General features: G+C 46.0%; 1 protein-coding gene, 1 long non-coding RNA gene and 3 pseudogenes across 2 annotated transcripts; 2 read left to right on the top strand and 3 right to left on the bottom strand.

Annotated features, from left to right (window-relative positions):
* Window positions 1–7,420: 7,420 nt before the first annotated feature.
* Window positions 7,421–9,105, bottom strand: LOC105723736 (collagen alpha-1(XVIII) chain-like; annotated as a pseudogene).
* A 16,620-nt stretch (window positions 9,106–25,725) lies between these two features.
* On the top strand, window positions 25,726–81,538 carry LOC135268671 (uncharacterized). The gene is made up of 4 exons (XR_010337005.1): window positions 25,726–25,813; window positions 39,418–39,516; window positions 73,599–73,867; window positions 80,866–81,538. It is a non-coding gene; the product is annotated as an uncharacterized LOC135268671 (long non-coding RNA).
* On the bottom strand, window positions 73,434–113,407 carry FBP2 (fructose-bisphosphatase 2). Its single transcript, XM_012461962.3, has 7 exons — window positions 113,120–113,407; window positions 105,677–105,839; window positions 102,916–103,008; window positions 87,406–87,546; window positions 80,746–80,883; window positions 77,275–77,394; window positions 73,434–73,847 (listed from the first exon to the last, which is right to left on the bottom strand). Exons 1-7 carry the CDS (start codon window positions 113,287–113,289, stop codon window positions 73,653–73,655), a joined length of 1,020 nt encoding a protein of 339 aa, XP_012317385.3. The 5' UTR covers window positions 113,290–113,407; the 3' UTR covers window positions 73,434–73,652.
* On the bottom strand, window positions 81,858–82,968 carry LOC105729229 (homer protein homolog 3-like; annotated as a pseudogene).
* Window positions 113,408–115,072: 1,665 nt separating the features above from the next.
* Window positions 115,073–115,696, top strand: LOC105705660 (bcl-2-like protein 10; annotated as a pseudogene).
* Window positions 115,697–121,151: the final 5,455 nt, after the last annotated feature.

Here is a 121,151-nt window from a genome sequence, read left to right on the forward strand (position 1 = left end):
ATAATTAGAAAAGTTAATCAATTGAAGAGAGTCTCATATCAGTTTTGAGATTTTGCTGAAACCATGGGGTTTAAGCACCATATTGAAACGAAGTCCTCATGTGCCCCAAGTTTTATGCTTTTCTTAGCTATTTCTATATAACAAGCAGTAGCTGCCTGCAGACTCTTGAATTCTGAATCCTCTCTGATGGGATCTGTAGCCAGGATCACAAATGCCTCCTGTTTCACATCATCAACGGTACTAGTCAAACATCAGTGTGATTATTTTATAGTATCATACAGTAAATTTTATTTTTAAAAATACAGGCATCCCCCCATTATCTAGTTTCCCTTTCCTTCTTCTTTATTCCTGCCTGCCTTCCCTCTCTCCCTCACTCCCTCCCCTCCTTCCTACCTCCCTTCCTTTCCTTCCTTCCCTTTGCTCCCTCCCCTTTCCTTCCTTCCTTCCCTCCCTCCCTTCTTCCTTCCTTCTTCCCTCTCCTACCCCTTTCTTCCTTCCTTCCTTCCTCCCCTCCCTCTCTTCTTCCTTCCTCCCTCCCTCCCTCTTTCCTTCCCTTCCTTCCTTCCTCTCTTTCCTCCCTTCCCTTCTTTCCCTCCCTTCCTCCCTCCCTCTCTTCCTTCCTTTTTTTTTTCTCTCTCTCTGTGTCTCTCTCTTCTTTTGGCAGGTACTTGCTCTATTACCCAGGCTGACATGATCTTGACTCATAACAACCTCGAATTCCTGGGCTCAAGTGATCCTTCCCCTTCAACCTCCCAGCTACTTGAACTCCTGAGCTCAAGCAATTCTCCTGCCTTGGCCTCCCAAGATGCTGAGATTATACGCATGAGCCACAGAACCCAGCCCAGTTTTATTTTCCACAATTTCCCATAATCAATAGCAGTTCAAAAATATTAAATGAAAAATTCTAGAAATACACAATGTACAAGTCTTAAATTGCATGCCATTCTAAGTACGGTGATGACATGTCATGTCGACCCACCCCGGCACAGCCTGGATATGAATTATCACACTATTCACCTCATCTTATCTCATAGGCTTTGTGTTATCTCACATCATCATAAGAAGAGTGAGCACAGTACAATAAGATATTTTGAGGCCAGACATGGCAGCTCAAACCTGTAATCCCAGCACTTTGTGAAGCTGAGGCAGGGGGATCACCTGAGGTTAGGAGTTCAAGACCAGCCTGGCCAACATAGTGAAAATCTGTCTCTACTAAAAATACAAAAATTAGCCAGGCATGGTAGCGAGCACTGTAATCTCAGCTACTCATGAGACTGAGGTAGGAGAATCACTTGAACCCAGGAAGCAGAGGTTGCAGTGAGCTGAGATCACACCACTGGACTCTAGTTTGGGCAACTAGAGCAAAACTCTTTCTTTAAAAAAAGATATTTTGAGAGACACTGACAACATTTACATAACTTTTAGTACAGTGTGCTGTTATAATTGTTATTTTATTATTAGTTACTATTGTTAGCTTCAGTCTGCAACTAAGAAGTTAGCAATAGTAACTAATAATAAAAGAGAACTGCATCTCATTTATAATAAAACTTTATCAAAGGTAAGTATGAGTAGAAAAAACATTGTACATACCGGGCTCTGCATCATGCATGGTTTCAGACATCCACTGGGGTCTTGGAACTTACCCCCAAGAGAACTACTACCATAGGCAAATGGCCATAATCTGGAAGGTAAGTCAAGGTTGAAATCTATCAAATGTGAATTTCCTCCTCCCACAACCAAAAAATTTATGTCAATGCCCTAACCCCCAGTACCTCAGAATGTGACCTAAACTTAGATGAAGCCTTCAAAGATGTGATTAAAATGTGAGACTGGGTCAGATGTGGTGGCTCACACTTGTAATCTCAGCATTTTGGGAGGCCTAGCTGGGCGGATCACTTGAGGTCAGGAGTTCAAGACCAACCTGGCCCAAATGGTGAAACCTCGTCTCTACTAAAGATACAAAAATTAGCTTGGTGTGGTGGTGCATGCCTGTAATCCCAGCTACCAGCTACTCAGGAGGCTGAGACAGGAGAATCACTTGAATCTGTGAGGCAGAGGTTGCAGTGAGCCAAGATCACATCATGGCACTACAGCCTGGGCATCAAAAAAAAAGAAAGAAAAGTGAGACTGTTACAGTGCAGCTCAATCCAAACACACTGACACCCTTATAAGAAGATAAAATGTGGACACACAGGAGACACCAGGAGAAACACCATGTGAGAACACAGACATAAGGCAGTCGTCTGCCAGACAAGAAGAGAGATTTCAAAAGAAACCACATCTTCTGACACTTTGGTTTTGGACTCCTGGCTTCCGAGACGGTGAGAAAATAAATTTCCATTGTTTAAATCACCCAGTCTGTGGTATTTTGCTATGCCAGCGATAACACACTAATGCAAACACCTTAAATATTAACAGAAAGAAATAATTAGAATATTTACATATATTACAAAATGACAGGTATAGTCATGCACCACATAGTGGCATTTCAGTAAATGATGGGCCACATATATGATGGTGGTCCCATAATATTATAATACTGGACCTTTGCTTTTTGTTGTTGTTGTTATTTATTTATTTATACATGTATTTATTTATTTGGAGACTGAGTCTTGGTCTGTCACCAGACTGGAGTGCAGTGGCACAATCTGAGCTCACTGCAACCTCCACCACCTGAGTTCAAGTGATTCTCCTGCCACAGTCTCCTGAGTAGCTGGGATTGCACTCACCTGCTACCACACCTGGACAATTTATTTTTGTATTTTTGGTAGATTTGAGGTTTCATCATGTTGGCCAGTCTAGTCTCAAACTCCTGACCTCAGGTGGCCCACCCACCTCAGCCTCCCAAAGTGTTGGGATTGCAGGTGTAAGCCTCCGCACCCAGTTATTTATACATCTATGTATTTAATTTCTGGATTCAGGGGATATGTTACTTAGATATATTGCATATTGGTGAGATTTTGGCTTCTAGTGTGCTCATCAACCAAATAGTGAGCATTGTTCCCAATAGGTAATTTTTCAAATCTCAACCTCCTCCCAGCCCGCCCCTTGATAAAGGGCCCAGTGTCTATTATTTTTGTCTAATACTGCACTTTTGTTATGTTTAGGTACACAGATACAGCCAAGCATAGTGGCTCACACCTGCAATCCTAGTGCTTTGGGAGGCTGAGGTGAGCAGACCACTTGAGGTCAGGAGTTCAAGACCAGCCTGGCCAACATGGCAAAACCCTGTCTCTATTAAAAATACAAAAACTATCTGGGCCTGGTGGCACAGGCCTGTAGTCTCAGCTACTCAGGAGGTTGAGGCAGAAGAATCACTTGAATCTGGGAGATGGCGGTTGCAGTGAGCCGAGAGCACACCACTGCACTCCAGCCTGGAAGACAGTAAGACTCGGTCTCAAAAATAAATAAGTAAAATAAAATGTTTACACAGATACTCAACACTGTGTTATAATTATACAGTATTCCATACAGTACCATGCTGCCCAGGTTTGTAGCCTAGGAGCAATAGGTCATATCATAAAAGACTATAGCCTAGGTGTGTAGTAGGTTATATCATCCAGGTCTGTGTAGGTACACTCCGTGAGGTTTTCACAATAATGAAATCACCTAAAGATATGTAACTGCACTTGCATGCAAGTGCCTTCAAGTTGTATTATTATCTCAAAATAAATGTTACATCATGAAAGGTTGGAACCAGGTAAAATGGCTCATGCCTGTAATTCCAACACTCTGGAAAGGTGAGATGAGTGGATCTCTTGAGCCCAGAAGTTGGAGTTCAACCTGGGCAACATAGTGAAACCTAATCTGTACAAAAAATACAAAAATCAGTTGAGCTTGATAGCACACTCCTGTATCCCAGTTACTCAAATGGCAGAGTTGGGAAGATTGCTTGAGCCAAGGAGGTTGAGGCTGCACTGAGCTATGATTGCAACCCTGCACTCCAGCCTGGGTGACAGAGCAAGACCTTGTCTCAAATACAAAAAAAAAAAAAAAAAAAAAAAAAAAAAAAAAAAAAAAAAAAAAAAAGAAAAAAAGAAAGAAAGGAAAAAGAAAAGAAAGCTTGGTGGATTTACCAAACATACCTTACTGTCAAGGTTCTTCATTGTTAAGAGATCAAGAGACTTTAGGGAATGTCCTGTAGGTGAAAAATGAAGTAGAGACACACGTGGATGCAAGAATCATCATGCTCAAACAAGGAACATCTAAACTTTAGTTCTTTTTGAAGACAGGCCTCAAATTGGGCATCTATGTAGTCAATTATTGGTTGGAAGCTAAAAGCAATAATTTATACATTTAGCATAACAGATTAATAAAATCTAAAGCCTACTTTTTGACCACTTAATAGACAGTTAACATGTATGCTAAGCAGTTTGCTATAGTGATAAAGAAAAGGTTCATAACATGTTCATACAAAGATATTAATTCCAAAGCAATAATAAGGCGCATGCTTTATGGTTATGTAAAATGTACACATAGAAGAAAGCTGGGTGCATCTTACAGGGAAACAGTATCCAGAAGATACAAAGAACACAAGCAACTACACAACAACAAGAACAAAAAATCCCATCAAAAAGTGGGCAAAGGACATGAATAGACATTTTTCCAAAGACCAAAATACAAAGTTAGACCACAATGAGATATCATCTTACCCCAGACAGAATGGTTATTGTTAAAAAGATTTTTTAAAAAAGGCCAGGTACAGTGACTCATGCCTGTAATCCCAGCAGTTTGGAAGGCCAGGAGTTTGACACCAGCCTGGACAACATAGCAAGATCCCATCTATACAAACAATTTTGAAAAATAGCCAGGTATGGTGGCATGTGCCTGTAATCTCAGCTACTCAAGAGGCTGAGGTGGGAGGATCACTTGAGACTGGGAGGCTGAAATTGCAGTGATCCTGATTGCACCACTGCACCCAGCCTGGGTGATAAAGTGAAACACTGTCTCAAAACATAATAATAAAAGTAAATAAATAACACAATTTGGCAAGGGTACAGAGAAGTGGGGATCCTTAGACACTGTTGGAGAGAATGCAAATTAGTACAATATCTATGGAAAACTTGTACAAATAAAGTTAAAGAAATAAGAAAATAAGCCAAAACTAATAGAAGCTATATTTAAATTTTTTTGCTATAACTGGTTAAATATCTTGTAAGAATATCGATTATATACAAAAGTATTAATCTTACAAGAAAAGACCATTACTTAGGAAAATATTAAAATCTGGAAGAAAAGGTATTACTTATAAAAATTAGTTTATGGCAAAGGAAGGCAAATTCCCTGAATTAAGAAAACCTTTTTGATGTAAACAAGAAAACACTAAACTGGCTTCTTTGTTTACTTTGTCGCCATACTCCACTGTTTCCACAACAGTCAATTTCAACTGAACATTGCATTCCTGAAGTTCATATGTCTGAATTTGAAGTCCAACACTTGAGTAAACATGTGAGGATTTGTTATCTTTCAAGTTAGTATTAGACAATGTGTCAATCAGTGTTGATTTTACAATTCCAGTTTCCCCTGTAATAGACAGAGATTCATTGCCATAGGGGCATAAAGGGGCTAAGAAGAAGCAATGCTTTGAATTCCTACAGTGGTTTTTAAAATCTTAGAAAGTTGAGCTCATAGAAGTAGAGAATACAAAAGAATACTGGCTACCAGAGGCTGGGGGAGCAGGGAAAAAGGAAAGGAGGAGCTGTTGGTCAAGGAGTACAAAGTTTCTCTCTTTTTTAGCTTTTATTTTATTTTTTTACTTTTATTTCATGAGGGTTTGTTGTACTGATTATTTCATCACCCAGGTGCTAAACACAGTACCCAATAGTCGTTTTGTCTGATCCTCTCCCTCCTCCAAACCTGCACTCTCAACTAGACACCAGTGTCTATTATTCCACTCTTTGTGTCCATATGTTCTCATAACTTAGCTCCCACGTATAAGTGAGAACATGGCACATGTTCTCAGCCATAAAAAAGAAAGAGATTATGTCCTTTGCAGGAACTTGGATGGCGCTGAAGACTATCATCCTTAGAAAACTAACAGAGCTCACAATGGCAAAAACATGGAATCAACCTAAATGCTCATCAATGGTATACTGGATGAAGAACATGTGGTATATATACACCATGGAATACTACATAGCCATGAAAAAGAACGAGACCATGCCCTTTGCAGGCACATGGATGGAGCTAGAGGCCAACATCCTTAGCAAACTAACAGTTTCAAACAGAGAGGAGAAATAAGTTTTAAGATCTATTGCACAGCAGAGTGACGATAGTCAATGCATTTATTGTATATTTCAAAATATTCAAAAGAATAAATTTCAAACATCTCATCACAAACAAGATAGATAAGCCAGGTAATAGAGATGTTAATTTGCTTTATTGAATCATTCCACATTGTAAACATATGTCAAAACCTCACATTGTATCCATACATATATATAATTATAATTTATCAATTAATAATATTAATTTAAAAAATAAAGGGTCCCAAATACTTCAAATACTGGGATGGCCTTGAAACTACACATGCTAGCCCTGATTCTCTCAGTCACTAACATAATGGAGAAAGAAAGTATCCACTAAGAGTCCAGGCAGGGTGGCTCATGCCCGTAATCCCAGCACTTTGGGAGGCTGAGGTAGGCAGATCACAAGGTCAAGAGATTGACCATCCTGGCCAACATGGTGAAACTTCATCTCTACTAAAAATACAAAAATTAGCCAGGCATGGTGGCACACGCCTGTCGTCCCAGCTACTTTTGAGGGTGAGGAAGGAGAATTGCTTAAACCTGGGAGGCAGAGGTTGCAGTGAGCTGAGATTGTGCCACTGCATTCCAGCCTGGTGACAAAGGGTGACTCAGTGTCAAAAAAAAAAGAAAAAAGAAAAAGAAAAAAAAAGAAAGTATACACTAAGCTATATCAGACTAAAGAGCACAGAAATGTTTCAATTTTACAAAAGCATTACAGGTCGAGTGTGGTGGCTCATGCCTGTAATCTCAGCACATTGGGAAGCTGAGGCAGGTGGACTGCTTGAGCCCAGGAGGTCGAGGCTATAGAGAGCCATGATCACACCATTGAACTCTAGCCTGGTCAATAGAGTGAGACCCTGTCTCAAAAAAAAAAAAAAAAAGAAAAGAAAAGAAAGAAAGGAAAAGATTACATAATGTGGCAAAGATGAAAATCATTGTTAACCAGAAGATACAGTTGAATTAACAGCATCAGTTTTACACTGCTTAACATAAGTTAGACATTGGGAAAAACAAAAGAATAGTTCAAATGAGGTGTCTGACACTTACCCACACAGAGAATACTAAAAGTGAATCCTTGTCAGATGAATCTGTTCACCAAGTGATTGGGCAAACATTCAAAACCAAAATGTCCAATCATATTTAAACAATGAATATTATTATTATTATTAAAAACTTTTAAAGAACACACTCTTTGGCTTCCTTTTATTTCTGGAGGATTACGTGAAGCATGAACTATACAGGAAAGCATGGCAGCCAGGTCCTGAAGTTGGGGCTGGCTGGCCACTCCCTGCCCACAGCGGGGGCTCCCTCCAACCACACGTCCTCTCTGGCCATCTGCATCCAGGCGGCGGCTACTTGGAGGCAGTCATGACGCTGTTCTCGATGCAGAACTCAATGTAGGCATGGTGGAAGCGTGCAGCATTCTGCCCCAGGAGGCTGTCCCCCAGCAGCGAGGAGGCCTGGCCTGTGGGTGAAGGGGCCTCGGTCGACTACGTTTCGCAGTAGCTCTGGGTCAGCCTGTGCCTGATGGGGTCCGAGCCCTGCCACACACTCTTCTGGGGCCAGGTGGGGTGCCTCAGGACGTCCTTGCTCTCAAGGAGAAGATGCATGCCCTGGGCTTCAGCGGGCCCTCAGAGCTGGAGAAAATCGCCTCCCAGCTGGGAAGCAGCAGTTCCTCCTGGGGTTGATCATGGGCAGGGCTGCGCGTTTGGCGTTGGCTGCACACGGCGCTGTACAGGCCCTGCAGCCGCAAGGACATGAAGGTGCGGAAGGGGTCCGCCAGCCCCACAGCCCGAGACTGCTGGAAGCACTGGAAATCGGCCCCGCTGATGCCCCCGCATGCTGCCAGGCAGCTGGCTGCTGAGCATGATCAGGTGGAGCATGGGTAGGAAGTCGCGGTTGGTGTGGGCGGGCAGGCTCCTGGAGCGCGCCGGCCGCAGGTGCACGTAGGAGCTTCAGTGCCGGGCTCCAGGGTAGGGCTGGGGCTGGGGCAGGCAGGGCGTCTGGCCAGGATGTTTTCTGTCCACCATGGCTGTGCCATGGTCGGGGGTGCTCCCGCCGGGGTAGGGGTTGCTGTCATGCAGTTGCACCACGGCGGTGGGGGTCTGCAAGGCGGCCACTTCATTGTTCCTTCCTTGCGCAAGTGGCATCAGGACCTCCAGCTGGACCTTCTAGAGCCTGTTCCGCACGCGGACGTAGAGCTCCTCCCTCTCGGCCATGAAGATGAGCCAGCCCTGGAGCACCTAGTGCACCTGGCCCAGCATAGCCTGGCGTGTGGCCCAGAGCCTCACCTGCCCTGAAGGGGCATTCATGGTTCCAGGGAGCCCAGGGGGGCCGAAGGGCCAGGAACGTTGATAGTCTGCCTTTGAGTCCTGGGAAATGAAGGGGGCCCTGGGAGCCTGGGGGACCAGGAGGGACCTGACGACCCTCGGAGCCAATGCCGAGGGTCCCTGAGGTCCAGGTAGGCCGGACTGGCCCTGGATGCTCTCTCCCTTGAGACCTGGAATCTCAGAGTAGCCAGGTGAGCCTGGGGGTCCTGGGGAGGAGGGGTGGCCTGGCAGGCTGGAACCGAAGGAGCCAAAAAAGCCAACGCCTCCAGCTTGCCCCTTTCACCTTTCTGTCCTGCTCACCTCAATCTTCCTTCTTTCCCTTCATGTCAGCCTCCAGCTGAAGAAAGTCAAACGGAAACCACCTTGGTGATGGATGGGGGGTGGTGTCCCACTTCTCCTTTGGAGACCTTGGGTCCTGGAGAGCCCTGATTCCCTGGCAGTCCTGGAGGCCAGGGGCAGCTAGACTCAACAAACGCATTGCTGAAGAAAAATGTAAATTTTTTTGTTAGAATAGAAAATGAAGTCATTTGAAAGGAAAATGATTATAGTACATCAAAGAAATTACAATTGATTATCATTTAATGATCATACCTCAGACAAGATGCAAATATATTAAGTAAATTGTGAAAATAGAAGTCTGTGTTCAAACACATAGATTTGGTTATTAATTTTATAAATAAAGTGAATCTCCCTCAGCACACTTAAAGAGGCTTTGTTTCTAAATTTTAAAAGAAATGGAGGCCAGGCACAGTGGCTTACACCTGTAATCCCAGCACTTTGGTAGGCCAAGGTGGGTGGATCGCTTGGGGCCAGGAGTTCACGACCAGCCTGGCCAACATAGTGAAACCCCGTCTCTACTAAAAATATAAAATTTATCCAAGCATGGTAGTCTGCCCCTGTAGTCCCAGCAACTCAGGAGGCTGAGGCATGAAAATCGCTTGAACCTGAGAGGCAGAGGTTGCAATGAGTGGAGATTGCACCACTGCACTCCAGTGTGGGTGACAAAGTGAAACTCCATCCCAAGTAAATAAATAAAATAAACAGGGAATTAAGGAAATACTACAAGAAACTCTAATGTATTACTCTAACATAATAAATTATTTATTCCATAAGAAAACAAAACCTTTAACATCCTTTCATTGTGCTCTAGCGTGTTAATATATTGAGAAAATCTCACACATGTTAATCCAGATGCTTCTCAACTTATGATGAGGCTATGTCCCAGGCAACCCATCATAAGTTGAACATACTGTAAGTCAAAAATGCATTTAATACACCTAACATAACTGAACATTTTAGCTCAGCCTTGCCTGCCTTAAACATGCTTACAACACATTACAGTTAGGCCAAATCAACTAAGACAAAGCTTATGTTTGATAAGTATTGAATATCTCATGCAGTGTATCAAATAAAATGAAAAACAGCACAATCACAGAGCCAAGACTTTAAGTTGAATGATTGTAAGCTGAATATCTGCCACATATATATGAGGAAACCAAAATCAATCTGAAATTTTTAAAAAATCAAATGACTGACTTCAAATTTGTTATATACCCTTTGAGGACTTGTGTTATAGCAAAGAAAGCTACTATTATAACACCATTCTAGAAATTAGAAATCCATCAATATTATACACAAAGTTACCAACTAAGTAATCATTTTCAAAAGGTTAAAAGATAATTCATTTTTTATTTCTAATCACTTTTATTTTAAAAACAGGAATTATACAACCCCTCCACACCTATAGGCACATTGAATACCACTTTGCCATGACAGCTCAGCACACCTCACAGTTCTTAACACTATTCTATGAGGAATACAAAATGCCATTTTATCCAAATTAACACGCTTCAAGTATATTTTAGCATATGTGAGAATAAAGGAATTCTGAATCAGTAGGAAAGTTGTTAAGGTAGAAGTAGCAACAATCAGCTAAGTAGATGTTGTCCACATTTATTTTGTACCTTTATAAAACAAGAGCATGCTAACCGGCCAGGCACAGTGGTTCACACCTGTAATCCCAGCACTTTGGGAGACCAAGGCAAAAGGATCACTTGAGGTCAGGAGTTTGAGACCAACCTGGTCAACTTGGTGAAACCTCGTCTCTACTAAAAATACAAAAACTAGCCAGGCATGGTGTCAGGTGCCTGTAATTCCAGCTACTCAGGAGGCTGAGGCAAGAGAATCACTTGAACCCAGGAGGCAGAGATCTCAGCTCTCTGCAACCTCCATCACTCAGGCTCAAGCAGTTCTCCAGCCTCAGACTCCTGAGTAGGTAGGACTATAGGCATGCACCACCATGCCTGGCTAATTTTTGTAGTTTTTGTAGAGAAGGGCTTTCAACATGTTGGCCAGGCTAGTCTCAACCTCCCGACCCCAGATGATCTGCCTGCCTTGGCCTCCTAAAGTGCTGGGATTACAGGCATAAGCCACCATGCCTGGCTAATTTTTGTATTTTTGGTAGAGACATGGTTGCATCATGTTGGTTGGGTTAGTCTTGGACTCCCGAGCTCAAATAATTCTCCTGCCTTACAGGTGTGAGCCACTAAGCCCAATCTACTAAGAGCTTTTAAAACAGCTATCATAAATGTGCAGAGACATAAAGGAAAGCATGCATATACAATGAGTAAAAAAGACAGAAATCTCAGGAGACAAACAAAAATTATAAAATGACGATAGAAGCAGAAAGCATGGCCAGGCATGCTGGCTCATGTCTGTAATCCCAGCATTTTAGGAGACTGAGGCAGGTGGATCACCTGAGATCAGGAGCTCAAGACCAGCCTGGCCAACATAGTGAAACCGTGTCTTACTAAGTATACACAAATTAGTTGGGTGTGGTGGTGGGCGCCTGTAATCAGAGCTACTCAGGAGGTTGAGGAAGGAGAATCCCTTGAACCAGGGAGGCAGAGTTTGCAGTGAGCTGAAATCATGCCACTGCCCTCTAGCCTGGGTGACAGAGGGAGGATCCATCTCAAAAAACAAACAAACAAACAAAAAAAGCAGAAATCCTCAGGTCTTAGAGAAAATTAAATAAACTAAAATTTGCTGCTTTGCAAAGATTGATTAAAACCTAGCTAGAATAATAAAACACCCCAAACACAAATTGCTTATAGCAGAAATAAAAGAATATTACTGCAGACCACATATATATATCAAAATTATAATACACACATTTTGCCAATTAATTTCAAATAACTTTTTTGCCAACAAGCTTGAAAATAAATAAATTTCATTGTAAAAATCAAATTATAAAATGACACAATGAGAAATAGGCAATCTAAATGGTCATATATCTGTTGAAGAAAATGTAATCAAAAACCTTTCCAAGAAGAAATCTTCAGGCCCTGCTGATTTCACTATTGAATTCTATCAACAAATAGATAAAGAAAAATGTACACAAACTCTCTACAAAACAGAAGAGGGGGGAATTTTTTCCAATGTATTTTATGAAGTCAGATATAATGTCAATATAAACACCTGACAGGCCGGGCATGGTTACTCACGCCTGTAATCCCAGCACTTTTTGAGGTCCAGGCAGGTGGACCACCTGAGGTCAGAAGTTTGAGAAAAGCCTGACCAACATGGCAAAACCCTGTCTCTACTAAATACAAAAAATTAGCTGGGCCTGGTGGCATGGGCCTGTAACCTCAGCTACTTGGGAGGCTTAAGTAAGAGAATCCCTTGAACCCAGGAGGCAGAGGTTGCAGTGAGCCATGATTGCATCATGCACTCCAGCCTGGTGACAGAGTGAGATCTCAAAACAAACAAACAAACAAACAACAACAACAACAACAACAAAAACCCAGCAAAGACTACACAAAAAGAGTAAACTATACGTTAGTTTCTGTCATGTGCATAGCTGCAAAAATTATTTTGTACTGCCATAATTAAATTTAATTTTAATTGTACAACTAGTGAGTGTGCAAATAAACTTTTCTTAACAACTGAACTATTGAAATAAAAGACAGTATTCCATTTGACTATTACCCCCTTCCTATCCCCTTTCTTTATTTTCCTATTTTTATGATTCCAAACATTAAAAAAATACTTTTATATATACAAATGTAGAGGTATTAAATTTAAAAAAACATACATGGCTGGGTGTGGTGGCTTATGCCTGTAATCCCAGCACTTTGGGAGGCTGAGGCTGACAGATCACCTGAGGTCAGAAGTTCTAGGCAAGCCTGGCCAACATGGTGAAACCCTGTCTGTACTAAAAATACAAAGAATATAGCTGGGCATGGTGGCAGGTGCCTGTAACCCCAGCCACTCGAGAGGCTGAGACAGGAGAATCACTTGAACCTGGGAGGCAGAAGTTGCAATTAGCCAAGATTGCACCATAGCACACCAGCCTGGGTGACAAGAGTGAATCTCCATCTCAAAAAGAAGCAAACGAACAAACAAACAAACAAACAAAAAAACAAATACATTCTCAACTTGCTTTTTTCTACTAAAAATCTATATATGTTAATTGGCTAGCTTTATGGAAGAATAATTTACATGTAATAGAATTTGACAACTTTATTTGCACAATTTGATGAACCTTAACAAATGTCCGTAGTAATGTAATCACTATCATGGTCACCTTTAGAACATTTCTGACATTCCTAAAGCTTTCCCTCTAAACCCTATTCAGTCCATTCATAACCCTCACCCCTCAGCCCTGGCAACCTCTCATCTGTTTTCAGTTGCTATAGTTTTACATTTTCTAGAATTTCATTTAGAAGAACTCATAGTGCATAAAGTGTTTGTTTTAATCTTAACAAAACATTACCAAGTACAGTTCATTTGTATATAAAAAGATAACAGATTAAAATAATTGGCATTTATTCTAGTAATCCAATGTTAGTTTAGTACTAAAAACCAAGAAATGATAAACTATAAAATATTGATGCAAAAAATTGAAGAGAACAGCAAAAAAAGATTCCCTGTTCATGAATTCAAAGAATCAATATCATTAAAATGTTCATAGCACCAAATGCAATCTACATATTCAACTCAATGTCTATCAAAATACCAATGACATTCTCCAAAGAAACAGAAACAATATCCTAAAATCTACATGTACCCACAAGAGACCCAGAATATTCTAAGAAATGCTGAGTATTCTGGATACTCTGAAGAAATCACATTACTTGACTTCAAATTATAATACAGAGCTACAAAAACCAAAACAGAATGGTACTGGCATGAAAACAGACACATAGACCAATGGAACAGACTACAATACCCAGAAATAAAGTCAGAGATGTACAGTGAACTTATTTTTGACAAAGGTGCCAAGAGCATATAGTGCGGGAAAGAAGAGTCTCTTTGATAAATGGTACTAGGAAAACTGGATATCCATATGAAGAAGAATGAAAACGGACTCCTATCTCTCACCATATAGAAAAATCAAATAAAATGGATTAAAGACATAAATCTAGTCATGAAACTATAAACTTACTAAAAGGAAACATTAGGAAAACTCTCCAGGACATTGACCTGGGCAAATATTTCTTGGATAATGTCCCACAAGGACAGGAAACCAAAGAACAAATGGATGAATAGGATCATATCAAATTTTAAAACTTCTGCACAGTTAAGAAAGCAATCAACAAAGTGAGGAGAAACCCACTAAATGGGAGAAAATATATGCAAATTATCCACCTGATAGGGATTGATAACCAGAATATGTAAGGAGTTCAAATAGCTCACTAGGAAAAAATATAATAATCCAATTTAAAAACTGACACCTGATCAGAATAGACATTTCCCAACAGAAGACATACAAATGGAAAACAGGTATATAAAAAGGTGTTCAACATCCACTGACCATTAAAGAAATTCCAATCAAACCTACAATGATATATTATCTCACTTGAGTTAAAGTGGTTTTTAACCAAAAGACAGGCAATAACAAATGCTGGCCAGAATGTAGAAAAACAAAGAAACTTCTTACACTGTTGATGGGAATGTGAATTAGTATGGATAACAATATGGATGCACCTCAAAAAACTAAACAGAACTACCATATGATCCAGCAATCCCACTGCTAGACATATACCCAAAAGAAGTAAATTAGTACATGGAAGAGATATCTATACTCCCATGCTTATTGCATCACTATTCACAATAGCCAAGATTTGGAAGTAACCTAAGTGTCCATCCACAGATGAATGGACAAAGAAAATGTGGTAGATACACACAATGGAGTACTATTCAACCATCAAAAAGAATGAGATCCTGTCATTTCCAACAACATGGATGAAATCGAACACCATGTTAAGTGAAATAAACAAGGCACAGAAAGACAAACTTCATGTGTCCTCACTTACTTGTGGGAGCTAAAAACTAAAACAATTGAACTCACGGAGACAGCGAGTGGAAGGATGGTTACCAGAGGCTAAGAAGGGTAGCGGGGGTGGTAAGTAGATGGTTAATGGGTACGAGGATATAGTTAGATAGAATGAATAAGGCCCAGTATTTGAAAGCACCACAGAGTGACTATAGTCAACAATAAATTGTACATTTTAGAAAAATGAAGAGAACAATTGAAATGTTTCTAACACAAAGAAATGAGAGATACTTAAGGTAGTGGGTACCCATTTATCCTGATATGATTAGTACACATTGTAGGCCTATAACAAAATATTTCATGTGCCCCATAAATATATAGACCTACTATGTACAAATAAAAATTAAAAATTAAAAGCTGAGCATGGTGGCTCATGCCTGTAATTCCAGAATTTTGTGAGGCTGAGGCTGGAAGATCACTTGCGTTCAGGAGTTTGAGACCAGTCTAGGCAACATAGTGAAATCCTGTCTCTACTGCAAGTAAAAATTAAAAAAATAGCTGGATGTGGTGGTGCATGCTCATAGTCCCAACTATTCTGGAGGCTGAGGTGGGAGGATCACTTATTCCCAGGCATTAGAGTTTGCAGTGAGCTATGATTGTGCCACAGCACTGCAGCCTGGGTAACAGAGTAAAAGCCTGTCTCAAAATAAATTAAAAATTAAAAATACAATAAACATTTCACCATATTAATAGTATAAATGAAAATCACCATGTGACTGACAAAACAAATGAAAAATATTGTTTTAACAAATTGAATTGAATATTCATTTGTGATTTTTAAAATCTATTAGTAAAATAAGAATTAAAGAGAACTTCCTCAATCTGATAAAAACTATATTACAAAAAAATTTAAATCTAACATTATACTTACTAGTAAACATCTGAGTGCTTTCCTCACAAGACTGAAAATAAAGCAGAGAGGTTAGCTCTTGCCATTTTTATACATTGTACTGGAGGTCCCTTCTTTTTTTATTTTTTATTTTTTGAGAAGGAGTTTCGCTTTTATTTCCCACGCTGGAGTGCAATGATGTGATCCAGGCTCACCAACACCTCCGCCTTCTAGGCTCAAGTGATTGTCCTGCCTCAGTATCCCAAGTAGATGGAATTATGGGTGCCCACCACTATGCCCAGCTAATTTTGTGATCCTCTTAATATTTCAACCTATATGAGTATCTGCTGTATCTTACTAATTTTCTTTTAAATATGCAATTGATTGAGGCCTTTTTGCTGTAGAACGAAAGCTATAGGTTTTTACCAGGACTAATATTAACACGAGACTGATTGAGGTCTTTTTGCTATAGGACCTACAGGTTTTAACAGCAGTGAATCTCTTGGTTGCCAGGGATTGCACAGAGCTAAGGAGACTGGGGGATGGCTGGGTGCAGGCCAGGTGGCGGGTAGTGATCCCAGGGTGGGGGTTGGGGCGGTTTCCACTTGGCTGCACCCTGCTGGCTCCTCAGGCAGTAATGCCTGAAGGAGGCTTGGACTCCGGCAGAGGCCCTCCTGGGGTCACAGGTGCGATCTGCCTGTGCTTGTCTTTCTCCGGGGTTCCAAGCTGCATGCTCGCACATCTGTCTCAGGCTTGGATTGGCGCCAGAGAACTTCCAAGACACCCTGTCCACTTGATCTGCCCCCACGGGAGACCAGTTACAGGTGTCGCCACCTCAGCTGCACAATGGGCTCGCCTCTCTGTGGTTGTTCCCTCCATGTCTAGACAGCAGTGCTGAGAAGCAGGAGTCCCTGAGCTTAGAGACCAAGGCAGGGCCCCGTGGCATGTGGCCCAGATCAAAAGGGGACAGTCAGCTCATCTAGCCGGAGGATGTTCTGCTGACACCCTCCCCGAGGGTCTCAGGTGTATTTCAGTGGTCCAACGACCCCCGCCACACCTCATCAAACTGAATCTCTAGCCCCATGGGACCAGATCGCTGTCCACGCCATCCGATCCGAAATCCAATGGGAAGAGCAGTCCTGAGCGCCCATCTCTATCTGAAGCGCGCTCCTCCCCGACCCGACCTGAAGAGGAAAGCTGGCTCAAGGAGGTACTGAGGTCAGGACTGTCGGGGTCCAGCGCTGCTTGTGGCATGCAGCCCCCTTCCCAGAGCCGCTCCTGGCACCACGTCCCCCGTGCACCTGTGCGGCAGCAGCTGGACAGCGCCAACGTTGGGGCTCCCCGGTCGGGTACGCGAATGCGCATGCGCAAGCAGCAGGAGGCACGAGCCAGCGCTGAGCCGGGGCTTGCGTCACAGTGACCGCCACCGTTGCCTGGGGAACGGTCTGAGCGGCTTCGGCAAGCAGGGACCCTCTGTGGCAGTGCCTCGGCGTTTGGCAACGGCCCTCCCTCTTCGCGGGATCAAGCCATGGTCCCGAGATTTTAGGAATCCGGTAGGCCGAACCAGGCTGAGAGAAGGTCCGAAGGGGCTTCAAGGATGCCCAGGGTGATCCCCAGGAATCCCCACGATGCCTCAGGCCTGCCCAGACGGTGTGAAGGTGCCCCTCATTGAAAGCCCTCCCAGCTGGGATTTCCAGGTAAGGCCTGCCTGCCTGCCTGCCGCGGGGCTGCTCTCTCCCCTAGGGGCTTCCCGGCAGAGAGCAGAACTCCGAAGCCTCAGGAGCTGCCTGGCAGTGTGTGTCTCCGTGAGAGTGTTGGATGTCTTCGTGAGTCTTCCTGTGTGTGAGTGCGTGTGTGCGTGTATCTTTCTGAGTGTGTTGAGTGTGTGCCTGTGTGTGTGGGTACGACATGCTGACACGAGTGTGGCCAGTGCACTCCAGCGCGGTTTCTCTGTAGTCCGCCTACCTTCTGGTGCGGATCTGCCTTTGGCTCAGCTTGAGGGCTGCGGGGCCGTTCTTTGTTTTGTTGGTGGTTTCTAAAGCCTCAGTGTAGTGGGGTCTGGCTGCCACCTGCAGATGTACTAATCTCCTGTCCATCCCGAGGCCGGTCACTCCTCAAGAAAGAAGACAGGTGCAACACACCTAAAATCAAACTCCTCCAAGTGCCCTTGGTCCTGCGGCACATCTAGGGCTGGAGGGACCCTAGCCTTCCCGTCCTCAGGACCCCTTGAGGAGCTACACTGGTGTCCTCAAACTTGTGTGTATTTCATATAGTTAGGATTCTTGTTAAAACACAGGTTGCAATTCTTCTGTCAGAGTGAGCCTGAGATTCTGTATTTCTTGGAGGTACTCAGGGAATGCCAGTGATTTGGGGTCATGATTGACATTGCAAAGAGCAAGTCTCAGTATTGTTCTTTTGAAGTAAGAAGTGTTGACGTAGGGTCTGCATTTAAAGGCCTTTTCTGGATAGAGTCTTCATTGTTCTTCCCAATTACTTCCGTATTACCACTAAAGCACACTGATTGGCAATATGAACAGAAACAGTGACCGCCACCATTACCTGGGGAACGGTCTAAGCAGCTTGGTAAAGCAGGGGCCCTGTGTGGCAGTGCCTCGGTGTTGGGCAATGCCCTCCCTCTTTGGGCATCATCGCCATGGTCCCGCGATTTTAGGAATCCGGAAGGCCAAACCAGGCTGAGAATAGGTCCGGCAGGGCTTCGAGGATGCCCAGGGCGATCCCCAAGTACCCCGAGGATGTTTCAGTCCTGCCCAGACAGTGTGAAGGTGCCCCTCATTGAAAGCCCTCCTGGCTGGCATTTCCAGGTACAGCCTGCCTGCCTGCGGCGGGGCTGCTCTCTCCTGGAGGGGCTTCCTGGCAGAGAGCAGAACACCGCAGCCTCAGGATCTGCCTGACGGGGTGTGTTTCCGAGCGAGTGTTGGATGTCTCTGTATGTCTTCCTGTGTATGTGTGAGTGTGTGTATGCGTGTATCTTTCTGAGTGTGTTGTGTGTGCGTGTGGGGGGGGGGTGCGACATGTTGACCCGAGTGTGGCCAGTGCACTCCAGCGCCGTTTGTCTGTAGTCCGTCTACCTTCTGGTGTGGGTCTGTCTTTGGCTCAGCTTGGGGTCTGTGGCCCTGCATTCTTTGTTGTGCTGGTGATTTCTAAAGCCTCAGTGTAGCGGGATCTGGCTCCCACCTGCAGGCATCCTAATCACCTGCCCATTCCGAGGGGGGTCACTCCTTGAGAAAGAAGAGGGGCATAACTTACCCAAAACCGAACTCCTCCAAGTGCCCTTGGGCTGGTGGCACATCTAGGGTTGGACTGACCCTAGCCATCCTGTCCTCAGGACCCCTTTGAGCCAACTTCTAATTCCAGGGCTTGCAGAGCTGAAGCTTCAGGGGGTGAGTTGGGCACTCCTTCTTCCTCTTCAGATTTCTTTCCATGTCAGAGGATGTGTGAAGAAATCATAAGGTCAGAAAAGGTGACGATACATTCCTCTGAGATGTGGAGGGGGTCCAGCGCCTCCACCTACAGGACACGTTCTGACAGATGTCAAATAAACTGCTTCTTTCCAACACTCACATTTCTGAGTGACTGGATAGCTGTGACGCTCCTGGATCGCTGCGTGCCCCGTAGCTTCCACCACCAAGGAAACCCTTGGTCTCTTTATTCTATCAGATGTCTGCATGGTTTTCATAGGATGAGAGTGTGCCAGCCGTGGCTGGCCTTCATCTTTACCTTCTCATCAAGGTTGTGTTTCCTTTCGTCTGCTGTGGTTTTCTCAGAGTTAAGAGCTCTCTCATTGCTCTGTTCCTGGCTGGGACAGCTGCTCAGCACTGAACCTGTTGGCTGCCAGGGATTTCATGGAGCTAAGAAGACCGGGGGGTAGCTGGGTGCAGGCCAGGTGTCGGATAGTGATCCCGGTGTGGGGGTTGGGGTGGTTTGCACTTTCCTTCTCTTCCAAACTTTCAACATCTGTAGTTGAATATGTTTGGGACTCAGAATTGCATTTAGAAATATAATCTATAAAATTATGTTTTTCTAAGGAATATAGGTTGAAGTTTGTATGTATGCTTGCATGTATGTGTACTTATATGTGTGTTTGTATTGTATTTATGCAAATGTGTGAGTGAGTGTGCATTTATGTTGGGTAAATATGTGTGTAAAGGGGGGCATTATAAAGATATTTTTAGATGCATTTAAGATAGGAAGGAAGAGTTAGGATTCTCAGGGCTGAAATTCACTCTCAGGAGACTTGAAGCCTGATTAATGTCCTCTTATACTGTAAAGGTTCCAGTTATTTTCCAATCTGTGCTGGCTGTGTTTCTTTTGAATGTGAAACTTCTATTGCATTAGAGGAGAGCCAGACAATCTGACCCAATAGGTAAGGCAAAAAGCCTTAAATCATGTGTATTCTCAACATAGCAAATAATTCTGAGATGACAGATGAGGGCAGATAAAGCTTTTGTGTTTACCAGGTAGAGGTGAATTCATTTAGGGCAAGAAGGAACAAGATGAAGAGCAACAGGGCAGGGCCAGGAAATATTTCCCAGCTTCATTTCTTTAAGTTTTTAAATGGCCACCTGATTTAAGTTAAATCTCATAAATCCTGGCATAAAATTCTGTAACATAAGTAGTTTTAGCCAAAATCAGGGTTATTAACTTATTCCATGATCTTAAACCATACCCTCAGTTCACTTTGGTAAAACAACAGCAAAATCATGAATCAAGCTCTTTGCTTTGTATTTTAAATTAAATTGAGAAAACATGGTTGTCAACTTTCAGAATTAAATGTACTTTTAGAATTTAATTTAAAATTTAAAACTGTGTTAAATCAAACTTTTAATAGGAGGAAAAACATTTTTTAAAAAAATATATGCTTAGGTCGATGTAAAGGATTCTGTCACCCTTTTTGAAAGTTTAAATCTTTGTCAGTAATGCACCATTCTTCCTAAAAATAGAATATGAATCATTTCTGCCTGCAGAGACTCATGAAGACTTGATAGTTAATGAAAACTAACCATGGGAAAGAACAAAATCCAACACTTTTCTGCTATCTAATTGTCTCAGCATAATTAACTGTTTTCTAGATTTAGTGCCTAAATCCTTTTTTTCCAAACTTAATATCATAGTCTTTTTTATTACACAAATATGATAGTCTATCATATATGTGAACTGGAGAGAGCACATAAGAACTCACCTGGATTTCTTTATTTCTTTTAACCTTCATCTCCACCCCCTAAGTTTTAAATACAAATTTAAAATACTTCTCTGCAGACAATCACACCATCACTACTTCTTCCTTCTCACTAAAATTCAATATCTAAGATGTGTCTAAATAAAAACAAAGAAATCACAAATTTGAAGATAATTAGTGGTTTTGCTTGAGAAAGATTTATCCATTCTCAAGACTTCTATCTATGTCCATAGCAATCACTGTTAATCATTTGGGTATATCCAAACACTAGATTGAGTTTCACATTTTTTCTCTCAAAAGTATTAGTTCATAATTCATTAAATTTGTTTAAGTCTCAGGGAGCAAGAGAGCAAATAGCCCAAGATGCTTTCTTCTTGACCATTAATATAAGTATGGTTAAAACCAAAGAAAAGGCCAGTAAATGAGAAAAATGCAAACATTCTTTATATTCCATTGCTGTTTTGACACAGCAATTAGAATTGTACAGAACAGCAAGATTGTTCCAATTCTATTCACCCAAACATAAGTCTTAAAAAAAGAGGTTACATTTGTGACTGTAGCTCATGGAGCATCTAATCTGGCATCCTGAAAATCCATATGTAAGCCACACTTATATCTTAAACCTGTCAAACAAATAAATGTGCAGAACAGTAATTTATGTACTTTATAGATGGTTTTGCCCTTTTAGAGCAAAAGCCTAATTTTCAAGTGTTGCTATTTTTTAACTTCTGGCAGTGCCTGGGAGATAACTGAGATTCAAAATGTGAATTTTACTAGTAAAATGTGATTCAAAAATTGTTTTACAATGTTCTCACAACATGTGAGACAGAAAAGAGAAATGCTGGGTGTTTGTGAGCTTCAGGCAAGGGTCCACCATACCCAGCTAATTTTTGTATTTTTTAGTAGAGATGGGGTTTCACCATATTGGCCAGGCTGACCTCGAACTGCTGACCTCAAGTGATCTGCCTGCCTCTGCCTCCCAAAGTGCTGGGATAACAGGCATGAGCCAGCACCCAGCTAGAATTTACCATTTTAAACCTCTACTCATTCTTCAGATGGTTCTGGACAGATCCTTTCAGGGATGCCTCAGAGAGCACAGAGATAACTATAGGGATTAGTGAGAGCTTAATGACCTCCTGAGGGCCTTTCTCTGACTGTAGCACTCTTAGCCTTTCCCCAGTGTTAAAATCTTCCCTTCCCAAATGAAAGCAAGCCTGTGGTCCTCAGGCACACATCCACCTTTCAGTATTGATCATACAGAGTTTGCAAAGTGACAGAGTTGGTGCCTGAGAACACTTCTCTTCTCTTGCCCACTTTTGATGATGAATCCTTTAGTAATCCTTTTTCTTCTTTAGGTTGATCCCATGCTATAAATGTCACAGTTGGTAGAAGGCAGAATTGCTGGGAGTGGGCTATTTTAAAAGGCAGGGAGTGGTTTAAGCAGATGGGAAAGAGAAGGGAGGGAGGAAGCAGTAGGAAGGAGAGTGTCTTCTATGTATAATATACTGTTCGGGAGACTTTGATGTCAGGACAAAGTGATCCTTACTTGAAAAGTTGCATATTATTTTAGGAAGAAACCTTGTATGGCTTTGTAACAGTGATTTTTTAAATCTAATCTCAGGTAATAAATAAAGCCAGTACCTGAAATCCTTTGCCAAAATTCAAATTTCAAATTAATTATATAAAAAGCAGAGAAAAGCAAAGTCTTTTACAGGAAGGTTTATATATTTATGGCCATTCATCATGCAAGAGTAAAAAGCCTTGCAAGTATTGAAATATCTGATTGCAAATGGCTGAGCTCTCTTAGGCCTTTTGAATTATTCACGTATTCTTCCTCTTCTACCTTGTAAGTATATTGCTTGCATTAAACATCTACTATGGAGAAGGCTATTCTATTTGTAAAATAATTTAAAAAGAAATTGGAATTTCCTTTTTTTGAAAGTCTTATATTTAATATATCAGGGAGCACTAGGCACTTCCTGTGTGAAGAGGGAATGAACCTTTTTATCAGGGGTTCTGAAGTTTTACAAAACCTGACTCTACCTTAGATCATGAAGAAAAGTGTCTTAAATCCATCAATGCAGAAACTATGCAGGCCACACTCTTTTTAAAATTTATTTTTATTAATTTTTAATTTTTATGTATTTATTTTTTGGAGACAGGGTCTTTCTGTATTGTCCAGGCTGGAGTGTAGTGTCATGATCAGACCTCACCTCAGCGTTGAGTTCCTGGGCTCCTGTGATCCTCCTGATTCAGCTATCTGAGTAGCTAGAACTTCAGGTGTGCACCATCTTGTCTGGCTAATTTTCTATCTTTGTTTATTTATTTATTTATTTTTTTGCAGAGACAGGGTCTCACATTGTTTTTCAGGCTGGTCTTGACCTTCTGGCTTCAAGTGATCATTCCTGCCTCAGCCTCCCAAAATGCCCAATTACAGTCATGAGCCACATGCTTTGGCCATAATGTAACACAAGTCTAAAGAAGCAAACCAGCCGGGCGTGGTGGCTCATGCCTGTAATCCCAGCACTTTGGGAGGCTGAGGCTGGTGGATCAACAGGTCAGGAGTTCAAGACTAGCCTGACCAAAACTGGTGAAACCTTGTTTCTACTAAAAATACAAAAATTAGCTGGGTGTAGTGGCACGTGCCTGTAATCCCAACTACTCAGGAGGCTGAGGAAGAATAATTGCTTGAACCTGAGAGGCAGAGGTGCAGTGAGCCAAGATTACATCACTGCACTTTAGCATGGATTACAGAGTGAGACCCTGTCTAAAAAAAAAAAAAAAAAAAAAAAAACAAACAAAAACAAACAAACAAAAAACCTTCCATTTGACAATGAAAAGCAAAAAACCCAGAAAATTAAATATAGGAAAACAAATTAGGCAATAAAAAATTAGAGCAATCCAAATATCCAAATGACTTCTGGCCAAATTCACCCCAAATTACCCAGAGGTAAAATTTCATAGATTTAAGTGCTTTCATTTTTAAAGCAAATAAACTCCTTCCACTAGAGAGTTTTACAAAAACTATCCCTCTTTTAAAGAAACAAAAAGGAAACATCTTAACGTACCCTCTATGTTCATAAGCAAAATCAACAGGTCAAGAGTGTGGATTTTGGAGCTAGTTGTCTTGGGTTCAAGTCCTGGTTTTGTGACCTACTAACTCTGTACTGCTGGGCAAATGACTCAGTTTTCTCATCTGTAAATAGGAATAAATATATCTAACTCATGGGGATGAAGTAATTACTTAGGTAAGGTGTTTGGCATAGTGGAGAGCACATAGGAATAATAAGAAAAAAACAAATCACTCCATCAAAAAGTGGGTGAAGGATATGAACAGACACTTCTCAAAAGAAGACATTTATGTGGCCAACAAACATATGAAAAAAAGCTCATCATCACTGATCATTAGAGAAATGTAAATCAAAACCACAGTGAGATACCATCTCATGCCAGTTAGAATGGCGATCATTAAAAAGTCAGGAGACAACAGATGCTGGAGAGGATGTGGAGAAATAGGAACAATTTTACACTGTTGGTGGGAGTGTAAATTAGTTCAACTATTGTGGAAGACAGTGTGGCGATTCCTCAAGGATCTAGAACTAGAAATACCATTTGACCAAGCAATTCCATCACTGGGCATATACTCAAAGGATTATAAATTATTCTATTATAAAGACACATGCACACATATGTTTATTGCAGCACTGTTCACAATAGCAAAGACTTGGAACTAACACAAACGTCCATCAAAGATAGACTGGATAAAGAAAATGTGGCACATATATCACATGGAATACTCTGCAGCCATTATAAAGGATGAGTTCATGTCCTTTGCAGGGACATGGATGAAGCTGGAAATGATGATTCTCAGCAAACTAGCACAGGAACAGAAAATCAAATGCCACATGTTCTCACTCATAAGTAGAGTTGATCAGTGAGAACACATGGACACAGGGAGGGGAACATTAAATACCAGGACCTGTCAGGGGTTGAGGTGCTAGGGAAGTGACAACACTAGGAGAAATACCTAATGTAAATGAACGGGTTGTTAAGGTCAGAAGGGGGTGGGCCTGGGTCCAGTCTGCAGGGCCCCTCCAGGCGCTGACCCAAGATGGAGTTGAGGTGGGGGCAGCGCTGGACCCCAGGGCCCCTGCCAGTCTCCCGGAGAGCTGGGTGACCCAGGCAGCCCTGGTGAGGCCGCAGGTGTCTGGGCCCTAGCAAGGCCCCCAGGCTCCCACAGGATGGATGCGGACAGTGAGGCTGAGGAGGCCCTGCTGCCCTCGGGACTGTGTCTCCAGCCCGCAGTTTTCCGTGGTTCTCTAGGTCCCCTCTGCCGAGGGGCAAGAGAGCCCACCCTGGATCCTGAGGCGCCGAGCTTGAGGGAGCCCAGAGCTCCCTCCAGGCCGCTTCCTTGGCAGATCTTGAAGCTGCCAGAGGAAGCAGGGGCAGATCCCGGGCGCTACAGGCAGAGGAAGCTGATCTCGGGGCTGTGGTCACAAGGCTCCACTCCTGCCACCTCTAGGGCTCTAGAGCCAGGGAGGATGAGAGACAGGAGGCCTTTAGTTCACCCCTGGGGCTAGACAGAGTGTCAGCCTGTGCCACAACCCGAGGTCGTTCTGGCCAGGCCGAGCCGCGGCCCCTTTAAGAGGGGGTGGTGCTTCAGCTTGAGGGGAGGGGCGCTGCCGGCGTGTGTGCCCTACAGAAGCCGAGACTGCGCTTCCTGCGAGGATCCGGCAGGAGCGCGGCGGCCGGAGGGAGAAGAAGCCGCGGCGCGGCCGGAGGGAGAAGAAGCGGCGGCGCGGTCGGAGGAGTTTCTTCGGAGAAGCTGTGGCGGCTTCCACGTAATAGTGGAGGAGGAGGCAGGTCTCTGCGGTAAGTGGCGGGGACTCGTACCCCACCAGGAACCCTCCAGGCCACCCTGCTCCTTCTCCGTGGCTCCCTGCTTTCCGGTCTTGACTTCTTTGTGGGCATTTGGGCCCCAGTCATCCACGTGGGGGCGGTTGTGGGGTCCTGGCAGTGGCAGCGTCTGCAACCCTGCCGGGAAGGTTATGTCTGTGTCTGACCTGCATCCAGCATCTAGGAGTGCACAGGCCCTGAGCCATGGTGAAGCCCGGGACCTGGGTCCCTCCGAACCCCATGGCCCTCTGAGCTGGGGTATCCTCATTTTCATTTCCATCTACAGTGTATGAGTCCCCCTTTTCTAAAACCACACCTGCATTTCTACTTTTTTTTAAGAGACTGAGTCTGATTCTGTCGCCTAGGCTGGAGTGCAGTGCCACAATCTCCGTTCACTGCAACCTTCACCTCCTGGGTTGAGGCAATTCTCCTGTCTCAGCCTCTTGAGTAGCTAGGACTACAGACACCCACCATGATGATGCCAGGCTAATATTTGTATTTTTAGTAGAGATGGGGTTTCACCATATTGGTCAGACTGGTTTCAAACTCCTGACCTCAGGTAATCCACCCAACTAGGCCTCCCAAAGCGCTGGGATTACAGGTATGAGCCACCTTGTCTGGCGAATTGCAGTTTTCTAATGGATTGTTCATTTTGAGTACCTAATCTCTTATCTGTTGTTCGAGTTTATGTCTGCAGAATTGTCTGGTCAGGTTCTAGATTGGATTCTTCTGCTTCTTTGTAGTTTTTTCTTTTTTTTTTAATTGCATTTTAGGTTTTGGGGTACATGTGAAAAACATGCAAAGTTGTTGCATAGGTGCATTCATGGCAGTGTGATTTGCTGCCTCCCTCCCCCTCACCCATATCTGGCATTTCTCCCCATGCTATCCCTCCCCAACTCCCCCCCCGCTGTCCCCCCCACTCCCCCGCAACAGACCCCCGTGTATAGTGCTCCCCTCCCTGTGTCCATGTGTTCTCCTTGTTCAACACCCTCCTATGAGTGAGAACATGTGGTGTTTGGTTTTGTGTTCTTGTGTCAGTTTGGTGGGAATGATGGTTTCCAGGTTCATCCATGTCCCTACAAAGGACGCGAACTCCTCATTTTTAATGGCTGCATAATATTCCATGGTGTATATGTGCCACATTTTTCCTGTCCAGTCTATCATCGATGGGCATTTGGGTTGGTTCCAGGTCTTTGCTATTGTAAACTGTGCTGCAATGAACATTCGTGTGCATGTGTCCTTATAGTAGAACGATTTATAATCCTTTGGATATATGCCCAGTAATGGGATTGCTGGGTCAAATGGAATTTCTATTTCTAGGTCCTTGAGGAATCGCCACACTGTTTTCCGCAGTGGTTGAACTAATTTACACTCCCACCAACAGTGTAAAAGTGTTCCTATTTCTCCACATCCTCTCCAGCATCTATTTTCTCCAGATTTTTTAATGATCGCCATTCTAACTGGCGTGAGATGGTATCTCAATGTAGTTTTGATTTGCATTTCTCTAATGACCAGTGATGATGAGCATTTTTTCATATGTTTGTTGGCCTCTTGTATGTCTTCTTTTGTAAAGTATCTGTTCATATCCTTCGCCCATTTTTGAATGGGCTTGTTTGTTTTTTTCTTGTAAATCTTTTTTAGCTCGTTGTAAATTCTGGATATCAGCCCTTTGTCAGATTGGTAGGCTGCAAAAATTTTTTCCCATTCTGTTGGTTGCCGATTCACTCTATTGACTGTTTCTTTTGTCGTGCAGAAGCTGTGGAGTTTGATTAGGTCCCATTTGTCTATTTTGGCTTTTGTTGCCAATGCTTTTGGTGTTTTGGTCATAAAGTCCTTGCCTACGCCTATGTCCTGAATGGTTTTGCCTAGGTTTCCTTCTAGTGTTTTTATGGTGTTAGGCCTTATGTTTAAGTCTTTAATCCATCTGGAGTCAATTTTAGTGTAAGGTGTCAGGAAGGGGTCGAGTTTCTGCTTTCTGCATATGGTTAGCCAGTTTTCCCAACACCACTTATTGAACAGGGAATCCTTTCCCCAGTGCTTGTTTTTATCAGGTTTGTCAAAGATCGGGTGGTTGTAGATATGTTGTGTCGCCTCCGACGCCTCTGTTCTGTTCCATTGGTCTATATCTCTGTTTTGGTACCAGTACCATGCTGTTTTGATTACCGTAGCCTTGTAGTAGAGTTTGAAGTCCGGTAGTGTGATGCCTCCTGCTTTGTTCTTTTTGCTTAGAATTGACTTGGCTATGCGGGCTCTCTTTTGGTTCCATATGAAGTTTAAAGTGGTTTTTTCCAGTTCTGTGAAGAAGGTCATTGGTAGCTTGATGGGGATAGCGTTGAATCTGTAAATTACTTTGGGCAGTATGGCCATTTTCACGATATTAATTCTTCCTAACCATGAACATGGAATGTTTCTCCATCTGTTTGTGTCCTCTCTTATTTCATTGAGCAGTGGTTTGTAGTTCTCCTTGAAGAGGTCCTTTACGTTCCTTGTTAGTTGTATTCCTAGGTATTTTATTCTCTTTGTAGCAATTGTGAATGGCAGTTCGTTCTTGATTTGGCTCTCTTTAAGTCTATTATTGGTGTATAGGAATGCTTGTGATTTTTGCACATTGATTTTGTATCCTGAGACTTTGCTGAAGTTGCTTATCAGTTTCAGGAGATTTTGGGCTGAGATGATAGGGTCTTCTAGATATACAATCATGTCGTCTGCAAATAGAGACAATTTGACTTCCTCCTTTCCTAATTGAATACCCTTTATTTCTTTTTCTTGTCTGATTGCTCTGGCTAGAACTTCCAGTACTATATTGAACAGGAGTGGTGAGAGAGGGCATCCTTGTCTAGTGCCCGATTTCAAAGGGAATGCTTCCAGTTTTTGCCCATTCAGTATGATATTGGCTGTTGGTTTGTCATAAATAGCTTTTATTATTTTGAGGTACGTTCCGTCGATACCTAGTTTATTGAGAGTTTTTAGCATAAAGGGCTGTTGAATTTTGTCGAAGGCCTTCTCTGCATCAATTGAGATAATCATGTGGTTTTTGTCTTTGGTTCTGTTTATGTGGTGAATTACATTTATAGACCTGCGTATATTGAACCAGCCTTGCATCCCCGGGATGAATCCTACTTGATCATGGTGGATAAGCTTTTTGATGTGCTGTTGCAATCGGCTTGCCAGTATTTGATTGAAGATTTTTGCATCTATGTTCATCATGGATATTGGCCTGTAATTTTCTTTTCTTGTTGAGTCTCTGCCGGGTTTTGGTATTAGGATAATGTTGGTCTCATAAAATGATTTGGGAAGGATTCCTTCTTTTTGGATTATTTGAAATAGTTTCAGTAGGAATGGTACCAGTTCCTCTTTGTATGTCTGGTAGAATTCGGCTGTGAACCCATCTGGACCTGGGCTTTTTTTGGGTGGTAGGCTCTTAATTGCTGCCTCGACTTCAGACCTTGTTATTGGTCTATTCAAGGTTTCGACTTCTTCCTGGTTTAGGCTTGGGAGGAGGCAACTGTCCAGGAATTTATCCATTTCTTCCAGGTTTTCTAGTTTATGTGCATAGAGTTGTTTGTAATAATCTCTGATGATGGTTTGAATTTCTGTGTCATCTGTGATGATATCCCCTTTATCATTTTTTACTGCATCTATTTGGTTATTCTCTCTTTTCTTTTTTATTAGTCTGGCTAGTGGTCTGTCTATTTTGTTGATCTTTTCAAAAAACCAGCTCCTGGATTTATTGATTTTTTGAAGGGTTTTTCGTGTCTCTATCTCCTTCAATTCTGCTTTGATCTTAGTTTCTTATCTTCTGCTAGGTTTTGAGTTTTTTTGATCTTGCTCCTCTAGCTCTTTCAATTTTGACGATAGAGTGTCAATTTTAGATCTCTCCTTTCTTCTCACGTGGGCACCTATTGCTATATATTTTCCTCTAGAGACTGCTTTAAATGTGTCCCAGAGATTCTGGTATGTGGTGTCTTCGTTCTCGTTGGTTTCGAAGAGCATCTTTATTTCTGCCTTCATTTCAGTGTTTATCCAGTTAACATTCAGGAGAAAGTTGTTCAATTTCCATGAGGCTGTGCGGTTCTGGGTTGGCTTCTGAATTCTGAGTTCTAACTTGATTGCACTGTGGTCTGAGAGACTGTTTGTTATGGTTTCCGTTCTTTTGCATTTGCTGAGGAGTGATTTACTTCCAATTATGTGGTCAATTTTAGAGTAGGTGTGATGTGGTGCCGAGAAGAATGTATATTCTGTGGATTTGGGGTAGAGAGTTCTGCAAATGTCTATTAGGTTTGCTTGGTCCAGGTCTGAGTTCAAGTCCTGGATATCCTTGTTAATTTTCTGTCTCGTTGATCTGTCTAATATTGACAATGGGGTGTTGAAGTCTCCCACTATTATTGTGTGGGAGTCTAGGTCTCTTTGTAAGTCTTTAAGAACTTGCCTTATGTATCTAGGTGCTCCTGTATTAGGTGCATATATATTTAGGATCGTTAGCTCTTCTTGTTGCATTGATCCTTTTACCATTATGTAATGTCCTTCTTTGTCTCTTTTGATCTTTGTTGCTTTAAAGTCTATTTTATCAGAGATGAGAATTGCAACTCCTGCTTTTTTTTGTTCTCCATTTGCTTGGTAAATCTTCCTCCATCCCTTTATTTTGAGCCTTTGTGTATCCTTGCTTGTGAGGTGGGTTTCCTGGATACAGCACACTGATGGGTTTTGGCTTTTTATCCAATTTGCCAATCTGTGTCTTTTGATTGGGGCATTTAGTCCGTTTACATTTAGGGTTAATATTGTTATGTGTGAATTTGATCCTGTCATTTTGATGCTAGCTGGCTGTTTTTCCCATTGGTTGATGCAGATTCTTCATTGTGTTGATGCTCATTACCATTTCGTGCATTTTTGGAGTGGCTGGTACTGGTTGTTTTTTTCTATGTGTAGTGCCTCCTTCAGGAGCTCTTGTAAAGCTGGTCTGGTGGTGATGAAATCTCTGAGTACTTGCTTGTTCTCAAAGGATTTTATTTTTCCTTCACTTATGAAGCTTAGTTTGGCTGGATATGAAATTCTGGGTTGAAAGTTCTTTTCTTTAAGGATGTTGAATATCGGCCCCCACTCCCTTCTGGTCTGTAGGGTTTCTGCTGAGAGATCTGCTGTAAGTCTGATGGGCTTCCCTTTGTGGGTAACCCGACCTTTCTCTCTGGCTGCCCTTAGTATTTTCTCCTTCATTTCAACCCTGGCGAATCTGACGATTATGTGCCTTGGGGTTGCTCTTCTAGAGGAATATCTTTGTGGTGTTCTCTGTATTTCCTGGACTGGAATATTGGCCTGCCTTGCTAGGTTGGGGAAGTTTTCCTGGATAATATCCTGAAGAGTATTTTCCAGCTTGGATGCATTCTCTTCGTCACATTCAGGTACACCTATCAAACGTAGATTAGGTCTTTTCACATAGTCCCATATTTCTTGTTGACTCTGTTCATTCCTTTTTACCCTGTTTTCTCTAATCTTGCCTTCTCGTTTTATTTCATTGAGTTGATCTTCGACCTCTGATATCCTTTCTTCTGCTTGGTCAATTCGGCTGTTGAAACTTGTGCATGCTTCGCAAAGTTCTTGTGTTGTGTTTTTCAGCTCCATCAATTCGCTCATATTCCTCTCTAAGTTGTCCATTCTCGTTAACATTTCGTCAAGTCTTTTTTCAAGGTTCTTAGTTTCTTTGCATTGGGTTAGAACATGTTCTTTTAGCTCACGGAAGTTTCTTATTATCCACTTTCTGAAAGCTGATTCTGTCATTTCATCACGCTCATTCTCCATCCAGTCTTGTTCCCTTGCTGGTGAGGAGTTGTGTTCCCTTGTAGGAGGAGAGGTGTTCTGGTTTTGGGTGTTTTCATCCTTTTTGCGCTGGTTTCTTCCCATCTTTGTGGATTTATCCACCTATCGACTTTGTAGTTGCTGTCTTTCTGATTTTGGTAATTTTAAGTCTGTAGTAGCTGAACTCATAAACCCCCTTTTCTTCCCCCTAGGTGGTCTGTCCCAGGGAATTAGGGCGTTATGATTTTCCGCTGTTGCAATGGTTTTCCCTGCCCACAAGGTGGCAGCCTAGTCACACTCAGCCTGCAGAGGCTTCGTTGAGCTGCTGTGGGCAAATTGTCCTGGGAACTGCAGGGTGTTTCCTGGTGGGTGACGCCCCTCCTCCACAGAGCTGGACCGTCCCGTGTTCAGCCGTGTTTCCAGAGGCGTCCTCTTTGCCCAGGAAACTCTTGGGTTGAGTCCCTGCCTCAGATCCCCTTGCTGGCCCAGAGGGGATCCGGTCTCGCTCACTCTGCACAAGGGGCCACTGCTCCCTGCCTCGGGTGCAGGCAGAGCAGCTGCGCCAGTCCAACCAGTGGCGCTGGCAACCCGTGGAGCTTTGCCACCTGTGAATCTCCTGGTCTGTGGGCAGTAAAAATCCGCTGCCCTGTGAGCCGCTGCATCAGCCAAAGCAGTGGCTCTGAGACTCGTGGCGCGCCCTTGCCCGGGAGTGTCCTGGCTTGAATCCCTGCTTCAGCTCCCCTTGCTGGCTCAGAGGTGATTCAGTCTCTCTCGCTCTGTACGTGGATCCGCCGCCCCCCACCTCAGGGCGTAGGCCGAGCGGCGCACCGCTCCGCTCAAACCAGCGGCGCTGGTGACCCGTGCGGCTCCTCCTCCTGTTAATCCCCAGGTCTGTGGTCAGTAAAAATCTGTCTGGAAATGCGGCGTCCACTCACCCTCTGCGCCTTCTTTCGGAGCTGCGATCCCGACTTCCTCCTAATCGGCCATCTTGAAAACCTCCTAAGGTGATATTTTTCTTAAGGCGCCTATTGGTGATATGTACTCTCAAAGCAAAGACAGGCAAGTATGCTATTTTCACAGATGTCAGACTACAAAAGTGTGTTTTCAAAATCTCTGGTTACTTGGGTTCCTAAGCCTTCCCCTCAACTTTGTAGATGGTATTCTAGTGTTTCCCTGAATTTTATATCACAGAGGAAAAGCCAGGGTCAGTCTAATTTTCATTCATTTCTAAGTGCTTTTCTCAGATCCTGGAATAGTTTAAAGTTTTCCAGCATTTTAATACATTTTCTGCCAGGATATTTCTATGTGAGGATTTCTTTTTATACAACATGATTTTTTTAAAAGTCAAGAAAAAATATTTTTTGTTTATTTTTTCCATTAGTTTGTTGTTCTTGTTCTACTCTATTCTGAAAAATGTGTTATATTAATATTGGAGTTTTAAAATTGGGTGTCACAGAGCTCTCATTCTCATTACTTTTATTTTGTTATCCTTTTCCTCTACATTCTTGGAGAACTTCTCCAATGTATTCTTAATATCAATGATTTGATTTTTGTGTGTGTGTGTGGTATCAGTCTTGCTGGCAAATATCTTCATGTGGATATTTAAATGCTTTTTGATCCCTTGCAAATCTTTTTTTTTTTTTTAATTGCACTTAGATTCTGGGGTACATGTGCAGATCATGCAGGATTGTTGCATAGGTACACACATGGCAATGTGGTTTGCTGCCTCCATCCCCTGTCACCCACATCTGGCATTTCTCCCCATATTATCCCTCCCCTACCTCCCCATCCCCCTGCTGTCCCTCCCTTGCCCCCCCCAACAGACCCCAGTGTGTGATGTTCCCCTCCCTGCGTCCATGTGTTCTCATTGTTCAACACCCACATATGAGTGAGAACATGTGGTGTTTGATTTTCTGTTCTTGTGTCAGTTTGCTGAGAATGATGGTTTCCAGATTCATCCATGTCCCTACAAAGGGCATGAACTCATCGTTTCTTATGGCTGCATAGTATTCCATGTTATTTATATGCCACATTTTCCTTGTCCAATCTATCGTCGATGGGCATTTGGGTTGGTTCCAAGACTTTGCTATTATAAACAGTGCTGCTATGAACATACGTGTGCATATGTCCTTATAATAGAACAATTTATAATTCTTTGGATATATACCCAGTAATGGAATTGCTTAGTCAAATGGAATTTCTACTTCTAGGTCCTTGAGGAAGCGCCACACTGTCTTCCACAATGGTTGAACTAGTTTACTCTCCCACCAACAGTGTAAAAGTGTTCCTATTTCTCCACGTCCTCTCCAGCATCTGTTGTCTCCAGGTTTTTTAATGATCACCTTTCTAACAGGTGTGAGGTGATATCTCAATGTGGTTTTGATTTGCATTTCTCTACTAATCAGTGATGATAAGCATTTTTTCATGTGTTTGTTGGCCTCCTATATGTCTTCTTTTGAAAAATGTCTGTTCATATCCTTCTCCCACTTTTGGATGGGTTTCTTTATTTTTTTCTTGTAAATCTGTTTTAGTTCTTTGTAGATTCTGGATATTAGCCCTTTGTCAGATGGGTAGATAGCAAAAATTTTTTCCCATTCTGTTGGTTGTCGGTTCACTCTATTGACTGTTTCTTTTGCTGTACAGAAGCTCTGGAGTTTAATTAGGTTCCATTTGTCTATTTTGGCTTTTGTTGCCAATGCTGTTGGTGTTTTAGTCACGAAGTTCTTGCCTGTGTTACATATATTCCTTTTCATCTCCTTCCATTTCATTTTTCTTTCTTTTCTTTTCTTTTTCTTTTTTTCTTTTTCATGAGACAGTCTTGCTCTGTTGCCTAGGCTGGTATGCAATGGCACAATCTTGGCTCACTGCAACCTTCGCCTCCTGGGTTCAAGCAGTTTTCTGTCTTTAATTCCTGAGTAGCTGGAATTACAGGCGCCCACCACCATGCCTAGCTAATTTTTTGTACTTTTAGTAGAGATGGAGTTTCACTATCTTGGACAGGTTGGTCTTGAACTCCTGACCTTGTGATCCGCCCACCTCAACCTCCCAAAGTGCTGGGATTACAGGCATGAGCCATGGCACCTGCCCCTTCCATTTCATTTTTCCTTTAGGAGATTCTCACTATAAATTTTTACTCTTCATTTCATGAAGTCCACATGTCCTTGAATTGTTTTGAGACTTGCTCCACCCCTCAGACTTTGGGATATGGTTCTGAAAGGGTTTTGCCCATCTCCATGTCAGTTTTCTCCTTTATTTCAAAGCAAGGTCTGTCCCTACCTAGTTCTTACCAACAGATAGGAGTGTGGATTGCTTCAGGCTGCACCTTATGTCCACTTGGGTGATGTATGGTGAGTTCCAGTTCTAAGGCTAGAGGGAAGTTTGATGTATGATGGTCCAAATTTAGGTACCAGGTTCTAGCTGGCTTTCACTTACTACAGTTTCTGCTTTAAAAAAAAAATAGATTTGCCAGGTGCAGTGGCTCACACCTGTAATCCTAGTACTTTGGGAGGCTGAGGTGGGTAGATCACCTGAGGTCAGGAGTTCAAGACCAGCCTGGCCATCATGGTGAAACCCCATCTTCAAAAAAAAAAAATGATTCAAGTGGGCACATAGGCATGTTTGTTACATGGATGTATTATGTGATGCTGAGGTTTGAGGTATGATTGATTTGTCACCTGGGTTGTGAGCATAGTACCCAATAAATTTCCTTTTATTTTTCCTCCCTCCTTTCTTCCTTTTCTTCCTTTCTCTTTCTTTCTTTTCTTTCTTTCTCTCTTTTTCTTTCTCTCTGTTTCTCTCTCTCTCTCTTTCTCCTTCCCTCCTTCCCTCCTTTCTTCCTTCCTTTTTTCCTTCTTTTGTTTATTTCTTTCTTTTGAAATGGAGTCTTAACTCTGTCCCTGAGGCTGGAGTGCAGTGGCACAATCTAGGCTCACTGCAGCCTTCCCCTCTCAGGTTCAAGAGATTCTCCTGCCTCAGCCTCCTGAGTAGCTGGGATTACAGGTGCACACTACCACACCTGGGTAATTTTTGTATTTTAAGTAAAGATGGGATTTCACCATGTTGGCCAGGCTGGTCTTGAATGTCTAACCTCAAGTGATCCACCATGGCCTCCAAAAGTGCTCGGATTGCAGGCATGAGCCACCATGCCCAGCACAATAGATAGTTTTTCAGTCTTTCCCCCCAACTCCTCCAGTATCTCTTGTTCCCATCTTTATGTCTGTGAGTACCTAATATTGAGTTCTCACTTATAAGTGAGAATATGCAGGGTCTGGTTTTCTGTTCCTGAGTTAATTCACTTAGGATAATGGCCTCCAGCTGCACTCATGTTGCTGCAAAGGACATGATTTCATTCTTTTTCACAGCTGCATATTATTTCCTGGTGCATATATGCCACATTATCCAATCCACTGTTGATGATCACCTAAGTTGATTCCATGTCTTTGCTATTGTGAATAGTGCTGCAATAAACATGTGAGTCACAGGTTTCTTTTTGGTAGAAGGATTTATTTTCCTTTGGGTATATCCCAGTAATGGCATCACTGGATAGAATGATAAATCTAATTTTAGCTTGTTGAAAAAATCTCCAAATTGCATTCTGCAGAAAGGAAACATTTTCAAATTGCATTTCCCCAGGGGGAAACAAATTCAGAACCCCAGTGTACAATATGTATTTGTATAGCTGCAGCTTTCACCTGTGACATCTTATTCTTTGCCCCTGTCTAGTTCTTCCTTGTTTTGAACCAACAGAGCACTTGAAAAACAGCCATCATCACTATTTGGTGCTGCCAGGGTTGGTGTTTTCTTTGTCTCCATGTCCAGTTCTTTATTCATGGAGGCTACATCCCCCAGGCAGGTATCATGGTGCTCTGGTAGAACCTGGGCTTTGACGTCAGATCTCAAGTGAAGCCCCAGCTCCATCCCACCAGCTCCATTATCTTGAACTGCTTACAGAGCTTCTCTAAGTCTCAGTTCATTCATCCATACAGTGGAGCTCAAAGCATCTTTGAGATGATTAAATGAGATAATACAAGACACTATTTGTAAGGTGCTTGAAACCTGGAAATAATAAACTGAGTGCTCACTATGGTTAAGCATTCTTCAGGGACTTCATGTGTTTTAAAATATGAGGTAGGCACTGTTAACGTTTCTAGTTCACAGAGAGGAAGGAGGCTTGGAGAGGTTAAGGTGTTTGCCCATCCTTGCACAGCTAGTAGGTGGTAATGCTGGGATTCACCCCTTCAGAGACTTCAGAGACTGAGCTCTTAACCCATCATGTCACCATACATGCTGTCTCAAAAATTTGTCACTGCCATTCCCTCCACTCCGCACAATTTCATATTAGTTCGGCTTTTGTTGAGTTGATTTGTCAGGACATCAACATTTGTGAAGAAAGGTGAGTTAAGAGTGGAGTGGGGGGGTAGGATGGGGGAAATTGCAGAGTGCCCTAGAAGTTGCAAAGTGTGTTTCTTAGTATATGAAGACTGAGGGGGGCATAGTAGAAGTTGTCTGAGAATTCTGCTAACCTTGCAGGCTGCCTGTCATTTTCATGAGGTAGAACCAGGACAAGTCTTATAGTTTGGGCTGTGATATAGGGATTCCGTCTAGATTTAGGCTTGTTTGACCATTGGCTTAGTTGTGGGTTTTGTTGTTGTTGTTGTTGCTTTGTTTTTAGGGCCTCCGTCTCCCAGGCTGGAGTGCAGTGGTGCAATCACAGCTCCCTGCAGCTGTGATCTTGACCTCCTGGGCTCAAGAGATCCTCCCAAGTAGCTGGGTCTACAGGTTTGTGCCACTATGCCTGGCTAATTTTTTGAATATTTTGTAGAGATGGTGTCTTTCTTTGTTGCCCAGGCTTGAACTCCTGGGCTTAAGTGATCCCTCTGCCTCAGCCTCCTGAAGAGCTGGGATTACAGGTGGGCACCACCATGGCTAACTTCAATTGTTTGTAGAGCTGGGGTCTCACTATGCTGCCCAAGCTGGTCTTGAACTTCTGGTCTCAAGAAATGCCAGAGCACTGGGATTATACCTGTAAGCCACTCTGCTGGGTCAGTTCCTTCTAGATTTAGGCTGTAGTTTGATCATTGGCTTAGTTTTGGAGAGAAAGCTGTGTTTCCATGTTTTTGGATTTTAGCCTTTCATGAGAAGCTGGGAGAATGGGTATTAGAATTTTATCTATCTATCTATCTATCTATCTGTTGTTATTGTTTGAGACAGGGTCTTGCTCTGTTGTCCAGGCTGGAGTGCAGTGGTGCAACACTGCCAGTGGTGAGGGGTGTGTTGGGGTTGCTATCAGGTGTTACATTGCCCCCAGTGGGTAGGGGGTGTGATATCCAGGACATTATTGCCTGTGTCTGGGAGCTGGCTGGGGGCACTATCCAAGGTTGCATTGCCCACATGGGGAGCAGGTTATGAGGCACTATCTGGGACTGCAATGCTGGTGATGGAGGATGGGTTAGGGCTACTATAGGGTGCTGCACTGCTGGTGGCAGGGAAGGGAGTGTTTAAAGGTGCCATGGGGACTACACTGAGACAGAGGTGGAGGAGCTTGTTGGGAGAGCTACACAGGGTTGGACTGCCTGTGGAGCGGGGTAGAGGGTTGGTGGGTACACTGTTGGGGCCAGATGCACAGCCTGAGTGTGCGGGAGGTGGCGGGTGGGTTGGGTGCTCTCAGGGATCTGCACTGCCTGGCAAAGAGTGGGTGAGTGTGCTATTTTGGGCTGCGTGGGTTGTGGCAGGGGCAGGTTGGGTGCACTATCAGGGGCTACCCGAGCTATCCATGGGGGTACTTCCCAAGGTGGAGAGAGAGTTTGGAGTGCTATCCGTGGCTGCACTGCCCAAGGCAGGGAGTTGGTTGGGGATGGTATCCAGGGCCGCACTGTTCCCAATGGGGAGTGGGTTAGGGCACTCACTGTTCAGTGTTGCAGTGCGCACAGTGGGGGGTGGTTTGGGTGCCATATGGGGACATCACTGCCTGCAGTGGGGGTCTTGTTGGGGATGCCGTCTGTGGTTACACTGCCCACCGCATGGAGTCTGTTGGGGTGCTATCCCAGGCTGTGCTGCCCATGGCAGGGAGGCAGTGTGCGGGTGCCATCGAGTGCTGCAGTGTCTAAGGCAGGGGCAGGTTAGGGGCTGCCATCACGTGCTACACTGCCAGTGGTGGGGTCTGGGGTGTTGGCACTATCCTGGGGCTACACTGCCAGTGGCAGCGGGTTAGGGGCTCTGTCGAAAGCTGCACTGCTGTTGGCAAGCAATGGAGCCTTCAGTGAGAGCTGTGGTCTCTGAGAGAGGAGTGGTACTCCTCTTCCCAGACTCTAAACTCTAAAGGGCCATATCTTCCTGCATGGCAGGACACATTTCTGTGAATATCCTGATCACAGCAGGGCACCCAGACCCATCTTGGTTCCCAGGCCTGAGCCCTCACATTCTGTGTTGCAGAGACTGCCAGGGATGCCCAGGCATGCAGTAGCAGACACCATGGGGTGACAGGGCCCTGTGGGTGGAGGTCTCAGGAGTGGGAACCAGCATGTTGGTGAGGAGGGCTGGCTGGGGCTGAGTTTCTGCTGCTCCTGCTTCCTGAGCACAGCCTGGGTGGTCCCAGTGGTTCCTGTGGAGCGGGAAGCCCAGATACCATGGTGTTTCCAGTCTCCACTCCCTAGCCAGTTTGGGCCAAAAAGAACTGCCATGGACTTTGGAGGGTGGGTGTGAGTGCCTTCACCGAAACTGGCCTGTGCCACCCAGTGGCCAGCATGACAAGGTGGAGGTCTAATGCTACCACTGTCTGTGTCCCGTTCTAGGCTTTTCTGGCTTTGCCCACCCAGCTGCTCTATGCCAGGAGAAGGAAGAGCCGTCTGCTGCATGCTGGAGGCTGGAGCCTGTGGCAGAGCACTGGAGAGGTAGGAGGGTGACTGGTTGCCACTAGAGCAGGGAAAGGGGTGCAGAGGTGGCCAGGTGGCAGCCTCTGAGGTGGCCTCATTCCCCGGGTCCCCCACTGCTGGTTACGGCAGGCAGAGCTGGGGTTGCCACCTCTTCTGCTGCAGCGTGTGCAGGTGGAACCTGCAGTTGAGGCCATGGCAGAGGGTGGCAGTGCAGGTCCCAGACCTGAGTGAGGCCTGAGGGTCGTGAAATACCCTCCTCCCACCCACTCCTCTTTGGCGGCTCCCTGAGTGCTGGGCTTTGGGTCCCTACACTGTGCAGCCACTGGAATGGGGCTGAGCGCCACTTCCTGCCCTCCTGCAGCTGCGGCTTCACCGCCTCTGTTAGGGCCATGGTGGCATCTGGCCTCTGGTTCTGTGCAGCTGGCCTCCATGTGCATGTCCAGGGTTGCCACCACTGCTGATGTGCACCATCTGCAGGGGGCAGCTGCAGCTGAGCCCATGGCATCAGCTGGCAGGGCTAGTCCCAGAAGACCCGAGGGCCACCAGCAGACTGCCCTCCCAGCCTAGGGCTCCTCTTTCTTGGCCAATGCATAGAGCGACGGGTCACGGTTGCTGGGTGCTGTGCAGCCGCTGGATCCTCAAGGCGGGCTGGCCAGTTCCTGCTTTCCTGCAGCAGCAGGGCCAACTGCCTGTGTTAGGATCTGTGGAGGCTTCTGGCCCTGGGATCCTCATTGCAGTGGTGCGGGTGGGCAGTGTCAGTGGTTGTCACTGTGGCAGCTGCATGGCCATGTGCAGGTGGCAGCTGCAGCTGAGCCCAAGGCAGAGGCTGGCCCTAGACAGCCCGAGAATTGCCCAGTGCACTGCCTAGGGTTCATCTTCCTTTCCCCTGCCCAGAGCATGGGTCTGGGCACTGTGCAGCCTTGGGGGTGGTGCTGAGCACCGGTTCCTGCCCTCCTTCTGTTCCTTTTTGACCCTGGTCCTGGATGCTGGTTGTGGGCACTGGGTACCCTGCAGCCACTGGGATGGGGCTGGGTGCCAGTTCCAGTCCTCCTCCTGCTGCGAGGCCTGATTTAGGCCCTGCAGCAGGGTCTGACCCTTGGGTCTGTGTTGCTGGTGGAGGTGGATGGGATCAGGGGTTGCCACCACTGCTGCCGCATGCCATCTATAAATGGCAGGTGCAGCAGAATGCACGGGAGGCCACAGGGCTGGTCTCAGACAGCCTGGGGGTCACCCAAGGCACCTCCCTCCACCCTAAGATCCGTGCTTCCTTTGCCCAAGCCCAGCGCATGAGGTTGCGGGCTCTGGGCCCACTGCAGCCCCCGGGATGATGCTGAGCACCGGTTTCTGCCCCCTTGCAGCTGTGCCGCCAACCACCTAAGTTAGGCACCATGGTGACATCTGGCCCTGGGATTCCTGCTGCTGGTAGGGGAGGACAGGGCCAGGGGTTCCCACTGATACCTGCGCCATTTCTAGGTGGTAGCTGTGGCTAAGCCCATGGCAGATTCTGGCAGGGCTGCTCCCCGAGGGCATGAGGATCGTGGAGTGTACCGCCATCCCACCCTAGGGTTCACTTTTCCTTAGCCCTGGCCCAGAGCACAGGTTTGCGGGCTCTGGGCACTGTGCAGTGTTGTGACTGAGTGCCTCCTGCCCTCCCACACCTGCGGGCTGACTGTGGCAGTATCTGGTCCTGGGTTCCATGCTACTGGGGCTAGTTTCCAGGGTTGCCACTGCTGCTGCCCATACATGTACTGTAATAATCAGATAGCTGAGCCAGCTACTGAGTGCCTGACAGAATTTGTAGTGTAGACAGTGTGGATAGGCCACACATAGGGAGATTGATGGCCCCAGGTGGGGCAGTTGGGATGGTGTAAGATTTCATCATGCTCCTTGGAATGGCATGCAATTGAAAACTGAATGTTTTATTTCTGAAATTTTCCATCTGATATTTTTGGGATGTGCTCAGGGAACTGAAACTGCAGAAAGCGACACTGTGGGTAATGGGAACGACTGTGCCTCTATTAGTTTTTATATTAGTTTTCTATTGTTGCTATAGCTGATTATGACTCACTTAGCCACTTAATATAATACAAGTTTATTATCTTTAAGTTCTGGAGGTCTGAGTTTGAAATGCATCTTAGTAGGATAAAATCAGGATATTGTCAGGGCTACATTCCTTTGGAGATGCTGGGAGAGAATCTGTTTCCTTGTTTTGTCCAGCTTCTATAGAGGCTGCCTGCATTCCTTAGCTCATAGCCCCTCTTCCATCTTCAAAGGCAGCGGTGCAGCATCTTCAAATCTCTCTCCTGACTCTCCTACCTTCCTCTTTCATCTTTTTTTTTCTCAAGACAGTGTCTTACTCTTTTCTCCAGGCTGGGGTGCAGTGGCATGATCACGGCTCACTGCAGCCTTGACCTACCTGGGCTCACATGATCCTCGCACTTTAGCCTCCCATGTAGTTAGAAGTACAGGTGTGTGCTACCACTCCCAGTTATTATTATGATGTATATATCATAGAGACAGGGTTTTGCCATGTTGCCCAGGCTGATCTTTTTTAAAATATTTTCTAAATTTTCCTTTAAGCTCTGGGGTACATGTGCAGAACATGCAGTTTTTTTTACACAGGTGTACATGTGCCATGGTGGTTTGCTGCAGGTGTCAACCTGTCGTCTAGGTTTTAAGCCCTGCATGCTTTAGGTATTTATCCTAATGCTCTCCCTCCCCTTTCTCCCTACCCCTGACAGGCCTCGGTGTGAGATGCTCCCCTCCCTGTGGCCATGTGTTCTCATTGTGCAACTCCCACTTACAAATGAGAACATGAAGTGTTTGGTTTTCTGTTCCTGTGTTAGTCTGCTGAGAATAATGGTTTCCAGCTTCATCCATGTCCCTGCAAAAGACATGAACTCATTCTTTTTTATGGCTGCATAGTATTTCATGGTGTATATGTGCTGTATTTTCTGGACCCCCGAGGCTGGGAAGGCAGATTCTCACTCAATTTCTGCCATTTCTGCTGCCTTCTCTTCTCTCTGCCATCTTCTCCCTTTCTTTCTGTTCTTTGGGGAAAAAAGGTCTGCAGCAGCCACTGAACTTTGTCTTGCTTTGTGTTCTACTCTTGGTCTCGCTTTCTTTCTTTCTCCTTCCACCTTGCCTGGCTGATTTTTCGTATCCCCTTGAGAAGGCTTTTTGATGTCCTTAAAAATCTTCTCAAAAGTGAATTTCTGCTTATGGTTTAAATGGAAGCCATTGTCAGCAGGGGTCAGTGATGACCCACCCATCTCCTACACTACTTCCCTTTGCTCTCTGGTTCCCACATTTGATTTTATTTTCTCCCACTTCCTCGGTCTGTTGGGTAGTCCCAGCTTACCCTGATCTCTACTACATGAATGGAGGGAAAGCTAAGCCATCCTTCCTGGCTTTCCAATGAGCCAGCAGGTGGATCTTCAGACCTTCTTGCCTGTGTGGTCATCCAGAAAACTTTTGGGGTGTGTTGCCATGGAGACAATGGAGTATTTATTGTACTACCTTCCTTAGACTTTCTTATGCAACCTGCCCTCTTTCCCGGATTGCTGTTATGCTGCAGGGAGGTTTCTTAAATTAATCTTGTCAAAATAGCCTTCAAATCCTTTTGGAGCAGGAATTTCTTTTTAATCTCACAAGACACAAACTGTTCAAGGGAAGAATTAGGAACAAAGACAACTTGTGCAGGGGGACTGGAGAGAACTTGGAGAGCATTTAGAGAAAAGCGGGGAAATGATTGTAGGGTTGGAAAACAGGAACATGGATAAGTGATGAGAGGAATGGGGATTATTTAACTGGGACAGAGAGGCTGACAGGTGACCTAATAATAGGCTTCCAGTTTGTGGAGGGTTAGCACAGGGAGACTGGCTTCCCTTACCAGGGAAGAGAAGACACTGAAAGTGGGAGGTAGGGGAGCCTGAGGCTAAGGAAGAACTTGTAATCACAGGGTCCGTTAATTATAGCAAGGGAGGATGGATCACAAGCTCTTCACCGAGTAGTCTTCTCAGACAACAGCAGCACTGGGATGGTGGTAGGGCTTTCTGTGAGTCATCTGGTGCAGAGCTTCCTGATCACTTGTCCTTAGATAGTAGCAAGATGGCTGCCTCAGCATCTCCAGGGACACATGGTAAATATAAAATTTTCTGGGCCCTACCCAGACCTTCTAGTTTAGAATTTCTGGGAGGAAAGTCCAGGTGTCTGTATTCTTACACCTCCCCACCCCCCAGCCCTGGAGAAATGTAGAACTAACTCATTGAGAACCAAGAGGCTGGTGATGTGGAGAAAGAGGAAACGCCTCCCCCAGATCCCTCTGATGTTTTCTGTAGCATCCTGCTAGTGCTTCCGCTGCCTATGAGCTGCTCTGGAGTCCAGGCCACACCTGCCCTGATGACTCTGTCCAGCATCCCTGCTGGGCCACTTGGAATGGACCCTGGGGCATCAAAGCTGCTGTACAGCTCTGAAGAACCCCTGTGTCTCTCTTTAATCACAAGGGTGTTGGGAAAAATGCTCATTCCATGTTTTTGTTCTAGATTTCACTGGCAGTCACTGAAGTCTTTGGTGGCTGTTCTGTGGAGTTTTCCAATGCCAAGGGGTCCCTCAGATACAACCGCTGCCCCAAAGGGACTAGAATGGAGCAAGCCTGGGAGTCAAGAGATGGTATCTCTCTTGAGCTTAAGCAGGCTGTTTTACCTCTCCCCATCGCAGTTTCTTTCACTGGAAAAGGAGGCACCCAGCCTGGACAATCTCTAAGGTCCTTCCAGCTTTACCTTTTTGTCTCTACTGGCTGTTTGAAGAATTGCAATGCTTGAAGAGTATAAAGTCGTAGATTCAGTGTAATATTTCATAGTGAAATATTTTAAATTCAGTGTTTTTTTTCTTTGTATAACTTATCTTGGGGATGTTGGAAAGGATGAGGGAAAATACACAAATACACCCAACTCCAGCGAGCTCAGCTTGTGTGTGGACCTGCTGTTCACTGTGCGCAACCATGCACAAGCTCTCTCATCCCTTGGTGGCAGCCAACCAAACTACACATGCTGTTCTTTGGCCTCAGAACAGTTTTTTGCATGTTTTAAATGTGTAGCTTGGAATCAATGAATATTGTTCATGGGAATACTAGGAAGGTTGGGGGGGTGCTGGAATCATTATTTCACATACTTACTTGCTTGTTTCCTGCTGAATTCAAGATTGCAGTGATACTTCAAAAAAAAAAAAAAAGCTGCAATGTCAATTATTAATTTTGCTTGTAAGCTTTTGGGACCAGCCACACCCTGACACTTAAAAAATAATAATGAAATGTTAGTATAAGAAAAATTGCTAGCTGCCTATCCCAACCCTCTATCTTAGTAACTGAACCTAATTCAAGGCACATTGCTACCTACACTGTAATAGTAGATTTTCCAGTCTCCTGTATGACCAGGTAAGGTTGTGGACGATGATAGAGATAAATTACTTTAAGCTATCATTTAAGGAAGTCTTTTTTTAAAAAAGTAAGAAAAGGATTCTTTTTTCCTTTCTACCTTCCTGCCTTCATTTCTCCTTCCTTCCCTTCTTCCTCCCTCCCTTCTTCCCTTCTTCCTCCCTCCCTTCTTCCCAGAATGCAGTTGTAATGGCTGGAGTTCCAGTAGCCACTTTAGACCATAACATGGAAATCAAGCATTGAGGATGGCAAAGCAAAAAGCTAAAAGCCTGAGACACGATGACCGTGGGACTGCCATCCCACCCCAGGACTGTCTCTCTTCAGACATCTTTTATGTGAGAAAATAAAGCCACTATTATCTTTTGTTTTATATATGCAGCTGAACCAAATTCTAATGAATCCATATAGGTTCCAGGTGAGCTGGCTTAAATGATGAGAACCAAGGTCAAAGGCAAAGGGTAGCCCTGATAAGCAAATGCCACAGCTGAGTTCCTCAGAGCAGTAGGCTTTTGCTATAACATAGCACAGGAAAGGAGTGATTTGAGAGGCAAATGGAGTGTGACATCCAGCTCTGCCTGAGACCGACTGTGATCTTGATCAACTGATTGTCTTGATTCTGGATTTCTTCATTTGTAAATTAGAGTAATAATCTCCACCCCACTCATTGGCATTAAAGATCATATGTATTAGATGTCTTGTTTAGTACCTTGCACACAGGTGGTGGTTAAAAGTAGTGGCTCTATGTGTGCACAGGCACGTTGTGTGTCCACCTGGCCACAGACACCGTGCTATGCCCTAGGGGCATATGGTGTAGCCCCTGCTCTGAGGAGGCTTGCAGGGTACTGGGACATATCCAGATATGCAGCGTATGTGTGCCTGCATGCTGTGATGCAGGCTTAGGAATGCGTCCCAAGCCTGTGTGCAGCGCCAGAGATTAAAGGATCTCATCTTGGAGTGGCACTTCTTGGCCTTCACTCACATGGGCCTAAGGCTAGGGATACCTTCCTTCTCCTTTACTCCTTCTGTATCCTACCTGTTTTTATGGCCCATGGAAGTCCTTCCTCCCCCATAGACACATCCAAGCTGGTCTAGCTATTCCGCAACATTTCCACTGAGCTTATTTCAAGCCCACACAGTTCAGGGCTTCACTTGTTCTCCTGCATGTGTGTCCTCTTCAGCTGGACCATAATCCTCTTGAAAGCAGAGGCCAGTTCTGATTATTCCTTTTTTGTGGAAGGCACAGTAGGCACTCAGTGTTGTTATGGAGAAAGCTGAGTTTCACAGTTAAGAATATTTTTTTGTGTGAGGACCCAGATCAGGCCTGCAGTCCTCTCTCTCCTATGGCTGCAGACAGTGTAATGAGGGAGAATGGAAAGAGAACAGGGAGGGTGGCTTGACCCCAGTCGCACATATAGCCCAGTCCACATTCTTGGCTCAGTGGGCGTCAGGGCAGCTGTGCCAGGCAGACACGGGAGCCTTTGTCCGACCCAGGTGGAAACTCCTGACCTCGTGATCTGCATGCCTCCTCCTCCCAAAGTGCTGGGATTACAGATGTAAGCCACTGCACCTGGCATTTTTTTGTTTATTTTATTTTTTTTAGACAGGGTCTCACTTGTTGCCCAGGCTGGAGTGCAGCAGTGCAATCTTGGTTCACTGCAGCCTCCGCCTCCCAGGCTCAAGTTGTGCACCTCCACACCCAGCTAATTGTTTGTATTTTATGTGGAGATGGAGTTCACCATGTTGCCCAGGCTGGGCTTGAACTCCTGGACTCAAGCAGTCTGCCCACCTCGGCCTCCTAAAGTGCTGAGATGACAGGTGTGAGCCACCATGCCTGGCCCATTTGACCTGTTTTGCAGTTGACGGTTAAGTGGCATTCAGTCAGTTCACATTGTCGCTGTCACCGCCATCCATCCCCAGATGACTTCACCTTCTCGCACTGAAACTGTCTGCATGAAACACCCACTCCGCCTTTGTTTCCCAGATGTTTGTGCCTCCTGCTGGTTGTGTGCTTTCACACATCAAGAGAGGACAATTAACATTTGAACTAGAGCATCATTTGCTGTTGTCTGATGGGTGAGATTTTTGCTTGCATAGTCCATATTGTAATATGTTTTGGGGGCCCACAGGATTATTCTTGGTCATCTAAGATATCACTGACATTACTAAAACTTTATCTCCTTCAACTGACTACTGTTTATTCTTTGAAATAACCAGACACACACATTGTTTAATTTTTTCAGTTGGTCATTTGCATGGTGCAGTACTATGTGAGGCCACCTCCCCTCAAATGACCCATAGACGGTAAGAGTCTGTGAACAAACATTATCACAGAAGAGACCAACCACATGTGGACATGGAGTGGGTCATTACAAGGTGGGGTAGTTAACCTGAACCCTAAGCTGACACAGCAGAAGAAGCCACAATCCTTTAGAGAGAAAAAAATTACAAAATATCTTTTTTTATGAGAAACAGAGACCATCTACAGAGGATATGATATTAAAATGTGATCTCATTGTTCAGCTCCCACCTATGAGTGAGAACATTTAATATTTGGTTTTCTATTTCCTGTGTTAGGTTGCTAAGGATGATGACTTTCAGCTTCATCCATGTCCCTGCAGAGGACGTGATCTCATATCCTTTTATGGCGGCATAGTATTCCATGGCATGTATGTAGCACATTTTCTTTATCTAGTCTGCCACTGATGAGCATATGAATTGGTTCCATGTCTTTCCTATTGTGAATTGTGCTTCAAAAAACATACATGGAGCAGATTATGCTCAGAGCAAGATGGTCCTCTGAGCAAAATCGAGCTCCAAGCATGATGGAGCTCAGAGCAGATGGAACTCTAGGTGAGACAGAGCTCAGAGCAATGTGAATGTCAGAGCAGATGTTGCACAGAGTGTAAGATGGAGGTCCAAGCATATGGTCTGAGAGCAAAATGGAGCTCAGAGCAGACAGTGATCAGAGCAAGAAGGAGTATGGAGTGATTGGAGTTCTGAGCAAGGTGGAGCACAGAGTAGATGGTGCTCAGAGCAAGATGGAGGTTGGGGTGAGTGGAGCTCTGTGTAGATGGAGATCAGAGCATGTGGAGCTCAAAGCAAGATGGAGCTTGGAGTGATTGGAGATCTGAGCAAAATGGAACTTGGAGCATATGGAGCTCTGAACAAGATACAGATCAGAGCAAGATGGATCTCAGAGCAGATGGAGCTCAGAGGATAATAGAGCTCAGAGCAGATGGAGCTCAGAGCAGATGGAGCTCTGAGCAAGATAAAGTTCAGAGAATATGGAGGTCAGAGCAAGATGGAGCTCAGAGCAGATGGAGCTCTGAGCAAGATGGAGCTCAGAGCAGATGGAGCTCAGAGCAAGATGGAGCTCAGAGCAAGATGGAGCTCAGAGCAGATGGAGCTCTGACCAAGATAAAGTTCGGAGCATATGGAGCTCAGAGCAAGATGGAGGTCAGAGCAGATGGAGCTCTGAGCAAGATGGAGCTCAGAGCAGATGGAGCTCAGAACAAGATGGAGCTCAGAGCATGATGGAGCTCAGAGCAGATGGAGCTTAGAGCAGATGGAGCTCAGAGCAAGATGGAGCTCAGAGCAAGATGGAGCTCAGAGCAGATGGAGCTTAGAGCAGATGGAGCTCAGAGCAAGATGGAGCTCAGAGCAAGATGGAGCTCAGAGCAGATGGAGCTCTGAGCAAGATGGAGCTCAGAGCAGATGGAGCTCTGAGCAAGATGGAGCTCAGAGCAAGATGGAGCTCTGAGCAAGATGGAGGTCAGAGCAGATGGAGCTCTGAGCAAGACGGAGCTCAGAGTAGATTGAGCTCAGAGCAGATGGAACTCAAAGCAGATGGAGCTCAGAGCAAGATGGAGCTCAGAGCGGATGGAGCTCTGAGCAGATGGAGCTCAGAGAAAGATGGAGCTCAGAGCAAGATGGTGCTCAGAGCAGATGAAGCTCTTAGCATGATGGAGCTCAGAGCAAGATGGAGCTCAGAAAAGATGGAGCTCTGAGCAAGAAGGAACTCAGAGCAAGATGGAGCTCTGAGAAAGAAGGAGCTCAGAGCAGTTGGAGCTCAGAGAAAGATGGAGCTCAGAACAGGCAGAGCTCAGAGCAAGATGGAGCTCAGAGGAGATGGAGCTCAGAGCAGATGGAACTCAGCAAGGCAGAGCTAAGAGCAGATGGAGCTCAGAGCAGATGGAATTCTGAGCAGGATAAAGTTCAGAGCAGATGGAGCTCTGAGCAAGATAAAGTTCAAAGCAGATGGAGCTCAGAACAGATGGAGCTTTGAGCAAGATGGAGCTCAGAGCAAGAGGGAGCTCAGAGCAGATGGAGCTGAGAGCAGATGGAGCTCAGAGCAAGATGGATCTCAGAGCAAGATGGAACTCAGACCGGATGGAACTCTGAGCAGATGGAGGTCACAGCAAGATGGAGCTCAGAGCAGATGGAGCTCTAAGCAACATGGAGCTCAGAGCAGATAGAGCTGAGAGAAAGATCAAGCTCAGAGCAGATGCAGCTCTGAGCAAGATGGAGCTCAGAGCAGATGGACCTCAGAGCAAGATGGAGCTCAGAGCAGATGGAGCTCTTAATAAGATGGAGCCTAGAGCAGATGGAGCACAGAGCAAGATGGAGCACAGAGCAAGATGGAGCTCAGAGCAGATGGAGCTCAGAGCAAGATGGATCAAAGCAGATGGAGCTCAAAGCAAGATTGAGCTCAGAGCAAGATGGGGCTAAGAGCAGACGGAGCTCTGAGCAAGATGGAGTGAAGAGCAGATGGAGCTCTGAGCAAAATGGAGCTGAGAGCAGATGGAGCTCAGAGCAAGATGGATCTCAGAGCAGATGGAGCTCAGAGAAAATGGAGCTCAGAGCAAGATGGAGGTCAGAGCAGATGGAGCTCTTAGCCTGATAAAGTTCAGAGCATATGGAGCTCAGAGGAGATGGAGATCTGAGCAAAATTGATGATAGAGCAATGTGGAGCTCAGAGCAAGATGGAGCTCAGAGCACATGGAGCTCAGAGGAAATACAGCTCTGAGCAAGATGGATCAGAACAGATGGAGCTCAGAGCAAGATGGAGCTCTGAGCAAGATGGAGTTCTGTGCAAGATGGATAAGAGCAGATGGAGCTCTGAGCAAGATGGAGCTCAGAGCAAGGTGGAGCTCAGAGCAGATGGAGCTCTGAGCAAGAAGGAGCTCAGAGCAAGATGGAGCTCTGAGAAAGAAGGAGCTCACAGCAGTTTGAGCTCAGAGAAAGATGGAGCTCAGAACAGGCAGAGCTCAGAGCAAGATGGAGCTCAGAGGAGATGGAGCTCAGAGCAGATGGAACTCAGCAAGACAGAGCTAAGAGCAGATGGAGCTCAGAGCAGATGGAGTTCTGAGCAGGATAAAGTTCAGAGCATATGGAGCTCAGAGCAGATGGAGCTCTGAGCAAGACAGCTCAGAGCAGATGGAGGTCAGAGGAGTTGGATCTCTGTGCAAGATAAAGTGCAGAGCATATGGAGCTCAGAACAGACGGAGCTTTGAGCCAGATAAAGTTCAGGGCATATGGAGCTCAGAGCCGATGGAGCTCTGAGCAAGATGGAGCTCTGAGCAGATGGAGCTCAGAGCAAGGTGAATCTCAGAGCAGATGGAGCTCAGAGCAGATGGAGCTCAAAGCAGGATGGAGCTCAGAGCAGATGGAGCTCAGAGCAAGATGGAGGTCAGAGCAGATGGGGCTCTGAGCAACATGGAGATCAGAGCAGAAGGAGCTGAGAGAAAGATGGAGCTCAGAGGAGGTGGAGCTCTGAGCAAGAAGGAGCTCAGAGCTAGATGGTGCTCTGAGAAAGAAGGAGCTCAGAGCAGTTGGAGCTCAGAGCAAGATGGAGCTCAGAGCAGATTGAGCTCAGAGCAGATGGAGCTCTGAGCAAGACACCTCAGAGCAGATGGAGGTCAGAGGAGTTGGATCTCTGTGCAAGATAAAGTGCAGAGCATATGGAGCTCAGAGCAGATGGAGCTCTTAGCGAGATAAAGTTCAGAGCAGATGGACTTCATAGCACATGGAGCTTTGAGCAAGAATCTCACAGCAGATGGAACTCAGAGCAAGATGGAGCTCAGAGCAGATGGAGGTCTGAGCAAGATGGAGCTCAGTACAAGATGGAGCTCAGAGGAAGATGGAGCTGAGAGCATAATGGAGCTCAGAGCAGATGGAGCTCTGAGCAAGAAGGAGCTCAGAGCAAGATGGAGCTCAGAGCAAGATGGAGCTCAGAGCAAGATGGAGCTCAGAGCAGATGGAGCTCACAGCAGATGGAGCTCTGAGCAAGATAAAGTTCAGAGCATATGGAGCTCAGAGCAAGATGGAGCTCAGAGCATATGGAGCTCTGAGCAAGAAGGAGCTCAGAGAAGATGGAGCTCTGAGCAAGATGGAGCTCAGAGCATGATGGAGCTCAGAGCAGATGGAGTTCTGAGCAAGATAAAGTTCAGAGCAGATGGAACTCAGAGCAGATGAAGCTCCGAGCAAGATAAAGTTCAGAGCATATGGAGCTCAGAGCAGATGGAGCTCAGAGCAGATGGAGCTCAAAGTAAGATGGAGCTCTGAGCAAATGATGCTTAGAGCAAGATGGAGCTCAGAGCGGATGGAGCTCTGAGCAGATGGAGCTCAGAGCAAGATGGAGCTCAGAGCAGATGGAGCTCAGAGCAGATGGTGCTCTGAGGAAGATACAGCTCAGAGCAGATAGAGCTCAGAACAGATGGAGCTCTGAGCAAGATAAAGTTCAGAGCATATGGAACTCAGAGCAAGATGGAGCTCAGAGCAGATGGAGCTCTGAGCAAGATGAAGCTCAGAGCAAGATGGAGCTCAGAGGAAGATGGAGGTCAGAGCATAATGGAGCTCAGAGCAGATGGAGCTCAGAGCAAGATGGAGGTCAGAGAAGACGGAGCTCAGAGCAAGATGGAGCTAAGAGCAAATTGGAGCTCAGAGCAGATGGAGTTCTGAGCAAGATAAAGTTCAGAGCATATGGAGCTCAGAGGAGATGGAGCTCTGAGCAAGATAAAGTTCAGGGCATATGGAGCTCAGAGCAGATGGAGCTCAGTGCAAGATTGAGCTCAGAGCACGTGGAGCTCAGATAAACTTGGAGCTCAGACCAGATGGAGCTCTGAGCAAGATAAAGTTCAGAGCATATTGAGCTCAGAGCAAGATGGAGCTCAGAGCAGATGGAGCTCTGAGCAAGATGGAGCTCTAAGCAAGATGGAGCTCAGAGCAGATGGAGTTCTAGCAAGAGAGAGCTCAGAGCAGATGGACCTCAGAGCAGATGGAGCTCCGAGCAAGACGGAGCTCAGAGCAGATGGAGCTCAGAGCAAGATGGAGCTCAGAGCAGATGGAGCTCTTAGTAAGATGGAGCCCAGAGCAGATGGAGCACAGCGCAAGAGGGAGCACAGATCAAGATGGAGCTCAGAGCAGATGGAGCTCTGAGCAAGATGGATCAAAGCAGATGGAGCTCAGAGCAAGATGGAGCTCAGAGCAAGATGGAGGTAAGAGCAGATGGAGATCTGAGCAAGATGTAGCTCAGAGCAAGACGGATCTCAGAGCAGATGGAGCTCAGAGAAGATGGAGCTCAGAGCAAGATGGAGCTCAGAGCAGATGGAGCTCTAAGCACGATAAATATCAGAGCATATGGAGCTCAGAGGAGATGGAGCTCTGAACAAAATGGACGTTAGAGCAAGGTGGAGCTAAGAGCAAGATGGAGCTCAGAGCAGATGGAGCTCAGAGGAAATACAGCTCTGAGCATGATGGATCAGAACAGATGGAGTTCAGAGCAAGATGGAGCTCAGAGCAGATGGAGCTCTGAGCAAGACGGACCTCTGTGCAAGATGGATCAGAGCAGATGGAGCTCAGAGCAAGATGGAGCTCAGAGCAGATGGAGCTCTGAGCAAGAAGGAGCTCAGAGAAGATCGAGTTCTGAGCAAGATAAAGTTCAGAGCATATGGAGCTCAGAGCAAGATGGAGCTCAGAACATAATGGAGCTCAGAGCAGATGGAGTTCTGAGCAAGATAAAGTTCAGAGTATATGGAACTCAGAAGAGATGGAACTCTGAGCAAGATAAAGTTCAGGGCATATGGAGCTCAGAGCAGATGGAGTTCAGAGAAAGATGGAGCTCAGAGCACATGGAGCTAAGAGCAAGTTGGAACTCAGAGCACATGGAGCTCAGAGAAAGATGGAGCTCAGAGCAGATGGAGCTATGAGCAAGATAAAGTTCAGAGTATATGGAGCTCAGAGGAGATGGAGCTCTGAGCAAGATAAAGTTCAGGGCATATGGAACTCAGAACAGATAGAAAACTGAGCAAGACTGAGCTGAGAGCTTATAGAGCTCAGATCAAATGGAGCTCTGAGCAAGATGAAGTTCAGAGCATGTGGAGCTCAGAGGAGATGGAGCTCTGAGCAAGATAAAGTTCAGGGCATATGGAGCTCAGAGCAGATGGAGCTCAGAGCACATGGAGCTCAGAGCAAGATGTAGCTCAGAGCACATGGACCTCACAGCAAGATGGAGCTCAGAGCACATGGAGCTCAGAGGAGATGGAGTTCAGAGCAAGATAAAGTTCAGGGCATATGGAGCTCAGAGGAGACAGAGCTCTGAGCAAGATAAAGTTCAGGGCATATGGAGCTGAGACCAGATGGAGCTCAGAGAAAGATGGAGCTCAGAGCACATGGAGCTAAGAGCAAGTTGGAGCTCAGAGCACATGGAGCTCAGAGCAAGATGGAACTCAGAGCACAAGGAGCTATGAGCAAGATAAACTTCAGAGTATATGGAGCTCAGAGGAGATGGAGCTCTGAGCAAGATAAATTTCAGGGCATATGGAGCTCAGAACACATGGAGCTGTGAGCAAGACAGAGCTGAGAGCATATGAAGTTCAGAGCAGATGGAGCTCTGAGCAAGATGAAGATCAGAGCATATGGAGCTCGGAGGAGATCGAGCTCTGAGCAAGATAAAGTTCAGGGCATATGGAGCTCAGAGCAGATGGAGCTCAGAGCACATGGAGCTCAGAGCAAGATGGAGCTCAGAGCACATGGAGCTCAGAGCAAGATGGAGCTCAGAGCACATGGAGGTCAGAGCAAGATGGAGCTCAGAGCACATGGAGCTCAGAACAAGATGGAACTCAGAGCAGATGGAATTCTGAGCAAGATAAAGTTCAGAGCATATAGAGCTCAGAGGAGACAGAGCTCTGAGCAAGATAAAGGTCAGGGGATATGGAGCTCAGAGCAGATGGAGCTCAGAGAAAGATGGAGCTCAGAGCACATGGAGCTAGGAGCAAGTTGGAGCTCAGAGCACATGGAGCTCAGAGCAAGATGGAGCTCAGAGCAGATGGAGCTATGAGCAAGATAAAGTTCAGAGTATATGGAGCTCAGAGGAGATGGAGGTCTGAGCAAGATAAAGTTCAGGGCATATGGAGCTCAGAACAGATGGAGCTCTGAGAAAGACAGAGCTGAGAGCATATGGAGCTCCGAGCAGATGTAGCTCTGAGCAAGATGAAGTTCAGAGCATATGGAGCTCAGAGGAGATGGAGCTCTGAGCAAGATAAAGTTCAGGGCATATGGAGCTCAGAGCAAGACGGGGCTCAGAGCACATGGAGCTCAGAGCAAGATGGAGCTCAGAGCACATGGAGTTCTGACCAACATGGAGCTCAGAGCAGATGGAGTTCCGAGCAAGATAAAGTTCGTACCATATGGAGCTCAGAGGAGATGGAGCTCTGAGCAAGATAAAGTTCAGGGCATATGGAACTCAGAGCAAGATGGAGCTCAGAGGAGATGGAGCTCTGAGCAAGATGGAGCTCAGAGCAAGATGGAGCTCAGAGGAAGATGGAGCTCAGAGCATATTGGAGCTCAGAGCAGATGGAGCTCTGAGCAAGAAGGAGCTCAGAGCTAGATGGAGCTCAGAGCAAGATGGAGCTCAGAACAGATGGAGCTCTGAGCAAGATAAAGTTCAGAGCATATGGAGCTCAGAGCAAGATGGAGCTCAGAGCACGTGGAGCTCAGAGCAAGATGGAGCTCAGAGCAGATGGAGCTCTGAGCAAGATAAAGTTCAGGGCATATAGAGCTCAGAGTAGATGGAGCTCAGAGCAAGATGGAGCTCAGAGCATATGGAGCCCAGAGCAAGATGGAGCTCAGAACAAATGGGGCTCAGAGGAAGATGGAGCTCAGAGCAAATGGAACTCTGAGCAAGATTACGTTCAGAGTATATGGAGCTCAGAGGAGATGGAGCTCTGAGCAAGATAAAGTTCAGGGCATATGGAGCTCAGAGCAGATGGAGCTCAGAACAAGATAGAGCTCAGAGCACATGGAGCTCAGAGCAAGATGGAGCTCAGCAAGATGGAGGTCAGAACAGATGGATCTCAGTGCAGATGGTGCTCTGAGGAAGATACAGCTCAGAGCAGATGGAGCTCAGAACAGATGGAGCTCTGAGCAGGATAAAGTTCAGATCATATGGAGCTCAGAGCAGATGGAGCTCTGAGCAAGATTAAGTTCAGAGTATATTGAGCTCAGAGCAAGACGGAGCTCAGAGCAGATGGAGCTCTGAGAAAGATGGAGCTTAGTGCAAGATGGAGCTCAGAGCAAGATGGAGCTCAGAGCAGATGGAGTTCTGAGGAAGATAAAGTTCAGAGCATATGGAGCTCAGAGGAGATGGAGCTTTGAGCAAGATAAAGTTCAGGGCATATGGAGCTCAGAGCAGATGGAGCTCTGTGCAAGACAGAGCTGAGAGCATATGGAGCTCAGAGCAGATGGAGCTCTGAGGAAGATGAAGTTCAGAGCAGATGGAGCTCAGAGCGGATGGAGCTTTGAGCATGATGGAGCTCAGAGCAGATGGAGCTCAGAGCAGGATGGAGCTCAGAGCAGATGGAGCTCAAAGCAAGTCGGAGCTCAGAATAGATGGAGCTTAGAGCAAGATGGAGTTCAGAGAACATGGAGCTCAGAGCAAGATGTAGCTCAGAGCAGATGGAGTTCTGAGCAAGAGAGAGCTCAGAGCAGATGGACCTCAGAGCAGAAGGAGCTCTGAGCACGATAAAGTTCAGAGCGTATAGAGCTAAGAGTAAGATGGAGCTCAGAGCAGATGGAGCTCTGAGCAACATGGAGCTCAGAGGTGATTGAGCTCTGAGCAAGATGGAGCTCAGAGCAAGGTGGAGCTCAGAGCAAGATGGAGCTCAGAGCAGCTGGAGTTCTGAGTAAGATAAAGTTCAGAGCATATGGAGCTCAGAGTACATGGAGCTCTGAGCAAGATAAAGTTCAGGGCATATGGAGCTCAGAGCAAGATGGAGCTCAGAGCACATGGAGCTCAGAGCAAGATGGAGCTCAGAGCACATGGAACTCAGAGCAAGATGGAGCTGTGAGCACATGGAGCTCTGAGCAAGATAAAGTTCAGAGAATATGGAGCTCAGAGAAGATCGAGCTCTGAGCAAGATAAAGTTCAGGGCTTATGGAGCTCAGAGTAGATGGAGCTCTGAGCAAGACAGAGCTGAGAGCATATGGAGCTCAGAGCAGATGGAGTTCTGAGCAAGATGAAGTTCAGAGCAGATGGAGCTCAGAGCAGATGGAGCTCTGAGCAAAAAGGAGCTCAGGAGATGGAGGTCAGAGCACGATGGAGCTCAGAGCACGTGGAGCTCAGAGAAACATGGAGCTCAGAGCAGATGGAGCTCTGAGCAAGATAAAGTTCAGAACATAATGAGCTCAGAGAAAGATGGAGCTCAGAGCAGATGGAGCTCTGAGCACGATGGAGCTCACAGCAAGATGGAGCTCTGAGCAAGATGGATCTCAGAGCAGATGTAGTTCTGAGCAATATAAAGTTCAGAGCATATGGGGCTCAGAGAAGATGGAGCTCTGAGCAAGATAAAGTTCAGGGCATATGGAACTCAGAGCAAGATGGAGCTCAGAGCAGATGGAGCTCTCAGAAAGATGGAGCTCAGAGCAAGATGGAGCTCAGAGGAAGATGGAGCTCAGAGCATAATGGAGCTCAGAGCAGATGGAGCTCTGAGCAAGAAGGAGCTCAGAGAAGATGGAGTTATGAGCTAGATAAAGTTCAGAGCATATGGAGCTCAGAGCAAGATGGAGCTCAGAGCAAGATGGAGCTCAGAGCATGATGGAGCTCAGAGCAGATGGAGTTCTGAGCAAGATAAAGTTCAGGGCATATGGAGCTCAGAGCAGATGGAGATCAGAGTAAGATGGAGCTCAGAGCACATGGAGCTCAGAGTAAGATGGAGCTCAGAGCACATGGAGCTCAGAGCAAGATGGAGCTCAGAGCAGATGGAGCTCTGAGCAAGATAAAGTTCAGGGCATATGGAGCTCAGAGCAGATGGAGCTCTGAGCAAGACAGAGCTGAGAGCATATGGAGCTCAGAGCAGATGGAGCTGTGAGCAAGATGAAGTTCAGAGCACATGGAGCTCAGAGGAGATGGAGCTCTGAGCAAGATAAAGTTCAGGGAATATGGAGCTCAGAGCAGATGGAGCTCAGAGCACATGGAGCTCAGAGTAAGATGGAGCTCAGAGGACATGGAGCTCAGAGCAAGATGGAGCTCAGTGCAGATGGAGCTCTGAGCAAGATAAAGTTCAGAGTATATAGAGCTCAGAGGAGATGGAGCTCTGAACAAGATAAAGATCAAGGTATATGGAGCTCAGAGCAGATGGAGCTCAGAGCACATGGAGCTCAGAGCAAGATGGAGCTCAGAGCAAGATGGAGCTCAGAACAGATGGAGTTCAGAGCACATGGTGCTCTGACGCCAATAGAGCTCAGAGCAGATGGAGCTCAGAACAGATGGAGCTCTGAGCAGGATAAAGTTCAGAGTATATGGAGCTCAGAGCAGATGGAGCTCTGAGCAAGATCAAGTTCAGAGCATATTGAGCTCATAGCAGATGGAGCTCTGAGCAAGATGGAGCTCTGAGCAAGATGGAGCTCATGGCAGATGGAGTTCTGAGGAAGATAAAGTTCAGAGCATATGGAGCTCAGAGGAGATGGAGCTCTGAGCAAGATAAAGTTCAGGGCATAATGTGCTCAGAGCAGATGGAGCTCAGAGCAAGACGGAGCTCAGAGCACATGGAGCTCAGAGCAAGATGGAGCTAAGAGCACATGGAGCTCTGAGCAAGATAAAGATCAAGGTATATGGAGCTCAGAGCAGATGGAGCTCAGAGCACATGGAGCTCAGAGCAAGATGGAGCTCAGAGCAAGATGGAGCTCAGAACAGATGGAGTTCAGAGCACATGGTGCTCTGACGCAAATAGAGCTCAGAGCAGATGGAGCTCAGAACAGATGGAGCTCTGAGCAGGATAAAGTTCAGAGTATATGGAGCTCAGAGCAGATGGAGCTCTGAGCAAGATCAAGTTCAGAGCATATTGAGCTCATAGCAGATGGAGCTCTGAGCAAGATGGAGCTCTGAGCAAGATGGAGCTCATGGCAGATGGAGTTCTGAGGAAGATAAAGTTCAGAGCATATGGAACTCAGAGGAGATGGAGCTCTGAGCAAGATAAAGTTCAGGGCATATTGTGCTCAGAGCAGATGGAGCTCAGAGCAAGACGGAGCTCAGAGCACATGGAGCTCAGAGCAAGATGGAGCTAAGAGCACATGGAGCTCTGAGCAAGATAAAGCTCAGAGTATATGGAGCTCAGAGGAGATGGAGCTCTGAGCAAGATAAAGTTCAGTGCATATGGAGCTCAGAGCACATGGAGCTCTGAGCAAAGCAGAGCTGAGAGCATATGGAGCTCAGAGCAGATGGAGCTCTGAGCAAGATGAAGTTCAGAGCAGATGGAGCTCAGAGCAAATGGAGCTTTGAGCATGATGGAGGTCAGAGCAGATGGAGCTCAGAGCAGGATGGATATCAGAGCAAGATGGATCTCAGAGCACATGGAGCTCAGAGCAAGATGGAGCTCAGAGCACATGGAGCTCAGAGCAATATGGAGCTCAGAGCACATGGAGCTCAGAGCAAGATGGAGCTCAGAGGAGATGGAGCTCTGAGCAAGGTAAAGTTCATAGCATATTGAGCTCAGAGCAGGATGGATCTCAGAGCAGATGGAGCTCTGAGCAAGATGGAGCTCATAGGAGGTGGAGCTCTGAGCAAGATGGAGTTCAGACCAAGGTGGAGCTCAGCGCATGATGGAGCTCAGAGCAGATGGAGTTCTGAGCAAGATAAAGTTCAGAGCATATGGAGCTCAGAGGAGATGGAGCTCTGAGCAAGGTAAAGTTCATAGCATATTGAGCTCAGAGCAGATGGAGCTCAGAGCAAGATGGAGCTCAGAGCAGATGGAGCTCTGAGCAACATGGAGCTCAGAGGGGATGGAGCTCTGAGCATCATGGAGCTCAGAGCAATGTGGAGCTCAGAGCAAGATGGAGCTCAGAGCAGATGGAGCTCAGAGAAAGATGGAGCTCAGAGCATATGGAGCTAAGAGCAAGTTGGAGCTCAGAGCACATGGCGCTCAGAGCAAGATGGAGCTCAGAGCAGATGGAGCTATGAGCAAGATAAAGTTCAGAGTATATGGAGCCAGAGGATATGGAGCTCTGAGCAAGATAAAGTTCAGGGCATATGGAGCTCAGAGCAGATGGAGCTCTGAGCAAGACAGAGCTGAGAGCATATGGAGCTCAGAGCAGATGGAGCTGTGAGCAAGATGAAGTTCAGAGCACATGGAGCTCAGAGGAGATGGAGCTCTGAGCAAGATAAAGTTAAGGGCATATGGAGCTCAGAGCAGATGTAGCTCTAACCAGAGCAGAGCTGAGAGCATATGGAGCTCAGAGCAGATGGAGCTCTGAGCAAGATGAAGTTCAGAGCAGATGGAGCTCAGAGCAGATGGAGCTTTGAGCATGATGGAGGTCAGATCAGATGGAGCTCAGAGCAGGATGGATATCAGAGCAAGATGGATCTCAGATCACATGGAACTCAGAGCAAGATGGAGCTCAGAGGAGATGGAGCTCTGAGCAAGGTAAAGTTCATAGCATATTGAGCTCAGAGCAAGATGGAGCTCAGAGCAGATGGAGCTATGAGCAAGATAAAGTTCAGAGTATATGGAGCCAGAGGAGATGGAGCTCTGAGCAAGATAAAGTTCAGGGCATATGGAGCTCAGAGCAGATGGAGCTCTGAGCAAGACAGAGCTGAGAGCATATGGAGCTCAGAGCAGATGGAGCTGTGAGCAAGATGAAGTTCAGAGCACATGGAGCTCAGAGGAGATGGAGCTCTGAGCAAGATAAAGTTCAGGGAATATGGAGCTCAGAGTAGATGGAGCTCTGAGCAATATAAAGTTCAGGGCATATGGAGCTCAGAGCAGATGGAGCTCAGAGCACATGGAGCTCAGAGCAAGATGGAGCTGAGAGCAAGATGGAGCTCAGAACAAATGGAGTTCAGAGCAGATGGTGCTCTGAGGAAAATAGAGCTCAGAGCAGATGGAGCTCAGAACAGATGGAGCTCTGAGCACGATAAAGTTCACAGTATATGGAGCTCAGAGCAGATGGAGCTCTGAGCAAGATCAAGTTCAGAGTATATTGAGCTGAGAGCAGATGGAGCTCTGAGCACGATGGAGCTCAGAGCAACATGGAGCTCTGAGCAAGATGGACCTCATTGCAGATGGAGTTCTGAGGAAGATAAAGTTCAAAGCATATGGAGCTCAGAGGAGATGCAGCTCTGAGCAAGATAAAGTTCAGGGCATATTGAGCTCAGAGCAGATGGAGCTCAGAGCAAGATGGAGCTCAGAGCAAGATGGAGCTAAGAGCACATGGAGCTCTGAGCAAGACAAAGTTCAGAGTATATGGAGGTCAGAGGAGATGGAGCTCTGAGCAAGATAAAGTTCAGAGTATATGGAGCGCAGAGGAGATGGAGCTCTGAGCAAGATAAAGTTAAGGGCATATGGAGCTCAGAGCAGATGGAGCTCTAAGCAGAGCAGAGCTGAGAGCATATGGAGCTCAGAGCAGATGGTGCTCTGAGCAAGATGAAGTTCAGAGCAGATGGAGCTCAGAGCAGATGGAGCTTTGAGCATGATGGAGGTCAGAGCAGATGGAGCTCAGAGCAGGATGGATATCAGAGCAAGATGGATCTCAGATCACATGGAACTCAGAGCAAGATGGAGCTCAGAGGAGATGGAGCTCTGAGCAAGGTAAAGTTCAGGGCATATGGAGCTCAGAGCAGATGGAGCTCTGAGCAAGACAGAGCTGAGAGCATATGGAGCTCAGAGCAGATGGAGCTGTGAGCAAGATGAAGTTCAGAGCACATGGAGCTCAGAGGAGCTGGAGCTCTGAGCAAGATAAAGTTCAGGGAATATGGAGCTCAGAGTAGATGGAGCTCAGAGCACATGGAGCTCAGAGCAAGATGGAGCTCAGAGCACATGGAGCTCAGAGCAAGATGGAGCTCAGAGCACATGGAGCTCAGAGCAAGATGGAGCTAAGAGCAGATGGAGCTCTGAGCAAGATAAAGTTCAGAGTATATGGAGCTCAGAGGAGATGGAGCTCTGAGCAAGATAACGTTCAGGGTATATGGAGCTCAGAGCAGATGGAGCTCAGTTCACATGGAGCTCAGAGCAAGATGGAGCTCAGAGCACATGGAGATCAAAACAAATGGAGTTCAGAGCAGATGGTGCTCTGAGGAAAATAGAGCTCAGAGCAGATGGAGCTCAGAACAGATGGAGCTCTGAGCAGGATAAAGTTCAGAGTATATGGAGCTAAGAGCAGGTGGAGCTCTGAGCAAGATCAAGTTCAGAGCATATTGAGCTCATAGCAGATGGAGCTCTGAGCAAGATGGAGCTCAGAGCGACATGGATCTCTGAGCAAGATGGAGCTCATTGCAGATGGAGTTCTGAGAAAGATAAAGTTCAAAGCATATGGAACTCAGAGGAGATGGAGCTCTGAGCAAGATAAAGTTCAGGGCATATGGAGCTCAGAGCAGATGGAGCTCTAAGCAGAGCAGAGCTGAGAGCATATGGAGCTCAGAGCAGATGGTGCTCTGAGCAAGATGAAGTTCAGAGCAGATGGAGCTCAGAGCAGATGGAGCTTTGAGCATGATGGAGGTCAGAGCAGATGGAGCTCAGAGCAGGATGGATATCAGAGCAAGATGGATCTCAGATCACATGGAACTCAGAGCAAGATGGAGCTCAGAGGAGATGGAGCTCTGAGCAAGGTAAAGTTCAGGGCATATGGAGCTCAGAGCAGATGGAGCTCTGAGCAAGACAGAGCTGAGAGCATATGGAGCTCAGAGCAGATGGAGCTGTGAGCAAGATGAAGTTCAGAGCACATGGAGCTCAGAGGAGCTGGAGCTCTGAGCAAGATAAAGTTCAGGGAATATGGAGCTCAGAGTAGATGGAGCTCAGAGCACATGGAGCTCAGAGCAAGATGGAGCTCAGAGCACATGGAGCTCAGAGCAAGATGGAGCTCAGAGCACATGGAGCTCAGAGCAAGATGGAGCTAAGAGCAGATGGAGCTCTGAGCAAGATAAAGTTCAGAGTATATGGAGCTCAGAGGAGATGGAGCTCTGAGCAAGATAACGTTCAGGGTATATGGAGCTCAGAGCAGATGGAGCTCAGTTCACATGGAGCTCAGAGCAAGATGGAGCTCAGAGCACATGGAGATCAAAACAAATGGAGTTCAGAGCAGATGGTGCTCTGAGGAAAATAGAGCTCAGAGCAGATGGAGCTCAGAACAGATGGAGCTCTGAGCAGGATAAAGTTCAGAGTATATGGAGCTAAGAGCAGGTGGAGCTCTGAGCAAGATCAAGTTCAGAGCATATTGAGCTCATAGCAGATGGAGCTCTGAGCAAGATGGAGCTCAGAGCGACATGGATCTCTGAGCAAGATGGAGCTCATTGCAGATGGAGTTCTGAGAAAGATAAAGTTCAAAGCATATGGAACTCAGAGGAGATGGAGCTCTGAGCAAGATAAAGTTCAGGGCATATGGAGCTCAGAGCAGATGGAGCTCTAAGCAAGATGAAGTTCAGAGCAGATGGAACTCAGAGCAGATGGAGCTTTGAGCATGATGGAGGTCAGAGCAGATGGAGCTCAGAGCAGGATGGATATCAGAGCAAGATGGATCTCAGAGCACATGGAGCTCAGAGCAAGATGGAGCTCAGAGCACGTGGAGCTCAGAGCAAGATGGAGCTCAGAGCACATGGAGCTCAGAGCAAGATGGAGCTCAGAACACATGGAGCTCAGAGCAAGATGGAGCTCAGAGGAGATGGAGCTCTGAGCAAGATGGAGCTTAGACCAAGGTGGAACTCAGCGCAAGATGGAGCTCAGAGCAGATGGAGTTCTGAGCAAGATAAAGTTCAAAGCATATGGAGCTCAGAGGAGATGGAGCTCGGAGCAAGATAAAGTTCAGGGCATCTGGAGCTCAGAGTGGATGGAGCTCAGAGCAAGATGGAGCTCAGAGCAGATGGAGCTCTGAGCAACATGGAGCTCAGAGGGGATGGAGCTCTGTGCAAGATGGAGCTCAGAGCAAGGTGGAGCTCAGAGCAAGATGGAGCTCAGAGCAGATGGAGCTCAGAGCAAGATGGAGCTCAGAGCACATGGAGCTAAGAGCCAGTTGGAGCTCAGAGCACATGTAACTCAGAGCAAGATGGAGCTCAGAGCAGATGGAGCTATGAGCAAGATAAAGTTCAGAGTATATGGAGCCAGAGGAGATGGAGCTCTGAGCAAGATAAAGTTCAGGGCATATGGAGCTCAGAGCAGATGGAGCTCTGAGCAAGACAGAGTTGAGAGCATATGGAGCTCAGAGCAGATGGAGCTGTGAGCAAGATGAAGTTCAGAGCACATGGAGCTCAGAGGAGATGGAGCTCTGAGCAAGATAAAGTTCAGGGAATATGGAGCTAAGAGTAGATGGAGCTCAGAGCACATGGAGCTCAGAGCAAGATGGAGCTCAGAGCACATGGAGCTCAGAGCAAGATGGAGCTCAGAGCAGATGGAGCTCTGAGCAAGATAAAGTTCAGAGCATATTCAGCTCAGAGCAAGATGGAGCTCAGAGCACATGGAGCTCTGAGCTAGATGGAGCTCAGAGGAGATGGAGCTCTGAGCAAGATGGAGTTCAGAGAAAGGTGGAGCTCAGAGCAAGATGAGGTCAGAGCAGATGGAGTTCTGAGAAAGATAAAGTTCAGAGCATATGGAGCTCAGAGGAGATGAAGCTCTGAGCAAGATAAAGTTCAGGGCATATGGAGCTCAGAGGAGATGGAGCTCGGAGCACGATGGAGCTCAGAGCACGTGGAGCTCAGAGAAACATGGAGCTCAGAGCAGATGGAGCTCTGAGCAAGATAAAGTTCAGAACATAATGAGCTCAGAGACAGATGGAGCTCAGAGCAGATGGAGCTCTGAGCACGATGGAGCTCACATCAAGATGGAGCTCTGAGGAAGATGGATCTCAGAACAGATGGAGTTCTGAGCAAGATAAAGTTCAGAACATATGGGGCTCAGAGGAGATGGAGCTCTGAGCAAGATAAAGTTCAGGGCATATGGAACTCAGAGCAAGATGGAGCTCAGAGCAGATGGAGCTCTCAGCAAGATGGAGCTCAGAGCAAGATGGAGCTCAGAGCATAATGGAGCTCAGAGCAGATGGAGCTCGGAGCAAGAAGGAGCTCAGAGAAGATGGAGTTCTGAGCAACATAAAGTTCAGAGCATATGGAGCTCAGAGCAAGATGGAGCTCAGAGCAAGATGGAGCTCAGAGCATGATGGAGCTCAGAGCAGATGGAGTTCTGAGCAAGATAAAGTTCAGGGCATATGGAACTCAGAGCAGATGGAGCTCAGAGCAAGATGGAGCTCAGAGCACATGGAGCTCAGAGTAAGATGGAGCTCAGAGCAAGATGGAGCTCAGAGCAGATGGATCTCTGAGCAAGATAAAGTTCAGGGCATATGGTCTCAGAGCAGATGGAGCTCTGAGCAAGATGAAGTTCAGATCAGATGGAGCTCAGATCAGATGGACCTTTGAGCATGATGGAGCTGCGAGCAGATGGAGCTGAGAGCAGGATGGAGCTCTGAGCAGATGGAGCTCAGAGCAAGTCGGAGCTCAGAATAGATGGAGCATAGAGCAAGATGGAGTTCAGAACAGATGGAGCTCTGAGCGGATGGAGTTCAGAGCAAGATGGAGCTCAGAGCAGATGGAGTTCTGAGCAAGAGAGAGCTCAGAGCAGATGGACCTCACTGCAGATGGAGCTCTGTGCAAGATAAAGTTCAGAGCATATAGAGCTCAGAGCAAGATGGAGCTCAGAGCAGATGGAGCTCTGAGCAACATGGAGCTCAGAGGGGATGAAGCTCTGAGCAAGATGGAGCTCAGAGGAAGGTGGAGCTCAGAGCAAGATGGAGCTCAGAGCAGATGGAGTTCTGAGGAAGATAAAGCTCAGAGCATATGGAGCTCAGAGGAGACGGAGCTCTGAGCAAGATAAAGTTCAGGGCATATGGAGCTCAGAGCAGATGGAGCTCAGAGAAAGATGGAGCTCAGAGCACATGGAGATAAGGGCAAGTTGGAGCTCAGAGCACATGAGCTCAGAGCAAGATGGAGCTCAGAGCAGATGGAGCTATGAGCAAGATAAAGTTCAGGGCATATTGAGCTCAGAGCAGATGGAGCTCAGAGCAAGACGGAGCTCAGAGCACATGGAGCTCAGAGCAAGATGGAGCTAAAAGCACATGGAGCTCTGAGCAAGATAAAGCTCAGAGTATATGGAGCTCAGAGGAGATGGAGCTCTGAGCAAGATAAAGTTCAGTGCATATGGATCTCAGAGCAGATGGAGCTCTGAGCAAAGCAGAGCTGAGAGCATATGGAGCTCAGAGCAGATGGAGCTCTGAGCAAGATGAAGTTCAGAGCAGATGGAGCTCAGAGCAGATGGAGCTTTGAGTATGATGGAGGTCAGAGCAGATGGAGCTCAGAGTAGGATGGATATCAGAGCAAGATGGATCTCAGCACATGGAGCTCAGAGCAAGATGGAGCTCAGAGCACATGGAGCTCAGAGCAAGATGGAGCTCAGAGGAGATGGAGCTCTGAGCAAGGTAAAGTTCATTGCATATTGAGCTCAGAGCAAGATGGAGCTCAGAGCAGATGGAGCTCTCAGCAAGATGGAGCTCAGAGGAGATGGAGCTCTGAGCAAGATGGAGCTCAGAGCAGATGGAGTTCTGAGCAAGATAAAGTTCAGAGCATATGGAGCTCAGAGGAGTTGGAGCTCAGAGCAAGATGGAGCTCAGAGCAGATGGAGCTCTGAGCAACATGGAGCTCAGAGGGGATGGAGCTCTGAGCAACATGGAGCTCAGAGCAGATGGAGCTCAGAGAAAGATGGAGCTCAGAGCACATGGAGCTAAGAGCAAGTTGGAGCTCAGAGCACATGGAGCCCAGAGCAAGTTGGAGCTCAGAGCAGATGGAGCTATGAGCAAGATAAAGTTCAGAGTATATGGAGCCAGAGGAGATGGAGCTCTGAGCAAGATTAATTTCAGGGCATATGGAGCTCAGAGCAGATGGAGCTCTGAGCAAGGCAGAGCTGAGAGCATATGGATCTCAGAGCAGATGGAGCTCTGAGCAAGATGAAGTTCAGAGCACATGGAGCTCAGAGGAGATGGAGCTCTGAGCAAGATAAAGTTCAGGGAATATGGAGCTCAGAGTAGATGGAGCTCTGAGCAAGATGAAGTTCAGAGCACATGGAGCTCAGAGGAGATGGAGCTCTGAGCAAGATAAGGTTCAGGGAATATGGAGCTCAGAGTAGATGGAGCTCAGAGCAAGGCAGAGCTGAGAGCATATGGATCTCAGAGCAGATGGAGCTCTGAGCAAGATGAAGTTCAGAGCACATGGAGCTCAGAGGAGATGGAGCTCTGAGCAAGATAAAGTTCAGGGAATATGGAGCTAAGAGTAGATGGAGCTCAGAGCACATGGAGCTCAGAGCAAGATGGAGCTCAGAGCACATGGAGCTCTGAGCAAGATAAAGTTCAGAGTATATGGAGCTCAGAGTATATGGAGCTCTGAGCAAGATAAAGTTCAGAGCATATTCAGCTCAGAGCAAGATGGAGCTCAGAGCAGCTGGAGCTCTGAGCTAGATGGAGCTCAGAGGAGATGGAGCTCTGAGCAAGATGGAGTTCAGAGCAAGGTGGAGCTCAGAGCAAGATGAGGTCAGAGCAGATGGAGTTCTGAGCAAGATAAAGTTCAGAGCATATGGAGCTCAGAGGAGATGAAGCTTTGAGCAAGATAAAGTTCAGGGCATATGGAGCTCAGAGGAGATGGAGCTCAGAGCACGATGGAGCTCAGAGCACGTGGAACTCAGAGAAACATGGAGCTCAGAGCAGATGGAGCTCTGAGCAAGATAAAGTTCAGAACATAATGAGCTCAGAGAAAGATGTAGCTCAGAGCAGATGGAGCTCTGAGCACGATGGAGCTCACAGCAAGATGGAGCTCTGAGCAAGATGGATCTCAGAGCAGATGGAGTTCTGAGCAAGATACAGTTCAGAGCATATGGGGCTCAGAGGAGAAGGAGCTCTGAGCAAGATAAAGTTCAGGGCATATGGAACTCAGAGCAAGATGGAGCTCAGAGCAGATGGAGCTCTCAGCAAGATGGAGCTCAGAGCAAGATAGAGCTCAGAGGAAGATGGACCTCAGAGCATAATGGAGCTCAGAGCACATGGAGCTCTGAGCAAGAAGGAGCTCAGAGAAGATGGAGTTCTGAGCAAGATAAAGTTCAGAGCATATGGAGCTCAGAGCAAGATGGAGCTCAGAGCAAGATGGATCTCAGAGCATGATGGAGCTCAGAGCAGATGGAGTTCTGAGCAAGATAAAGTTCAGGGCATATGGAACTCAGAGCAGATGGAGCTCAGAGCAAGATGGAGCTCAGAGCACATGGAGCTCAGAGCAAGATGGAGCTCAGAGCACATGGAGCTCAGCGCAAGATGGAGCTCAGAGCAGATGGAGCTGTGAGCAAGATAAAGTTCAGGGTATATGCAGCTCAGAGGAGATGGAGCTCTGAGCAAGATAAAGTTCAGGGCATATGGAGCTCAGAGCAGATGGAGCTCTGAGCAAGATGAAGTTCAGATCAGATGGAGCTCAGATCAGATGGACCTTTGAGCATGATGGAGCTGCGAGCAGATGGAGCTGAGAGCAGGATGGAGCTCTGAGCAGATGGAGCTCAGAACAAGTCGGAGCTCAGAATAGATGGAGCATAGAGCAAGATGGAGTTCAGAACGGATGGAGCTCTGAGCAGATGGAGCTCAGAGCAAGATGGAGCTCAGAGCAGATGGAGTTCTGAGTAAGAGAGAGCTCAGAGCAGATGGACCTCAGTGCAGATGGAGCTCTGAGCAAGTTAAAGTTCAGAGCATATAGAGCTCAGAGCAAGATGGAGCTCAGAGCAGATGGAGTTCTGAGGAAGATAAAGCTCAGAGCATAAGGAGCTCAGAGGAGACGGAGCTCTGAGCAAGATAAAGTTCAGGGCATATGGAGCTCAGAGCAGATGGAGCTCAGAGAAGGATGGAGCTCAGAGCACATGGAGATAAGGGCAAGTTGGGGCTCAGGGCACATGGAGCTCAGAGCAAGATGGAGCTCAGAGCAGATGGAGCTATGAGTAAGATAAAGTTCAGAGTATATGGAGCTCAGAGGAGATGGAGGTCTGAGCAAGATAAAGTTCAGGGCATATGGAGCTCAGAGCAGATGGACCTCTGAGCAAGACAGAGCTGAGAGCATATGGATCTCAGAGCACATGGAGCTCTGATCAAGATGAAGTTCAGAGCATATGGAGCTCAGAGGAGATGGAGCTCTGAGCAAGATAAAGTTCAGGGAATATGGAGCTCAGAGCAGATGGAGCTCAGAGCACATGGAGCTGAGAGCACATGGAGCTCAGAGTAAGATGGAGCTCAGAGGACATGGAGCTCAGAGCAAGATTGAGCTTAGTGCAGATGGAGCTCTGAGCAAGATAAAGTTCAGAGTATATAGAGGTCAGAGGAGATGGAGCTCTGAGCAAGATAAAGTTCAGGATATATGGAGCTCAGAGCAGATGGAGCTCAGAGCACATGGAGCTCAGAGCAAGATGGAGCTCAGAACAGATGGAGTTCAGAGCAGATGGTGCTCTGACGCAAATAGAGCTCAGAGCAGATGGAGCTCAGAACAGATGGAGCTCTGAGCAGGATAAAATTCAGAGTATATGGAGTTCTGAGCAAGATCAAGTTCAGAGCATATTGAGCTCATAGCAGATGGAGCTCTGAGCAAGATGGAGCTCTGAGCAAGATGGAGCTCATGGCAGATGGAGTTCTGAGGAAGATGAAGTTCAGAGCATATGGAGCTCAGAGGAGATGGAGCTATGAGCAAGATAAAGTTCAGCGCATATTGAGCTCAGAGCAGATGGAGCTCAGAGCAAGACGGAGCTCAGAGCACATGGAGCTCAGAGCAAAATGGAGCTAAGAGCACATGGAGCTCTGAGCAAGATAAAGCTCAGAGTATATGGAGCTCAGAGGAGATGGAGCTCTGAGCAAGATAAAGTTCAGTGCATATGGAGCTCAGAGCACATGGAGCTCTAAGCAAAGCAGAGCTGAGAGCATATGGAGCTCAGAGCAGATGGGGCTCTGAGCAAGATGAAGTTCAGAGCAGATGGAGCTCAGAGCAGATGGAGCTTTGAGCATGATGGAGGTCAGAGCAGATGGAGCTCAGAGCAGGATGGATATCAGAGCAAGATGGATCTCAGAGCACATGGAGCTCAGAGCAAGATGGAGCTCAGAGCACATGGAGCTCAGAGCAAGGTGGAGCTCAGAGCAAGATGGAGCTCAGAGGAGATGGAGCTCTGAGCAAGGTAAAGTTCATAGCATATTGAGCTCAGAGCAAGATGGAGCTCAGAGCAGATGGAGCTCTGAGCAAGATGGAGCTCATAGGAGATGGAGCTCTGAGCAAGATGGAGTTCAGACCAAGGTGGAGCTCAGCGCAAGATGGAGGTCAGAGCAGATGGATTTCTGAGCAAGATAAAGTTCAGAGCATATGGAGCTCAGAGGAGATTGAGCTCAGAGCAAGATAAAGTTCAGGGCATATGGAGCTCAGAGCAAATGGAGCTCAGAGCAAGATGGAGCTCAGAGCAGATGGAGCTCTGAGCAACATGGAGCTCAGAGGGGATGGAGCTCTGAGCATCATGGAGCTCAGAGCAATGTGGAGCTCAGAGCAAGATGGAGCTCAGAGCAGATGGAGCTCAGAGAAAGATGGAGCTCAGAGCACATGGAGTTAAGAGCAAGTTGGAGCTCAGAGCACATGGCGCTCAGAGCAAGATGGAGCTCAGAGCAGATGGAGCTATGAGCAAGATAAAGTCCAGAGTATATGGAGCCAGAGGAGATGGAGCTCTGAGCAAGGTAAAGTTCAGGGCATATGGAGCTCAGAGCAGATGGAGCTCTAAGCAAAGCAGAGCTGAGAGCATATGGAGCTCAGAGCAGATGGAGCTCTGAGCAAGATGAAGTTCAGAGCAGATGGAGCTCAGAGCAGATGGAGCTTTGAGCATGATGGAGGTCAGAGCAGATGGAGCTCAGAGCAGGATGGATATCAGAGCGAGATGGAGCTCAGAGCACATGGAGCTCAGAGCAAGATGGAGCTCAGAGGAGATGGAGCTCTGAGCAAGGTAAAGTTCATAGCGTATTGAGCTCAGAGCAAGATGGAGCTCAGAGCAAATGGAGCTCTGAGCAAGATGGAGCTCAGAGCAGATGGAGCTCTGAGCAAGATGGAGCTCATAGGAGATGGAGCTCTGAGCAAGATGGAACTCAGACCAAGGTGGAGCTCAGCGCAAGATGGAGGTCAGAGCAGATGGAGTTCTGAGCAAGATAAAGTTCAGAGCATATGGAGCTCAGAGGAGATGGAGCTCGGAGCAAGATAAAGTTCAGGGCATATGGAGCTCAGAGCAGATGGAGCTCAGAGTAAGATGGAGCTCAGAGCAGATGGAGCTCTGAGCAACATGGAGCTCAGAGGGGATGGAGCTCTGAGCAACATGGAGCTCAGAGCAATGTGGAGCTCAGAGCAAGGTGGAGCTCAGAGCAGATGGAGCTCAGAGAAAGATGGAGCTCAGAGCAGATGGAGCTATGAGCAAGATAAAGTTCAGAGTATATGGAGCCAGAGGAGATGGAGCTCTGAGCAAGATAAAGTTCAGGGCATATGGAGCTCAGAGCAGATGGAGCTCTGAGCAAGACAGAGCTGAGAGCATATGGATCTCAGAGCAGATGGAGCTCTGAGCAAGATGAAGTTCAGAGCACATGGAGCTCAGAGGAGATGGATCTCTGAGCAAGATAAAGTTCAGGGAATATGGAGCTCAGCGTAGATGGAGCTCAGAGCACATGGAGCTCAGAGCAAGATGGAGCTCAGAACACATGGAGCTCAGAGCAAGATGGAGCTCAGAGCAGATGGAGCTCTGAGCAAGATAAAGTTCAGAGTATATGGAGCTCAGAGGAGATGGAGCTCTGAGCAAGATAAAGTTCAGAGCATATGGAGCTCAGAGCAGATGGAGCTCAGAGCACATGGAGCTCAAAGCAAGATGGAGCTCAGAGCAAGATGGAGCTCAGAACAAATGGAGTTCAGAGCAGATGGTGCTCTGAGGAAAATAGGGCTCAGAGCAGATGGAGCTCAGAACAGATGGAGCTCTGAGCAGGATAAAGTTCAGAGTATATGGAGATCTCTTGACCTCATGATCTGCCTGCCTTGGCCTCCCAAAGTGCTGGGATTACAAGAATAAACCAACATGTCCGGCCATCTCATCATCTTTTTAAAATGCACCTATTGACATGGCCTTATTACTTTTCTTCTTTTGATGTGTTAATGGGTCCACCTCCCAGTTGCTGGAGCCCATCTGCCTAAAGTGCAGTTGGAGCCACCTCCTCCATGAATGGTCCCAGGCTCTCAGGGGGCCGGAGCTGCAGCGTGTACTCTTCAGGAATCCTAGAAAATAGAAAGAACAACTGAATTTCTCCTGAGACTGATGCCACCATTTAAACTGGAAAGGCAGTCAGGAGGGAGGGAAACCAATAGGAAGGCATTCTCAGGTAACTCAGGCAGAGCCCAGTGGATAGGCTTTGTGGACCCCGCCTGTGGAAGGGTCACCAAGGTATCATTCCACCAATGCCCTCAAACTGTTGATGAGTAGCCTCTGAGAATGAAACAGGAGTCCCAGCCTCTCCCCTAGTCCCCTGTTCTTGGCTTTGACATGCAGGGACCCACGGTCTCAGCTTCAAGAAGAACACGCATGAAGGGCAAATTGATCTTTCCCTGAGCATCTACCATGGGCACTGAACGAATGAGGGCAGGATTGAAGGTGCTGCCTCTCAGCTCTGCTTCCAGCAAGACCATCTCCTAATCTTGAGACTGCATGTGGCAAACTCACTCAATGGAGTATTCAAAAGATATTTCAAAGTGAGGATTTCCATTTGGATCTGTGGGCTATAAGTTTTAGATGAAGTGACTAGGAAAGCATTAAGAGCTCATTGATTAGAATCAGAATTCTTCCCAGAACAAAGAAAATCTTTGTTCCTTTTTGGGAAGGTGAAAAAAATTTGATTATGTAATAAGATTTTGCTGCTTCTGCTAAAGCTTCCAAGCCATGCTGGACTGAGGAACGCTGCGGCCTACAGAATGACAGCCAAGTTGCAATGTGTCTTTCAGTTGCATGCCCCACTCAGCCCAAGCTAAAGTGGGAAAGGGCAGCCTTGCTTCCTCCAGGGCCTTGCCTGGTCCCATCCCCACAATGCCTTCCCCTAACCTAATGAATTGCTGTCATGGATTTTTCCGTGCTGAATCATTCTTGAATTTCTAGGTTAAGCCTGACTTTATCCTGATGCATCTTTGTTTTAATTACTTCTGGATTTGATTTGTCAATCACTCAAGAATGTCCTTAGCTTCCAAGTCCACAGATATTCAGAACAATTCTTCCTAAAACAAAATGAGATTGCAGATACATAAGCCATTGCCTCCCCAATCTTAACATAATTTGGACAAGTGACAAGTCATTTAACCAGTGTACACCAGTTAGTCCCTAGAATAGATTGAAACATTTCCCCAGAAACTGAAAATACAAGGTAAGAGGTTGAGAAAAGTAGTTAATTTCTAAATATTCACTCTATTTAGTTTCTGGCTTTGACAATAAGTGACCCCATTTTCCATTCAAATTGTGATTGGTCATCCAAGTTATAGACTCCTAAGATAAGCTGAATCAAAAATTTCAGAATTTAATTGCCATGAGATTTCTGACTCGAGTTTATCCAAAATCAGACACAAATACTCTTCTAAGACATTAATTTGGAGATTTATATATGTGTGAGGAAAGAAATCAATCACTACAGGATAAGACACTAGGTTGAAATTTCAACTCAACCGAAACAAATTCTTTTTTTTTTTTAAAGATGGGGTTTCACCCTTATGGCTAGGCTGGTCTTGAACTTCTGACCTCAGGTGATCCACCCACCTCGGCCTCCCAAAGTGCTAGGATTACAGGCGTGAGCCACCGCGCCTGGCCTGACAAATTCTTAACTAATCTGTGTACTCTTTGCCCCCAAGCCTACAGCCACCAATTATGTGAGTTGACAATTACAACCATATTTGCTGCTGTTTCTGACAGAAGACAAGCCAAAGTCGCTCTTTCCACATGTGGGTTTTTATTTCTAGCCTTTCACATGGGGCACAGATTGCCTGTGGCTTCCAAATCTTCATGAGCAGTTTGTTGTTGCTCTTCTGTATGTGATTAGGTGGATTTGCCCTTTGGATTCTCATCACTATCATCTCTGTTTATCATTCCTTTAGGGTCTTTAGACAAGGTGCGAGACAAAGAGAAGAGAGCGTGTGGGGTCAAACCCGCTAGCTGCATGCCTGGGGTTTCTGCACACAGGTCAGATATTCCTGCACATCCTCTGGGGACCCCAGAATGAGGGGGACTCGCTGGTGAATTGCCTCGGGCTTTACATCCAGTACTGGCTGGGTCCCTGTGGTCGCCAAGCCTCCTGCCTGCTCAATGATGTAAGCCACAGGATTGCATTCATACAGGAGCCGGAGCTGTGAAGGAACAGAGGCAGGTGAGTAAACTCTGCAAGTGGCCAAATGTCCTGAGCCATGCCCCTAAAGCTGGAGGAGGAGTTTGCACAACTGAGCTTCCATCTGGCTACCATAAGTTGCACCATGCACCTCACAAGAGTGGGCCTGAGCTTGAGAGCCTACAGCAGGCCAGACGCATCAGATGGCGCTCATCCAGAAGCCTTGGGGGCCCCTCTGGCCAGATGGCTGAGCCATGTATCTACCCATCTTGTGATCCCCGTGCTTATGAGAGACCTGCCTCTTGACTTGGAGATAGGAGATCTAGGCACCTATTTCTTGATTCAACAATGAGGTAAACTGAGGCTGCAGGCCTGGGTAGAAGCCTTAATATGTGAGACCTCAAGGCCGGTAAGGAGTCAAGCTTGGATGGGATGGAAAGGTCACTTTGAGCATGCCACAGTGGCTGGGATTGTGTGGAGGAACTCCACATCTTAAGCTTTGACATCACTAACTAGTTTGTTGGGGTTTCAATGGTCTTGTCTTTTGCCCCTTAGATTAAGTGAAACCCCATCATTTGCACTTCCATAGCACTGTACGTCCCCTCTGGTACCACTCATTACATTGAGGCCTCTTTAATGCCTGGCTTCCTCCTTAGCCTGCTGTCTATCCTAGTTGGTCACTGTACTATCTCAATTCTCAGCAGTGCCTGACACAAAGAAAATGTGTTCGCTCATGCCTTTAATCTCAGCATTTTGAGAGGCTGAGGCAGGAGGATTGCTTGAGTTCAGGAATTTGAGACCAGCCTGGGCAACACAGTGAGACCCCATCTCTAAAAGAAATTTAAAAATTAACCAGGTATGGTAGTACATGCCTGTGATCCCAGCTATTCAGGAAGCTGAAGTGGGAGGATCAACTGAGCCCAGGAGTTCAAGGCTGCTGTGAGCTGTGATCACACTACTGCCCTCCGGTCTGTGGGACAGAGTGGGACCTTGTCTCAAAAACAAAGTGTCCAAGCAAGGCCACTGTGTTTCCTGCATGAGAGCTCCCAGAAATCAGCCTGAATCCTGCTTGCCAGTCTCTGCAAAAGACCCAGGGCTGAGCCTGTTCAGAGGAAGGAAGGCCTTCTCTAACCCTCCCGCAGGCACGCGAGAACTGGCAGGAGGCTCCCTGTGTCCTGTGAGTATGTGGTGAATTGAAATGAATGGGGTTGGATTGAATGGACTTTTCAAGTCTATTTCTATGATGTTGTCATGACCCCCAGGCCTGATACATGGCACACACCCCATCACATTAGAATCAGGGTGTGGTTCTGGCTGGAGGCACTGCTGCTGTGCACGACCCAGTATCATCTTCTTTCTCCCCATTGGTACAACCTGTGTAACTTCCCAAAAAGTTCATTTTCTATTATCAGCTTACAAAATGGTCAACCCAGCTGTTTGCAGCCTTTCCTCGCCATTCTTTCCTTCCAGTCCATTTTGGTGATATGTTTAAACTACTTTGAGAAACAATCATATATTATAGTAAAATTTTTCTGTTATATATTTATATATTATTGTATTATATCATATTATATCATATTTTTTCTATTATATATATTAAGGAGAGGAACACAATATCTTTGGTCTAGGCTGGAGATCCAGGCATTCAGGAGAACGTAGGTGAAGACTCTTGGAGGTATTTCCTGCAATTTTGGTCAGACAGTGTAAGGTGCCCTCACCCAGACCTCTGGCTCTTGAAGTAGCGGGTGCCCAGAAGGGTGTACAAAAGCTGTGGTGCATGCAGGCTGTATGCGGGTGGTTCATTCTGTCCTTCATCACCCACAGGAGGGACACTGGAGGTCAGGCTGTCCAGGACAGTCTAACCAGGGAGACCCTCACCTTGGCAGCTTGCAGCGCTCAGCATTTTCCTCCCCCTTTATGGCGATGGGGATTTGGGGCATCAGACAATAAAGTCTCAGATTGTAATCAATTACCCTGTTGATTCAAATACTTCAACCAAAAAAGCTCAGCATTTGTGCATATGTGCTTGTCTTGGAGCCAAGTTATTTTTGCCATGACTTCAGATGCCCTGTTGTAGGAAATTTAATACCAAAATGGGCAGGACTTCATGGAAACTTGGCCTGCAGGCCATGTGACCTATATTCTCTCTGCAATTAAATCTACACAGCTATACAGATGCAGGCACACACAGGATGGGAGTGTGTACATGCACACACAGACACACACACACAGATGTTTTAACAGAACTCTCCGTATGAGTGGTAGTTACGTGCAGCGAACACAGATCTATCTATGGAGCAACATGTGCTTACTGGACATGCGCATGTGATCCCATGTGGGTATTTCTGACTCATTTATGATCATTTGAATAATCAGTAATAATCCATCTTCATGTTCTCCCTGATGTAACTGAGTATGTGACCAGAGTGGTTCTATCTAAGAATTTCCATGTCTTCCACTCGTCTCAGTTAGTATGATAGTACTCCATAGCGCTTTGCTTTCCTTCAGCACCTCTGCTGCAGGCTTATCAGTGTTGTTAGTTCAGTGGGTGAATACACCTGGGCTAAGCACTCACATGAAGAGAAATGCCTGATACATCAACCTATGAACATCTTCTCTCTGGCCTCACGTGCTGTGTTAGATCTCTTAGCATGGCTTTGATTCTAAGCATTCCAACAATTCAAATCTCAAGGCAACTCTGCGTGACAGAAAAATGTGTGGCTGGTTGTTGGTATGTCAGAGAAAATAGAGGCCTTTATTTGATTTCACTACTTATCTATGATTTCTGTGAGTGGCTAAAAATCAGATGCATTTTTATGGGAGGTTCTGTTCAAGATAGCTGGATCATAAGGTTCTCGATTGATAATACAAGTATTTTCAGTTTTGCATCATTAAGTTGCAATCAGACCTGCCAAGAACTACCTTTCCAGATATATTGGCTGAGTTCTGAGCAGAAGTTCTTATTCTGGGGACTGGAAATTTTCTAGGGGATACGTGGGTGGACTCATGGTATCAGTGAACCCCCTCAATGTGTAATGTGTACGTAATGTGTATGTTTACATGCATTTGTTCTTGGAAGTATGTTGATAAGTTTTATTAGGTGCCCCAGGTCCATGATCACAAATCAGCTGGTGCTGAAGCTAAAAGTCAGGTACACCCTGTGGAAAGTCAGACACACAGCCGGCTCACGGTGAATGGTGGGTGTGGGACCAGAGGGCAGAAGATCAGTGAGAACCACCAGTCACATAACTTCAGCCTGTCAGCCTTCTCCTTCTCGAAACCTCCCACAGCCTGGAGACTCAAGGGAAATAGAGCTCATTTTTCCTCCCTTGCCCATCTCCACACAGACATGCTACAGAGCAGTGCAGTAGCCAAACAGCAGGCATGAGAGGAGGGAGTCCCCCCTCCTCCCTGACCAGATGCACAGCCAGTGGACAAGGGAAAATTACCTTGCCCTTAGGGCTCTTCTGGTTGGCTGGGTACATGAAGATCCCTCCATAGACCAGGGTGCGGTGCACGTCGGCCACCATGGAGCCCACATACCTGGCCCCATAGGGAGCACTGCCATCCTAGAAGACAGAAAGAGAAGAGACAAGATCCAGTGGCTTTCAGGATTAGCCAGCACCTGCTTGCGGTCAGAAGTCCAGTTGATGTGACCTCTGCATTCCTGATCCCCTATCCTCCACCCACTAGTGCAGGAATTGAAAAGATTATGTAATTGTGCATTTCATTCATTATGAGCTCCTCAAACCTCATCGTGTTACTGGACTTACTAAATGTAGGACTGCCTAAAGTACGAGACAATATCCTGTAGCAATCTTAAAAGAAATGGAACCCTTCTGTGCCTCAGCTTCCCCATCTGTACCTGCCTCCAAGAGTTGTTATGAGATAAAAGGAGCTTTTACACATAAAACATTAGAGCAGGGCTTAGCACAATGTCAGCTATTCTCATTATCACCTTGAAACATCTCCAAATAGTAATTACAATGAACATCATTATATTCTATTGTCTTCTAGTTGCATGCTGTGAAACCACATTGTAGGCAAAATTTACCAAGCCTTCTGCTATTTTAGTCATTTAGCACTTTATCAGACCCAAGATGAAACACCTCGGCCTGACTTAACAGTGAAGTGAAGAAGTGAAGTTCCAGAATTCTGTTTTACCAGAAATCCCACTTCTAGGAACACCTTCATATCTTTTTTTTTTTTCTTTGAGACAGTGTCTTGTTGCCCAATCTCGTTCACTGCAACCTCCTCTTCTTTTTGGATTCAAGTGATTTTCATGCCTCAACCTCCCGAGTAGTTGCAATTACAGGCACCCTCCAACCACACCCAGCTAATTTTCATGGTTTTTGTTTTTGTTTTTGTTTTTGTTTTTGAGACAGAGTTTCGCTTCACCAGGTGCCAGGCTGGAGTGCAGTGGCGTGATCTCGGCTCACTGCAACCTCTGCCTCCTGAGTTCAAGCAATTCTCCTGCCTCAGTCTCCTGAGCAGCTGGGACTACAGGCACACACTACCATGCTCAGCTAATTTTTGTATTTTTGGTAGAGACAGGGTTTCACCATGTTGGCCAGGATGGTCTCGATCTCTTGACTTTGTGATCCACCTGCCTCGGCCTCCCAAAGTGCTGGGATTACAGGCGTGAGCCATGCCTGGCCAATTTTTGTATTTTTAGTAGAGACAGTGTTTCTCCATGTTGACCAGGCTGTTCTCAAACTCCTGACCCTTAAGTGATCTGCCCGCCTCAGCCTCCCAAAGTGCTGGGATTACAGGCATGAGCCACTGTGCCCGGCCTTAATTCTAGGAATGCCTTCTTTTTTTTTTTGAGATGGAGTCTTGCTCTAATGCCAGGCTGGAGTGCAGTGGTGCAATCTCGGCTCACTGCAACCTCTGCCTCCTGAGTTCAAGCGATTCTTCCACCTCAGCCTCTCGAGTAGCTGGGACCACAGGCACGTACCACCATGCCCGGCTATTTTTTGTATTTTTAGTAGAGACGGGGTTTCACCATGTTGGCCAGGATGGTCTCGATCTCTCGACCTCATGATCCACCCGCCTCGGCCTCCCAAAGTGTTGGGATTACAGGCGTCTAGGAATGCCTTCTAAGGGAATTTTCAGATCAGCAAAGACAAGGTACAAAGAGGTTCACTGCAGCATCATTTATGGAGTGAAAAGCTGGACACAGCCTAAGTGTGGAACAACCTGAGAATGTTAACTATGTTAATGTTAGTTATAACATTAACTATGTTATGGTACAGCAATGTGCTTTTGAAGAATTTTTGCTGACTAGGAAATGCTCATGAAATAAGTAGAAAAGCAGGTTTAAAAACTGTTTCCAGTTGAATCACATTTGATAGCTGTGTAAGCAAACTTGCAGAAAACAAACCCCAGAGAAGTGTATCGAGATGTTCACGGTGGGTTTGAGGGTGGGGTGTCTTACACGTGGATTTTGTTTACCTTTTCTGGTTTTTGGTGTCTTCCATGTGATGTGTTATCCAGGAACACAATTTTTATATTTGGGGAAAACATTAAGTCATAAAATCAAAACATTTTAATGCAGAAAGAATCTTTCAGCAGACACACAGTGAACTATCAGGAACTAGAGATGGAACCCATATTCCTAAGCTCCTGGTTTTGTAGCCCGGAAGGACTCAACATAACAGAGAGAGGTGTTTCTACTCTTCAACTTACCTATGCTCTATAAAGTAAAGCTGTGAGACATCTCTCAGTTATAGATAGATAGGTAGATAGACAGACCAACAGATAGATAGATAGATAGATAGATAGATAGATAGATAGATAGATGATAGATAGATATTAGATAGATGATAGATATTAGATAGATGATAGAGATATAGATATTAGATAGATGATAGATATTAGATGATAGATGATAGAGAGATAGATAGATAGATAGATAGATAGGTGATAATAGGTGAGAGGGAGGGAGGCAACAAGGGAGGGAGGGACGGAAGGAGGGAGGGATAACTTAGATGGTTGTAATTTGGGGGAGGAGAGCAAGGGCCTCTGAAGGTGTGGGGTATGACTTGGCCTTGACTAATTACATGCATTCATTTATACAACACTGGGGAGAGACATCTTTGGCCCACATCTGCTTATCATGAGAGCTTTCTGAGAAAGTTGGCCATAGTTTTAGCAGAAAAAGCCCAGGAAACTTCACCAGAGAGTTCTCCACCACAGCAATGCTCCTGCTTAATCTTTGCATCGAACAATGGCAATTTTGCAAGAGTTTTGACAGAAAATCACTACAGTCCTGATTTAGCCCCTTCCAACTTCTTTTTGTTTCTCCTTAATCTTTAAAAACCTTTAAAGAACACCCATTTTCCATCAGCCAATAACATTAAAAAGCCTGCCTTGACGGGGTTAAATTCCCAGTACCTCAGTTCTTTACAGATGGACTAAAGACCTGGTATAAACCCTTATGAAAGCCTCTGAACTCGATAGAGCTTATGTTGAGAAATAAAGATTATATTTTATGTTTTTAGTCTCTTTTAATTTCATTTTTCCATGAACTTTTTGAAGTCCTCTCCCGTAATTATCTCTTTTATAAGCAAATGCAACTTAGTGAGTGAATCTATAGTTTGGAGCTTAGATTAAACAAATGACTTAAGAGAGGATCTGGCCTCAGCTCTGAATTTTGTAAATGTGATTCTGCCTTCTTTACAGAGAATGCATCCTGGAAAAACTCACATGTAAAGATAAGTACTACCTTAGAAGGTAAATTTTAGCTATATACAATACTGAATTCGTAGGAAGAAAGGCAGAGTCCACCATCTTCATACTGACTACAGCCATCAACAGTGGCTCCAACCTCTTTTGGCAAAGCCTCTGAAGCCACCACCCAAACAGGACCCCATGGGGCCAGCATTGTCTCTGCCACCCGCCTGGCTTTCTTCACTCACCTCAGGGAATTTCTTTTTCTGCACATATGCAGTGGTGGCCGCATCAAAATACTTGGCATAGCCCTCATTCAGGCTGTAAATCTTTCCTTTCTTCTTAATCTTGACATCTTTTTCCACCAGGATAAATTCACCAAGAGCCTAGCAACATGAAGAGAGATGCCAGGAAGAAGAGAGAAGCCAGGAAACAGAAGCCAACTGCATGATCCCCACAATCCCCACAATCACAGCAGGAGAAGATGAGGACCTGCTGGCAGAGCCGGGGCTTGGCTGTGGTCACTCTGAGCCTGCCCTGTGGTGTTTTCATGACTGGTGGGAAGAACAGGGATCTTATGGAGTCCACACAGGAAGCTCAAGCAGTAACATAGCAAGCAGGAAGACAACTAAAAGGGACGAAGCCCATGGTCTTCTTTTCCTTTTCACCTTCCACTGTCAGTGAGGCTCCTCATTTATGAGCAACCTGACTGTGTGTATCTCCCAACTTCTCACCTATAGATTAATGTTTTCAGGAAGACCAGCCATCAACAGTGAGAGGAAGAAGTTACATTGTCGTATGAGGGATGCATTTTTTTTTCATGCTTAGAAATGTAATCTGGGGATCTAGAAATTCTACACAATGAGAAGCTCAAAAACAGCCCCCATGCTGTCAACAGCCAGAGCCAGCTGGGGCCCACCCCACCCCGGCCCACCCGGGACCGAGTTGGGAGCCCCGGTCCCTTGCCAGGATGAATGGGCCCAACTATGCCGCCTGCAGCCTGGCCCGCATCCCAGCCCGGAAGCGTTCATAGAAAACCAGCCCCGGCAGGGCGCGGTGGTGGCTCACGCCTGTAATCCCAGCACTTTGGGAGGCCGAGGCGGGTGGATCACAAGGTCAAGAGATCGAGGCCATCCTGGTCAACATGATGAAACCCTGTCTCTACTAAAAATACAAAAAATTAGCTGGGCATGGTGGCGCGTGCCTGTAATCCCAGCTACTCAGGAGGCTGAGGCAGGAGAATTGCCTGAAGCCAGGAGGCGGAGGTTGCGGTGAGCCGAGATCGCGCCATTGCACTCCAGCCTGGGTAACAAGAGCGAAACTCCATCTCAAAAAAAAAAAAAAAGAAAAAACCAGCCCCAGCTCAGGGTGCAGCCTCAGCCAGCTGGGCCAGGCCCTCACGCAGCTCACTCAGCTCGAACAGCCTGACGTTCAGCAGCTGTGCCGCCCGGCCCACCTCGGCCCATGCCCGCTCCCATTCCGCCCGCGCGTCCTCCAGGCTGCGCTCCAGCTCCGCGTTGCGGGTCTCCAGGTCCTGCACCTTCTGCTGAGTCTCCTCGCGCTCGGCAGCCTCTGGGGCCTCTCGGGGGCCCCCGAGTCTGACTCTTCAGGGTCTGGATCTCCTGATCCTTGGTTTGTACCAGAGCTTTCAGCTGCTCCAGCGACTGGCCCTGGCCCGGCCCCTCCTTCTCACTGGCCGGGGTCACCTCTGAAGCTGCCTGGGCCTCCAGCTCAGCCACCCGCTGCCGCAGCCGCTCAGCCTCTGCACGCTGAGCCTCCAGCTGCTGCCTCCACTGGGCTGCGGCCGCGTTGGCCTCTCGCAGGGCGCCCGCCAGCTTGTTGTTGCTGTCCTGCAGCGCGAAGAACTCGGCCTCCCACTGTACCTCGCCCACGGAGCCCTCGGACAGCATCTTCTTGAGCCGCTCGTGCTCTGTGGGGCCGGGGGCGTCAGCGCTCTGACTGCGGAACAGTTTCTCCTCAACTGGGCCGTTGGCACTGACGAGGGGGCTCGGGGGCACCTGGTGGGAGGCGAGCCCCAGGGCTGGACTGGTGAGCTCCCCGCCATCCTGAGATTTCTCCCTGGCCAGCCTGGCTGCTTCCTTCACTTTCTGGAACTTCTCGGCAAACTGTGTCAGATGCCGTTCAGAGGCAAAGCCGAGGCCGTAAACCGTGTTGGCGCGACTGTCTGCCCACTGCCCGAACTTCTGGGAGGTTTTGGTAAAGGTCATGTTGGGAGTGACAGTGCTGTTGATGATGGCCTTGGCGCCCTCGATGCTGATGATGCGGTAGACATTTCGGGTGGCATCGTAGAAATAGGAGACAGTGAGTGCATGCTTGCGCGCCGGGATCCAGTTTCACTTGGTAGCCGGGTCGATTTGGAACACGTGCGCCAGTGTGCTGAAGATTGGCTGCTCCTGGCTGTGGACATTGGTCAGGTTGGGCTGGGCAGGCTCTAGGGGGCAGCCAGAGAGGTGGCAAGAGCCGCTGATTTGGCCCCCTGCTGGGTCGGCGCCCCGCGAGTGTCCAGGCGCGAGGTGGGTGCGGCCCCCGTGGTGCTGAGTCCGCGCAGCCGGACGCCCCGCTCGCTCCCTGGCTCCCGGGCCCGCGCCGTCCGCGCCACCTTCCTCGCCGCCCACGTCTTTGTCTCGAGGGATGCATTTTTTTTCTTTTTTTTTTAATTGTATTTTAGGTTTTGGGGTACATGTGAAGAACATGCAAAATTGTTGCATAGGTACACACGTGGCAGTGTGATGTGCTGCCTTCCTCCCCTTCACCTATATCTGGCATTTCTCCCCATGCTCTCTCTCCCCACCTTCCCACCCCCCGCTGTCCCTACCCTATTCCCCCCCAACAGACCCCAGTGTGTAGTACTCCCCTCCCTGTGTCCATGTGTTCTCATTGTTCAACATCGGCCTATGAGTGAGAACATGAGGTGTTTGATTTTCTGTTCTTGTGTCAGTTTGCTGAGAATGATGGTTTCCAGATTCATCCATGTCCCTACAAAGGACACAAACTCATCGTTTTTGATGGCTGCATAATATTCCACGGTGTATATGTGCCACATTTTCCCTGTCCAGTCTATCATCGATAGGCATTTGGGTTGGTTCCAGGTCTTTGCTATTGTAAACTCTGCTGCAATGAACATTCATGTGCATGTGTCCTTATAGTAGAACGATTTATAATCCTTTGGATATATACCCAGTAATGGGATCGAGGGATGCATTTTAACCATTAATTTGCAGTGCAGTTATTTTGTTTATGTTACTGATCAATGGTAGAAACCATTCACAGTTTCTGGTATCCACTCTTATCTGGGGAGAAGAGGAAGTCCTTTTCATCAGAAACTGTGTTCACTCGGCATAAGGAAAATGTTGGTAAAAATCTGAAGGAATCCTCAGACATATTAACAAAACTGTCCCCAGTCCCTCTGCAGTCCCCCTGTAGCCACTGTGGTCAATACCTGCAGGACAGCTCTCAAATACCCCTTTATCTAGTTCTAGTGACATCAGTCACTAAAAATGTGATCAGCTTGTGGCAGATATCACCTTAAATGCTGGTGTCTGTCTAAGTCCCTAGGAGGAAGTTCAGAGCTTGGAAATCAGATCTGCTTTGATTAATGTCAAAGATTTTGAGAAAGTGAAAAACTCCACAATGACAGCTCACACCTAGCAGCTAGGCCAGAAGTTTCCCAAGAAACATCAGAGCTATTCCTGAAATATAAAGAGGCAAGGCCACAGAATGACTCCACATAGCAGAGGTGTTGCTATGAGAAGTGACACTGTCTGTCCAAAACAAGACAGTGACAAGGAGACTCAACAACAGAAACAACTAAACAATCCTCTCCTGCCTAACACGAGTGACAACTGCTTCTATATCAAGGACTTCAATCTCCCTTCCTCCTAGATAAATGTTATTAAGGTAACTAGTCATAATTGCACCCACTTACAGACAATATTCAATCCAGACTGACCCTCTCTTCCTCAAATCCTCTTTAGAATCAGAAAGCAAAACCCCAAGTGCTACAATAAGCCCATTTTAACTCCCTCCTCATGGTTCCTCTGCAGTGCCTGCTAAATCTAACTTCTTCTTATTACAGGTGCACAAGTGGTGGTCTTTTGCTCATGAGCTTTAACTTGCTGTCGGCGTCTGTTGCTTTGGAGCAGGCCAGCACTGATTTCTACTCCTGAAAAGTGCCCTGGCTTCCTTTGAAGAATTAACTCTACTCATTGGATGCCAGTCTAGGAAGGCTCATATCTGGGCTTCTTGTAGGCCAAGGTCAGTCATGTGCCTTAGCTTGAAAATGAGATACCCCTCCCTGGGATTTGAAACCTGAGTGAGAGGCACAGCACTGGGGGTGGTATCCAGGCTGGACTGGCCAGGTTGTGAGACCACTGCTGCGCTTCCTGCTTCCCTGTCCTCTAGTCCTGCCCATTCCCAGCCAAGGTCCTCAACTTTCCCATCAATGCAGTGACTCCTTTCACTTAATTGACCCAGGATCAATTTTGCTCTTGCTCTTCAGCAAAGACCGTGGAGATGCACAGCTGTCATCTGAACAGTGGCACTCACTCTCCATCTGAGCAGAGGAGCTCATTCTGCATCAGTGAGTGAAAACGTCTTGCATTGATTCACTCCTGGGGCTGGGACTGGGGCTCTCAGGCCCCAGGAGTTTTGTTTACACAATTGTATTAACTTGGAAAATGTGTTCTTTGGTCTGATTGCATGGTCACCAACAACCACTGATTTTAAATATGAGCTCTCAAACACTCTGTTCCCCATCATCAGACACCAGATCCTTGTCACTGAGAAACAACAGCTCCCATTTGAATGAATGCCTTGACAATGAGCTTTATCCACAATAGGGAGTTGGTTAACAGGAGGTGGTCTCTCCGTGCCTGAAGAGTATGTGTGTTCTGACAAAATCAAATCACCAGCCCTGTAAACCCACAGACCTCACAGGCTCAGTTTGACCCACCAGGGAATGCTGCCTTCATAAGCTGCTGGCCGCCCTCTACGGCATTTCTGTGACAACTGCCACCAGCTACTTCCGCTGGACATCAAGCAAGCACTAAGCTGTGTGCACTGGGTCTTTGCTCAAATGTCCTTTTTAGTAGGGTGATGTGATCCAAAGGGGTTTCAGGCTAATACACAGAGACCAGGAAAGAGTATGCTATTGTTCATCTCTTCCTTCTGCCATGTTACCAAGCTCTGGTGCCCACCTATGTCCAGACTGGGCCCTGCTGTCATGTTTGAGGGCAGAAAGCAGAGGCTCTGTCTGTGCCTGGGAACCCTTGAGTTAGTTCCCCGAGTCAAAGCACCTCCCATTGCCTTTAGAACTGCTCAGGATGTTCCTTTGCTTGTACTCAAGAGCAATTGTGTTGAAAATTCAGTGTGGTGGAGTAGCTACACCACAGACTGCCAGAGCGTGACTCCTGACTCTGGGCAAGTTACCCTCTCTACACCTCACTATCCCCATCTGAAAATAGGAATAATAATAGGACATACCTCATAGGGCCACTGTGACATTTAAATGCATTAATAGATAATAGATGTAAATTCCATAGGAATTCCACTTACATTCCTACCACTTATGAAGAATTATCTAACTCTTAGCTGTTTTTACAACAACTTTAGAAAGGACGCTTTATTGTCTGAGAGTAATATTTGTAAGACTTAGAATTTCTCAGGGGTTGCCAGCTTCTTTGAACATAAAAGGAAATTGGGGCATTAGCAAACTGACACAGCAATGGATCTTGGTCTAATAGGTTTAAGGTGCAGAGATTCTGTTTGAAAAGTTTCTGGGTTTCCATACTGTAAACTCTGTTTTGTGAGTTAACTCTGTGCCATTTTGAAATTTTGCAAATCCCTCTCTCCACAAATAGGCACTAGCATGTGAACTCCACAAGGACTGGCATATGTATCCCATCAATGCTCTATCTCCACTCTCTGGAATGGTGCTTTGAGACATAGTGGATGCTCAGTAAACATCTGTAAGCCAAAAATGCAAATACTCACCTTTTGTCTAAGTGAACACAAGAGTTTTTGAAGCGTTCTTTGGTCAACAGTACCTGAGTTTTCACAAGACCTCAGTGTACTTGGCAAAGCATTTCACAAGTAATGGGCAAGGCATCCAGCATTTCAAAGTGAAATTCACAGAGCATTCTACTGGACGGTGCTGCTCTAAAGACGCCATGCTTCTGCTGGAAATTTGCAGCATTGCGATTCTTTTTTTTTTTTTTTTTTTTTTTTGAGACGGAGTTTCGCTCTTGTTACCCAGGCTGGAGTACAATGGCGCGATCTCGGCTCACCGCAACCTCTGCCTCCTGGGTTCAGGCAATTCTCCGGCCTCAACCTCCTGAGTAGCTGGGATTACAGGCACGCGCCACCGTGTCCAGCTAATTTTTTGTATTTTTAGTAGAGACAGTGTTTCACCACGTTGATCAGGATGGTCTCGATCTCTTGACCTCGTGATCCACCTGCCTCAGCCTCCCAAAGTGCTGGGATTACAGGCGTGAGCCACCGCGCCCGGCTAGCATTGCGATTCTTAAATCATGGAGTTCTCAAAAGCCAAAGAGATTGAGTGCATTTTTGGAAAATGAACTCCTTAAGGACAGGGCATGAGTTGATGCAACTGGCTCTGCATTGGGACAGTGCCCTCATTGGAATATTGGGACATTGGAACATTGGGACATTGGGACATTGGAACATTGAGACAGTGCTCTCATTGTCCCAGTGCCCTCATTGGGACAGAGGCCCTTCATGGTTTCTGATGATGGTGTGGGCTCCCCAAACTAGGCTCTCAGGCCCCCTGGTCCCCAACACAAGCATTAGGAATAACCAGAATATTATCCCAGGGACTAGCATGAAACCACAGAGGCCCAGGCACAGACGCTATGATATTCTGTACCTACCGGGTCAAGCATGAAGAGGTCCACACCTTGCCCCGTGGAGAGAGCCACCAGAGTTGCACTACCATACAGTGCATAACCTGCAGCCACAATATTGCGGCCAGGCTGCAGGGCGTCCTTTTCAGAAGGCTCATCCTCTGAGGTCTGCAGAAGAGAGGAGAGAAATGCCATGTGTTATTGTTGTCTCCGAGAGAACACTTTGCAAGGGGCCTGGTCTTCAGATCTCCTCGAACCACTGAAGGAAGCACCGTTCTTAGAATTTTAGGCTGCTGCAAATCTACCCAGGGGAAATGAGTGGCCATGTTGCCAACAGTTCTAGCTGAGCCATGACAAAGGCCGTCCTTGGACTTCTCCCTTCCTGTTTTCCAAATGCATATGTCTGTAGCCTGCCAAGAAAAGCACTTCCCGATGCTAAAACCATAGCCCCTCTTCATCATAAGCCACACTCCCAAGCCACAATACTCAACTCAGATCACTGAGCTGACGTGCGGTGTCTCACTCTGCACACTCTACAGCCCTTTGAGGAGACAGCACCATCACCTCCGTGGTTCAGAGGAAGAACTCTGAGAACAAAACCACCTGAGATTAACAATCTACTGCAGCTGCATCAGCTGCACAAGTCACTCAACAGCAGGAAGCCCTTACTGGCTTTCTCTCTGACTCTGTGGATGCTCCTTCTCACTTCCTTCTCTTCCTCGCAGCTCTTCTTCCTCGGATTCCTTAAATGTTGGTGCTCCTTCTGGTACTTCTCTAGCCCCTGGTGCATCCAACCAGTGCAAAATGGTTCTTCCTCACCCTCTCATCCCAAATGGGGACTCTCAGCTGCTACATTTGTATTGAGTTGCCCCACCTCCCACCACACACACGCACAAACACACACATGCACACGTATTTGATGGGGTCAAGGTTAGATTCATAGATTTGTGATTCAAACTGGCCCAATGTGAGCCTCTCCTCCAGAAATCTAGAATTGGAGTAGAGCATTGTGGTGATGTAAATGTAGAAGCCTTGTAAACCTGAATGTTCCCACCACCATGTTCTGACCTCATGGTCTGGTCTTCCGGTGCTAGATGCCATGAGCACTCAGACCTGCTTCTCTGAAGCTCCCAACACATTTTCATTCATGGGCTTAGTGTCTGACTTGCCCATGTACCAAGTACGTGATACTTGCCACCAGGTAGACTGTGAGGAACCTGGTGACAAGTACCAACTCCGGCTTGTTTATGTCTGTTTTTCACCACCTAGCACAATCTGGCCCATGGTCATTGCATTTCATTCACACACACACACACACACACTCACACAGGCATGTGAGTTTATACACACACATATATATACATGCAGACATGTAGTGATTTTCAGCATAGGAATCCTATATACATTTTTTAGATTTATACTATTCCATTTTTTGAGTGACTGTAAATAGCACATATTTAAAAATGGAATTATAACTATGAATTACTTTATTGCTAATATATAGAAATCCAGTTGATTTTGTATCTTGATCTTGTATCCTTGCTAAACTCACTAGTTTTTGGACGTGATTTGGGGTTTTGTTTGTAGGTTTCTCGGGATTTTCTACAGAGACCGTCATGGCATCTGCAAGGACAGTGCTGTTACCTGCTTTCCAATCTGTATGCCTTTTATCATCTTCCTTGCCTTATTGTGCTGGCTATGACTTTCAGGACCACATATGTTGGGTAATCGTGGTGAGTGGCGGCATCCTTGCCTTGCTACTGCTCTTACAGGATAAGCATTCACTCTTTCACCATTAAATATTTTGTAAGTTGTATATTTCATGGCTTGCTTATTTTTCTATCAGGATATTCATCTTCTTGTTTATCTTAATAGCACTTTATATATAAAGGATATTCATGTCTTGTATATGTCACAAATATTTTCCTCAATCGTCATTACCTTCTTATTTTATTTATGGTGCCTGTTTTTACAGTGTGGTTTTAAAATCAAAATCATTCATGACACTCCATATTATTTTCTTCTCTTGTCTCTATGTTTAGACTGTTTCTCCTACATCAAGACGGGATGAGACAAATATTCTTTTCTTTCTGGTTTTATTCCCCACCTCTTCACCAAACACATCAACCCATCTGTAATTTATTTGTATGCATAGAAAAAAATGAAAGATTCAGTTTTTCTATTGTCTCATATGGTCCTGGGATTTCAAAAACCCAGTTTATATCAGCAATCTTCATTGCCATGACACATTTCTCAGCAGATTTTATAGTAATTTGCAAATGATTTAGTGCCATCTTTTATTTTTTTCTACACCAATAAATACCTAAGTCCATCAAATAGGTGGTGCTTCCTACCACGACTTTGTGGTAAAATTAATAAAAATTGCAAGAGCTCCATATATTTGGTGGTATAAAACATGAAATGTGGAATTTTTTCCTTTTTGTTGAAGTATGAATCATATAGCAGAGCACACAAATCTTAATGATACTTTTCGATAAATTTTTACAAATGTATAATATACACTTATGTGTATTTATAGAATTTTTACATAACATCCAGATCCATTTACATAACATTTCCAGCAACCTAGTGGACTCTAAGCCTAGCAAACCTGGGCCGAGTAGTCTCTTCCAGTCACTATCACCTCCTGCCAAAGGTAACCTCCAGCCTCACCTTTATTGCCAAATCTAACTTCATCTGGTTTGGAACATCACATAAATGAAATGACACTGCATGTGTTCTTTTGTATGGCTTATGATTTTCAAGTTTATTCCTTTGAAATTTTACCTATGTTGTTATACATAGGAGTACTTTGTTCTTTTTCATTGCTGTGTAGTTTTCTGTTGTATGAATATATCACAATTTATTTCTCTATTATCATGTTGATATGCATTTGGATTTTTCCAGTTTGGGGCTATGACAAATAATCTCTACATCTTCAGGAGGACACAAGCACTCCTTTCTTCTGTGTGAGTCCCAGGAGTGTCATTACTTGGTCATAGTTTGTAAATGCTTGTTTAGCATTAGTAGGTGATATCAAATGTTTTCCAAAGTGTTAGACTATTTGATAGTCCCACCAACAAGGTATAAGAGTTCCAGTTTCTTTGCCAACACTTGGTATGCTTAGTCTTTTTAGATTCAGCCACTCTGAAAGAGGAGAATGATGTCTCACTGTGGTTTTAATTTCCATCTTCCTAACATAACTGGACAGCTTAACTTTAACTTCATTATATGTTTCAAAACATTTTTTCTCTTCTCTTGGGTTTCAAGATATAGTCTTGAAGCAATCTGCAGAAGCCTTCTCTCTCCTTTTTTTTTTTTTTTTGAGATAGAGTCTCTCTCTGTTGCCTAGGCTGGAGTGCAATGGCATGATCTCAGCTCACTGCAACCTCTGCCTCCCGGGTTCAAGCAATTCTCTGCCTCAGCCTCTGGAGTAGCTGGGATTACAGGCACCCACCATCACACCTGGCTAATTTTTGAATTTTTAGTAGAGACGGGGTTTCACCATCTTGGCCAGGGCGGTCTTGAACTCCTGACCTCATGATTCACCTACGTTAGCCTCCCAGAGTGCTGAGATTATAGGTGTGAGCCACTGCGCCTGGTGCAGAAGTCTTTTCTCTTACTTTAAAATAGACTCCCTTTCTCACCATATACACTCCCTGCACATTTATCTAACTGCATGCTAGTATCTATTATTTGCCTTCTTAGAAGTTTAAGGAGCTAATCTTGAGACAGACAGACCAAGCATGGAGACCTAGCTGCAAAATTCCAGCGATTACTTTAATGTGGCTAGTTAACAACTCAGCCATTGTTGAGATGATGTCAGCCTGAGGTCCAGGTGACTGGGGCCCAAGATAGCCACAAAACCAAGAACACAGATCCTGTACTCAGCACAATGCTTGCATGCTCTCTTATCAAGTTTTCCTTTTTATAAAACCCTGCCTTCTCCTGAAAAAGTCAAATTGCTTTGGATGGGAATTCAGCCACTTCCCCTTTACTAATTGTGGTTGATAAAGTCACTTTCTTTCTACCAGGCCTCACTCTCATTAACTAGACTCTGCAGGCAGCGAGCATGTGGACCCACATTCAGTTACAATTTTAGTGGCCTATACAATGTGCTCTGGGAGCCTGAGCCCACGGTCTGGTTTCTATCAAACGGGGCCGAGGGCGGCCTGTTTGTGCCTAGCTGACCCCTTGGCTGGAGTGCTAGGGAGTCTCCTGCAGTGGCCTAGATGCTTTTGTCTTGGGGATCCTCTCCTTCTCTTCCTGCCACAGTGCCTGCCACCTCCAGTGTTTCTCTGGTGCAATAAAAGTGACCTCTAGAGAAGTGACAAACTTTTAACTTGGTAATTTTAAACTTGGGAACTTGGTGAGTTAGTCAGAGTGCATTCAACTACCATCTGCCTCTTTTGGGGTGTCACTGGGGCTCTGCTATATTTAGACTTGACCGCTAATGACACCATTTGAGCATTTTATTCATCTGTATTTGTATTTGTGGCACCCTTGGGGCTTTGCTGCGTTCAGGCTATTCCAGGGATGGTTGGAGAGGGCATTGGAAACTGAGGTGAGGGATTTGGAACTCTACCCAGCCCTCCCTCCCCCCACTTCTTCCAAGTCCTCTTAGAGCCACCTACAGCCTTACTTCTCTTGGCCAAAAGCACCCGTAACTCCTTCTGGCTGGAAACAGTTCACCTTGATTGGTGACTTGCAAAGGTGGGAAGGGCTCATCCTACACCATGTAGGTCTGGGGTGCTGAGGCTCTCCCTGACAGCAGATAAACCAGTGGGGTGAGGGTACTGACCTCATCCCTTGCAGTGGCTGGAAGGCAAGCCTCCCGTCCTTCCTTCCTCTTTCCTCTTCCTTCCTGTAAAATGTGACCTTTATCCTCTACATCTCTTTCTTTTCTTTTTCTCATTTCCTGTCCAATCCAGGGGTTCAGCCTCAAAGGAGAAAAACAGTTCCCAACATCACGGCCTCTGATTTTGTCATCTTGTCGGGACTGGTTACATATTCTGGCCCATTCTGTGCACATTTTAAACTGATGAGTAAATTACAACAAGAAAAATTCAGAGTTCAAATGGTGAACCCACACGGTGGAGTTAAGTAGAGTCTTCTTTAGCGCTCTATCTTCCTCTCTTTTCTGCCTGCTTTAAATTTGCTGTTATTAAGCTGCCGGTGCTAAGGTGAGACACTTTATTTATGGTATAAATAGAACATAAACATTGAAAACTCATTTGAAACCAAAGAGAAAAAAAGAGGGTAAGAGAGATTTAAAAAGAAAAAATCCCAAACTGCCATAGAGACTGCTTTATCCAAAATTTGGGTTGACAGTTTTCCTTGGATTAACTATCAGGGCAAACAAAGTTAGCCATGTGAACAGCCTCCAATTTTGTCAGAAAAATAACTTGAAGCCAGCTATCTTTTATAGGTCAGTGAGTTTGTGATGCTGTCTCATGACTAGAGTTCTGAGACAGAGCTCTTAGATCTTTCTTTGTGTATGGATGTTTACATGTTTAGATATGTTTATGTAATGTACATGTTATAGTTATGTTCTGTGTCATGTCTAGCGTGCTACCAAATTGGCTTATTAAATAAGTACTCATAAATTAAGTCCAAATGCTTTCCAAGTTCACAAGAATCTTTGATAAATAAAACTGGCTTCAAAAATTATTAGTAAAATACGCCAGGCATGGTGGCTCACACCTGTAATCCCAGCAGTTTGGGGGCTGAGGTGGATGGATCACAAGGTCAGGCATTCAAGACCAGCCTGGCCAACATAGTGAAACCCCATCTCTACTAAAAATACAAAAAAAATTAGCCAGGCATGGTGGTGGGTACCTGTAATCCCAGCTACTTTGGAGGCTGAGGCAGGAGAATCATTTGAACCTGAGAGGCCGAAGTTGCAGGGAGCTGAGATCATGCCATTGTACTCCAGCCTGGGCAACAGTGTGAGACTCCATCTCAAAAAAAAAAGTTATTAGTAAAATAAAAATGCCTTCAGAATCTTCAGCATACATTTGTATCTAAGCAAATAAATTTTATACTTGCCTCTGCTAAATGTTTCAAGTGTCAGGGTTTGGCACAAAGACTGTAATACTATGACCCAGCCAAACACAGAGTAATCTTGTACAATTTTTTTGGGGAAGTTAAGAATAAATTAGGATTGTTAGTTCAATGAAAGCAAGTGAATCCTCTGAGTTATTGGCAAAATGCCCATGTGTTTAACTTCGAGGTTCTTATCTAGGTGTTCACCTAATGTTCAGACTTTAAAAGTGGTTAACAGGGAAATATCTTTAAATAATAACTAACTTTGTATAACATCTGTTTTCAAAAAGAATCTAGATAAACCCAAGGATTAAAAAATTAAATACACATAAATGCAATAAATGCTTGTAAGTGAATTTTTGGTGTATTTTAAATTTTTAAAATTATTTTAAATAATAAACTTAATTTATTATTTAAATAATAATGTCTAGGTTAGACATTCAACAAGCATTTATTATTTAATTTAAAGTACTTTAAAAAATTTTTTAATATATTTTATTGCACATTAGGTTCTGGGGTACATGTGCAGAACATGTAGGATTGTTGCATAGGTACCTACATGGCAATGTGGTTTACTGCCTCCATCTCCGTCACCTATAACTGGCATTTATCCCCATGTTATCCTTCTCCAACTCCCTATCCCCCACTGTCCCTCCCCTAGTCCCCCCCAACAGCCCCCATCGTGTTATTTTCCAATTTTAAAAAAAATTACAATACTTCCAATTTTTAAAAAATTATAATAAATTATGGGAATAATTTACAATAAAAATATGTGAAAACATGGTTCTAAAATTGTGAAATGACTTCATCTATAAAATGCTAACATCTGACAAACAGTTCAGGACTTCCTGCTTACTAAGTTTCTACTAAAATTTAAAGTTAGTAGAAATAAATGCTAATTACTATATAATTCTATAAATTGTATTCTTATTTTAAAAATAATTTTGACTAGGCACAGTGGCTCACACCTGTAATCCCAGCACTTTGGGAGGCCGAGGTGGGTGAATCATGAGATCAGGAGCTTGAGACCAGCCTGGCCAACATGGTGAAACCCCATCTGTACTAAAAATTACAAAAAATTAGCTGGGCATAGTGGTGGGTGCATGTAATCTCAGCTACTTGGAAGGCTGAGGCAGGAGAATAGCTTGAACCCAGGAGGTGGAGGTTGCAGTGAGCTGAGATCATGCCACTGCACTCCAGCCTAGGCAACAGTGCAAGACTCTGTCTAAAAAAAAAAAAATTTTACATTTTATCAAAATAATTTCTATGTTGTCTTTATCAGGTTTTAATGGCTTAGAAAAACTGAGATCTAAAAGAGTTAAGGTTTGTACATCTGTATAACCTTCTGTATTGCCTTTTATTTGTGTATTTATTTATTTATTTATTTAATTGAGACAGAGTCTTGCTCTGTTGCCCTGGCTGGAGTACAGTGGCACAATCTCAGCTCACTGCAACCTCTGCCTCCTGGGTTCAAGTGATTCTCATGCCTCATCCTCCCAAGTTCCTGGGCCAACACACCCAGCTAATTTTTGTATTTTTAGTAGAGACAGTGTTTTGCCATGTTGGCCAGGCTGGTCTTGAACTCCTGGCCTCAAGTGATTCACCTGCCTCAGCCTCCCAAATTGCTGGGATTACAGGTGTGAGACACCATGCCCAGCCTGGATTGCCTTTTAAATCTTCCAATTATCACTCTGGTTAAATGAGTCACAACTGTTGTTTTGCAATGACCTACAGGTCTGTTCAATTGTTTTGAGCCTTTTAGCATCTTTGACATTTTCAAAATTGAATCCTAAATTAAGTTTCTGACTTTCTGCTGGTATTTATCAAAACTATAAAAATTAAACACTGCAAGGTTTTAAAATCATTTTACAGCTTTAGTCAGGTCAAAGACTCTAGTATCACTACCTCCACTCCCTTAAAAAGGTCCTTATGGGGTACTACTAACTAATCCTTGTCCAATTAAGTTACAAAGCTTTGACTCCTAGGTGCACATATTTCATCTAAAGAAGGTATCGACTCCTGCAGTATCTGATACCAAACTCAAAGCAACCAAAGCTTTGTCTCTGGATCCAGGCAAAGGTGACAATCAAAGTCAACTTTAATGAGACACAAGGACAACCTTGTATTCAAAACTGGTAAGATTAATTTATTAATTTTGCCTCTATCTAAAGTAATATGATTTATTCTATACCTTAATACTAAATAATTAAAATGCTTAGCTACCTATAAGCTTCTTTTTCCATCGTTCTTAGAACTAGATTAGGCTTATGGTCCTTTTCTTTAAAATATTACTAATCCTTCATATTTTGTTTTACCTCCAGAATTGAAATTGTTCAATCCCTCCAGGCCTAAGGACTATCCTGGAAGAAGTGATCACCTGAGATAGTAAGGGCTAGTCTTGTGGGATCAAATTAATTCAGAGACTTCAAATCTAGGACGAACACACAGAGGCTTCAACAACTGAACAAAATGCTTGCATTTTGTGCAGCTAAGTGCTACTAGCCAAGCTCACAGTAGCTCAATGTATAGATCTGTAGATAAGTCAATTTGGTAACCTTGCCTTTTGGCTTTTGGTTTTGGCTCTTACATTGCTTAAAAGTGGTTTTAAGGTTAATGAGTGCCTGCCCACCTCCATTCCCATCTGACCTGGAACGTTTAACTGGCTTTCAGTCTATTGACTCTAAGTCCCTTGACCATAGGGGTTGCATCAAGGGATATGATGGACTTGGATAGGTAACCACACCACCCCAGCATCCATATGAGACAGAATAAAAGCTTGGCCATCAATACTGCCTCTGGCATACCTTGACAAAAAAAAAAAGGAGAATATAAACTAAAATAAAATCCTAAGCCTCTCAACAGACTGAATGGACCTGCCTCTTGGCTGAAGGAAATCCCCAAAAGAACTGAAAAACTAGTTCAGGCCATGGCAGGAAGCAGGGGTCAAACATACTTCCCTATACCTTCCCACAGTTTTTGGAATTAGATACAACTGAAAACCATAAGACTGACAAAATAGACTGTTTGTCACAATAAAACACCCAATTAGAAACAGGACCTAAGGCCACACCAGGAAAGGGTTAGTCATTCACTCCTGCACTTGAAGAGGAAAGCATGTCCTAACTGCTGTTGGTTTTTCTTTTTCTCTAGCAGCCAAACAAGAACTGTCCTCGGGATAAGCTGACTAACTCACCTCCAACCCCTAGTTCCGACAACCAAGACCACAGCTGTAATTAGACAAGAGACTAATTTCAGTCCCTTTCTTGATAAAAGACCACTAAAATGGGTTAGGTTTGGCCAGCTTACAGAAAGCACACTGTGTGCATTTATGTCCTAGAAAGACCTTTTGATATATAGGGCCTGAATGTAATACATTTAAATGTTAAGTCTCCTCCCCAGATAAACATGGGTCATACGTGCATATTTGTTCAACACACGTATGTCAGGACCATCTTCATAAATATTCATAGCTCCTCCTATAATCTGTTAAATATGTATGTGTGTATATACATACATGTGTATATATATGTATATACATACATGTGTATATATACATGTATATACATACATGTGTGTATATACATATATATACACACACACGTATATATAGTTTGTTTGTGTGTTTCTTTTGAGAGAGAGTCTTGCTCTGTGGCCCAGGTTGGAGTGCAGTGGTACATATAAGTTCACTGCAACTTCCATCTCCAGGTTCAAGCAATTCTCATGTCTCAGCTGAGTATCTGAAACCACACATGCCACCACTCCTCACTATTTTTTTTTGTATTTTTAGTAGAGACGGGGTTTCACCATTTTGGCCAGGCTGGTCTTGGACTCTGGACCTCAAGTGATCTGCCCACCTTGGCCTCCCAAAGTGCTAGAATTACAGGCATGAGCCACCATGCCCAGCCTGTTAAATATGTCTATTTGGCCAACCTGTCATTAAGCTCCACAGGAACCCCAGACATGACTGACAGTGGGGACCTCACAGTATAATTAAAACTAAATGCTGTACATACTTCCCACATAACTCCCAAAACATATCCTCAGCCCCACAAGACCCACAAAAGCAAACCAGCACTATGTCTTAATCCCACAGTGTCTTTAAGTCACATGGCTTTGGATATCCTAACTACAGCCCAAGGCAACACTTGTGCATTAATTAAGGCTGAGAGTTATATACGTACCAGATTATTCTCACAATACAACCGAAACTATACAGTCCTTAAACATCCATGTTTCTGCCATAGATTCCCTCTCTCAAGGCTCTGTAACAGCATGCTTTAGTCAACTTCCTAATACATTGAAGACTCTCATATTCAGTATAACTGGCACTCTACTCATTGTTCTCTTTGGTTGCTATGGATTGTTTGTTTGTCTGTTTGAGAGGAAATCTTGGTCTGTCACCCAGGCTGGAGTGCAGGGGTGTTGTCTCAGCTCACTGCAACCTGCACCTCCCGGGTTCAAGCAATTCTTGTGCTTCAGTCTCCTGAGTAGCTGGAATTACAGGTGTGCAACATCACCCTGGCTAATTTTTGTATTTTTAGTAGAGATGGCGTTTCGCCGTGTTTCCCAGGATGGTCTCAACCTCCTAGCTTCAAGTGATTCACCTGCCTTGGCCTCCCAAAGTGCTGGGATTAGAGGCATGAGCCACTGCGCCTGGCCAGGTTGCTATGAATTTTATTACTGTTGTACACTTTATATGGGAATGCAGGACAAGTTTTCCAAAAAAAAAATTCCTAGGTCCTCCTTCCTAGAGTTTGCTCTAACAAACCCCTGCTATAAGTCCAGGGACTCGAAAATACTTTCAACTCTAGCTCAGTGAATTCCATTTCAATACCCCTAACTATGCCACTTCTCAGCAGAAAGTAGCCTAATTAACTGTATCACCTGCCTTCCATAAAAATGGAATGGAATTTGATAGTAGGGAATTAAACCTGGGCAGTTTATCCTCAAAATGAATTTTAAAACTTTTTTCCTTTCTCTTGGGCTTCAGGAGATAACTTTGAAGCAAACTACAGAAGCCTTTTCCTTTAGCCTTAAAATAGACTCCACATTCCTCCCTTTCTCACCGTATACACTCCCTGCACATTCATCTAACTGCATGTTAGTATCTATGAATGTGCCTTCTAGACATTCCAGGAGCTAATCTTGAGACAGACAGACCAAGAGTGGAGACCCGGCCGCAAAATTCCAGAGATTACTTCAACATGGCTAGCTAACAACTCAGCCATTATTGAGATGATGTCAGCCTGAGGTCCAGGTGACTGGGGCCCAAGATAGCCACAAAAACAAGACACACAGATCCTGTACTCAGCACAATGCTTGTGTGCCCTCTTATCAAGTTTTCCTCTTTTAAACCCCTGCCTCCCCCGTGAAAAAGTCAAAGTGGTTGCTTTGGATGGGAATTCGGCCACTTCCCCTTTACTAGTTTGGGTTAATAAAGTCACTTTCTTTCTACCAGGCCTCGCTCTTCTTCACTGGACTCTGCGGGCAGCAGGCATGTGGGCTGTGTTACTCTGTGTTCAGTTACTCTGATGTAATAAGCACAGCATCTCTCATGTATGTGCTTATTAAGGTGGAAAAGATGTCTCTCTCTCTTTTTTTTTTTAAGAAACGGGGTCTCACCATGTTGCCCAGGTTGGTCTTGAACTCCTGACCTCAGGTGATCCACCCGCCTCAGCCTCCCAGAGTGCTGGGATACAGGCGTGAGCCACCATGCCTGGCCAAAATGTCTCTTTTCTAAAGTGCCTTTCAGTTCTTTTGCCCATTCCTTTAGTCAAATTGATAGTATTTCTCATTAATTTGTAGCAGTACCTTGTTTATTTTGCACATGAGTCTTGTTGGATACATGTATTGAAAATCTTTTTCTCCAGTCTGTGGTCATCTTTTCTCTATATTAATGTTTATCTTTTGTTGAACGAAGTTCTTGATTTTAATGAAACCAAATTTATTAGCCTCATCTTGTATGGTGCTTTTGTGTTTTGTTGAAGAAATCTTTACCTTCCTCACCTGGGCATGGGGGCTCATACCTGTAATCTCAGCACTTTGGGAGACTAAGGCAGGTGGATCACTTGAGACCAGGATTTTAAGACCTGCCTGGGCAACATAGCGAGACCTCACCTTTACAAAGAAAAAAATAAATAATAAAGAAATCTTTATCTTCCCCAAAGACATGAAGCTAGTCCCCTTTGTTTTCTACTAGGAGCATTATAGCTTTAATCTTTAGTTAAATCTGTCATATCCATTTCATTAATCTTTGTGTATGGTGAGAGGTAAGTGTTATATTCATTTTTTTCTAATATAGATACCCAATTGACCCAGCAACCACTTTTTGAAAGGTTCATCATTTACAAATTAAACCTTGGTGTTGCCTTTGTCGTAAGTCATGTGACCACATGTATGAGATTTTTTCTAGGCATTTTTGTCTTCCATTGGTCTGTCCATCCATCCTTATGTCAATAAAGGATAGACTTCTAGGCCGGGTGTGGTGGCTCACGCCTGTAATCCCAGCACTTTGAGAGGCCGAGGAGGGTGGATCATGAGGTTAGGAGATCGAGACCATTGTGGCCAACGTGGTGAAGTCTACTAAATACACAAAAAATTAGCTGGGCATGGTGGTGCATGCCTGTAGTCCCAGCTACTCAGGAGGCTGAGGCAGGAGAATTGCTTGAACATGGGAGGCGGAGGTTGCAGTGAGCCGAGATCGCACCACTGTACTCCAGCCTGGTGACAGAGGAAGACTCCATCTCAAAAAAAAAAAAAAAAAAAAAGGCAGACTTTTTCAGAGGTGTATTTAGGCACAACAATAGGGGGAGGGGCCTCCGGATCCTGTAGAGAGAGTGAAACCCACACCCTAGATTAATCAGATCAGCAAGGCCCCCTCCTCCATCAGGACAACCCCGGCAGGGCTCTGTTTTATTCACTCTCCAGCACAGCTCCTTCCTCTTCACACTCTGGCTTTCTATTCTCTGTGGCTCTGGCCTCTGCACCTTACCTTGTGTATGTGTGTGTTGCTTGTGCATTTCTAAAAGCTCAGCTGTGCATTTGAAGACATGGATGATGTATTTTATCAGCTGTCCTGGATAGTCTGAAGCAGAAGAGTTTTCATTTGGTCTAATCTGCTACTTTGTTGGAAATGGAAAATATCAACTTCAAGAAAAAGGGGAAACTTACCAGCAGAGAGCTGAAGACACCACAGTATTCCCTAAATGGTGTTTAGAAACAGAAGGGAAGACAATACCTTTGATTAATCTCTGGCTGTCCTGAAACCTCTGTCTTGATGTTTATCAAAGAATCACAGAGGTCCTGGTTGGACATGGGCATCCTCTCTGATTCTGATGAGGTTCTAAGTTGCCACGACAGCCCAGGAGGTCCCTGCAGCAAGCTGCCTTCTCAGTGGACATGGCCTGAATGTCACAGAGCCTCCCTTCCTGTTGTGTTTTCACAGTATCTATTCTGAATGTGGCTTTTAGTATCTCACATTTGCCCCTCTCCTTTAGAAATAGATTCAGAAGGAATCCATGGTTGTTTGGACAAGCCTTCGATCCAGGGGTTTATGTAAACTTTGAGATAAAAATCTCTGTGTTAAAGCCCGTGTGGACTCCAGTGTGCAATAATATTCCTCGGCAGAGTGCGGTGGCTCACACCTCTAATCCCAGCACTTTGGGAGGCCAAGATGGGAGAATCGCTTGAGCCCAAGAGTTCAAGACAGGCCTGAGGGCAACATAGTGAGACCCTCATCTCTACAATATATACAAAAAATGAGCTGGGTGTGGTGGTGCACACCTGTGGTCCCAGGTACTCAGGAGGCTGAGGTAGGAGGGCAGCTTGAGCCCAGGAAGTCGAGGCTGCAGTGAGCCAAAATGTCACTGCACTCCAGCTGGGGTGACACAATGAGGATCTCAAAGTTTAAAAAAATTGCTCTTTGTTTGTAAAACTGGTGATCCTAAGGAGCTAGGAACCCCTGTGATGATGGAGTTAGAGCACCTGCTGGAGTCCCTGTCCTGCCATTACTCATTATGAGAAAACCCATATTTAAAGCCACCTCAAAGGACACCCAGGTGTCTTTTTTGGAAGAGCATTAGTATTACACCGCTGCTTTCTTTTTCTCTCTAAAGTGTACTTGGAGGAAGAAGCAATGCTCCTCCTCTCAGCTGACTCATTTTGCTTAACTCTGGAACATTATCTTAGTCTCCAGAGCTCTCACATTGCAGAGAAAATGTCTTGCATCATTCTCTCTGACCCCCTCAGCAAGTCTCCTCTTCGCATTCACAAGAAAAAAAGAGGAATGCCAGCAGGGAAGCTGTGTCCCATGGCTTCCACTGTGGCCTTAGAGAGAGGGGGGAGTAGCACTCTCCTGCGTCTGCACCTTTCTTCCCAGAAATAGGGCTAATTCCCACATTCTGCTAAGGTTGCTTTCTGCTAAGCTTTTCATGGGTTACCCCTAAACATCAAATTCTAACCCCCCTCCCTCTGTGTTTTGAACAACGAGCAGCCAAGCACACATGTCTCCAGGGACACTCGTATCTGCAGACAGCTCGTGAGGCCAGGAGATGGGGGCGGGGCTGACCCTCCAGTGAGGCTGACCTAGAGCTGCTGAGAAAGACCCACTAGGAAGGCTAACTCCACCCACACGACATGATCGGTGCCAAAAGGGGAACGCGGAAAGTCAGTGCCACCTCCTTTGTGCGGTCCTGGGTGGCGTCGTAGAAAGGACGTGTGCTTTGGGGCCAGAGAGATGGGTCTGTAAAGCCAGAGGGCAGGGCCCGGCTGAGCACCCATGACACTCTCAAGCACCTTTTGTGTCCTTCTGCCTGAAAGCTCCACGGGCAAAGGCCCAGCCACAGTGGCTGGAGCAAGGGCAGCTCCCAAATGAGCAGTCTGAATTGTGAAGTTTCTAGTCCTGCTGGATGTCACAAACCCACCCCACTGTCTGTTGCTAGGGTTTCAGGGTAGGCAGAATGGCCCCAAATATACCCCAGTGCACAGGATCTGTGAATACTCAGTATTATATGGCAACAAGGACTTCGCAGGTGTACTCAAGGGTTAGGATTTCAAATGGGGAGATCACCATGGACCATCCAGGTCAGATTAGTTCAATCTAACCCAGTGAGCTTTAGAAGAAAATTTTCTGTGGCTGGGGGCAGGAGAGATGAGGCAAGAGGGGGAGGGGGTATCAGAGATTCAGAATGCCACCTGGAATCTGATACCATGTCAGACATTTGTGTTGCACCCAGACTTTTAAAACAAGATTCCAGCTATCCTTCTGTGTTACCCTCCCAGGAATACCAGAAAGAAAGGGAGGGAGAATTGTCCATCCAGTTCTAATGAGAAGCCCCAGGCAGAGAGAAGTTGTGGTTTGCCTATAGCAGCTTTTTTCATTAGTGGGAAGTACTACCCATAGGGGGTGGGACTCCAAACGCATGGCTCTCAGCCCAGGAACCTTCCAGAGACCACCACAGGAAGGAGGTATAAAATGTCAGCCTGTCTACTCACCTTTCTGTAGATGGCAAAGATGGTTCCGATGGAGGCCAGGCAGTCAATATTGGAAGATCCATCCAGTGGGTCAAAGCAGACCACATATTTCCCCTAAACCAGAGAGAGAAGCACCAGCTGGTCAGCACATCTTCCCATGAGCACGATTGCTCTATGTCAGGGCTGGGCATAGCAGAGGACACAACATGGAAAAGAGACTGAGAACCACAGCATATCCTTATCAAAAAACACCATAACTTATGGAGGGCAGGGCACCAGCTTACGCGCAAATACTCCTCTGGGTTTTGTATCCATCTCGCCTGTCCAAGGCGAAGACCAGAAGATAAAGTGGGTGCGGTCTTGAGAGACCCATGTCCCCCACACCCACCCACTCTGCTGTCACAGACAGTTCCAGCCATGAAGGGAAGTCCCCAGATCCTTTTCATAGCCCGAGGTGTTCAAAGTCCTGAGAGGCCCTTAGTGATGGAGACTGGAGCCCACAGGCCAATTAAACAGTGGTAATGCCACTTCAAGTGAAATGAGGGTCATTTCTCCCTCCACTTGAATTACTTTTCCTTACTTTTCAGTGAGTATTGGCCGAACTTTGTTTCTGTTTTTTTTCCCTTGCTCGGCCAGAGGAGAAGAAAAAGTTAGATAATCTGTAAACTTGGAAATACCCTGACATTGCTATAATAATCCAATTTTCAAAAAATAATCCAATTTAGCCCATTCATGCAGGCATGCATGCATTCAGTAGATTCATGTTGAGCTTCCAGCATACGCTGGGGAACTGTTCAAGGCCTGGGGTTTGTTTCTGCGGGGCAGCGATCCTGGCAGCAAGACTGGACTTCCTGGCACTGACATTCCAGTGGGAGAACAGACAGGCAGCACACAGGTCAGCACGCACACAAGCAGGCTGTGGCACGTGCCCTAAGGAAAACCCACACAGGCTGGGGGCTGGAGAGCCATGGGGGGTCACATTGGACAACAGGCCTGACTAGAATTAAGGAATGAAGACACACATAGAGACCTAGAGACCAGAACTGGGTTTTATTCTTGTTGTGTTGTGTTGTGTTGTGTCATGTTGTGTTGTTTTGAGTCAGTCTCACTCTGTTGCCCAGGATGGAGTGCAGTGGTATAGTCACAGCTCCCTCCTACCTCAGCCTCCCAAAGCACTGGGATTGCAGGCATGAGCCACTGCATCCATACTAGAGAGGAGAATTTTAGGCAGAGATCAGCAGGTGTGGAGTATTTAAGAAGTGGCCGAGTGCAGTGGCTCATGCCTGTAATCCCAGTACTTTGGGAGGCCAAGGCAGGCAGATCACTTCAGGTCAGGAATTCGAGACCAGCCTGGCCAACATGGTGAAACACTGTCTCTACTAAAAACACAAAAATTAGCCCGGCACAGTGGTGCATGCTTGTAATCTCAGCTACTTGGGAGGCTGACGTGGGAGAATCGCTTGAAACCGGGAGGCAGAGGTTACAGTGAGCCAAGATTGCACCATTGCACTCCAGCCTGGGCAACAGAGCAAGACTCCATCTCAAAATAAATAAATAAAAGCTGACATGAAGACCTACATGGCTCAGGCCTGTCAGAGAAGCAATGGTTGATGAGTAGATTAGACTGGAGAGAGAAACAAGGCTCATATCAGCTGAAACTGAAAGCTGGGAGTAACAGGTATGATGTAGCTTCAATTATGTGAGACAAGCGTGAAGGTGCCTTATGCGGTTCCTGGCATAGAGCAGAGGTTAAATACATTTGGCTTTATCTTATTTTCTATTCCTCTAGCTAATCACAAAGAAATGGCCTCTTGTTCCCAATCCCCAGTGTGTAAAACAAGGGCAAATAGCCTCAGCTCTATTTACTGTGTTGCAGCTGAATTGAACCTTTTGGCCATTAGCAAACCCCTGTGTAGAATAAGCTGTGTGTGAACCCATAGCGAATGCAGACCCTCCCAGCCATGCCTCACACACCGACCTCACCGCCCTATGAGGCAGAAGCACAGGAGTCTTGTGGCTTCATTTCTGGACCAGTCTAACAGCTTGTCAGGCACAAAGAAATCTCTGCTGAAACCGTAACCCCTCGCAAAGTGTGGGCTGGGGTCGGGTGTGGAGATGAGAAGGAGGGTGTATAGTACAGCTCTTCCCTGGACCCCTGGAATCCTCAAGGTTAAGCCCTCCAGAATGTGGTACTTATTACTGATAAATTGAACAACCATGAACCAGTGCCCACCGAGGCGGTTCCGACATCATTCTGAACTATTTCCTGACACACCGTCCTCCTGCAGAGCCTTCTTTCACTAGACGGCACAAGATTTCCAACTAGAGTTAGGCAATCCTTTGTTTCCAACAAATGTTAAGAAACAGAGGAGGGCCGGGCGCGGTGGCTCACGCCTGTAATCCCAGCACTTTGGGAGGCCGAGGCGGGTGGATCACGAGGTCAAGAGATTGAGACCATACTGGTCAACATGGTGAAACTCCGTCCTACTAAAGATACAAAAAATAAGCTGGGCATGGTGGCACGTGCCTGTAATCCCAGCTACTCGGGAGGCTGAGGCAGGAGAATTGCCTGAACCCAGGAGGCAGAGGTTGCGGTGAGCCGAGATCGCGCCATTGCACTCCAGCCTGGGTAACAAGAGCGAAACTGCGTCTCAAAAAAAAAAAAAAAAAAAAAAAAAAAAACAGAGGAAAACCCGGGAATGAAAGAACAGCAAAGCATCTTATTCCCGGCTCAGTACCACCATCTACTGGCGAGCGCGGGCACTGCAGCCCCAGGACGCACCCTCTTCTCCTTGTCGGTGATGATGGCGTCCTTATTCTCTTCTGAGATCAGGACGCAGGTGCTGTAGGAGGATTGGAGCATGTTGATCACCAGGGAATTGGATAGCACGTCCAGTTTCTTCACCTCGTCTCCCGTCACGTTCACGCTTCCTGCAATTCCAAACCTGAGAAGACAAAAGGCTGAATGAAGTCACTAGGGGGTCTTAACTCCAGCAAAGAGCCCGGGACCCTAAAACTCCAGCAGTGCGTCTCCCTCTTGTTTTGTGTCTCTGGAGTCTCCAAGTCACACGTGCAGAAGAAGGTGACTATGCCTCGCAGGGTGCCTCTCAGCCTTGCCTCTCTCACACCTTGGAGTGGTCATATTTTCTTAGCCTCCCAATGAGATCACCCAGGATTCAGTTTCACTAAAACACAAACTCACGCTCAGAACAGGGAGGTGGAGCAGATGGGGAGCTCATCCAATCAGACCCATTGCTGTAACTGAGGACTCCAAAAGTAAAGGGCCGTGGCCTCCAGCCCTGGAATTTCAAGTCTTTGTGGATTCTCCTCACACAGTGCCCTACTGGGATGAATTAAAATTGCCGTGTGCTAGCTTGGTGTTACTTGAGCTGAGAAGGAATTTTGGGGGCAGACGTAACTTATTTCATTTGCTTCTTCACTGCAATCCCAAGCAATGTAAGAGAGTGCTACTATAAGAATTCTATGCAAGTCGGGTGTGGGGGCTTATGCCTGTAATCTTAGCACTGTGGGAGGCAGGGCTCGGTTGAGCCCATGAGTTTGAGACCAGTCTGGGCAACAGAGTGAGACCCCCCCATCTATACAAAAAAGTACAAAAATTAGCTGGACATGGTGGCACGCACCTGTAGTCGCAGCCACTCAGGAGACTGAGATGAAAGGATCACCAAAGCCTGGGGAGGTGGAAGTTGCAGTGAGCAGTGATCATGCCACTGCACTCCAGCCCAGGCGATGGAGTAAGATCCTCAAAAAAAATTGTATCTAGAGGCTTTGGGTTTTACAGAATTCATATGAAAATGGCTCCCCACTTCCACCCTCACTCCTTCAGGAGGTTCTCAACACAGCAGCAGGAGGGGTCTTCCTAAAGTGCCCTCCAGTCTCACCCAGAGGCAAAATCCAAGTCCCCAAGTGGGTGTCAGGTGCCACTGTGGAATCTCTGTGCCCGGGATGGCATGACTGCCTGTCCTTCTTGTCCTCACCAGGCCAGCCCCAGCCTCTGAATCCTCCAAGGCACATACCTGCCATGTGACTGACTGCCCAGTGACCCTGCCACTCCCACTTAGGATACTTTTTCTCAAGAGCCACGTGTCAGCCACCCCAGTCAAGCCTGGGCTCGAGGATTATCTCAGTGGTGCCTTCTCTGGAGGTCTATCTAGAGCAGCATCCCCTGGTCCCCGACATTTTACTCGATGCATTTTCTCCTCTGCTCTGACCACCGTCTAGCTCCCGTTCATTGTCTGTGAGCTCTACAATGGCAGGGATTTTTTTTTCATCTTGGGGGAAGCCATATCCGTCGTGTGTCCACCCTGCCCCACTGCAGCAAGGCTGAGCCACCCTGCCTCCCTCTCACGTTCCAACAGCTGCAGACACCCTGGGCCAGCACCCAGCGAGGGGCTCCAGTTCTTGCCTTGATTAATGATGTTCCCACCACAGCAGTGCTCTCTACTCAGCTTTCTTCCTGCTTTTCCTCCTTTGCCTCTCTGGGATGCCTCCCTGGTCCTCTCACATGTGCCCCACACACCAGGCAGACCCAATCATTCCTCTGTAGTGCTCACCATGCTCACAGACCAGCTTCCTGCTCCATGACCTGCTTGCAGAGGGCAGGGCCTGTCCTTCTGTCTGTTTCCACAGTGCCCAGACCCACAGCACGTGCTCCATGTCTCTTCACTGAGTTGTGAGGAAAGGATGGCAAAAAAGGAATTTCCCTTCCCTCCCAATGTGAATGCCGTCGATTTGTAGAAGGAAATCTCAGGTGGTTCTAACAAGCAGCCAGGGTTGAGAACTGATCTACCTTAAGCTGGGGACAAACTCATTTCCCACCCTCTTCCCTGAATGGCACCGCTAACTCACCCTCCAACACCACCCCCCACCCATGGGGCATCATCTGGTGTCTGAGGAACCATGATGTGGGCAGTCAGCTGCCTTGGAAAACACTCCTGGCAGCCTCACCCCAAAGACTGTGCCTACTGGTCAAGACAAAAGCAAGCAACAGCAGCCACAAAACTGGGTTGTCTGCATCTGAGTTTCAGGGGACCACAAATGCAGGCTCTGGTGTGATACGGAATCTGGGTGCACTTGCTGCTGGAGAATGAAGAGCCAGGGCCCAAGCCTGCGATGGGCAGAACTAAGAAACAGGCTCTGTGCTGTACTTTGCAAATCCCTTCTCATCCATCTAACCACACCCCTCAGCCACCCCCTGCACCCTCCCTCCAGGCACTGGGCAGCATCTCTCCACCTGGAAAGAATGGAAACTCCCCAGCAGATGTGAGTCCCCAGCAGTAGCGTCACCTGAGATGATGGGTGAAAGGGGCTCTTTAGCCCATAGGACAATATCTTGCAGAGTTCTGACTGGCACTAAAGCTTACTGACAGTCTCTAAAGGAATGTTGCATGAGAAAGCCAGGGAGAGGCTCCAGGTGGGCAGGCCAGCCTCTCTTCTTCCCGTAAAGAGAAAAAGAAAGAGAAGGGGAAAAGGAGACTCTCATAACTTTTCAATTGCATTCACGGAGGCTGTGCTAGAAATATCTACCCAAAAGGAGCCAGGGGCTTGAGGTCCCCTGCCTGGGGCAGTGGCGGGAGTGTGAGACAGGCCACACACAGCCTGGCTCCTGCAGGATGGAAGACCACCCTTTCCCTCCCTGAGAAGCAATGTCTTTTAAAAATAAAATAATTCACCTGGGGAGTTGGGGAGAGACAGCATGGGGAGAAAATGCCAGGTATAGGTGACGGGGAGGAAGGCAGCAAATCACACTGCTATGTGTGTACCTATGCAACAATCTTACATGTTCTTCACATGTACCCCAAAACCTAAAATGCAATAAAAATAAAATAAAATAATGAGAGAGATCCAAGATGGCTGATGATTAGCAGCTCGGGCACGTACCTCCCAGTGAAAGCGCAAAGAACGAGAGGACGCCACACTTTCAGACGAATATTAGTTGCTCACGGACCAGGAGATTCCCAGTGGAGGAGCTCCACGGGTCGCCAGGGCGACTCTTGTGGCCGGCGTGGCGGTTTTGCTGGTGCCTTAGCACGCCAGTTCTTGGTGCAGAGTCCAGAGATTCCCGGGCAGAAAAGCACCATCAATCTTAACACTGCTGTTTTGGCCGGCTCAGTGGATTGCTCAGATTTCGGCGCAGGGAATCAACAAGTTGGACGTCAGAGACCCAGTTAGAAAGTCGGTAATTATAAAGACGACAGACAGACAAATATATAATGAAGGGAAGAAACCAGCGTAAAAAGGTAGAGAATACTCAAAATCAGAATGCCTCTTCCTCTACAGGGGATCGCAATTCCTCATCAGTAACGGAACAAGGCTTAATAGATTACACGTGTGTTCCAATAACAGAAGCAGGTTTCAAAACGTGGGTGATAAGAAACTTCTGTGAATTAAAAGAACTTGTTCTAACCCAATGCAAAGAAACTAAGAACCTTGAAAAAAGGTTTGATGAAATGTTAACGAGAATGGACAATTTAGAGAAGAATATAAGTGAATTGATGGAGCTGAAAAACACAACACGAGAACTTCGCGAAGCATGCACAAGTTTAAACAGTCGAATTGATCAAGCAAAAGGAAAGATATCAGAAGTCGAGGACCAGCTCAGTGAAATGAAACGAGAAGACAAGAATGCAGAAAAAAGGATGAAAAGGAATGAGCAAAGTTTCCAGGAAATATGGGACTATGTGAAAAGACCTAATTTACGTTTGATAGGTGTACCTGAATGTGATGAAGAGAATGAATCCAAGTTGGAAAATACTCTTCAGGATATCATTCAGAAAAATTTTCCCAACCTGGCAAGGCAGGGTAATATTCAACTCCAGGTAATACAGAGAACACCACAAAGATATTCTTCAAGAAGACCAACCCCAAGGCACATAATCGCCAGATTTATTAGGGTTGAAATGAAGGAGAAAATACTAAGGGCAGCCAGAGAGAAAGGTCAGGTTACCCATAAAGGGAAACCTATCAGACTTACAGCAGATCTCTCAGCAGAAACCCTACAAGCCAGAAAAGAGTGGGGACCAATATTTAACATCCTTAAAGAAAAGAACTTTCAACCCAGAATTTCCTATCCAGCCAAACTAAGTTTTATGAGTGAAGGAAAAATTAAATCTTTTGCGAACAAACAAGTACTTAGAGAGTTCACCACCACCAGGCCTGCTTTACAAGAGCTTCTGAAAGAAGCACTATACATATAAAGGAACAACCAATATCAGCCTTTCCAAAAATATATCAAAAAGCAAAGAACTTTAACACAATAAAAAATTTACATCAACTAATGGGCAAAACAGCCAGCTAGCATCAAACGCCGGTATTAAACTTATATATATTTTAATTGGATAAAAAGCCAAAACCCATCGGTATGCTGCATCCGGGCCCATCTTACATGCAACAATACACAAAGACTCAGAGAGAAGGAGGAAGATTTACCAATCAAACAGAGAGTAAAAAATAAACCAATAAACAAAAAGCAGGAGATGCAATTCTCGCCTCTGATAAAGTAGACTTTAAAGCAACAAAGATCAAAAGAGGCAAGGAATGACATTACATAATGGCAAAAGGATCAATGCAACAAGAAGAGCTAACGATTCCATAGATCAACGAGATAGAAAATTAACAAGGATATTCAGAACTTGAACTCAGACCCGGAACAAGTAAACTTAATAAACATTTATAGATCTCTCCACTTCAAATACACAAAACATACATTACCACCTCACACCTATTCCAAAGGTGACTATATAATTGGAAGTAAATCACTCCTCAGTAATCGCATAGCATTTCATAGGTTTAAATTAAATATTGGTTGGCTGTTTGTTTGTTATCTTCTTCCCTTATTCCTTCCTGACTACATCATTAAGTATAATTATCAGTATAAAAGAGGTTTTCAATACCCATTACTAAATTGCATTCTAGCCTGGGCAAGAAATCAATACTCCCATTCTCTCTCCCTCTTTCTTTTCCTTCTCCCTCCTCCCCATTCTGTCTCTCTCTTTCTCTTCCTTTTTCCTCCTCCCTATTTTCCTCTCAAAAAAAAAATAATAATAATAAAATAAAATAAAAAATTCGAGTATCTTCTTAGAAAGAAAGAATTTCTAGCCACCGGGTTTCTGCTGATGCCTCCATGGGTGTCTCTTACACAGGGGCCGGGGAAGGATGCCATCTGAGTTGGCAGAATATGGGGTCCCAGCTGGGATACGGGGTCCCTGCTAGCCCCAGGACTCTGCTTCAGCCGTCCCAAAGTGGATCCTTGACGCGGGGCTTCCACGGGCTGCGCCTGCCACCTAGTGGTCATCAGCGGCTCAGACACAGGCAAATCTGGTCTGGGCTTGGAGCCGCGGTAGTGACAGGCACTGGCTTGGTTTACTAGGCAGGAGCAGTTGAAGCCGTCATCCATGCACTTGCTAACCCTGCAACAACCCTAAGAGTTAGGGGTGCTAGTTTCCTCTCCATTTCACAAATGGGTATCTGAGGTCCCAGCGAGAGTAAATCACTGCCCATTTTCACACGGTAGAACGTGCCAAGTTTATAAGCACCTCAATTATCCTGTTCCTAGGGACATTTTGTCTCCTTGCTCAACTGCCACAAAGAGTTTTGCAGCAGATAAGCAAGACCACGGCAGCCACTGCCTGGTCAAGATCCCTGCACAGAGCGGGAGCCCGATTCGTGTGGGTGACTCATCCTGAGGTGGGCTCAGGCCACGGCGCTGAGTATAGCAGGGCCCGCAAGGGGAGAGGCAAAGTCCCTGTCTGCCGTCACTCAGCAGGGCTGCCACCCACAGGGGCAGGACAGGGACCTGCTGCTCTCACATTCTGGAAGGCGCTTAAATGCAGAGCATGGCCATTATTGCCAAATGAGGTAAAAACAGTGGAGGCATCCACACACAGGAAAAAAGCAAGCATACTGCATCCTTAACCTGGGTCCTGATACTGGGGCAACCCCCCCCCATATAAATACAGTCTGCAGTGATCTTGATGATTACATCTTGTAATCTAATGCTATCACTGTTTGTGTTAAAAGCACTAAATTGTTCAGAATAAATATTTTAAATGATTTGACTTTGTTAGCTCTTCATTTTGAGTCTCTCTCATCCCTGAAATATGTGTTCCTTCAGTTCCTGAGAGGACCACCCCTGGAATTACTACAAAGAAAAGGGAAGCCCAAAGAAAGCCGGGTTCTTTTTATCACAGGCTTAAACTGGATACTGAGCTGGGACCTTCAGCACTGTAATGTGAACTTGGCCTCATCCGTGCTTGGATAAAGCACCAAAGAGAGCCCCGTGGAAGAAACCTCTGTGCTCTCCATCCAGGACCAGCACCTCCCAGCTTCCTGCACACCAAGTGGAGGTGAAGATAAAGAAAGAGTCGCAACACAAGAACAGAAAATCAAACACCACATGTTCTCACTCATAGGTGGGTGTTGAACAATGAGAACACATGAACACAAGGAGGGGAGCACTACACACTGGGGTCTGTTGGGGGGAAATAGAGGAGGGACAGCAGGGGGTGGGGAGTTGGGGAGAGATAGCATGGGGAGAAATGCCAGATATAGGTGATGGGAAGGAAGGCAGCACATCACACTGCCACGTATGCACCTATGCAACAATCTTGCAAGTCCTTCACATGTACCCCAAAACCTAAAATGCAATTAAAATAAATGATAATAATAATAAAAGGAAAGAGTCACAGAGAAGAAATAAAACACGTAGCCAGCAAAACACTCCTTTAGATGATGAGAGAGCAGATGCAGGAAGGGACCCTACCAAGCTTCCCATGTCATGAATCATTTCTGGCTCCTAACATACTGGCAAAGGTTATGACAATAAAACACTCATATCTGCAAAAGACATAAAGAGATGTTCCAGGTCATCCCTCTACTTTGTGCCAGTGAGACTCTCTCTTATGCAAATATAAGTCATGATAACATGATGCATGTTTTAATTCAACAAGCCACTGCACTTGGTATCATTATAATAACTGGAAAAATTATACGTATATTTCTCCATAGCATGTTTTTGTTCCTTTCTCGAAACAAGTCAAAGTCCCCTTTATCAGAGCACACATGATAGATACTTGAAATGCAGCTTCCAACTAGGGCACACAGGGCCAATAGGCTTTGGACCCTGCTTCTTGCCAAAGCACCTGCAGCTCCCACACCCCCGCTTGGGCCTGGGGTACTCTGTGCCCCATGCCTGCTCCCCAGGACTCACAGGTGGGCCAGGCCGGCCTTGCGCACGGCCGAGGAGATGGCTTTGATGGCCGTCAGCATGGAGTTCAGCAGCTGGGTGAGCTCCCCCGTCCCTTTGGCCTGACGCCCCTTTTCCATTACATAGCGGGTCAGGGTGAGCATATCAGTTTCGAAGGGGCTTCTGTCCGTCATTGTGGCTGGAATGCTTCAAATCCTTTTCTCCTGGCAGGAAACGTTGCTTATCTCTGAGAGCTGCGGCTCCACAGCGTGGAAGCTGATAAGAAACCTATGTTGGCCCTGCCAGGACCTCTAAGGGAAAGGCCCAAAACACATGACCAAAACACCTGCTGGAGGCTTCAAGGAACTCCCTTTGGCCTCAGGGACTGTGGCAGTTGCCAGGGAGCCACAACAGTCTGTAAATCGGATGGGCTGCCCAGAAACGCAGAGCTGCTTTCTCCTGCTGACCACCCCCTTTCAAGATACCAAGAAGTCACCATTTAGGCACAGGTGGGAGGTGAGAAATCCAGCTGATTAAAAAAATGATACATAAAACCCTTTTATTCCAGGCTCCAAAGGTTTCTTCACATACAGTGACTGCAGAGCCTGCCTCTCCCGAAGGCGGAGGGGGCAGATTGGCAGGTACCTTATCTGGGACATCGGTCACATAGTAAAATAATGGCAACCGGAGAATCCCTCTAGCCAGGGTTTGGAATGAGTTTGGAAAGAATGCTTTTCATTTCTGGTAAGCATGTATGACCGTAGGATACTCACAGGACACATCCAGACCTGGAAGAAAACTATCATATTCCCAGCACAGTGCCCGGCACCAGTGTTATTTTGTCCATATCTCTGGATGTCCACTTTTGTAACAAAAATTGCATATGATAAAGGAAACACTAAAGAAGGGTAAAAGGAAAAAAGCCACCACCAGCCCATCCTCCCATCCCAGTCTCCAGAAATCACTGCTGCTAGGGCTGGTGGCGGTCTGTGCCTCCGGGAGGCACGGGTAGGCATGCGTATGGTGGTGGAAGCACTTTCTCTAGGGCCAGGCGCACCTGGCTCTGCGTCCCACGCTAGGTATCTGTTGGTTGCATGATTTGGGAAAGTTATTAAACCCCTTGGAACCTCAGTTGTCTCACTCATAAATGAGGATAACCATAAAGCATCCACCTTCTAGAGTGACTGCAATGAGATGCGCCTGGTGTGGTACCTGCTCGATACTTTGTTACCTATTATTGCCCTTCCAGGCTTTCAACATGCACACAACTGTTGTGCAATCACACATAATCTCATTTCACACAACAGTAGAACACGCACATTTCTCTGAAGGTTTTTTCCCCTGACAGTTACGTCAATTAGAATGTGTTCAGCTACAAGTCACAGAATACCCAGAGGAATTTACACATGGGGGGTTATTATTTCCTCAAAGACCACGAGTGCACTAGGTGGTGGTGGCTAGCGTGCGTTCAGCTGTTCGTAGCTCCGCCAGGACCCCCCCTGCCTTGTCTCTGCCATCCTTGGTCTGTCGGATTGTGCCCCTTGCTTGGCATCTTGTGGGCGCAAAATGTCACTGCAGTTCTGAACATCTAGCCCACGTTGAAGATGCAAATAAGGGAGCAAGAGCAGCTCTGACCACATCAGTTCCCTTTTATCAGGAAAGAACAATTTCCCTGGACCCCATCCTCCCACCCACGTAGACGTCCCTGTGCACAGCGTCGGCCAGATCGGGGTCGCTGGTGATGCCTGCAGCAGGAGCTGGGCGCTGGCATTGGATCAACCAAACTGGTCGAAAAGGGCAACCAAGTGGCTTAGACGGGCATTGGTGCTCCTAATTTATGTGGAAACTTTCAGATAAAACTAAGATCTACCAGTAGATCGTAATATGCAGGTTTAAGATCTCAAACACAGATTTGTTATTCATCTTTTTTAGTTCCAGAAAGCAAATATGTCCAAGTCATATGTCCAAGGCCGGATCATGGCTGACCCGCTGCGGCAGCGCACCGAGCGGCTGGTGGCGGATTACCTGGAGTACTGCTCCCGGGAGCCCGGCACCCCCGAGTCGCCGCCGTCCACGGCCGAGGCCGCTGTGCTGCGCGCCGTGGCCACTGGTGTATGGAATCTCTACCGGTCCTTCTTCTCCGCCTACCTTGGCTACCCTGGGAACCGCGTCGAGCAGGTGGCGAGGATGGCAGAGGCCCTGCTCTCCGACAGTCCCAGCCCCACCTGGGGCAACGTGGTGATGCTCCTGGCCTTCGCGGGGACGTTGCTAGAGAGGGGGCCGCTGGTGACCGCCCGGTGGAACAAGTGGGGCTTCCAGTCGCCGCTGAAGCAGCCAGAGGGCGACGTCGCCCGCCCGGGACTGCCAGTGCCTGGTGGCCTTGCTGAGCTTGCGTCTCGTGGGGCAGCACCGTGCCTGGCTGAAGGCTCAGGGCGGCTGGGATGGCTTTTGTTACTTCTTCAGGACCTCCTCCTCGCTGGCATTATGGAGAAAACTGCTGGTCCAGGTTTTCCTGTCACGGTTGTTAACAGCAGCATTCATCTACTTCTGGACACGATAATTAGGAGTTTTAACATTTTTAGCCCACTTCTACCTGCCCAACTGTGACCAACTAAGTGACTGAGGGGTGAGCATGAGAACTGAGAGAAAGCACTGTCCTCCCACCCCAGATGTTTTTACCTGAATGCATACAAGGAGTCCTAAGGTGATGATTTGGCCAGTGTTTTAACTTGTGACAAGTACTCACGTGTGAGGACAAGAATGCAGATGGCTCTTCCTTGAGAACTGAGGAGTCTAGTGCCTCATTATGCCAAAGAATCTCAGAAGAAACTGCATTCTATTAAATGGGAAATAGGGAGCTATTTGCTGAAACTTGGATAAGAGTGAATGTGAACCTCTCATCTCCACAACTTCATGTGCTGCTGACTCATTTTAATCTTGGCCACAGCTGAGGCAACACAAGCCCCAAAGCAGACATTCCTTTAACAAGGAATGTCACCTTAAAATCATTTATAAGGAATTATTTGAGACCAAATCCTTTGAAATCTAATTCCTGGGACTTCTAGGTTTTTATAGTTAACATATTAATTAATAAATTGTTAATGTCAAAGTTTTAATAAATTTATATCTTAAAAATATAAAAAATAAAAAATAAATGTCCAAGTCAGCACACAAAGGCTTGCTGCACTGCAGTTTAGTTAAGTTTGCTCTTCAAATAATGCTACAATAAGCACCTTACATTTGGACAGGTGTTTCCGTATGATAAACCCCAGAAGAGGAAATGCTATGTGACTGTGTTCTAATTTTTTCAGGGGAGGTCCATTTTTATTTACAAAGAATATGCCACCTCCTAATAAAACAAATATAGGATTCCATCCCCCTTTTTGTGATTTTCATTCAGGATGAATGGAGAGAGACAGACACCTCTATTCCAGTGTGTGGCACACATAATCCATTCAATTATTTGAATCAGTAGTGCTATTTTTACAGATTAGGAAACTAGGGCTCCCTAGGGATAACACAGCTACTAGCCGGAATCTCAGCCAAGGCTACCTGAGACCAGTATTCATTCAAGTTTGTTTTTTGTTTTTTTTTTTTTTGAAATAGCGTCTCACTCTGTCATCCAGGCTGGAGTGCAGTGGCATGATCTCAGTTCACTGCAACCTCCACCTCCTGGGTTTAAGCAATTCTCCTGCCTCAGCATCCCAAGTAGCTGGGACTACAGGCATACACCTCCATGCCCCACTAATTTTTTGTATTTTAATAGACACAGGGTTTCACCATGTTGCCCAGGCTGGTCTTGAACTCTTGAGCTCAGGCAATCCACCCACCTCAGCCTTCCAAAGTGCTGGGATTACAGGTGTGAACCACCACACCCGGCCATGTTCATTCTCGTATGTGATACTTTCCCTCATTCTAGGATGCTCCTCCTCCCTAGATGACTGAGCACCACACATGACAATGCACATACGCCCGTTAACACAATTAGAACATAGAGTAAGACATGAGATTAGAATCAAATTTTAACAAGACAGATCACTAGGTGTAACAAAACAAGAATGTCTGTCTGGTTCAAACCAGAGTGTTGCTAAATCTATACCCAAAGGAAAGAAGGCTGGGCCAGGAATCAAAGCCCTGGTATATGGCCTTAGGGCCCAGCCACAGCCCATGCACTCAGTGAAACTAGCACATGTCATTTGTGACCTGGGACTCAGATGCCTCAATTTAGAAATAAGATTTGGCCGGGCATGGTGGCTCACCCCTGTAATCCCAGCACTTTGGGAGGCCCAGGCAGGGGGATCACTTGAGCCCAGGAATTCAAGACCAGCCTGGCCAACATAGAGAAACCCTGTCTCTATAAGAAATAGAAAAATTAGCCAGTGTGGTGGCATGCACCTATGGTCCCAGCTACTCAGGAGGCTGAGGTGGGAGGATCACTTGAACCTGGGAGGCAGAGGTTGCAGTGAGCCAAGATGGCACCACTGCACTGCACCCTGGGTGACATCGAGGCTCTAACTTAAAAAAAAAGGGGGGGGGATTAGACCTCATGATCCCTAACTGTATTATTTTCACTTAGTTTTGAAAACACACATTATCACTGCTTCCAGTGTTTCTGAATCCAAATGAATTGTTCATCATTCAGAACAATACTGTCACATTGAGAAATACACTGGGAAACAGTTATCAGCAAGAGAGCCTTCTGCAACGGCTTCACTTCTGCCAGTTGCTAAGGGTGAGCAAAGACATGGCTGTCATTTCTAGTTCATATTTCTTCTGGAAGGTGCTACAATGCAGACATAATAATCAGTCCAAATTCCCTAATGGAACCTGGAGAAAGGGCCATTCCAGTGTGTTTTACTCTGTTTGTTCCTGTTTAATGAAAGACTCGTCTAACTAAAGATGCCATTTTGTATTAATCCGTTCACCCCGACACTCAGTATCAGTTTAATAATAATAATAAGCTAATAACAGGAGCTATCATCTTTTGGGTAAGAACATTTTAACTTTGATATCATGAGGGTCAAACTTGGAAAACTCTTTTCCTTTCCCAAGAGCTTCTGGGAATTGTGAAAACAGCAGAATGGAACTTACCTTGATCCGAGCACGTCATGTTGCCATTAACACATAAGGTTTGCCTTTCACATGGGGAGAGCAGAGATGATTCCCCTGATAGAATTATAAAAAGACAGTGGCTGGATCTTCCGAATGACCTCAGGGTGAAGATGGAGGCCTGGTTGATTGGTTTTCAGGTTTCCTTTTGAAGCTAACATTGTTATCCGATTAAGAGGGTTTCCCCTGTGATGTTGCAAAACAATGCTGAGAATGTATATTCACACAAAAACACACACACAAATATTAACAGCAGCTCTAGTTAAACTGGGAACTGCAAACACCCAAAGGCTCAACATTGAATGGGTGAACACACTGGGAGAGCCATGCAATGGAAAACTATTAAACAACACACAAACACTAGTGCCATGTGGGGCACTTAGGCGAGGCTCAGAGGCACCGTGCTGAGTGACAGCAGCAGCCTCCAGTGAGTATCTACAGTCTGATTCCATTTGTAGAGGACTCTCCAGAATGCAAACCTGTGGGGATGGAGAACTCTCAGTAGCTGCCACAGGAATAAGGGTACAGGGAGGGGACAGGACAAGGGGGTCTTGCATGATAGAACAGTTCTAGATCCCAATTATAGTCAGAATCCCAATTTCAAATTTTGCAAACCAAAATTCTGTACCCATTAAACAAGAACTTCCCATCCCCCTCTAGTCCCTGGCACCCGCCATTCTGCTCTCCATCTCTATGAATTTGGCTACCCTAGGCCCCTTGTAGAAATGAAACATACACTACCTGTCCTGCTGCGACTGGCCTATTTCACTCAGCACGAAGTCCTCACCATCCCCACGTGTCGTGGTGTGGGTCAGAGTCCCCCCCTCTCTGAGGCTCAGCAGCGCTCCATGATATGGACACACCACAGTCTGTTTATCCATTCCTCCTCATGGCCACGTGGGCTGCCTCCACCTCAGGGCTAGTGTGATAATGCTGCCATGAGCGCGGTGTGCAAACATCCGTTCAAGGCCCTGCTTTTGATTCTCTTGGGGATGTGTCCAGAAGAGGACCTGTGGGATCATATGGTAATTCCATGTCTAATTTCCAGAGGAACTGCTACACCATTTTCCTCAGTGGCCACGCCATTTCACACTCCCCAGGGTCAGCAGGGATCCCGGGGTCCCCACCTGATTGCCAGCACTTGTTGTTTTCTGTTTGTTTTTATAGTAGCCATCCTCATGGGTGTGAAGCGGTTTCTCACTGTGGCTTAGAGCTGCATAGTCCTAATGATTAGTGATGTTGAGCATATGTTTATTGGCCCCTCCTGTAATTCTTTTTTATCATGTTTTATTAACATATCTGTTCATGACAGATTGGAAGTGAAACAAGCAAGCCAGTGCTTTGCGTGGATCTCTTGAGAGGCCCTGGTTGCCCGGCACTGTGGGTGTCAAGGACGAGCAGAAGCCTGAATAATTTGGTGATCAGGAGGGAGGGGGATTGGCCAGTGTCATTTATAAGTCAGCTCACTCCGTAAAGGGATCCAAGGGAAGGCCTGCTATTTCTGCTTCCCTCCAGCCCAGGCTGGCGCCTGCGCAGCTGTCATGCCTCTTTCAGCTACGTTTAAATGTTAGAAGTTTGAGTTACCTACGTGGTCTGAAATTGCAGCTGGTGACCTTTCAGCAAATGCCAAAGTTCTTTGAGGGCACACGACAGCCCAGACACACAGTGCGTCTGGAAGGCCCAGAGGAAGGGGGGGCAGGGTCCAGCTCACAGCTTTTTCAGTGTCACTGATGCATCCAAAGCTATTTATGGGCTTGCTCTTCTTACCGAAAGGTTCTCATAGGCCTGCACGGAAGGAGTGAGGACAGAGTCTCTGAACAGTAAGGCAGTCTTACGGCAGTTCACAGGCGGGGCCTCCACCTGAAGGCTAGGATCTGGGCTTTGACTCTAGAGGACTAACTGAGGGCACATTCTCTGTTAGCAAAACTCTGCTAGGATGCTTTCCATGCACTCCCTCAAGTGATCCCAGCAAATGCTCTTGCATGAAACCTCAGCATTTCTGCTTCCAGCATGGCAGACCCTTCGGGATATCTGCTCAGCCCATGATCCCCATCTTCGAGAGAAGTGTGCCCTGCCCATAAGAAGAAAACCCAAGGCCACGTTTGTCTTATATGACCCTGGTCTACGGCTGCAGCTAACTGGACACAAGCTAAGACAGTCAGTTTTTTCCTCCGGGGAACTTGGCGTGAGACATGGAGCCAGAGTGGACTGGATGGCCATGCTGGGACGAAGGATATGTCCTCGGGATTAGGAAAGCAGTGGGTGCTGGGTTCAGGAGAGTCCCCTGAAGCTTTCCAACAAATTCCCTTTCTGCCTTAGCCAGAATAAATAAGTGTCTGCTACCTACGGTGAAAATGACCTTAACTACGATAGATACTACAATTAATATTTTGCAAATGAAGAAAGGGAGACTCAGAGAGGTTGGAAATGTTACCAAGCTCAGCCAAGCCTGGTCAGCATAGCCCGTGTTATGGTGCAGCAGCGAATGAACCTGAAATCCCTGTGGCTTAACACAGCAAAGATTTGTTTCTCCCTCCCATCCCAGGCTCACACAGGCAGGGCAGCAGCTCCTCCAGGCTCCTGCCACCTGCACAAAGATGCATGGCATCAGAGGACGGCCCACCCTAATGTAGGTAATCAAGGCTGATCTCATCTTAATTCTTACTTTAGTTAGATCTGCAAAGACCCTCGTTCTAAATGGGGTCACATTCACAGGTTCCAGGGTTTGCACATGGACGAGTCTTTTGGGGGAACACCATTCAGGCTGCCATAGGCATCTTGAAACTCCTCCCAATTCTGGACATGGGGACTAGGCCACAGTGGGAACCTCTGGAAACCAGTTATGCTCAGGTGAGCTTTGACCTCACTCCTGATCACAGGGAGTTCCATCAAATGCCCGGTGGCATGTGCTATTGCTAGCCTGCCATGGTGGTGAGGCCAGGGAGTC

Source organism: Aotus nancymaae, unplaced genomic scaffold, assembly GCF_030222135.1.
Source record: "Aotus nancymaae isolate 86718 unplaced genomic scaffold, 86718_ANA_hifiasm-v0.15.2.pri h1tg000041l, whole genome shotgun sequence".
NCBI lineage: Eukaryota > Metazoa > Chordata > Mammalia > Primates > Aotidae > Aotus > Aotus nancymaae.

Excerpts from the sequence above, each read along its gene's own strand:
- FBP2 (XM_012461962.3), bottom strand. The coding sequence starts at position 113,289 with ATGACGGACAGAAGCCCCTTCGAAACTGATATGCTCACCCTGACCCGC. Across the intron at positions 105,840-113,119 it reads AAGGCCGGCCTGGCCCACCT|GTTTGGAATTGCAGGAAGCG; the intron begins GTGAGTCCTGGG and ends TTGTCTTCTCAG. Across the intron at positions 73,848-77,274 it reads AGAAGAGCCCTAAGGGCAAG|CTCCGGCTCCTGTATGAATG; the intron begins GTAATTTTCCCT and ends GTTCCTTCACAG.